Here is a 143,054-nt window from a genome sequence, read left to right as displayed (position 1 = left end):
TATTTTTCTCACTGGGTTCCAAGAAGACGTCACAGTTTGTGGGAGGAAAAATCTCTAATTTGTAAAGTGATGACATCATGATATGATGATGATAATGATTTAGGATCAACCAAAATATGACAACATGAACACTTTCCAATTCTCCCAAATGTTTCATGAAGCTGTGATGTTACTGAAAAAGAAACAATAGGGTGAGATTCTTAAAGTACCTTCTTGGAGAAAGAGTGATGAGAATCTTTTTTATATGGCACTAATACAGGGATCACCCAGCTGTGAGTTCGGTTTTTTTTCCCCTCACAACTATCTTTTTTTCAGAAAAGGATGACCTGCGTGGACAGAGCTCCAGATGTGTTGGAAACTTCTTCAGAACAACAGTTGGAATTGCGGAGTGAGGGACACGCAGAAGGATTTTTCACTGCAGCTCTCCTGCTGAGGGGACAGGACCTTCTTGTGGATACAACCGTGACTTTGGGTCAAAAGGACTATAAAGCCCACAGAATCCTTCTGGCTGCAGTCAGTTCTGTCTTTCTGCAGCGTTTAGAATGTGGGGTGCAAGAAGGGATGAATTTGGATGGTGTGACCACACCTTCTGGCTGGGAGGCCATTTTGAATTTTGCCTACACAGGAGAGTTAGGGCCCATCCCAATCGTGGCTGGAGACATCCTAGATGCAGCTGAGGCCCTGGGTGTCCCTCGTGTGGCTGAAATATGCAAGGTAGTGCTGATAGGAATAGAGAATGAGGATAGGCTAAGTCCAGTGGAAGAGAAGTGGAAGACACTACAGAGGCTTGAAGAGCTGTACAATGAAGGCATCGGATGGGACATGGAACTTAAAGCTGAAGGAGATACATTTCGAGGTATTGGGTATGTCTAGTTTAATGAAAGGGATGCGGTGGCTCAGTGGGTTAGGACGCTGAGCTTGTCGGTCAGAAGATCGGCAGTTTGGTGAGTCGAATCCCAAGTGCCGCGTAGCAGAGTGAGCGCCTGTTACTCGTCCCAGCTTCTGCCAACCTAGCAGTTCGAAAGCACGTAAAAATGCAAGTAGAAAAATAGGGACCACTACGGTGGGAAGGTAACAGCGTTCCGTGCGCCTTCGGTGTCTAATCATGCCAGCCACATGACCACGGAGACGTCCTTGGACAAGCGCTGGCTCTTTGGCTTTGGAACGGAAATGTTCACCAGCCCCTAGAGTTGGAAACGACTAGCACGCATGTGCGGGGGAACCTTTACCTTTACCTAGTTTAATGAAAAGAAGGAGTAGTGGTGACATGATAGCAATATTCTAATTTCTAAGGGGCTGCCCCCAAAAAAGGGGTGTGTGTCAACCTATTTTCCAAAGTGGAAATGGATGGGAACTAATCAAGGAGATAACCAACCTAGAATTAAGGAGAAATTTCCTGACAGAACAATTAACCAGTTGAACAACTTGCCTCCAGAAGTTGTGGGTGCTCCAACACTGGAGGTTTTTAAAGAAGAGATTAGACAACAATTTGTCTGAAATGGTACAGGGTTTCCTGCTTAAGCAGGGGATTGGACTAAAAGGCTTTCAATGTCTCTTCCAACTCTGTTATTCTGAGGTGAATAAGATAGAGTTGATAGAAAAGCAAAAAAAAAATTAGATTGCAAAGCCTCAATAAGTTGGGAAGAACTGGAAAAAGCCAGATTTGGGGTAGGAATTGTCTTGAAGTTAGGGTCATTATGACTTGTGTTAAAGGTACAGTCCCTCCATTTCCTGACTTCATCTTCTCTCCTTGCAGTTCACCGCTTAGCCTTGGCTTGTGGCTGTGAATTCTTCCATGGTATGTTTACCAGTGGCATGAAGGAAACTCAACAGACCAAGGTTCCTCTTTGCACCCAATTCACTGCAGCTGATCTGGGGTTGATCATCTCCTTTGCTTACACAGGAGTGCTGAGAGGTGGATGGGATTATATATTTGAAGCTGCACAAGCCGCTCTTCAGTATCAAGTCTCTGGCATCTTGGATCTCTGTCTGGATCTGTTCCACTACAAGCTCACTCCAGAAACCTGCTTGGATGTTCTGTCTTTTGCCCATGCTTATAGTCTACATGATCTTGAAAGCACGGCAGAGAAGTTTATATTAAACAACTTTGTTCGTGTCATGAAAACGCCAAAGTTCCTAGATCTTCCTGTGAATCAGCTTGTGGACTTTCTTGGTTCTGATTCACTCTACATCCTCCATGAACTAGAAGCTTTCCAAGGAGCTGTCCATTGGTTGACTGCTGACTGGGCTGGGCGGATGAACTGTGCTGAGAAAGTGTTGCAGTGCATCAGATTCCCACTGATGTCCAATCGAGAGCTCAAGCAGGTGCGGAAAGAAGAGATGATGGCTGATCCTGGTCGCCTCTACACCCTCATGGTTCAATCCTTAGCTAGCATTCCACCAGGTCCTTCCAAGATGGAGCAACTTCCTTGCCGGGTGAGATATCCAGAGAAGGTCATTGTGATTAGCGGAGGAGATACTTTGACAAAAAATATGGCTACTCGCAGCCCATGTCAGGATTTCTGGTTCACCCACCGCTTCCTCAATGGCATCGGCTTGGTCAAACAAGTGGAGTGGCGTCGTCTTGGGTACCTCCCAGAGCAACCACGATTCCGGCATGCTGTAGTGGTCAAGGACAATAAGATGTACCTCTTTGGGGGGAAGCATTATTATGGCGTCAGGGATACTATGTGTTCAGTGTTCAGGTGAGTTGGAAGACCTGCTGCTTGAAGACAAGAATTGGGAAGGAAGGAGAGGACAGATGTGGTCCCATTCAGTGAAGATACTTTTGAGTAAGAGTGGGAAGATGTCAGGTTTAATGGTTTAATGAAGCATCCAATGGTCATGATTATGAGGGAAGGAAATAGCAATAGCACTTAGACTTATATACTTATATACCAGTTCACAGTGCTTTACTGCCCTCTCTAGGTGGTTTAAGGGACGCGGTGGCTCAGTGGGTTTGGACGCTGAGCTTGTCGATCAGATGGTCGGCAGTTTGGCGGGTTGAATCCCAAGTGCCGCGTAACAGAGTGAGCACCTGTTACTTGTCCCAGCTTCTGCCAACCTAGCAGTTCGAAAGCACATAAAAATGCAAGTAGAAAAATAGAGACCATTACGGTGGGAAGGTAACAGCATTCCATGCGCCTTTGGTGTCTAGTCATGCCAGCCACATGACCATGGAGTCATCCTCGGACAAGCGCTGCCTCTTCAGCTTTGAAATGGAGTTGAGCACTGACCCCTAGAGTTGGAAACGACTAGCACGCACGTGCAGGGGAACCTTTACCTTTTACTAGGTGGTTTACAGAGTCAGCATATTGCCCCCCAATAATCTGGGTCCTCATTTTACCGACCTCGAAGGGATGGAAGGCTGAGTCAACCTTGAACCAATGAGAATCGAACTATTGAATTGCTGGCAGCCGGCAGTCAGCAGAAGTAGCCTGTAGTACTACATTCTAACCACCATGGCTCATTCTGTGATTGATCCAGCATTCAAATGAATGAATGCTGGAAACAACCAGCATTCCAGGTTAAGGCATCTGAAACCACAGCTGAGGGGCAGCTGAAACATTTTTATATGGTTCTCCAGTGATTGGGAATACTGGTTGGGTGCTCATCATAGGCCACCATGTCCCCAAGATTCATGATGAAGCCACTGAACTAGCAATATGTCTATGGAGATTCCCAGTCATCCAGATCATGGTTGTCCCAAAGGTGTTTTTTCAAAAGGCAACTGGACTTTGTATTTCCTTGAAATTTCATTTCTCATCCAAGAAGTTTCTTTTAGAACTGAAGAAGCTTCTTGGATGAGAAGCAAAATGTGTTCAAGGAAAAATGAAGTCCAGTTGTGTTTTGAAAAAGCACCTTTGGGTGAACTAGCAACAATTGATATCCATCCATCCATCCATCCATCCATCCATCCATCCATCCATCCATCCATGCATGTTATGTGAGAAGTTGGGAACCTTATCATCAGGAGCTTGGCCATCTGCCAACTTCTGATTCCCCCCCCCACACACACATACAGTTCAGAAAAAAATAGAGCTCAGAAAACCTAGAATGGGTTGGACAGGGAAGAGACTTATTCCTGACACCCTGGAGTACTTCAGAATTGTTCTCTGGCCTTCTGCCTGTGTATCCAGAGGCCAGAAAAAAGAATTAATCCACTGATCTAATTTTATTCTACCTGGTCTGATTTGGTTAAATAATTATACCATCATGTATCTATCCAATGCTACTTTTGTGTGTGTATGAGACCCCATATTTGAAATAACTGGCTTTCTGTGTTTCCATAACATGTCTATCCTTTATATTATCCAGCTAAATATGTTGTGGAAATCAAAACATAGCCTGATAAATCCCAGAAGATTTTAAGAAAGTCCAGGAGGGATTATGGCTTCTCGGTCCTCTTGCAAATACTAATTAACCCAACGTTCTACAGATGGACTCTGTAACTGAGAAATAGGAACCAGGATATCCCTAGTTAGACTTCCTTAACCAGGAGGAACATATCTGGCACATGGACTGTCCAGGAATAAGGACGAGTGGCCCATTCATAACCAACTCGGAGACAGAGTTAACAGAATAACAGAGTTGGAAGGGACCTTGGAGGTCTTCTAATTCAACCCCCTGCTCAAGTAGGAAACCCTATACCAGGGGTAGGCAACCTTGGCTCTTTTATGACTCATGGACTTCAACTACCAGAATTCCTGAGTCAGCTGACTCAGGAATTCTGGGAGTTGAAGTCCATGAGTCATAAAAGAGCTAAGGTTGCCTACCCCTGCCCTATACCATTCCAGACAAATGGTTGTCCAATCTTAGAAACCTCCAGTGTTGGAGCACCCACAACTTTTGGAATCAAGTTGTTCTGCTGATTAATTGTTCTAATTGTTCTAACTTCCTCCTTAGTTCTAGGTTGGTTCTCTCCTTGTTTGGTTTTCATCCATCCGTTGCTTCTTGTCCTGCCTTCAGGTGCTTTGGAGAATACTTTGACCCCCTCTTCTTTGTGGCAACCCCTTAGATATTGGAACATTGCCATCATGTCACCCCTACTCCTTCTTTTCATTAGACTAGGCATACCCAATTCCAGTAACATTTCTTCATATGTTTTAGCCTCCACTCCCTTAATCATCTTTGTTGCTCTTCTCTGCACTCTTTCTAAAGTCTCAACATCTTTTTTTTTACATTGTGGCATTATTTCCATTGAGAATTTTTATTCCTTCTTTTACAGGTTTGATCCTCTTTGTGGGAGTTGGGAGCGACTAGCTGACATGACCAATTGCCGGAGCTATTTTCCTGCAGTGTTCCTGCATGGTTTCTTCTACGCTCTGGGGGGGAGTTCCAATGAGGTCTATTGCCTGGATTCTGTGGAGTGCTATGAACCTCAGAGCAACACATGGAGGTAGGAGCGCATGGAGACTTAAGCAGATGTGCTAGGCCCAGATCTGGAGACCATGCAGTGCAAAAGATATAGGTAGTCCTCAACTTAAAATCTTTTGTTTAGTAACCATTCTGTCAAATGCCAGGGAAAACAGGAGATCCAGGCAGTTCCAATAGGCATACTGTAAAGATTTGTTGTAAGCTTAAGCTCTCTACAAGAATCTGAACTACTGACAGTTAAAGCAATTTGGCAGTAAATAAGGAATTCATGGTCAGCTGGACTTAAATCACTTGTGGGGACAAAGAATTCGTGACTGATGACACATTTGATCCCTCCCTCAGGTTCAGCCTGGTCATCTCCTACACATTTGAAGGTACAAGCAGCACTGGGAAAAAAGTGACTTATCACTCTTTTTCACACTTAGGACTGTTGCATCATCTCTGTGGACATGTCACCAAAATTTGGACATTGCTTGGCAACCGGCATGTATTTATGATGGTTGCAGTGTCCTGGGGTCACGTGACCCCCTTCTGCAACTTTCTGACAAGCAAAGTCAATGGGGAAATCCAGGTTCACTTTACACCCGTGTTACTAACTGCAGAGATTCACTTAACAACTGTGGCAAGAAAGGTCATAAATGGCCATGGAAATCTGGGGCTCAATTGTGGTCGTAAGTCGAGGACTCCCTATAAATCTGAAGGAGCATGATTTCAGAAGACAACCTAAATATCTGCTTTTCACAAATAACTCGTTGGGTTTCGACGAGCTAGCTAAACATCACACTCTATGCTCCAGCAAAGCAGTTATTTTCACATCCCTAATTTTCCTTTAGAGGGGTGCAATGGCTCAATAGTTAAAGACCCTGAGCTTGTCAGCTGGAAAGCTGACAACCCGCGTTCAAGACCCGAGCAATGCACAATGGGATGAGCTCCCATTTCGGCTCCAGCTCCTCCCCCTCTAACAATTTGAAAGCATGCAAATGGGAGTAGATTAATAGGAGCAGCTTTGGTGAGAAGGTAACAGTTGTCTATGCATCTTTGGCATATAGTCATGCTGGCCACAGAAAATGTCTCTGGACAACACTGGCTTCCTCAGCTAAGAAGCGGAGATGAGCAGTACAGCCTTGAGTCTGACACGACTTCACTTTACCTTTAATTCCCTTTTATTTATTCCCAACTTTATTTTATTTCAGGCCTTGTGCACCCTTGCCAACCCCAGTCTGTGGCCATGCAGCTTGTGTCCTGGATGGATGGATCTACATCACAGGGGGCAGCGACGGCTCGTGCCGCTGTCAATCCTCTCTGATTCGCTATCGCCCAGATGGTCCACCTCTCCTTCTGGCCCCCATGCAGGAAGAGCGTGCCGGACACATCATGGAGGTGCTGAATGGGCGGATCTATGTGGCTGGCGGTCTACGATGGCGGGACGGGCACGGGGGCTACGCTGACCAACTGGCTTGTGAGATGTACTGTCCAGAGCAAGACCTGTGGGTCACCTTGCGTCCACTTCCCCAAGCTCACGTCATCGCTGCCTCTGCCATCCTGAACGGAGAGCTCTACATTCTGGGAGGGTACAGCCATAACACCTATCGAGATACGCATCTCATTCATTGCTACAACCCTTCTCACGACCGTTGGGTCAACCTGGGGACGTTGCCCCAGGCTTATGCTGATCTAAAGGCCTGCATTTTAGAAGTGCCCTCCTCTTACAGACAAAGTGAGCCGTCAATCACGGAGGCTGCCGACTTGGACATCCCTCCTGATGCTTCACTGAGTGTGCCCTACCAAAGCTCTGGATCAAGCTGCTGAAAGGGTTGAGGGTAGCATACTGGCGCAGGTCCTGGATCTTCATGGACAGACCCGGGTTCAAGTGACTTCCTTGGGTGATTTTGGGTTTGTTGTGGTGGGGATAAAAGAAGGGGAGAGGAGAGAAGGACTGTTCCGTGTATGCTTTGAGTTTTCAGCAAAAAGGCAATGTAAATGCTAATGTTAACAAAAATGTAGTTCTCAACTTGCAACCATTCAGTGACCATTCAAAATGGCAACAACGTACTGAACAATGTGACTTACGACTGGTGCTTGCACTTAAAACCAATGCAGCATCCTCGTGGTCACATGACCAAAATTTTTAGCAAGTAGCATTTATTTATGATTGTTGCAGCATCCCAGGGTCATGTGAACAATCATTTGTGACCTTCCCAACCGGTTTCTGACATGCAAAATCAATAGGGGAAGCCAGATTTGCTTAAGGAGTACATGATTCATTTAATAACTGCAGTGATTCACTTAACCGTGCCCCCCCCCCCCAAAAAAAGTTGTAAAATTAACTATGACTCACTTCGCTTGTTTAGCAATGGAAATTCTGGTTCCAGTTGTGGTTGTAAGGCAAGGGTTACCTGCAATAATATTATATTTATTTCCCAGTAATAACAATAATAACTGTATTTCCCAGTTGGATTGCCACTTAATTCAAATTAACACTGAAAAATATTTTTATCCGTCTGAAAAAGCAGAGACTGGAGAAAGAGCTCTCATTCCCACATGCAGATATGATTTCTTTGCAGCTGGATTTTTGTGCAGGTGAACTCAGCTGGACTGTGCGGACACAACTCAAGTGAAAACCATTGAAAAGGCAGAGATACTAATATGTTGGTTGAGGTTCTAGATCACATGAGGAGGGCTCCACTTCCAGGACAGGGAGCCCACAAATCCTTTGAGTGGTAGTGGTTCAGGCCAGGATGGTTTCATGTATGTTGTGATTAAAATTAAATTGAATTAATATTATTCTCCTGTCCTGCTTCTCACCCCCAACTTTTACCAAAGCTATACCCATTTAATATCTACCTGCTCTGCACTTGATAAAGGCATCTAATCTCTACACATAAGAATCCAGACAGACAACGCTGCAGTGCATCTCTCCTCACTAACTTCTTAAGAAACGGGCCTCTATCTGCCCCACTGTAGGGTATTTCCTGGATGACTTTCTCTACATTTGGAAAAGCTAACCAGGGTCATGCTTACTGTTAAATGGCACTTTTATTGCCATAAAAAGAACTGATCTAAGTAACTCCAGAAACTTAAGCTATGTTCTAGGCTCTGCTACGACAATAAGGGTTAAGAATTGTCTGCAAATATAAAATGTATAATCCAGTGTTTCTTAACCTAGGCAGCTTTAAGATCTGTGGACTTCAACTCCCAGAATTCTCCAGCCAGCATACTGGCTAGGGAATCCTGGGAGTAGAAGCCCACACTTCTTAAAAGTTGCCAAAGTTGAGAAACACAGGTATGACTACTAAACGGTTGATTCATGATTCTCAGTTGTTGATTAAAAGTGTAAGAATAGACTAGACTAGACTAGACTAGACTAGACTAGAATAGACTAGACTAGACTAGACTAGACTAGACTAGACTAGACTAGAATAGAATAGAATAGAATAGAATAGAATAGAATAGAATAGAATAGAATAGAATAGAATAACAGAGATGGAAGGGACCTTGGAGGCCTTCTAGTCCAACCCCCTGCTTAGGCAGAAAACCCTATACCATTTCAGATAAATGGTTGTCCAATCTCTTCTTAAAAACTTCCAATATTAGAGCATTCACAACTTCTGGAGACAAGTTGTTCCACTGATTAATTGTTCTAACTGTCAGGAAATTTATCCTTAGTTCTAGGTTGCTTCTCTCCTTGATTAGTCTCCATCCATTACTTCTTGTTCTGCCCTCAGGTGCTTTGGAGACTAGCTTGACTCCCTCTTCTTTGTGGCCACCCCTGAGATATTGGAACACTGCTATCATGTCACCCTTAGTCCTTCTTTTCATTAAACTAGACATACTCAATTCCAGCAACAGTTCTTAATGTTTTTCAGCTTCCAGTCCCCTGATCATCTTTGTTGCTCTTCTCTCTACTCTTTTTAGTCTCAACATCTTTTTTACATGGTGGTGACCAAAATGAATCAGGTTGGAGAATTTTAAACAAAGGATAATAGGCATATGGCATCCACAGTTCAACTAATATGGCTGAACGTATAAAGTTATAAGTAAGTTTAGTAGCCTCAATCTGTATCGCTCAAGTTCACTGGGCAGATACTATGTTAGTTTCCATGACATTCTCCAAAATAATAATAAAAAAATTAAAATCCATAAAGACATGCCAAGCTACTTCTTTAGGATGCCAGGAAAATTACATAACTCTAAGCTACCAGGGGCCGAACTTGACTCAAACTTCTAATGAGGTATTATTTAGCAACATTTCATAAGCAGGAAGAGTCTGCCGACTTGTGCTTTAACATAACCAGCAAGTCACCTAAAAGTCTTCCAAAGATCCCTCCATTTGGACAGTCTAGGAGACAAAAAGTATTTCTGATTTTCTGATTCATCCACTGCTTCAAATTATTCTCACTGGTAACCCCGTGGGTAAGAAAAGTGATTTTTTTTAATATAAAAAAAATCTGCCTATGAAAATGAGACTATCCCATGTGTCTAAATATAAAAAAAACAGGGAGAAAAATAGGAACATGAATGGGAAACAGCAGAACTTTTAAAATACAACCAGAAAAGTCCATCTAATTTATTACCTGATTGAAGAGAATCTGATGCTTCTGAATGGATGCAAAAGCCCTTACGGAGAGTGTTGTGTTCAGAAACAGGAAGCATCACGGATTCTTGATTAAAATGTTTGCAGGCTGGCTGTCTTTGTTATTTCTGAGCGCAATTACTGTCACAATGGATTTTTGGATTCAGCTAAAAAAGCCAGCTAATCTTTTAGCAGTGATTGATAGTTGCTGTGCCCAATCCGCTAGTATCCTTGCTAGTCATCCACTTCTACACATCTAACCAGAAAAAGATTCCAGGGGTGGTTCTCTTCTTAAACACCAGTTTTAACTGGTCAAGCTCTTATGCCCACAGGATTAAGACATGTGTATTTAAGAAGAATAGGATATTTCTAGCATATTTAGACTCCCAGCATGGGGCCAATTGATCAGACACTGAAGGGGGCACTATACAGCCATATTCAAATGTGGCAGAGAGGGTTGCAGAAGAAGCTTTGTTTTAGATAGGTAGAAATTCCATAGGGAAAGCTCGTCTCTCTGGAAAGGCTCTCCAGAAAAGGGAAAGCTTCAATTGTTGAGTGACTTATGAAGCACATAATGCAAATCTTGCTTAGTATAAAAGAAAAAAAAAGTTCATAATCACAAATTGCTCCAGTGCCTAGGATGTTAGGTGTTATGATGGTTAATTTCATTTTTTAAATGAAGCTGCTTTGGTGTATTGCGGTATTGGTCAAGGAGTAGGAAAAAGGAAAGCGGGTACATTGGATTCCAAAGAAGGATCACAAAAGTTTAAAACAGGGCTCTTCCAACTTGGCCCTTTGATGACTTGTGGACTTCAACTCCCAGAATTCCTCAGCCAGGCACACTGGCTGAGGAAATAATAATAATAATAATAATAATAATAATAATAATAATAATAATAATAATAATAATAATAATAATAATAATAATAATGATATAAAGTTGGAAGGGACCTTGGAGGTCATCTAGTCCAACCCCCTGCTCAGGCAGGAAACCCTATACCATTTCAGGCAAATGGCTGTCCAGTCTCTTCTTAAAAACTTACAGTGTTGGAGCATTCACCACTTCTGGAGGCAGGTTGTTCCACTGGTTAATTGTTCTAACTGTCAGGAAGTTTCTCCTTAGTTCTAGGTTGCTTCTCTCCTTGACTAGTTTCCATCCGTTGCTTCTTGTCCTGCTTTCAGGTGCTTTGGAGAATAGCTTGACTCTCTCTTCTTTGTGGCAGCCCCTGCGATATTGGAACACTTCTATCATGTCACCCCTCACCCTTCTCTTCATTAAACTACACATACCCAATTCCAGCAACCGTTCCCTATATGTTTTAGCCTCCAGCCCCCTAATCATCTTGGTTGCTGGGAGTTGAAGTCCACAAGTCATCAAAGGGCCAAGTTTGAAGACCCCTGGTTTAAGAGATAAAGGAGATACAAAAAACAATCTATGGAAGATAGGAGGCTTACTGTATACAGCTATCTGCTGTAATCTAAAATCAATGCTGTGAACACATTACAGTATTGGCTACTGTATTTCCAGAACTAGAACTAGATGGAAAGGCAAGATCCAAATCTAACTGAAAAAAATATATATAAATAAATAAATGTTGGACTTTATTACGGAATTTTCCCCAATGCTAGGTCAAAATGCTTTCCACCCATTTTGAGTGGGAAAAATAAATGGCCTTGGAATGTGGTCCTTACTGCCAATATCTCTGCCTTTGCCCAAGTCCCTGTCCTCCCTAGCAATCAGAGTCTCACAGATAAGATCCATGATCAATTATAAAGAAACAGTCAGTCCCGAAATATGCTGGACACTAACAGCCATGAAGCCTTTGGAAAAAAAATATTGAGATGCCGTGATATGGTTGTCTTGGGTGGTGTTGAAAAAAAGGAGAAAAATGCTATAAACTAGTACAGCTAAGGATTATCAGACGGAAGATACAAAGGAAGAAAGAAAAGAAAAAAAAAGCCAGGATATATGATGAGCTGCAGGTGACGCAGAGATAACTGCACGTTTTGTGGATTCATAGAAAACATTAAACTTGGATAAAAAGGGTTGACAGACTGCAACTGGGCATCGTGAGTGAATCAGGCCATTAACTTTAAGCCACCATATTACTTCATGTCTTTATTTCTATCCCGCCTTTATTATTTTTATAAAATGCTCTAGGTGGCAAACATATCTAATGACTCAAAAGCGGTGAACCTATCTAATGCCGTCTTCAGCTTACTCCCACAACTGAGGCCAAAACTTCCGTTGCTAAGCAAGACGGTTAAGTGAGTTTTGCCCCATTTTATGACCTTGTTTGCCACTGTTGTCAGGTGAGTCATTGCAGTTGTTAAGACAATATCATGCTTGTTAAGGCTTCATCTCAATCCCGCCAAGACTGAGTGGCTGTGCATACCGGCATCTCGGGTCAACCAGACTATTCCATCTCTAACGATGGGGGGGTGAGGTGTTACCCCCCCGTTGATAGGGCTCACAACTTGGGCGTCCTCCTGGATTCATGGCTCAATTTTGAAGATCATATAGGAGCCGTGACCAGGGGGGCTTTTGCCCAGGTTCGCCTGGTGCGCCAGTTGCGACCCTACCTGGACCGAGATGCCCTACGCACAGTCACTCATGCGCTCGTGACCTCCCGTTTAGACTACTGCAACGCTCTCTACATGGGGCTGCCCTTGAGGACCACCCGGAGGCTTCAGCTGGTGCAGAATGCAGCCGCGCGAGTCGTGATGGGGGTCTCCCAATACTCCCATGTAACACCTCTACTCCGCGAGCTGCATTGGCTTCCGGTTGCCCTTCGGGTGAGATTCAAGGTGCTGGTGATGACCTATAAAGCCCTAAATGGCGAGGGTCCAGGATATTTGAGGGAACACCTGCTGCCAGCATCAAGTTCCCTTCGTCCAGTGCGCTCCCACAGGGAGGGTCTCCTCAGGGTGCCGCCGGTTAAAGATTGCCGGTGGGTAACACCCAGGGGTAGGGCCTTCTCAGTGGGTGCGCCTGCCCTGTGGATCCAGCTGCCTGCGGAGCTTAGGACTGCCCCCAACCTCCGTTCATTCCGCCGGGACCTGAAGACCTGGCTCTTCGAGCTCTCTGGCCCAGGCTGAGAATTTTTTAATCTTAATTTTAACTGGGTTTTAATTTTCTCAGGGTTCTATTTAATCTTTTTTAATTTGTTTTAACGTTTGTATTGACTTTCTTTTAAATGCCCTGTAAATCGCCCTGAGTCCTTCGGGAAAGGGCGGTATATAAATCTAAATAAATAAATAAATAAATAAAAGGCGATCACATGAGCCTGGGACACTGCAACCATCATAAATACATACCAGTTGCCAAGTAAGTGAATTTGGATCATATGACCATAGGGAATGCTGCAAGGGTCGTTAAGTGTGAAAAACTGGTCATAAGCCCCTTTTTTTCTCCCCAATGCTATTTTAACTTTGGACAGTCATTAAAGAAATGGTTCTACCACCAGAGAACAGAGAATCACGAGACCGACGTGTAGACCTAAATATAAATAACTGAAATGGAGACAGAAAATGGGATTTTTTTCAGTGAATATAAATGGACTAAACTCCCCATCAAAAAGAAATAAAACTTTTAGAAAACTAAAGCAATGAAATTTGTTTGCAACAGACACATATAAAAGAACAATATTAGAAGAGACACATATAAAAGAACAATATTAGAATTTGGAAACTTTATCATGCATCAGCACAACACAAAAAAAGAGGTGTTGCTGTATATATTAAAGAGACAATAGATTCTAAAATGATTTATTCAGATGAAGAAGGTAGAACTCTGACGGTAGAAATATACTTACATCAAAACCAAGCATTGTTAGTAGTAATCTACACACCAAATCATAACCAGGAAGAATTCTATCAAAATCTCCATAGAAAAATAATAGAAGTGGAGTACCAAAATATTTGTTTAGTAGGAGACTTTAATGCGATAGTAGTGGATGGGACATTAGACTATAAAAATAGTAAAACAGGAAAAACTGGAAGAAGATTACCTAAGACCTTTCTTAATATGATAGAAGAAGTTGGAGTACAAGATGTTTGGAGGAAAATTAATCAAGAAAAAACTACAATATACATTTTATTCAAACAGTCAAAAATCCTGGTCTAGAATCGATATGATCTTGTTGTTGTTAGTTGCGAAGTCGTGTCCGACCCATCGCGACCCTATGGACAATGTTCCTCCAGGCCTTCCTGTCCTCTACCATCTTCTGGAGTCCATCTAAGCTCACGCCTACTGCTTCAGTGACTCCATCCAGCCATCTCATTCTCTGTCGTCCCCTTCTTCTCTTGCCCTCCACCTTTCCCAGCATTAGGATCTTCTCCAGTGGGTCCTTCCTTCTCATTAGGTGGCCAAAATATTTGAGTTTTAGCTTCAGGATCTGGCCTTCTAAAGAGCAGTCAGGGTTGATCTCCTCTAGGACTGACTGGTTTGATCGCCTTGCAGTCCAAGGGACTCGCAGGAGTCTTCTCCAGCACCATAGTTCAAAGGCCTCAATTCTTTGGCGCTCGGCCTTTCTTATGGTCCAACTTTCACTGCCATACATTGCAACTGGGAAGACCATAGCCTTGACTATACGCACTTTTGTTGACAGGGTGATGTCTCTGGTTTTTAGTGTGCTGTCTAGATTTGCCATGGCTTTCCTTCCCAGGAGCAAGCGTCTTTTAATTTCTTGGCTACAGTCCCCATCTGCAGTGATCTTGGAGCCCAGGAAAATAAAATAGATGAGGATAAATATGCAGGAAATCAAGATAGAATCAGGTACATGGGCAGACCATAATCCTTTAAAAGTGATGTGAAGAGGAATACAAAAAAAAAAAAATCAAGATGGACTTTGAACCAATTTATATTAAAAGAAAGAGAATTTATAGAACTAGCAAAAAAAGAAATGGAGTTTTTCTTCAAAGAAAACAAAAAAGAAGATACAGCATTAGAAAATGTATAGGATACAGCCAAAGCATACTTTAGAGGTATAGCTATAACATACATGGCAAAAACAAAACAAAACAGAAAAGGCAGCCATGGGTACTATTAAAAGAAAAAAAAATGAAAAACTAGAATCAGAACTGCAAATGAATCCGCAAAAGAAGATTCTGAAAAGATAAATGGAAACAATAAAACAGAGGTCTTCAAACTCGGCCCTTTTATGACTCGTGGACTTCAACTCCCAGAATTCCTCAGCCAGCATGCCTGGCTGAGGAATCCTGGGAGTTGAAGTCCACGAGTCATAAAAAGGCTGAGTTTGAAGACCCCTGCAATAAAACATAAACTAAATCTGTTGGATTCAGAAAAATTGGCACAGCAAATAAAAAGACCAAAACAAAAGGTTTTTTGAAAATGCAAATAAACCAGGAAGGTGGTTAGCTTATAAACTTAAAAAACAGAAGAAGAAAATGACAAACAATTTTGTAGATGAAAACGGTTGCCTACAATTTAAAAATAAAGAAATAAAAAGGTATTTATTTATTTATTTATTTATTTATTTATTTATTTATTTATTTATTTATTTTTCTATACCGCCCTATTCCTGAAGGACTCAGGGCGGTTTACAGGGCAGCATATAAAAGACAATATAAAAAGACAATATAAAATTAAAATGAATTAAATTAATTAAGCCCAACAATTAAAACAATATTAAAAAGCTAAAACCCCTTCAGTCCAGGCCTGATAGATCGAAAAGCCAGGTTTTCAGGTCCTGGTGAAATGAACGCAGATCGGGGGCGGTCCGGAATTCCACAGGTAAATCATTCCAAAGGGCAGGCGTGCCCACAGAAAATGCCCTCCCTCTGGGGATCACCCGCTGGTACTCCCTAACCGGCGGCACCCTAAGGAGGCCCTGTCTATGGGAGCGCACAGGACGATGGGAAGTTGATGCTGGCAGCAGGTGCTCCCTAAGATAATCCGGACCCATGCCATGTAGGGCTTTATAGGTCATCACCAGCACCTTGAATCTCACCCGGAGGGCAACTGGAAGCCAATGCAGTTATATTAAAGTAATATTACAAGAAACTGTATGAAAGAAGAAATTCCAAGAGAGAGAATGATCCAATATCTGGAAGAAAATAACCTTCCAAAAATTTCAGAAACCTGTAAGAGTGTGTTAGAGGAAAAAATAACAATGATGGAAATAACAGAGGCCATTAGAAGACAAAAAAATGAGAAAACAACTGGGCCAGGTGGACTACTGACAGAGTTATACAAAGCTTTACAAGATACTAAGTGAACCGCTGAAAGACGTTTGCAATGAACTTTTGTTGGAGGCTAAACTCCCAAATACATGGATAGAAGCAAATATTACCTTAATACCAAAAGAAGACTCAGATTTGACACAGATAGACTGATATTGTTACTGAACGTGGATTAAAAATTTTTTACTTCAATAATGACAGAGAGACTGAAAAGATTCTTAACTGAATTTATACATTCAGACCAAAATGATTTTTTGCCAAAGAGACAAATTAAAAATAATTTAAGAGTGATAATAGATGTATTGGAATATTATGAATTACATCCAGGGAAACAACTGGCACTAATATTTCTAGATGCCCAAAAGGCGTTTGATAATGTTTCCTGGCAATTCATGATTCAGCAATTACAAATAATGGACTTTGGACAGAACTTTATAAACATGATAAAAACAATATACAATAAACAAACAGCGAAAGTGATTGTGAATGGAGACTATACTGAGAACTTTGAGATAAGAAAAGGCACAAGGCAAGGCTGTCCATTATCTCCATTGTTATTTATTTCCACCCTGGAAGTTTTAAATAGAAATATTAGACAAGATATAGAAATTAAAGGACTAGAAATAAAAGGCGAAACACATAAATTACAAGCTTTTGCTGATGATTTGGTATTTATTTTAGAAGAACCTTTGGAGATGATTCCTAAACTATTGGGAAAGATAGAACAATGGCAGGACTGAAAATAAACAGAGAAAAAACCCCAAAGTAATGGTTAAAAACCTTACAGATAAACAAAAAACCCCCACAAATGTCGGAAAAAACAGAATTGTAGATAGTTAAAAAGGTCAAATATCTGGGAATACATTTAACAGCAAGATGTTCAATGACAAAAGAAGATAATTATACAAAACTATTGAATCAAGTAAGACTGGATATGGAAAAATGGAAAAACTTGCAATTGTTGATATTAGGAAGAATTGCTACAGTGAAAATGAACATACTACCGAAAATCTTATTCTTATTCCAAACAATACCTATAAAACTTGAGGAAAAATTATTTGAAGACTTAAATTTACTAATCTTGAAATTTATATGACAAGGAAAGAAAGCTAGAATTAAGATGAAAATGATACAAAATGCCAAGGAAAATGGAGGTCTTGGTCTACCAGAGTGGATTTTATATTATCAAGCATCTGTATTAACATGGGTAAAAGAATGGATAACTCTTAGAAATAAAAGGCTGTTATATCTGGAGGGGCATGATTTACAATTGGGGTGGCACGCTTTTTTATGGTATAGGAAAAATAAAGTCCATAAATATTTCCAAAATCATTATATAGGAAATGCATTATTAACAACATGGGAAAAATAAAATATAAAATATATTTGAAAATTCCAGGGTGGTTGTCAACAATGGAAGCATCTGTAGGCCCAAATTTAGTGAACTTTCAAAAAATCTGGACATGTGGAGATATTCTAAACTCTAAAGGGAATTTAAAATCTAAACAAGAAATGGAAAATCAGAGTATCAATTTATCATGGTGGGCGCATTTACAAATGTAAGCTAGGTATGATAAAGATATTAAACTGTATGGATTTTATAAGGAACAAACTGTTTGATAAGACATTGTTAACGTGTGATGAGAAACTAATTAAGAAAATATATAATTTCCTATTAACTTTGAAAATGGAAAGCGAATAAGTTAAAAAAACAATGATAAGATGGGTGAAAAATTTTGGATATAATATAGAATTAGAAAAATGGCAAAATTGATGGGAAAGAAATTACAAACTGACAAAGTCAACTTCCTACAAAGAAAATTTATATAAAATGTTCTATAGATGGCACTTGCCACCAGCAAGACTAGGAAAAATATTTAAAAATATGTCAGATGGATGTTGGAAATGTAAACATAAGTCAGGCACTTATTACCATGTTTGGTGGACATGTGACAAAGTAAAGAGTTATTGGGAAAAGATACATGCTTGGCTAGAAAAGATGTTGAGAGAATACATAGATTTTAAACCTGAACTTTTTTAATTAGGTATAATGCCAGAAAAGACTAACAAACAAAGCTTATATTTGATTTTGCATGTCACAACAGCGGCAAGAATTATATTTGCGCAACACTGGAAACATGAAGGAATACCATCAGATGAAGAAATAATTAAAAAAAATACTAGGATGCGCAGAGATGGATAGACTGACTACGAGACTGAAAGAAAAAAAAGAAGAAACGGAATATTATCAAACTTGGGACTTATTTTATCGATGGCTAGAGGAAAGAATAAAAGAGTAGGAATTAAATGGGTATTAGTGAATATAAACTCAGATAGCATGTCTGTTGAAAAATTATTACTGAATGTATGGGGAAAAAACCCCCAATAAAAACTCTTAAATATGGAAATATTATTGTGAATGAAAGGATTTAGGTGTTTAGGTAGCTGCAGTTTGGAGGCCTTTACTCTAGTGCAGGGGTAGGCAACCTTGGCTCTTTGATGACTCGTGGACTTCAACTCCCAGAATTCCTGAGCCAGCCATGCTGAGGGGAAAGGGAAAGGTTTCCAAGCTGAGCCATGCTGGCTCAGGAATTCTGGGAGCTGAAGTCCACGAGTCATCAAAGAGCCGAGGTTGCTCTAGTGCAGGGGTCTTCAAACTTGGCCCTTTTATGACTTGTGGACTTCAACTCCCAGACTTCCTCAGTCAGACATGTTGGCTGAAGAATTCTGGGAGTTGAAGTCCACAAGTCATAAAAGGGCCAAGTTTGAAGAGCCCTGCTCTAGTGTGACTGATGTGATTATGTGACGACCCCTGACCTTCGGTCCTTCCGCCGTGACCTGAAGACGTGGTTGTTCCAACAAGCGGGCCTGGACTGACTACGGTTTTAATTAGCTTTTTACTGGTTTTTAAATTGTCATATAATTATTGTATTTATTGTTTAATTCTTTTTCAAATTTTCTATTTTATGTTTTTAATTTTTATTGTTGTGCGCTGCCCTGAGTCCTTAGGGAGAAGGGCGGCATATAAATTTAATAAAATAAATAAATAAATCTGAGGCTGTAAATTCTGGCAGGTTGTATATAAGACTGTTGGGCTGAGAGGGAATGAAGAGATAGATAAAGGAAATAGAGGAGAAATCCTCTAAATTATTAATTTCTATGATCAAGTATTCTGACTAACCTCTTTTTATTTTTGCTCTGCAGAAACAAACGGTCTGCTTTCCTTACTTAACACACGCTTTAACTTGTTGCTACGGAATTAAATTTGGCCTTCGATATGTTTATGGAGTAAATTGGTCAGCAATAAAAAAAACAACAACAAATGGTTCTAAGTTGGGGATTACCTGTACTCGTTCTTCCTCCTATTTTCCCCACAACAACCACCCTGTGAGGTGGGCTGGGCTTAGAGAGAAAGAGAGATTGGTCCAAGGTCAGCTAACCAGTTTTGGGATCTACAGCAAGATTAGAATTAAGACCCATGGGTGCTTTTTTTTCCAAAAGGCAACCGGATTTTCTTGTTTTTTTTTCTTGAAGACATTTTGCTTCTCATCCAAGAAACTCCTTCAGTTCAGAACTGAAGAAGCTTCTTGAATGAGAAGCGAAACTTCTTCAAGGGAAAAAAAAGCCTTGACTTACAACGGTTCATTTAGCGACCGTTCGAAGTTACAACCACACCGAAAATGGTGACTTGGGACTGTTTTTCACACTTAAAAGCTACTGCAGCATCCCCACGATCACGTGATCCCAATTAAGATGCAGCATCCCCACGGTCACGTGATCCCCTTTCTGTGATCTTCTGACAAACAAACTCAACGGGGAAGCCAGATTCACTTAACAACTGTCTTACTAATTTAACAACCACAGGGGTTCACTTAACCGCTGGGGCAAGAAAGGTGGTAAAATGGGGCAAAACACACTCAATAAATGTCTCGCTTAACAACAGAAATTTTGCCCTCAATTATGGTGATAAGTTGAGGACTACCCTTCTTTGTAGCTCAGGATTGAAATGAGGGGTCTTTGGTGCTCTCTGACCCTAACCCTAACCCTAACCAGGGATAGGCAACCTTGGCTATTTTATGACCCGTGGACTTCAACTCCCAGAATTCCTGAGCCAGCATGGCTCACCTTGGAAACCTCTCCCTTTCCCCTCAGCATGGCTGGCTCAGGAATTCTGGGAGTTGAAGTCCATGAGTCATAAAAGAGCCAAGGTTGCCTACCCCTGCATCCTAACCCTAACTGATGATGTTACCTAGTTTGGGTAATGAAACATCTGCAAGAACGCAAGCAAGCAAGCTCAGAGAGCACCAAGGACTCCTCACTTTTGATATCAGAATTCAGATACATCACAGTTGAAGTGGGCAGGTTACATTCACAACAGAAGCCTCTTACAGATAGTCCCAGGGCTTTTTTTTCTCATAGAACGCTCAGAACGGAGTTCCGGCACCTTTTTTGGATGGAACCTTGTAGGGTAGGCAAGGCGGGTTGTATGACATGTGTGAGTTCCGGCACCTTTTTCTTTTACAAAAAAAGCACTGGATAGTCCTACCGGCCCAATTGAGCCCAAAATTGCTGTGGCTAAGTGAGACATTTCTAAAGTAAGTTTTGACCCATTTTATGACCTGGCTACAGTTGTTAACTGAGTCACACGGCTTTTAAGTGAATCTGGCTTCCCCCTTGGCTTTGCTTGTCGGAAGGTCGCAAAAGGGGATCACATGGCCCGGAGAGACACTGCAACCATAATAATAATAATAATAATAATAATAATAATAATAATAATAATAATAATAATAATAATAATAATAATAATAATAATAATTTTATTTATATACCGCCCTTCTCCCGAAGGACTCAGGGCGGTGAACAGGGCAGATATATAAAAATACAAAAATACAAAAGTTAAAAAAGAATTAAACATGTGCCCAGCTAAAAACAATAAATACATATAATAAAATGAGAATAAAAAACCCAAACCATCCCCCATCAGGCCAGGCCAGCTTGTTCAAATAAGAATGTCTTCAGATCGCGACGGAAGGAGCGAAGATTGGGCGCCATCCGGAGCTCATGAGTGTTGCCAACCATCTGAATTTTGACCATGGGGATCCCGCAATGGTTGTATGTGTGAAAAACGGTGATAAGTCACTTTTTCCACTGCCATTGTAACTTCAAATGTCACTAAACAATCTGATAATAAGGGGGGGGGACTCAGCTAAGAAGCTAAAGATCCTGATTCATATTAATACTTTGCTTAGTTGTTTTCCAATAATTTTTAGAGAATGTATATTTGCTTGTATACTTTTATTGTATTGATTTTGTTGGAGTGTTGTTGTGGTGGGGTGTTTTCCTTCTTGATCCGGGTTGTATTTCCTGTTTTTAATGCTCGTTTTGTTTGATTGATGTTGCTGGTCATTGATCAAATAAACAAACACAATTTCAAATTTCAAATCGGTCATAAGTCACTTTTTTTCAGTGCCTTTTAACTTTGAAAGGTCACTAAGTGAACTTGTAAGTTGAGAACTACCTATGCAGCGTATATTGGAGGTGGTGACCCTTTGAGAGCTGTATGCAATGAAACCCCATTTTAATGTATGCTGGTTAATGTACATTTAAAATGACAATAGTTATTATTCTATTCTATTCTTAATTCTATTCTACTCTACTCTGTTCTACTCTCCTCTATATTCAATTCTACATTCTGTTCTACTCTACTCTACTGTTCTATTCTGCATTCTATTCTACTCTACTTTAATCTATATTCTATTCTACTCTATATTCTATTCTACTCTATATTCTATTCTACATTCTGTTCTACTCTACTGTTCTACTCTACTTTACTCTATATATTCTATTCTACTTATATTCTATTCTACTCTACTCTATATTCTATTCTACATGCTGTTCTACTCTATTCTACTCTGTTCTACTCTATATTCTATTCTACTCTACTTTACTCTACTCTATATATTCTATCCTACTCTATATTCTATTCTACTCTATTCTGTATTCTGTTCTACTCCGTTCTACTCTATATTCTATTCTATTCTATTCTATTCTACTCTACTCTATATTCTATCCTACTCTATATTCTATTCTACATTCTGTTCTACTCTGTTCTACTCTATATTCTATCCTACTCTATATTCTATTCTACATTCTGTTCTACTCTGTTCTACTCTATATTCTATCCTACTCTATATTCTATTCTACATTCTGTTCTACTCTACTGTATATTCTATTCTACATTCTGTTCTACTCTACTCTATATTCTATTCTATCCTACTCTATATTCTATTCTACACTCTGTTCTACTCTATATTCTATTCTACTCTATATTCTATTCTATCCTACTCTATATTCTATTCTATATTCTGTTCTACACTATTATACTCTATATTCTATTCTATTCTATTCTATTCTATTCTATTCTATTCTATTCTATTCTATTCTATTATTCTATTCTATTCTATTCTATTCTATTCTATTCTATTCTATTCTATTCTATTCTATTCTATTCTATTCTATTCTATTCTATATTCTACTCTACATTCTAGACTACTCTACTTGTATTAAGTTCCCGCGCTGGATCCCGGGTCAAAGCGTCGGATCCTTTCCCTGCGCCTTAACGCAACGGGTTAATCCGGAGGCTTCGGGCGAGGCTCCCTCGGCTGTCTCTAAGAGGAGGAGGAGGAGGAGGAGGGCCCAATTCCGTTTGTCGGCAAGGCAATAAGCGCCCTATGACCGGGCGGGGGGGGGGGGTGGCGCCTCGGCCGCCGCTCGCTTCCTTCTCCGCTTTTCTCTCCTTGCCAGTTCGGAGCCCGGAGCTCGCTCGCTCGCTCGCCCGGGAGGAAGAAGAGGGGGCGCGGGTCTCTCTCCGGCGTCCGAGTCCGGAGCTTCTCCGGGGGCTGAGGAAGGGTGAGAGGGCGCAAAGGGCGAGCCCGCGAGGCTCGGCTGGCACTTTGGCTTAGAGACGCCGCCGCCGCCGCCGCCGCCGCTTCCTGGTTAGAGATAAAGGCGTGGGAACATCATCAGCTGTCCGGGGCGGTGGGAGGGAGGGAGAGAGGAGGAGGAGGAGGAAGAGGAAAAACAACAACAACAACAACAACAACAACAACCACCCTCCATCGTTTCGCGGGTTGGCGGGCATCGCTAAGCACCCGTGTCACGCCTCGAGCTAGGGCCCAGGGGTCTTCAAACTTGGCCCTTTAATGACTTGTGGACTTCAACTCCCCGAATTCCTCAGCAAGCGTACCTGGCTGAGGAATTCTGGGAGTTGAAGTCCACAAGTCGTAAAAGGGACAAGTTTGAAGACTCCTGAGTTTAGGCCGTGGGGATGTGAAACACGTTTCCCCCCCCCCCCCCCGCGCAGCGGGCTGAGTCATTCCCGAAGCTCTCGTTTGGGTTGGGTCAATTATTTCCACTTTTTCCCCCAAGATTTCTTGCAAATGAGAGAAGAGTTTTGAAACAACAAACCCCCCCCCGCTTTTTTTAAATTATTTTCTTCTTCAAAGGGATCAAAGGCGTTTTTATTGTACGGGTCATCCTCGACTTACAACAGTTTGCTCGAGCTAGGCCGTGGGGATGTGAATCACGTTTCCCCCCCCCCCCCCAGCGTGTAATCTCCCTCCTACATCTTGGTGGGGCTGAGGAGAAATGGGTGAACTTTGCCTTTGCACTGGTTGAAAAAAAGCGCAGCATTGAGGGAGAAAGTTGCCCAAGACGATTATTTCCACTTTTTCCCAAGATTTCCTGCAGATGAGAGAAGAGTTTTGAGCCTCTTTTTTTTTTACCCCTCCAAAGGAATCAAAGGTGTTTTATTGTACAGGTAGTCCTCGGGTTACAACAGTTTGTTTAGTGACCGTTTGAACTTAAAACGGCACTGGAAAAAGTGACTATATGGCCATTTTTCACACTTAGGACTGTTGCAGAATCCCGGCAGTCGCTTGATCAAAATTTAGACACTTGGCAACTGGCTCGTATTTACAACGGTTGCAGTGTCCCGGGATCATGTGATCACCTCTTGCGACCTTTTTTGACAAGCAAAGTCAATGGGGAAAGCCTGGTTCACTTAACAACCCTGTTACTAACTGAACGATTTCAGTGATTCATTTAACACTGTGGCAAAAAAGTTGTAAAATGGGACAAAACTCACTTAAATGTTTTACTTAACAACAGAAATGTTGGGGTCAATTGTGGTCGTAAGTCGAGGACCACCTGTAGTTTTCAATTTAGAAACTGCTTCGGGGTTTCTTAAACTCCGCAACTTTTAGATGTGTGAACTTCAACTCCCAGCTTGGAAAGGCAGGGGTTTATTCACACAAACCCCGACATAATTTTTACATCCTGGTTTATTGAACAAACCACTGTTATGTAGATTCACTGGGATTAATGCCCCACAACTACCCCCCACCCAATAGCCCAGTCCCAAAAACTACTCTAGCACAAACAAAAAGTGGTTAGTTTGCTTGCAGTTTTGTGTGGGGCATTAATCCACTCCCTCTGTGAATCTACATAATGATGGTTTGTTCAATAAACTGGTAGGTAAACATTATGAGTCTGGGTTTGTGTGAATAAACTACTGCCTTTCCAAGCTGAGGTAACTGCACCAGCCTTTCCCAACCCGGCTGCCTTTTAGGAACCATTTCAGTAGAGGTTTATGGGTTATGGAACCCCTGCATGCTCAATGATTTGAGGCCCTAGGGCAGGGGTAGGCAACCTTGGCTCTTTTATGACTCATGGACTTCAACTCCCAGAATTCCTGAGTCAGCAAATGTATTGGCATAGCTGACTCAGGAATTCTGGGAGTTGAAGTCCATGAGTCATAAAAGAGCTGAGGTTGCCTACCCCTGCCCTAGGGTGTCTTTCCTGCTGTGTCTTTCCTTAGAAATGGAGGCTACTACAGGTAGTCCTCGACCACAATCGAGCCCAAAATTTTTATTACCAAGTGAAATATTTATTAAGTGAATTTTGCCCCATTTTGCGACCTTTATCGCCACAGTGGTTAAGTGAATCACTGCAGTTGTTAAATTAGTGACACGGTTGTTAAATGAATCTGGTTGTCCCACTGTCTTTATCAGAAGGCCGCAAAAGGTGGTCACTTGACCCTAGGACACTGCAACGGTCATAACTGTGAATAACTTCCCAAATATCTGAATTTTGATCATGTGGCCATGGGGATGCTACCACGGTCATAACTGTGAAAAACAGTCATAAGTCACATTTTTTAGTGCCGTTGTAACTTTGAACGGTCACAGGTAAGTCGAGGACTGCCTGTAAAGAAATTATAGGCACCTTTGTAAATATTGACCCATTAACTTTAATGTTTTCTTACACTCCTTTTTAAATCATCCTCCTTCTCTTGTAACGTGCTTCCCAAGTTCAAATTTGCCCCGGAGGTAAATGTATTGGCAAGCCAATAGTGAGTTGGCATCAGCCTGTTGCATGTAGGGAAGAACAAGAAGCCATGTTAGGTTTGGACAGACACGTCACCCCATTGACATGTGTGAAATGAAGGAAGTTCTTTTTTTCTCACACCCCGGATTAGTGGCAGTGACAATGAATTAACCAGGGATCCAGGGTGAGGGAAAATTGAGGCTTAAGGATTGAGCAAGGTTGTGTCATCTGAAAGATGTTTGGGGCCTTGAGTTCAGGCTAGGGAGCTCTCTAAGCCAGCGGATGGGATATGTTCCAGGATGTGATCCAAACAAGGTCATACAGGTTTTTAATTTTTGTTTTCTTTTTATCAAGTGTCAGAGCCAGGAGAAAAGAAATTTGAGCTGTAACCACTTCCGATATTTCTCAACCACAATGACTTTAAGAGCAGTGGACTTCACGTCCCAGAATTCCCCAGCCAGCATGGCTAACTGGAGAATTCTGGGAATTGAAGTCCACTGCTCTTAAAGTTGCTGAGGTTGAAAAACACTGGCCAAGCCTTCTTCAAACAGCCAAGCTCCATCTTCAGTGCTGCTCAAAGAATTTGAATTATTTGTGTGGGTAATTTGGCCCCTTTTCTAACCAGGCAAAGCAATAATAACAAAGTAGTTTGTGCTTTGGGATTCTTAGTGCTGTCTCAGCTTGGTGGTTTTCTTGCAGACGTTTCATTACCAATCTACGTAACATCATCAATGCTAGAATGAAGTTTGGGATTTGGCCATCATAAACTGAACCTAATGTCTGTGTGTATGAGCATAGGTGGGTGTGTGGCTAGCATATAACAAAATGTGCCACTGATTAGAAATTATATTCCTATTTTTTCATCTAGGTGTAAAGAAAAGGCTTCTGAAATGAATTGGTAGGTTACAATCTATCACAGTCTGCAGAAGTGACAGGTGAGCTGGGCCTGTCTGGTGATCCTTGGAGTAGTAAATCTTTAATCTTCTTTTCTTTATCTTCTAACCCATGGCCTTCTCAAAGACGCTATTCCATTTCAGCATTCCTTCTTCTCGATTGTGCCTTTGAGCATACTGATGTTCCAATATCTCAGGGGCTGCCACAAAGAAGAGGGAGTCAAGCTATTCTCCAAAGCACCTGAAGGCAGAACAAGAAGCAATGGATGGAAAGTAATCAAAGAGAGAAGCAACCTAGAACTAAGGAGAAATTTCCTGACAGTTAGAACAATTAACCAGTGGAACAACCTGCCTCTAGAAGTTGTGGAAATTTTTAAGAAGAGACTGGACAACCATTTGTCTGAAATGGTATAGGGTTTCCTGCCTGAGGGTTAAACTAGATGACCTCCACGGTCCCTTCCAACTCTGTTATTCTGTCTTTTCTTGGTCTTCCATACTGCCTCATAACCCCAACCGAAGGGCTAAAAATGCAAAACAAAGGCCGAAATATTTGATTTCACCCGTGCTGAAGCCAGCCTTTTTGCAGCCAGTGCTGTAAAGTGTCATTCTTCCTCCTTGCCTATGGCTAAGAGCAGGGAATCCTGTGTCCTGTAATTGCTAGGGCAGAGTTTCCCAACTTGGACAACTTTAAGATGTGGGTTGGGAAATCTGGGAATTGAAGTTCCAGAAGACATTGTAAAGTGGCTCAGGTGTCATAAGGGATCGTTTAAGCTCAGCAATGTTGGCTTAAAAATAAACTAAAATTAAGTTCTGCTTCCTTTTTGCAGCAGAATCACATTTGGTTTTGCACATCCTTGCAAGAGTTTTAAATTTAAAGGTGAATTTTGAAATATTGTATGTACTGTCAAAATGATCTTTAAAAGTTTGGTGTTTTGTCAGTAAAACAGCAAGAGCACGTGGGTTAGGTTGGTTAAGAAAAGGCAAGTCTTGGACCTTTGAAAAGACAGTTTTATGATTAAAGAAAAAAAAACCCACACAGTTACTTTTATTTCTACTTGGGAACCGTTTCTGGATTTTGTGCTCGAGGTGGAAAAAATGAAAAATTGATTTTGAGTTTTATCGATTAGATAGGTTTGTTGTTATAGAAATGGCTAGTTTATACTATTACGCAAAAGTAAAAAGTTGAGGCTTGGTGCTATTATCTTATTCTACTGCACCAAAGAGAGTCAGAAATCAATATCTTTTATTTCTTTTTTTAAAAATTCCATTTATATCCCTTGTTCCTACAGTTTTCCCTTTTCTTTTCCCTTCCCTATCTTTCCTACTGTTTTCTTTTGCATTTTTGCATTTTATATTATAAAATAATAATAATAATAATAATAATAATAATAATAATAATAATAATAATAATAAAACAGTTTTAAAAGCAAGCTTGCCAGTAGAATTTGCATGCCCATTTTGAGAACAAGCAGTTCACAACTGGACTTTTACTCAGGCACACAATCACTGCCTTTATTTTATTTTTCTTCTGCAGAGATTGAAGCCCTGTTGACTTTTTCCTCAAAGACTATGGATCCCGTTACCCTGCATTGCATGGAGAAGTCTTCTCTCCATGCTAATACTTCTGTTCCCCATATTCTCCAAAAACTGGAGGAATCTCGACTTCGACTTTTGAATCCTGTCTGTCCTTCAGGATTGTGGGTAAGTCCCCTGAAATCTGTCACCCAGAGCCAGTCAGTGGCTGGATCCCAGAACAGTTTGATAACCTCAGCTTCCTTGATCTCAAATGCTCCAGGTTGGCCACTCAGCATGGTAAGGTACAGTTAAGACACTGTGCCTATGAAAATATTCCTAATAAGTGTTGGCTTCAGCTGGATTCCTGGGTAGTTGATTTAAATGTTGTGCCTTTTTTTAAAAAAAATCCCATTTATATCCCGCCCTTCTCCGAAGACTCAGGGCGGCTTACAATCTAAAGCACAAATCAATGTGCTTAGCAATAGCCTTCATTCTATGTTCCCCAACTGCATGCAAATAGGAGAAACAGAAATGGTGAGGGTCTGAAAGTGGTGTCCTGGCAAGTGGTAGCCCCTGGCTGGCCTCTGTTTTTGAAAAGAAGGGTTAAGTCTAAGTAGGATAGGAGACCACAAGGAGCTCTCAGAGACATACACTAGACCAGGAAGATGAAAATGCCAGCAGCAGACTTGCTTCTATCATATAGCCAAGAAAACTGCAGGAAGACATCTTGGGTTGTCTCTAGAAATCAGGGTCAACATGGAGGAGACCTTTTTCAGACCGAAACCGTTCTGCCAAATTATCAAGGGAAATTTTCAGGGTATTGGAAAGAAGAAAGGAACCATACCGACACTTGAATTCAATTGTTGCTGCTCCGCTTATTTAGACGTGTCTGATTGTGTCCCAGCAGAAAGATGTGGGTGGGGCAGAGAAACTTGGTTTGGCACACGTGGAGAGCTTGTGGAAAGGCCCGGAGGGATCTACAAAGAGTGACAAAGTCACAGAGGCCAGAGAGACATCGGAAAGAAGCCAGAACCAGGAACAAAACAAGTTAACGGTAAGGAAGCCGCCGCTGAGTGAAGTCAATTCAAGTGGTGCCTATCGTGGATTGAAGAATACAGCTAGTCCTCACCTTACGACCACAACCGAGTCCAAAATTTCTGTTGCTAAGTGAGACCGTCGTTAAGTGAATTTTACCCCATTGGACAACCTTAAGTGGATCATTGCAGTTGTTAAGGGTTGTTAAGTGAATCTGGCCTCCCCATCGACTTTGCTCGTTAGAAAGTTGCAAAAAGTGATCACATGACCCTGGGACACGACATCCGTCATAAATACGAGTCAGTTGCCAAAGCCTCTGAATTTTTATCACTCGACCATGGGGACGCTGCAACAGTTGCAAGTGTGAAAAAGTGGTCATAAGTCACACCTTTTCACTGCTTTTGTAACTTCGGTCGTTAAATGAACTGTTATAAGCCAAGGACTACCTATACTTGGGGGTTGGAGTGGGTTCGTGTGTGTGTTTGTTTGATACGATGGGCTTTAAGTGGTGCTTTTATTTTGTTTCTTTTCCAGCTGTCTGAATTTCTGCAACCCAGGCCTAAGAAATTGCTTTCCTATTGCACCTTCTCGCAGCCAAATTTGCTGCGATTCGAAAACCCCTTCGGGACGCAGCCCGCATCTTCCAGCCTTACATTGCCAGGGCTGGAAGAATCCAGATCTCGGTTGTTGCACCCTGTTGTTGCAGCAAACCTCTCTCTGGACTCTGCAAAGCTTTTGAAAGGGTCCTCATTGCCTCCTTGGCCAAAACTCTGTGCCACTGACTTGCCAACTGAAGAGGAGACCTTTCAATCTTGTTATGAACTGGAGGACCAACAGGTAAGAGTCAAACTTAAATTAAGACGGAAATATGGGTTGTCTTTGACACGAGACCCCCCCAGCTGAGCTAAGCAAGACAGTTGAGTTGTGCCCCATTTTACAACTTGGCTTGCCATATTCGTTAAGCGAATCGCTGCAGTTGTGACGATAGTCACACGGTGGTTAAGTCCATCTGGCTTCCCCAGTGACTTTGTGTGTCAGAAGGTTGCCAAAAACGATCACATGGCCCTGGGATGGTGCAACCGTCATAAATACATGCCAGGGCCAAGTGTCTGATTCGATCATGTGACCAGTGGTTGTAAGTGTGAAAAACAGGTGTAAGTCAGTTTTTTCAGTGGCCATTGTAACTTCGAACGGTCACTAAAAAGAATGGCTGTAAGTCAAAGATTACCTGTCATAGCTTCCACCTTATCTGTAGAAATTAAGTACCCGATCAAGTCGCCTTCATGTTGAGTTTGGTTCCTGATGATACATTCAAATATTTATTTCTAAATATTTCTGCAAAAAAGATTTTTGCACCATGGATGGGGTTTAGATGTATGGATTCCATGAAGAAGAAGGATTTGTTGTCGTCATTGAAGTTGTGCGCCATTACCTTCTTCCAGATTTTTTTTTAAACTTCCCCCAACTATTTCACAGTAGGACAATGTTTCTCAACCTTGGCCACTTTAACATATGTGGGGTTCAGCTCCCAGAATTCCCCAGCCAGCAATGCTGGCTGGGGAACACTGGAAGTTGAAGTCCACATATCTTAAAGTGGTCAAGGTTGAGAAAACACTGCAGTACTCTAGAGTATTTTTCAATGTACTCTAATATGACTTCTTTGTAGTCTCCCCTCCCAGTAATCTTGACTGTCTTCACTTAGTTTCTGCACCTAGAAAAATCATCAGCTCTGAAGGGTAAGAATTTTCCTGCTTCAGATCACTGTCAGTGATCTGATTAATGGGAGACCAAATGGGGTTGAAATGGGCAACACCTACTGCTGTTGTAATATCCACACATTCATTTGGAGGGCACAGGTTTAGGAAGGCTGCTGTGTGGAGATGAGTTAAGAGGGGATGGCTAGACAGTGATCTAAACCGGAAATGCAAAGCGTGATTGCATGCATAGCACCTGTCGGGAACAGCTTTAAATCAAAGCTGTTGTTTCCTTGGAATTGCATTATGTCACCTTGGAAATGAACACCTTTGATTTAGGGTGTACCTGACGGGTGCTTTTCGCAGGCAAGCCTGTTGCCCTTTAATTTCAGATCTCTGCACAGATCTTTACTTGGGAGCTTAGATTAGCTTTGAGCCCATAAGGCTGTGCAGAGAGTGGTGAGGACGGCAGAAAAGATTATTGGCAGTTCACTTCCTTCTATCCAGAACATGGCTTATAAGCTACGTGTCAAGGTTCCGACTGACGAACTCAAGGAAGTAAGCTTAGCTGAGATGATCCAATCTCTAATGCAAAACTTTATTGAGCAAATCATATCGGCATAGATGAAAGGAAAAGCAGCTCTGGCTATTGGGTGCCAAAGCAGTATATTAAAAGTAAAGAAACTCCCTCCCCCCCCCCCCCGGCAGTGCAGGTCACATTACCCAATTATGCTTCAGACCATTATTACGAGAAAAAAGTCTTTGACTCTCAGTAATCAATATCTTGCATGACCTGGGTTCTCAAACCCCGCAGCTCACCACCTGCAAGGCACATTCCATTCTTCCCCACTCTCCCCTGGGTCTGTAAGGCAAGCCAAGGGACAGAAATGGCTGAAACAGCTTCTTCGAGCTTGACACGATGACCAGGGTCTGCAGCATTGTCCGTGAAGCCACTAAGTCAAATCAGCCTACAAGCAACGGCCACCCAGTAAATGTGATAGAAGGTGATGCTGCTATCCTGACGTTTAGGATGCCATTCCCTCCATTTGACTTTCCAGATCTGCTCCAACAGCATCTCCATGACCAGGTTCCTTAGTTACCTTCTGGAAGGAGGCTTCATGTATCCAAAGCAGAATAACTAGATTCTGTAACAGCTTTTTGAGAGTTAACAAGTTTGATTGTGTGTGTGTGTGTGTGTGTGTGTGTGTGTGTGTGTGTGTGTAGCCTTGGCCAATGGATCTCAAAGGAAGGTGATGCAATAAAGTAAATTGAACGGCGTGTTAAATGTGGTTGTCAGGCATTCGGCAAGCTAAGCATCATTTTCAAGAACAACCTCCCCCCCTATGCCTGAAGGGAAAAGTTTTTGATCAGTGTGGGCTACTTGCTCTAACGTATGCCGATAAACATGGCCACTAACCACACAATCGATAACAAAAGCTACGAGTGGCACAAAAAACCCATGGAAAGATACATGCTCAGCATTACAAGACAAGATAGGAAAACCTGCACATGGATTAGACAACATAAGTACCCGGTATCCTCGAAGGAGTAAAAGAATTGCAATGGAAATGGGCTGGTCCCATAGCAAGAAGAACCGAGGGCAGGTGGACCAAGGCAGTCACAGAATGGATCCCGATCGGTTAAAAAAAGCATCCACAAAAGAGACCTAAAACAAGATGGGTCAATGAGATCAGCAAGTATTGTGGGCCCAATTTTGCAAAAGAAAGCTCAGGACCGTGTTGGTTGGAAATTGTTGTGATTCAGGGTCAGCCTGTGGGTTCGGCAGTTGGGTCGAACGACTCAGAGGAGGAGGAGGGGGGTGTTGAAGAGCTTGCTAATGATGGCCTTGAGGCTCCGCAGAGCCCTCAGCCGGGCCCCTCCCACCTGGTCACGACGGAGACCCAGCTGTGTGAGCCTGACAGCGTGGATGAAGATGACCCACAGCTGGCCCTGTTCAAGGACGCCCGACGCAGGAGGCAGTCAATCAGGAGTAAACAGAGGAAGGCAATGGGGCACCTCGGAAGGAGGCAGAGAGAGGCCACGCCCTGAACTGTATTTAAGGGGAATGTGTGGGAGGGCTGGTTTGCTGAAGGCAACCGCTTGGATAGTTCCTGTTTCATAGTTCCTGTTTCATGGTTGGTGTCTTGTCTTGCTCTGTTTTATGTTAATAAATTTGGCAGGCTTTATTCCAGCCTCTTGCCGTTTGTAAAGGGGTTGTACCTGCTTTTGCTGCAGGGCCGGTAGCAGGCTGGTACAGAACAGTAATATGCGGAAAAGGCATTCATCCTGCCATGGATAGACAAAGGCTAGAATGATGATGATTTTCTTTTGAGAGTGGGCATCCAAATTTCATTTTTTAAAATGTGCACCAGTGTGTTCACAGAAAAAAGGGACAATAAAGGTTATCTTATAATTACTTTTTTCTCTGATGTGTCCCCATGATGGCTTCTGCTGGGCTTCAACATCCCTTCCATGCATTTTATGGGGACTTGGGGCTGAGAGAGCTGCCTCTTTCTCAGCACACTTAACATTTCTCAGACATTTAACAAACAATTCCTTATTAGATAGCTTGAATGGGCATCACCGACACACAGTAGATGCTGTTGGAGCAGATCTGGAAAGTCAAATGGAGGGAATGGCATCCTAAACGTCAGGATAGCAGCATCACCTTCTATCACATTTACTGGGTGGCCGTTGCTTGTAGGCTGATTTGACTTAGTGGCTTCACGGTGACTTGTTTTTTTCTTCTGTCCAATGGTAGACACAAGAGGATGAGATGGACTCATTTGGTGGCATCCCAGAATATGTCCTTGTGGTGCCCGAAGATGAGTCGGAGCAGTTACAGGAGGAGGATGACACCCTGCTGTCTGAGATACAAGAGGAGGATGAAGGGGTAGCTGTAAAAGAGCAGAAGGTAAGAGGGCCAACTCTTTGAGGGCGCCATGATTTTTTCCCATTTTTGTGGACATTTGCAAACAAAAACAGCTTTGCAAGCAAGAATAATGCAGGTAGCCCTTGACTTACGATCACGATGGAGCCCTACATTTTTGTTGCTAAATGAGGTAGTTGTTAAGTGAGTTTTGCCCCACTTTACAACCATTCTTGCCATGGTGGTGAAGTGAATCACTGCAGTTGTTAAGTCAGTATTATGGTTGTTAAGCGAATCTGGCTTCCCCATTGACTTTGCTTGTCAGAAGGTCGCCAAAGGTGATCACATGACCTTGGGACATTACAATCATCATAAATACATGCCAGTTGTCAAGGCTCTGAATTATGACCGCGTGACCATAGGGATGCTGCAAGGTTCGTAAGTATGAAAAACTGGTCATAAGTCACTTTTGTCAGTGCTATTTTCACTTAGAACAGTCACTAAATAGAGAATAGAATAGAATAGAATAGAATAGAATAGAATAGAATAGAGCAGAATAGAGTACAATAGAATAGGAATAGAGTAGAGGAGTGGAGTGGAGTGGAGTGGAGTGGAGTGGAATGGAATAGAATAGAATAGAATAGAATAGAATAGAATAGAATAGAATAGAATAGAATAGAATAGAGCAGAATAGAGTACAATAGAATAGGAATAGAGTAGAGGAGTGGAGTGGAGTGGAGTGGAGTGGAGTGGAATGGAATAGAATAGAATAGAATAGAATAGAATAGAATAGAATAGAATAGAATAGAATAGAATAGAATAGAATAGGAATAGAGTAGAGTAGAGTAGAGTAGAGTAGAGTAGAGTAGAGTAGAGTAGAGCAGAATAGAGTACAATAGAATAAGAATAGAGTAGAATAGAGTAGAGTAGAGTAGTGGAATGGAATAGAATAGAATAGAATAGAATAGAATAGAATAGAATAGAATAGAATAGAATAGAATAGAATAGAATAGAATAGAATAACAGAGTTGGAAGCGACCTTGTAGGTCTTCTAGTCCACCCCCCCCCCCCGCTCAGTCAGGAAACCCTACATCGTTTCAGATATATGGTTGTAAGTTGAGGACAACAGCAAGTATCCTGTGAGGTGGGCTAGACTGAGACAGAGCGACTGGCCCAAGGTCAGCGAGCAAGCTTTGGTGCCTAACGCAGGATTAGAATTCAGAGTTGTAAGTGTGAAAACTGTCATAATTCACTTTTTTCAGTGCTGTTATAACTTTGAACGGTCATTAAACAGATGGTTGTAAGTCAAGAACTACCTGTGTTTCTGCATTCTTTTGTTCTAGTTTCCTATTTAGTCTGGAATGTTTTTTTTAAAGTTCTCATGGTTTCTTTTTCTCTGTATTTATAGTAGTTAAACAGTCTCTTATGGACTAGGAATTTAGAATTGGTAAGGAAATTCCCATGAGCACTACCTAAGTCTCCCCTCCCTCCCCCCCCCTTTTTTTTTAGCTAATGCTCCTGAGCTTGGTCTGCTGCTCATTGGTGGAAGGGGCAACTTTTGGGAATCCTCCGGGGTTGTTGCAGCAGAAATTGATGAAAGTATGTAAGAATCTAGCAGAATATGAACCTGAATTCATCCTCAAGGTATGAAAGGTGGCTGTGGAGCCTGGGCTTGAGGGTTGGGGTGGGTGGGATGTGTAAGGCATTCGGAGCAGCTGTGTACCATGGATGTCCCTGAGCTTAAGAGGTTATCTGATTGTAATTGTTGCATAGGTTTAGCTCTGATTGCATCATTTTTCTGAACATGATTGACTTCCCCAGTTTATTGGGTGGTCAACTTTGTTGTGGGTATCATATTAATATTCGCCTATAATTATAAGACTCGAAATGTTAGTCAGATGAACTGAAACACATCTTCAAATCAACCATGAGCAAAAAGTTTCAAGAAAAGATTGGCCAACCATTTATTCTGATTGATATGAGGATTCTTGCAATGGGCAGGCAGTTGGACTAGAACAGGGGTCCCCAACCCCCGGTCTGTGGACCAGTACCGGGCCACAGCATGCCAGCAACCAGGCCACACAAACAAGCAAAGCCCCATCCGCAAGATGCAGGCAGCACACAAAACCACGCATCCTCCGGTTCGCGGAAAAACATCTCTCCACGGAACCAGTCCTTGGTATCCAAAACTTTGGGGACCTTTGGACTAGAAGACCCCCCCCCAGGTCTTTCAACATTATACATGTCACGTCAGGAGTACTGAAGTGCTTCTGGGTTGAAGGGATTCAACGGTGGCATCACCGTTGCCCGTAGGGATGCCTAGTTAGGGGGCTTCTTTTACATACTTGTTAAGTTGCCCATGGAAGTGGTCCACAGTTATCTACTCATTGCGACCCGCTTTTGAACTGCTGGGTCGGCAGGAGGCGGTGCATGTGACGGGAGCTCATCCTATCCCACGGCAGCAACCAGGTCTCAAACGCAAGCCTGCTGATCCTCATCCTAGCATCCTAAGCTCGTGAGCCAACCCTACGATTCTAATGTAAAAGCTTGAGAATGGCTTTCCCAGTCCCTGGTGCTGAGCATTGTGGATAATTTTAAAACATGCGCTACGTGCAAGGAGACCTAAGGGTATTTTTGAATTCTTCCAAGAAAGAGAAGTATTCCAAAAGCCGGAATAGAAAAACTCTTAGCTGATTGCAAAGATAATGCGGGAACTGTTATTTCCACAAAAACAGAATTATTATAACTATTCTGACCGGAAGGACATCCAACTTTTTGCACCTATCGTTATACTCTTTTCTTCTTTTCAATTTGTAAACGTCTGCACATGAGTAGCAAGTATTCATTCCAACTTGCAGAACTATGTTGGGGTAACCTGGTGCCACATTGAGGGATTGCCTGCCGCTGTATATATATATATGTCAAATGCTTGTTAGCTATTTTTTAGATTACCTTGGTAGGCCCCAAACATGGGGCAAATCTTTATTTCCTGTTTCAGCCTATCTTGAAGGCCATCGAACAGGCAGTAGTCACACCGGTGACAGCTCATATATTTATGTAAATTACTAACAAAGAATTAGTCAGTCTCCCTTAATTCTTTGTTAGTAATTTACATATATATTACATATATATTCTTTATTAGCAATTTGAATAATTTGCACAAATAATGAGCTGTCATAGTTGACTATATCCTGTGGATAAGCCTTGAGACAGGCCAAAGCAGGAATGAAAGAGTTAATTAGCAAGGTGCTTTCAAAAAGCCTTGACAAATACTTAACATATATTTGCCTTGCTTTCTAGCTAATAAAAAGAGAGAAAGAACCTGTGGCTCAGCAAGTTAAAACAACTGCCTAATATACAATCAGCCCAGGTTCAAATCTCAGATAAAGGGTATGACTGACTGATGAGAACATAAAGAGTTTGAAATGGCCATCTCAGCCTCCCAAAATTCTTAATTAGCAATTTGAATAATTTGCATATATATATATATATATATATATATATATATATATATATGTATATATATATATATATATATATATATATATATATTCTAAATTGTCTGTGAATTTATATCACTCAGCAAAAAAAAAAACCCACAGAATTTTTGCAATGTTCGATCCACGGCAAGAAGGGAATAATTACTAGCGATTGTATAATATTGCAGCCTGATTTACTAGCGATTGTATAATATTGCAGCCCGACTTAAGTTGGAGGAACAAGCTGAGGAGAGACACAATACACACACACACACAGATACAAACAAACAAAAACTCTTTTAAGGAATGCAGATGAGAAATTAAAAACGAGGAAAAATGCGAAGTACAAGGGTAGTAACCCTCCCCATAAAATTACGTGCTAGTCCAAATTGTTTTCTTCGCGGTGAATGCACCATTTCCCCCCCCCCGCTTCTTCTGACTATATTCTTAAATTGAAAGTTCACCATGCGACAGGCGTAAGACTCAAGTGTTGTAAAGTGGCTTTCCCCCCATTTCTGATCATCATCATCATCATCATCATCATCATCATCATCATCATCATCATCATAATGATCTCTTTCTCTTTGCTCAGGTTGCCTTGTATGCCCGCCAAGAACTGAACATCCGCAGTACGGCTAATTTCCTCCTTGCATTGGCTTCCTCCCTTCAGCCCTGCCGCCCACATGTGCGGCGCTATTTCTGCCATGCGGTACAGCTTCCATCAGACTGGATGCAGGTGGCTAGGCTCTATCAAGTAAGAACAACTCCTTTATTCTCCAATTTCCTCTTCATCAGGGAGTTCTGGATTTAATCCAGGATGGAACTCTTGGATTGATAGATTGATTGAAGAGTGCAGAGAAGAGCAACAAAGATGATCAGGGGACTGGAGGATAAAACATATAAGGAACGTTTGCTAGAATTGGGTATATCTAGTTTAATGAAGAGAAGGACGAGGGGTGACACGACAGCAGTGTTCCAATATCTCAGGGGCTGCCACAAAGAAGAGGGAGCCAAGCTATTCTCCAAAGCGCCTGAAGGCAGGACAAGAAGCAACGGATGGAAACTAATCAAGGACAGAAGCAACCTAGAACTAAGGAGATAATTTCCTGACAGTTAGAACAATTAATCAGTGGAACAACTTGCCTCCAGAAGTTGTGGATTCACCCAACACTGAAACTTTTTAAGAAGAGACTAGACAACCATTTATCTGAAATGGTATAGGATTTCCTGCCTGAGCAGGGGGCTGGACTAGAAGACCTCCAAGGCCCCTTCCAATTCTCTTATTGTGTTGTTCTGATTTTCCACTTGGTGCCCTTTTCCTTCTCTCTGTACAGAGCCTAGCAGGGGAAGAAGGAACACTGGCTCCCATGCCTTCCTGTCTCCGCGCTGGAATGGCCGATAAGTTCCGGCAGTTTGATGCCTATCAGTTGGCCAAATACAACACACGCCAGAGCCGGGGCAAGCAACGTCACAAGCCAAAGGTTACAAAGGTAAGAGGACTGGGATTTAAAATTAAGACTGTAAGCTGGCAGAGTCCTTCCTCCTTTCATCTGAGTTGCTGTGATGTCATGGAAGGTTCCCAAACATTCTAACCAATTGAAGGTCAGAAAATTCCTTAAGGGATGCTTGCAACCATTTGGATGCTGAACAAAGTCCTGAATTAACTTTGATAATGTGTGCGGCAGCTGGTTTGGGGGCTCCCAGACTGGCCCATGTTCCATCATTGTTCCATCACCCGGTTTGCTTCTGGGTGCAATTACTTATAAAGCCCTGTGTGGCCTTGGTCTAGGTCAGGGGTAGGCAACCTTGGCTCTTTTTATGACTCGTGGACTTCAACTCCCAGAATTCCTGAGCTAGCATGGCTCAGCTTGGAAACCTTTCCCTTTCCCCTCAGCATGACTGGCTGTTCAACATCTACATGAAACTGCTGGGTGAGATCATTCGTGGTTTTGGAGTTGGGTATCATCAGTATGCTGATGATACCCAGCTTTTCATTTCGACCCCAAACCACCCCAGTGATGCCCTCGACGTGATGTCCCGCTGCCTGGAGGCGGTTCGGGTCTGGATGGGGAGGAACAGGCTTCGACTCAACCCTGACAAGACCGAGTGGCTGTGCGTACCGGCATCTCGGGATATTCAGGATATTCCATCTCTATGGGGGGTGAGTTATTACCCCCTGTAGATAGGGCTCACAACTTGGGAGTCCTCCTAGATTCACAGCTTTCTCTAGAAGACCATATAGTAGCTGTGACTAGGGGGGCCTTCGCCCAGGTTCGCCTGGTGCGCCAGTTGCGGCCCTATCTAGACCGGGATGCCTTACGTACGGTCACGCCCTCGTGACCTCTCGTCTGGACTACCGCAACGCTCTCTACATGGGGCTACCCTTGAAGACCACTCGGAGGCTCCAGCTGGTACAGAATGCAGCCGCGAGAGTTGTGTTGGGAGTTTCCCAACACTCCCATGTTACACCTCTGCTCCGCGAGCTGCATTGGCTTCCAGTTGTCCTCCGGGTGAGATTCAAGGTGTTGGTAATGACCTACAAAGCCCTACATGGCATGGGTCCGGAATACCTTGGGGAGCACCTGCGGCCGGCGTCAACTTCCCTCCGCCCAGTACGCTCCCACAGAGAGGGCCTCCTCAGGGTGCCACCGGTCAAAGAATGTCGACTGGTGACCCCCAGGGGGAGGGCGTTCTCTGTGGGCGCGCTGGATTTATGGAACCATCTTCCGGTCGAGCTCCGGATGGCGCCTGACCTCCCCTCCTTCCGGCGCGATCTCAAAACCTACCTTTTCGAACAAGCTGGCCTGGCCTGATGGGATGGGGTTGGGTTTTATTAATTTGTTTTAACCTATTTTTTAATGTGTTTTAACTTATTCATGGGCATTTTGTTTAATCGTTTTTAATTTTTGTATCTTGTTTTTTAATATGTATTGCCCTGTTCACTGCCCTGAGTCCTTCGGGAGAAGGGCGGTATACAAATAAAATAAATAAATAAATAAAAAAATAAAGTCCACGAGTCATAAAAAGAGCCAAGGTTGCCTACCCCTGGTCTAGGTTACTTAAGGAACCTTTTCACCCCTGTGAGACAGCCCCATCCCACCTGTGCTGGTAGAGGAAGCATGCTGCAGATCCTGTCAGTCAATGAATTTTGGCTGGTGGGGGTCCAACATAAGAACCTTCTCTGCTACGTCTCCAGCCCTTTGGAACATCTCGCCTCCTGAGGTGAAATTGGTTCCTACCCTCCTGTAGGTAATATTTAGTTTACCTTCCTGACTTTCCTTAAGAACTTGAAGGCTCTGCCAGTTGGCCTGGGGGTCCAGATGGGAGAATTTTAGCTTGGGGCCTAGATGGTGGTTGATTGACTAACAGCAGCTATCACCTCCCCCACCCCCACCCCCCCGTATATTCTTCTCCCTTCCGTCCCATCTTTAGTTATAACTTGTATTTATTGCAGTTTTAATATTTTATCTATGTTTTTATATCTGTGCATGCACTGAGGGTTTCATTTTAACACTGTAAGCCTCCCAAAGTTGCCTTGTGGCCATATGGGTGGCAAACAAATTTAATAACTAAATCAGAGGTCCTCAACCTTTTGGCTACCGAGGACTGGTTCCGTAGAGAAAGGTTTTTCCACAGACGGGAGAGTGTGTGGTTTTGTGTGCTGCCTGCATCCCACGGATGGGGCTTTGCTTGTTTGTGCGGCTCGGTTGCTGGCATGCCGCGGCCCGGTACCGGTCCACGGAACGGGGGTTAGGGACCCATGAACTAAATAACAACCTAGAACCAAGAAGAAATTTCATGACACACTGGAAGTTTTTAAGAAGAGATGGGACAGCCATTTATCTGAAATGGTATAGGGGAGGGGTAGGCAACCTCGGCTCTTTTATGACTCGTGGACTTCAACTCCCAGAATTCCTGAGCCAGCTGGCTCAGGAATCCTGGGAGTTGAAGTCCACGAGTCATAAAAGAGCCAAGGTTGCCTACCCCTGGTATAGGGTTTCCTGCCTGAGCTGGGGTTGGACTAGAAGACCTCCAAGGTCCCCTCCAACTCTGTTATTCTGTTAATTGTGAATTAATTTGCGTGAATGAAGACATAATTATGTCTCCGTATCAAATACATCTCTAATACGGACTCTTCTAGCATGTGAGAAACAAGGTTATTTACTTTGGAAGTTTGTTTCTTCCACAGTCTGCAAGAACTACCTCTTGGGACAACTGGAAAAATCACAGACTAGGCCGGAACAAACTCTTTGCGGCAAAATGTGAGGCCTTGCAGAAAACAGTAAGTGTCTCTGGATATGTATGTGTGAGAATGGAGGAATCCCTCTGTGTTTTCTTCTTAAATTTTGAACACTGCAAGATTTTTAATCCCATTTATATCCCGCCCTTCTCCGAAGATTCAGGGCGGCTTACAATCTAAGCACAAATCAAATGTGCTTAGCAATATGAGGTACTGTTAAAGCATGGTAAAAAGGTAAAGGTAAAGGTTCCCCCGCACATGCGTGCTAGTCGTTTCCGACTCTAGGGGCCGGTGCTCATCTCCGTTTCAAAGCCGAAGAGCCAGCGCTTGTCCGAGGACGTCTCCGTGGTCATGTGGCCGGCATGACTAGACGCCAAAGGCGCACGAAACGCTGTTACCTTCCCACCGTAGTGGTCCCTATTTTTCTACTTGCATTTTTACGTGCTTTCGAACTGCTAGGTTGGCAGAAGCTGGGACAGGTAACAGGCGCTCACTCTGTTACGCGGCACTCGGGATTCGACCCGCCAAACTGCCGACCTTCTGATCGACAAGCTCAGCGTCCTAACCCACTGAGCCACCGCGTCCCTTGTTAAAGCATGCATTGAGATTAACTCCCTTCCCCAGCCATTCATAAATGTAAAGGGTTTTTAAGGTGGTTGGGGGGGTGTTCCTGTAAAATGCAAATCGCTTGATTCTCTGTCCTTCTACTTTCGTAGCGTCGAGAGACGATGGATTCGATAAAAAAGAAAGCAGTTGCCAGAGATTTGTTCTCCCTGAAGAATTTGATCCACCGCCTTCATATTTCTGAGCCAGCTCAGCATGTTATGAGTCTCTTGGGACGGAGGTGAGACGGCCTAGCTCAGCTGGGACAACATTTGCAGGCCTGGTGTGGCATCTGACTTTCGAGTTTTCTGCAGGGGTGAAGAGGTATCCTCGACTTAAACAGCAGTTCATTTAGTGACTGTTCAAAGTTACAACGGCATTGAAAAAAGTGACTTATGACCATTTTTCTCATCCCTGACGTCATGTGATCAAAATTTGGGCACTTGGCAGCTGGATCATATTTATGATGCTTGCAGTTGTCATGTGATCAACTTTTGTGACCCCCCTGACAAGCAAAGCCAATGGGGAAGCCAGAGTCACTTAACAGCAACTTTGTCACAAATTTAACAACTGCAGTGATTCACTTAACAACTGGGGCAAGAAAGATTAAAAAATGGGGCAAAATTCACAACAAATGTCTCACTTAACAACAGAAATTTGGGGCCCAGTTGTGGTTGCAAGTCGAGGACTACCTCTAAGTGGAGGGTGATGCTAAAACTTGGAATGGCAATTTTGCCCTGGAGCCAGCTGATGGGACAAATACCAACAGGATTACAGAGGTGTAGTCCTCAATTTACGACCACAGTTGAGCCCAAAATTTCCATTGCTAGGTAAGACAGTTCTTAAAGTGAGTTTTGCCCCATTTTATGGCTTTTTTTGCCACAGTTGTTAAACAAGTCACTGCAGTTAAGTGAATCATGTGATCATTAAAAGAATCGGGCTTCACCCATTTGACTTTGCTTGTCGGAAGGCCATAAAAGCTGGTCACATGACCCCAGGACACTGCGACCATCATAAATACATGCCAGTCACCAAGCATCCAGATTTTGATCAGGTGACCACAGGGATGCTGCAATGGCCATAAGTATGAAAAATGGTCATACGTTACTTTTTCGGTGCCGTTGTAGCTTTGAGCGGTCACTAAGCAAGGGGTTGTAAGTTGAGGGCTAACTTGTCTATGAGACAGTTGACCGTCGTTCTCCTCGTATGCTTCTTTTTGCAGACCTTGAGTTCACAGTCTTTCTCTTCTCTAGGTATCCCCCAGATCTGCCCTCCTTTTCCCGAAGTCGATTGCCAGGGCCCTGGGACCCGACCCTTGCGGGCACTCGCATGCGGCTGCCATTGCCCCAGACTTGGGATCGAGAACTGAGCCACCGTGGGAACAAGGCTGCTGTCTGGGAAGAGCTGATTGGTAGGTGGAAGAGTTGATTGCTTTCCTTCCTTTTTCATGAGCTCATCGTACTGTTGGGCCCTAAAATCACAGAAAGGCATGCTTGTTAGACAGAATTACAGTGGAAACATGGGAAATAAGCACATGGAGACGCAGTCCTTGAGTTATGACCACTTGTTCCGTATCCATTCAAAGTTATAACGGCTCTGAAGGAATGGCTTCACAATCTTCACAAGAGTCCTGGTGGCGCAGTGGTTTGAATGGAGCATTGCAGGCTAACTCTGCCCACAGCCTGGAGTTTGATCCTGGTGGGGTTCGAGGTGGGCTCAGCCTTCCATCCTTCTGAGGTTGGTAAAGTGAGGACCCAGATTGTTGGGGGGCAATAAGCTGACATTGTAAACTGCCGTAAAGCGCTGTTTGTACCACAGTGTTGTAAAGCTCTAGGAAGCGATGTAGATGTCGTTGCTATCTTCAAAGTTCTGGCTTTCACAGCGTTCTCCACAATCATGTGATTGCGATCCAGGTGCTTGGCAACTGGCTGGCATTTACGACGGTTGCAGTGTTTTGTGGCCGCTTGATTGCCATTTGTGACCTTCTATGATGCCTTTCCACAAGCAAAGTCAGTAAAGAAGCCAGCAGGGAAGGACATGATCACCTTTTGCAAGCAAAGTCAAAGGGGAAAACAGATTCACTTAGCAACCAACTGGGTTATTGATTTAATAACTGCAGTGGCTCACTTAACAAACGTGGCAAGAAAAAGTAATAAAATGGGGCAAAACTCACTTAGCAGCAGAAGTTTTGGGCTGAGTTGTGGTCGTAAGTCGAGAACTACCTGTAATTCCTGTGATTACTAAGAGTTGAAACTGACTGAATGAGAAATGATGAAAAGAAATTGGGGAGATGTTATTAGGCAGAACGAGTTTGGAAACTTTTACAAACAAATATTGCAGGAGTGTGATAATTGTATTTATATTACATGATGCTATTGCGTAATGTGACTTACAATACATTATGCTACACTACAAATTGTATTAATGCTTACATAGTCACATTTCATCTTATACAACCCTGTGTTATGCCTTTTACATACACTTAATATATATGTATGTGTATTAAAGTGTTAATACGCTTCTGTATTAAGGAACAAGGTTCAACAAAGAATGTAATAATATACCTTGGTAACAACAACGTAATGATGAGCAACGTAATGAAAATTCTTTCCTTTAAATGGCGATCATCTAAACTGCTAGTGGAAAGTAGGATTAAATCATAGCCGGAGGAGATTTAATACAGCAGATGATACTAAAAATTTTACAAAATTTTACAAAATACAAAGGGCAAAACACCAACTATTGAGGGACACAGAGGGACGCCTCTATCCCTTTTTACTCCATTCTCCCACCTTCTAAGCCTGAATATATGTCTGGAAAGGAAAGATATAAAATCGGGGTACAATTCTTGTCTTTTTTTACTCATTTTTTAAAAATCCCAGTCTAAAATATTACTTCTGCTTGCTGAGTTTCAGCTTTGTCACCTTGTAAAATTACCATCTGCTTGCTTCCTCCTAGATTCAGGGAAATTGCCCTTCATGGCGATGTTACGAAACCTGCGCAACATTTTGAGGTCTGGGGTGAGCGAGAGGCACCATCAACGTCTCTTAAAACGCCTTGAGGATAAGGTAATGTCGTCCGTACAGGTGGTCCTCAACTTACAAGCACTTGTTTAGTGACCGTTCACAGTTACAAAGTTACCCTGAGAAAAGTGACTTCCGGGCATTTTTCACACTTAACTACCATTGCAGCATTCCCATAGTCACGTGATCAAAATTTGGATGCTTGGCAACTGGCATGTATTTATGACGGTTGGAGTATCCCAGGCTCCCCTTTCTGGACCTTTTGATAACCAAAGTCAATGGGGAAGCCAGATTCACTTAACAACCGTGCTACTAATTTAACAACTGCAGCGATTGACTTAACTGTGGCACTAGATTATTCGATACTTTAATGTTAATAACTTTCATTCTGTTTCTGCCTTTGGCATTACTCTCCTTCCAGGACTCTGTCATCCACAGCAGGCAGCTTCCTTTCCGATTCCTTTCAGCGTATAAAGTGATTTTGGACCTGGAAAGAGAACTTAAGAAAAAGGGTGAGGAATACTTAACCTGGGTGAATGGCTGGGAATTCTTTATTAACATTGGAAAGTGCCTCCTAAGTCAGTGAAGGCGAACCTTTGAGAGACCAAGCGCCCAAACTGCAACCCAAAACCCACTTATATATCGTTGGGTGCCAGGTGGATGTGGCCCATTGGGTGGGCATGGTTGCGGTGGTAACGGCAGACTGGGTGAGGCTAAAAAGTTCAATCAATCAATTCCAACTTTGCGAGAACTTTTCTTTCCCCGCGAGAAGTTGAAATTGATTGATTGATTGAACCTGTTTTTAAATTTGGTTTTATTGGGTTAATTGTTATGTATTTATTACATTTAATTCTTTTTTAAATTTTGTATTTTATGTTTTTTTAACTTTTTTTTATTGTTGTGAGCCGCCCTGAGTCCTTAGGGAGAAGGGCGGCATATAAATTTAATAAATTCAAATTCAAACCCAGCTGAAGGCCTAGGACTGAGGCGTCAGTGCGCATGCCCACAGAGTGGGCTCTGTGTGCCATAGGTTCGCCACCACGGTCCTAAGTCATTTTATCCTGTTCTGAATTTTTCTTTAATGCATCCTTTTGGACTCGTGCTGGAACCCATCTTCTGGGAAACTCTATTTACCAGAATATGTAGAGAGAGATTCTCTGAGGATCGGCTTCAGCATGAGTCCAAAAGATCAGAAGACTAGTCTTCTGGTCTCAGAGACCGAACCAGATTGGATCCTGAAACATTATCCTGGGACACGTATATTTGCCTTCATTAGCGATGAGTGATGAACGTCAAAGAACACAAAAATGCCGATGAGGTTTACTAAGTTACCTATGGTTAGAAATACCTATTTTCAAATGAGGAAACAGAGATCTTGCTTTCTTGTTTCTTTGAGTATCATTTTTTTTTCAGACGAGCCACTCCCAAGTAACCTACAGCTCATCGAAAAGGTCATAAAGCAAATGAAACTGCCAATGAATTTTGGAAAACCCCGATATCTACGGGGTTGCATGGAGATCCCGCTAATTTTCCAGATGGTGAAGAAGGAGAAGAAGAAACTGCTTAAATCCAAGTAGGAGGCTGTAGCCAGGACTATCCTTGTCTTCTTGCTTAGCAGAGGTTGTGGGGAGGGAGAATGAAGTATTAGGTGTAGACTATAGTAATGGGGCGATGCTATGGCTCAGAGCATCACCCCATACTGGGCTTGTCTGCTGGAATGCTAGCACCCCAGGTTTGAGACCCGAGCGCCACATGACAGAGTGAGGTCCTGGTCTTGCCTCAGCTCCTGCCAACCTAGCAGTTTGAAAGCATGCACATGCAACTAGATAAATAGGTACCACTTCGGTGGGAAGGTAACAGTACTCTGTGATGTCACGCGGGCCACATAATCACGGAAACACCTTTGGACAGCGGTCAATGACACAGAGATGAGCACTGCCCCCTAAAGTCAGCAGGGACTCCTTAGACCAGGCATGTCAAACTCATGATGTCGCATGACGTCACATGACATTTCATGACCTTTTTCCCCATTGCCAGCATTGGGGTGGGCACGGTTTTGGAATGAGGCTTCCGGCCCACGGGCCAGCAGTTTGTCATGCCTGCCTTAGACAACAGTCCCCTAAATTTTGAAGCGTAACACCTGCCAATGAAGTACGTCTTGGCTTGCTCAGTCTTCATCTTCCAGCATCTCCCAGTCAAATGTGACTTGTAGGTGAAGGATACTGCATTTATCTGCCGCATCCTTGATTCAGAATTTTCACACTTAACGATCATTGCAGCATTCCCATGATTTTCATGTGTTCAAAATTTGGATGGTTGCAACTGGCATGTAGTTATGACTGTTGCATGTCCTGGAGTCATGCGATCCCCTTTTGCGACCTTCTGACAGGCAAAGGCAGTGGGGAAGCCAGATTCACTTAACAACCATGTTATTAACTTAATAACTGCAGTGATTCATTTAACAACTGTTTGCAGTCGTATGTTGGGGACTGCTTGTATTGTTAGTGGATGTTGACTGAGCTACCTTTGCTAATATTCACTGATAACGCTTTGTGTTCTTATTTCCTGCCACTCCGACTCTTGTTTTCTCTGGCAGCACTGAAGGTCTTGGGTGGATTTGTGTCCTTCCCCAACACCCACAAAATATAACTTCTTTCTGCAGATCAGCAATCATGACTTTGATCTAATTGAAACAAGCAAATATCCCAAAGGTGCTTTTTGAAAAGGCGACTGGACTTTGTTTTATTTTTTATTTTATTTATTTTAATTCCATTTATATCCCGCCCTTCTCCGAAGACTCAGGGCGGCTTACAAGCTTAGCAGTAGCCTTCATTCTATGTATATGCCTGCTTATTAGGGCTTTCATACACCCCCCAAGCGGCATTATTACAAAGTCAGCTTAATTGCCCCCAACAATCTGGGTCCTCATTTTACCTACCTCGGAAGGATGGAAGGCTGAGTCAACCTTGAGCCTGGTGGGATGCGAACCTGCACTAATTGCAGGCAGCTGGTGTTACTTAAGGAGGCATTAGCCCACTGCTCCACCAAGGCTCTTTTTCCTTGAAGACGTTTCCTTCTCATGTAAGAAGCTTCCTCAGTTCTTCTTCTGAGGAACTGAAGAAGCTTCTTGGGTGAGAAGCGAAATTTCTTCAAGGAAAAACAAAGTCCAGTCGCCTTTTGAAAAAAAGCACCTTCGGGACAACCATGACCTGGATGATTGAGAATCTCCATAGACATTCAACAAGAAAATAATAATAATAATAATAATAATAATAATAATAATAATAATAATAATAATAATAATAATAATAATAATAATGAAGAAGAAGAAGAAGAAGAAGAAGAAGAAGAAGAAGAAGAAGAAGAAGAAGAAGAAGAAGAAGAAGAAGAAGAAGAAGAAGAAGAAGAAGTTGGAAGGGACCTTGGAGATCATCTAGTCCAACCCCCTGCTCAGGCAGGAAACCCTATACCATTTCAGACAAATGGCTGTCCAGTCTCTTCTTAAAAACCTCCAGTGTTGGAGCATTTACCACCTCTGGAGGCAGGTTGTTCCACTGGTTAATTGTTCTAACTGTCAGGAAGTTTCTTCTTAGTTCTAGGTTGATTCTCTCCTTGACTAGTAGTATTTTTAGACTTTCTTCTGAGGGGGTCTTTGAGGTTCTCTGAGCTTGGTAGCTCTGAGAATACCAGGCACCCCTCATTTCACCCCTGAGCTACAAATATTTATTCAGACTTTCTTCTTTCTCCATTTTGTATCTCACAGAGACATCCGCTATGCCCCTGAGCTCCTGCAACGTTACTGTGAGGCTCTCGAGAATGCCATTGGATTATCAGTTAAGCATAATATGCACCCCATTCCTGGACGGACTCTCATCTTGATTGCTAGCTCCTATCAATTGGGGAAACCTTGCGCCACAGGCCAAAATATGTATTGTCCAACTTACGACAACAATAAACGCAACGATCAGAGGAAAGATCCCATGACGGTTGGTAAACAGTTAATCAGTTGTCATTTAGTTCTCCCTCTTTTTCTGCCCTTAATTTTGTTCAACCATATTACGTAAGGGCCTCCTTGTAAGCCTGAATGCTATACAGTAGGTAGTCCTTCACTTATGGCCATTCATTTAATGACCCTTCAAAATTAGGATGGTGCTGGGAAAAAAATGACTTAACGACTGCTCCTTATATTTACAACCGTTGCAGCATCCATCCACACATCAAAATTTGGGTGGTTGGCAACGGGCCTGTATTTATGATGTTTCAAGCATCTTGGGGGTCAGGCGGTCGCCATTTTACTCGTGGGGACGTTGTTAAGCAAATCACTGCAGTTGTTAAGTTAGTAACGTGGTTGTTAAGTGAATCTGGCTTTCCCGCTGACTTTGCTTGTCAGAAGATTGCAGAAGGTGACCCTGGGACGCTGCAACCGTCATAAATATGAGTCGGTTAACAAGCTTCTGAATTTTTGATCACGTGACCCTGGGGAATGCTGAAACGGTCGTAAGTGCGAAAAACAAGTCATACGTCCCTTTTTCCAGTGCCATTGTAACTTTGAACAGCCACTAAACGAGCTGTCGAGGACTACTTGTATCGGTATTTATAACAAATATGTTCAGTTAAATGGTTGTTAAATGAATCATGAAGCAACTTGGGGTCACATGATCGCCATTTTACCTTTGGGGACATTGTTAAGGAAATCACTGCAGTTGTTAATTTAGTAGCATGGTTGCTAAGTGAATCTGGCTCTCCCCCCGCCCCCCTCATTGACTTTGCTTGTTGGAAGCTGGCTGGGAACATTGCAAATAGCGATCACATGACCCCGGGACAGTGCCACAAATACATGCCAATTGCCAAGTGCCGAGATTAGGGGGCTGGAGGCTAAAACATATAGGGAACAGTTGCTGGAATTGGGTATGTGTAGTTTAATGAAGAGAAGGGTGAGGGGTGACATGATAGCAGTGTTCCAATATCTCAGGGGCTGTCACAAAGAAGAGGGAGCCAAGCTATTCTCCAAAGCGCCTGAAAGCAGGACAAGAAGCAACGGATGGAAACTAGTCAAGGAGAGAAGCCACCTAGAACTAAGGAGAAACTTCCTGACAGTTAGAACAATTAACCAGTGGAACAACCTGCCTCCAGAGGTGGTGAATGCTCCAACACTGGAGGTTTTTAAGAAGAGACTGGACAGCCATTTGCCTGAAATGATATAAGGTTTCCTGCCTGAGCAGGGGGTTGGACTAGATGACCTCCAAGGTCCCTTCCAACTTTATTATTATTATTATTTTGATCAGGTGACCAGGGGGATGCTGCAGTGGTCGTAAGTGTGAAAACCAATCATTTTCCAATGCTGCTGTAACTTTGGAACAGCCACCTTTGTGTGCCTCATTTAATGTCACACTTCCCCTCTCTCTAGATCCGAGACTTGGCCATGCTGCTGGGATCCATGTTATATTCGGTCTGTGAACAGGCTAAGGTCTTCCTCTGCAACTTTTCAGACATTGTGGGGGCTATTCCCATGACCGGTTCTGTGCTGAAGGATGTGCAAACCTTACAGAAGATGGTACGATGTGGAACTGAAAGAGACATTGGGCTCAGGGCAAGGATTTGATTTCAGGCTTCACCGTCTTTTGCTTTTATCCAGATAAATAGGAATAATCACACATTGCGTGAATCAGCAAGAGGGTTTAAGGGGAGCAAAGAAGCAGAGATGTTTAGTGACTAGTTAGGTTCCCTGACTTCAGTTTCTTCAACTTTCTCCTTCAGTTTTGTTCTGTGGTAAGCAAGCATAGGTTTGCTTATCTCCCCAAGGGAATTTTGGGATGGGTGTATAACTTTGCACAATGAAGATTGCAAAAACAATAGGAGAAAAAGAGGTAAATTTCTCCCCATCCCTAGTATAACAAAGTAGAAAGAGTAACTGACATGGAGACAGAAGAAGCTGTCAGTCATGGGATTGCCAGGTGCTGATTAGCCAGATAGTGAATCTACAGAAGACCTCCATTTTGTAGGAGAAGAGAAGGCAGAGCTGGGGGGGGGGGTAGTAAAATGTGTCATCAGTTTAGAATCCTTACGTTGTCACAAGGGATCCAAGTCCTTGATTTCCACTCACTCCATCTAGCGTCAGTTTAGTGCTGACAGTTTTAGTTGTCCAGATTCCTTGTGTACAGGCCTCAATAAACCATTTATGCTGCAATCTATTTGCATTTATGCTGCAAAAAAATAAAATAAATGGGAGCCCTAGTGGTGCAGTGGTTAGAATGCAGTACTGCAGGCTAACTCTACCCACTGCCAGGAGTTCAATCCTGGCTGGCGCAAGGTTGACTCAGACGTCCATCCTTCCGAGGTCGGTAAAATGAGGACCCAGATTGTTGGGGGGCAATAGGCTGACTCTGTAAAACCGCTCAGAGAGGGCTGTAAAGCCCTATGGGATGGTATATAAGTCTAAGTGCCATCTACACAAATGGTCCTGATTCTTTGTGCCTGACACATTTACAATCATGGGATCTAGGAGTGGCTGATGTGTCCCATGCTTCTTCTTCCAGTACAATACTGTTTACTACAGTGACGATTGGTCCTCATCGGACGTCATCAAGGATTTCTTGACTCGGCGGGAACATGTGAGTCCATGATAAAAATGGAGGAAGCCTTCAGTTAGAAGGACAGGCTGGACAAAAGGATCAGTTAAAAATCCATCAGGTTAATGAATGAAGAGGTCTTTAGAACAGGTGTCCTTAGTGAAACAATCACGGCCTCCCTGCCTTGATGTTTCTAGAGGTCCTTAGTCCTCCTTCTCCAGATAAATATGAACAATCACGAATTGTGTGAATAGGCAAATGGGTTTGAGGATAGCAAACAAATAGTGATGCTTAGTGCATGGGATTGGTGTAAACTAGATCCAGTTAGATTCTAGATGACCATTCTTTTGGATCTCATCCAAGGACTTATTTATTTTTTTACGATGGTCGCCTTGGTTTTGCACAGCAGAAGAAAGCAAAAGTCTTTGCGCTTTCTTGGGCCAGCTGGAAAAAAAAAGAGGCTTAGGATGGGAGGGTCTCAAAGCTTTGGTAGCTTCTGAAACAACACTGGTTACCACTTCCTACGATCCCATCCACAGGGTGCTGATGAGAGTTGTAGTTCAGCAACTGTACACAGGTTTGGGTTGGGGAAAACTTGATGAATGCAGCTGCTGGCTGCATGGAGTTGGAGGCTGTCAAGGTCTTCACTTAAACAGAGAGAATAAAATTGCAAACAGGGCTTTTGCAAACACAAGCCATTGTCTTGCAGTTTTAACACGCGCAGGTCAGTGTGATGAGTCCCTGCGTGTTACAGAGCTCTGTTGTTTTTCTTTTCCCAACTCCAGGTTGATACAATTCTTTTGCTCAGTGGTGATGTTGAGGAACTCAGCGGTTCTTGTCTCCAGCTGTATCGCCACCATGTTGCCCCAGACTGCCTCTTCATCAACATCTGTTCTGAGCCGTGGTAAGGAGAGAGAGTGTGTCCTGCCTTAGACCCAAAGATACTTTTTCAGGAGGCAACTGGCCTTTCTTGTTTTTCTTTGAAGACGTTTCACTTCACATCCAAGAAGATGGATGGTGGGGAATAGAAGGATTTATTCTCCTTGCAGACAGCTGGTCATCTGCATTTGTTTAGAGAGTAGTTGAGGCCACCTGGAGGTTGTATCTGTGTCCTGAAGGTCACCTGAGTAGTGCAAATGGGCGTTGTAGACTGGAGATGGATGATGCCATATTCCTCCTCTGTTGAGAGAGAGGAGTTCAATTTTGGCTTTGGTTTGAAAGAGGGGTCAAAGATGCCATCTACGTCAAATCTGAACAGCCCTCTCTTGACAGGGGAGGCGGGATATGGCATCATCTATCTCCAGTCTACAACGCAGTCCTTTCAGCAGCTCCAAGAAGGCTCCACGCCCATTTGCACTACTCAGGTGGCCCTGAGGACACAGATAAACTGCCAAGTGGGAGCTTGAGACAAGTATGACCTGGATGACTTGGGGCATCTTTGGGACAAGTATGACCTGGATGACTAAGAATATCCATAAACATCCTGCCTCAGACTGTTCATTTGTTTTTATTCCTCTTGAAGCGCTTCACCCCGAGTGACTGAAATCTATACACAACTAAAACTCTTGTGTCTGTTTGGTTGTTTGTAAACCTTCAACTGGCATAAACAGTGCATCATAGGGCTACAGTGTTTGAGTCCGTGCACCTCAAATGGACTAACAAAATGCATCCAAAAATCCGGAATTCACAGTTCCCATGGGATTAAAATTTGGCCAAGTTGTGCCTGCTTCATGCTGCCATGTTACCACAGTCAGCTGTGCTCATGTGATCATCATTTTCCAGACTCCCTCCCAGCTTCCTGCAGGGAAAGTCAATGGGGAAGCTGTCAGGAAGTCAAAAAATTGCTCTCACTACTTTTTTTTTTGCCTCCCTCTGGTCCTTCTGTTTTTCTGTTTAAGTAAGGAATATCTCTGAAGTAACCCAACTGGGGCAGAGGTTATCTAGTTAAAAAGAATTCTGAAATAGCATTGCACTGTGCAACTAAAGGAACACTTTTTTTTGCCTTCCGTCTTTAGGGAGAAGAGAACTTTTAAATCCAGAAAGGATGTGGTAATCCATGGTTTCAGCGAGCAAATGTTCCGGTGAGCCTCGGAGCTAAACAAGTGGATAGAAATAAATGTGGATGGTTTGTGTGATGTGTGAATGATTACATTTTGTTATGGGGTTGCTTTAAAGTGGATCACGGAAGGCCGATTCCACACTGAGAAAGACTGAAAAGAGTTTACATAATACTGTGTTTCCCTGAAAATAAGATCCAACTGGAAAACAAGCTCTAGCGTGATTTTTCAGGACGCTCGTAATATAAGCCCCAGCCTCCAAATAATCCCCAGTTAAGATTATCAGCCAGACGGATGCATTTAGTACCGTATTTCCCCAAATAAAAGCCCTAACCAGAAAATAAGCCCTCATGCATCTTTTGGAGCAAAAATGAATATAAGACCCGGTGTTATTTTCAGGGAAACGTGGTAGCAATAGCTCTTAAACTTATATACCGCCACACAGTGCTTTAGACTTAGAGCACTCTAAGTCTGGGCAGTTTATAGAATCAGCATATTGCCCCCAACAATCTGGCTCTTCATTTTACCAAACTCAGAAGGATGGAAGGCTGAATCAACCTCGAGCCCCATCAGGATCGAACACCAGGCTGTGGGCAGAGTTAACCTGCACTACCGCGTTCTAAATTCTGCTGAAGATGTTACCTAGCCTGGAAACGAAACATTCAGAAACCAACCCACAAGCTCAGAGAACGAATCTCCATCCTCATACTGCATTCTAACCACTGTGCCGCCAGGGCTCACCACGAGCTTGGATAGCTTAGTGGTTGTTTAAAGAAGCAGCTGGAACGAAAGCAGAAATCTCGGTAGCTGATGGGTATCTGTATGCTTTACTGTCTACTGGGAAATTCTAGATTTTAAAAGATGTTTCTTCCTTCGGCCAGGTTTATGTCTGAATGTGGCAACTCCCGGTTCTTAGAACATGTTGACAAAGTTGACGAGATTCACGGCTTGCCCAAGCAACGGCGAACAGCGACAGCTCAGCCAGAACCTGGAGTCGTGTCCTTGATACCTGTCCCCCAGAGCAGGTGATTTTTAAGGGGAAATAACGAGAAAGATCATGAATTACTCTGGATGGAGAATTGGGTATTGACTCCTCTTTTCCAACAGGTGGCGCTCTGTGAGGATTTTCGTCTCCTCTACTTTCCGGGACATGCACGGTGAACGTGACCTGCTTATTCGTTCTGTTTTTCCCGAGCTTCGTGCACGAGCCGCCAAGTTCTGCTTAGCAATCCAGGAGATTGATTTGCGCTGGGGAATCACAGAACATGAGAGCCAGAGAAACAAGTATGTGGGGTGTTTATGGGTAAGGAGGTGGGCCGAGTAAATCAGTATCCATTTTGAAGAAAAAAGGCTAACAGTATTTCCTAATAGTTAGAACAATTAATCAGTAGAACGAGTTGCCTCCAGAGACTGTGAGTGCTCCAATCCTGCAGACTTTAAAGAGGAGATTGGACAACCATTTGTCTCAAATGGTATAGCATCTCCTGCTTTGGCAGGAAGTTGGACTAGAGCAGGACTTTTCAACCTTTTCACCCATTGTACCATTTTTAGGATATGGCAACATCTGAGTACCACCAGTCGCCTAGCAAGGTGTCAAAAACTTGATGACCAAAAAAAAGGAAAAAAGTGTTGAAGTACAGGTAGTCCTCGACTTACAACAGTTTGCTTAGTGACTGTTTGAAGTTACAATGGCACCGAAAAAAGTGCCCCCCAAGCCACAGCCGAGCAAGACACCTGCCTGCCCGCCCGGCGGTGCTCTTCTGTTTCTGTTGAGGATTGGCAACGGGGGTGGGGTGGGGGGGTGCTTGGTTTTTATTTTTCCCCCTCTACTGGGTGGTTGCATCAGGTTTTGGTCACTTCATAAGACCCTGGGACACTGTGACCGTCATAAATATGAATCCGTTGCCAAGCATCTGAATGTAAATCACAAGACCCTGGAGATGCTGCAACATTCCAGCTGATCGGCGCTTCTGGGCTCAGCAGAAGCGCCAGGATCAGCGCTGATCTCCAGCTGGAGTTTGGCACTGATCCTGGCGCTTCCACTGAGCCCTGACAGCCCTGAAGAAGCACCGATCAGCTGGAAAGCGGCACTGATCTTGGCGCTTCCTGCAGCTCCATTCATCTCTCACTGAGGCTTGTGCGGTGCTGCCACCGGTTCAGCTCATTCCCCTCCCCCGCTACCACTTTTCTATGATGGTTGCGTACCACCTGCTAGGTGCCAATGTAGCACAGGTGGTACCCGTACCACTGGTTGAAAAGCCCTGGACTAGAAGACCTGCAAGGTCCCTTCCAACTCTCTTATTCTGTTAAATGAATAGAATTGACTAAGAGATATAAGCGTTTTTTGAAGCAGAGCCTCTTATCTTATTAGAACGATTTCCATAGATTAGGCCTCAAACTGCCAATGGGTGATGTTTTCTTTTTGGCATCTACCATTTCTTAACTGCCCCCTTTCCTTGGTTTATGGGAGATGCTTCCCCTCTTGTTTTATTCTTCATTTCTCCTTTTCCTTGTCTAATAATATAATAATAATAATAATAATAATAATAATAATAATAATAATAATAATAATAATCTGAAATCCATGATCTATAGAAACCTGACATCGATTACCTATGAATGTGTATGCTTATATCATCTGTGTCTCATGCTGTTGCTTTCTGAAATGTGTAAATATGAATGCATCCCTTTTGTACGCTGGGGTCTTTCTCAGTATCCTTTGGAAGGAGAGGACCAACCTTGAATTAAGGAGAAATTTCCTGGCAATGAGAACAATTAGCCAATGGAACTAGTTTGCCTCCAAAAGTTGTGGGTGCTCCAACACCGGAGATTTTTAAGAAGAGATTGGACAGCTATTTGTCTGAAATACTATAGGGTTTCCTGCTTGAGCAGGGGGTTGGACTAGAAGACCTCCAAGGTCCCTTCCAACTCTTGTTATCCTGTTATTCTATTATGTGCCAATGAGTGTGTTACTCCCTTCATCTTTTCTGGGTTGGGCCAACGGTTTTCAAACTTTTTGGCTCCAGGACCTCTTTACAGTCCTAATATTGATGGTGCACCACGAAGAGGATATTTGTTTATGTGGCTTATACCTATCAATATTTTCTGCACTAGAAATTATTAAGCAACAATCAGGAATATGGGGGCATAACTTCAAACTGACAGGAGAGAGGTTCAAAAACAATGTTAGAAAGTATGATTTCACAGAAGGAGTAGCGGAAGCTTGGAACCAACTTCCAGTGGAGGTAATTGGCCTTGGTGGAGCAGTGGGCTGATGCCTCCTTAAGTAACACCAGCTGCCTGCAATTAGTGCAGGTTCGAGTCCCACCAGGCTCAAGGTTGACTCAGCCTTCCATCCTTCCGAGGTAGGTAAAATGAGGACCCAGATTGTTGGGGGCAATAAGCTGACTTTGTAATAATGCCGCTTGGGGTGTGTGTGTGTGAAAGCCCTAATAAGCAGGCATATACATAGAATGAAGGCTACTGCTAAGCTTGTAAGCCGCCCTGAGTCTTCGGAGAAGGGCGGGATATAAATGGAATTAAAATAAAATAAAATAAAATAATTGGTTGATCATCAGTAACTGAGTTTAAATATGCTTGGGATAAACACACCTCCGTTTGCATCAAAAAATTTAAATAAAAAAATAAAATAAAACATAAAGTTAATATTGCGAAAATAATTAATTAAAAAGAAAACCAAAAAAATGAATTCAAAGGGCAGACTGAGTTCACCGCTAGGTCTCTTTCTGCTGTCAGTTTTCTATGTTTCTGTTTTTTTCTACTTAAACTGGGGAAATTTTATAATATTTGTTTGGCTTCATGGAGCCCTGAAAGGGTCTCGGGGATCTCTGAAGGTCCCCAGACCGAACTTTGAGAACCGCTGGGTTAGACTACTGTAATACGCTCTGCCTGGGGTTGCCTTTGAAGACGGAAAAAGTGCCACCACTTCTAACAGCCTGAACAGTTGATCCGTTGGGGGGAGGGGCTCCTGATTATTTCCTCGGTGGTATCTTTTCCCCTCATCCCCCGAGGTCATCTACACGTTCCATTAGACTCCCAAAGCTTGTAACATTTTACAGGTATTCCTCGATTTACAATCACAATGTAGCCAAAACGTCTGCTTGCTAAACAAGACAACTGTTAACTTAGTTTTGCCCCCTTTTGCGATCTTTCTCGCCACAGTTGATAAGCGAGTCATTGCAGTTGTTAAGTTAGCGACACTTCACTTGCCGGAAAGTCACAGTAGGTGATCACACATGACCCCGGGACACTGCAACCTGTTGTGACTCAGGGCCAGCTCTATGAACTTGGTTGGGTTTTTTTGTAGATGTTTCATTACCCAAACTAGGTAACATCATCAATGCTTGGAAGGAAGGAAGCACTAGAATTTATGATGTCATCTAGTTTGGGTAATGAAACATCTGCAAGAAAACAAGCTGCGAGAGCCCCAGGGACCTAAACTATTTGTGCCACTTTAGAATACTTCAAATTATTTCTTTAGGCAAAATTTGGCCAAATTTGGGGAAATTGAGGTTAACATAGCGAGAGCTTTTTTTGGTCCTTTTTTGAGAATCACCCAGTTATTTCAACATACGCTGAGCAGACTAGTGGAGGACAATGAAGTCATCCTTTTACAGGGACTTGTAATGGGCTTTTCCCCCAGGGTTTAACAGTTTCAAGGGAGTGAATGACTTCATTTTCTTTTAGGTTACATGAGCCTGATACACAGAACAGAAGCAGGAAATGATTCTGCCAACCAATAATTAGACATACAATGCAAATTAATTTTGAAGTCAAATTCCCTATCGTACTAAGGAACAAAAACCTATTAAGGCCATTAAAACAGACAGCAGAATTTACTGCAGCTAAAAATTAAGTTTACTTAGTGGTACCTCGGTACTGTTGTGACTCAGGGCCAGCCTGTGGGTCCGACAGCCGGCTCCGATGTATCGGATAACTCAGATGAGGGGGAGGAGGGAGACGAACCGGCTGATGATGGTTTGGAGGCTTTGCAGAGCCCTCAGCCGGGGACCTCTTCTCAGCTGCGTGAGCCCGATAGTGCGGAGGATGATGACCCACAGCTGGCCCTGTTCAAGGACGCCCGACGCAGGAGGCAGTCGAGCAGGAACAAACAAAGAAAGGCTGTGGGACTCCTCGGGAGGAGGCACAGGGAGACCATGCCCTGAACTCTCAATAAAAGGAGTGTTTGGGGAGGGGCTGGTTGCTGAAAGCAACTCTTCCGCTTGAGGAGTCAAGCTCTAGTGTTTTTGTTAATTGAGTAATAAATCTTGGCAGATGCCTTTTAGCCTTGGACGCTCTCCAGTCTCTTCTTTCTGAATAGGGGTTTGCCTTACTACAAGGCCAGAAGAGGGCTGGTTCAGAACACAACCGTCATAAATAGGAGGCAGTTGCCAAGCATCCAAATTTTGATCACGTGACCATGGGGATGCTGCAGCCGTCGTTAAGTGTAAAAAAAACAGTCATAAGTCACTTTTTTGAGTGCCATCGTAACTTTGAACGGTTGCTAAATTGATTGTTGCTCTCTGCAAATGAAGAAGCAGAGCATATAGGGAACATATAGGGAACGGTTGCTGGAATTGGGTATGTGTAGTTTAACGAAGAGAAGGGTGAGGGGTGACATGATAGCAGTGTTCCAATATCTCAGGGGCTACCACAAAGAAGAGGGAGTCAAGCTATTCTCCAAAGCACCTGAAAGCAGGACAAGAAGCAACGGATGGAAACTAGTCAAGGAGAGAAGCAACCTAGAACTCAGGAGAAACTTCCTGACAGTTGGAACAACTAACCAGTGGAACAACCTGCCTCCAGAGGTGGTGAATGCTCCAACACTGGAAGTTTTTAAGAAGAGACTGGACAGCCATTTGCTTGAAATGGTATAGGGTTTCCTGCCTGAGCAGGGGGTTGGACTAGATGACCTCCAAGGTCCCTTCCAACAACAACAACTTCTTCTTCTTCTTCTTCTTCTTCTTCTTCTTCTTCTTCTTCTTCTTCTTCTTCTTCTTCTTCTTCTTATTATTATTATTATTATTATTATTATTATTATTATTATTATTATTATTATTATTATTATTATTATTATTATTATTATTATTATTATTATTATCCATGACTCTCCAGTGTGTTGAGACACCAAAATCTGTTTAAATAAGCATGGTCACCTTGCATAGCTTTACCTTCCCCGTGTACATCTAGGAAGGGGATGGGATTGAGGCAGAAATGAGGAGTGGGAGAAGAGAGTCACGAAGGCCTCTGTCTCTTTAGGCAGGTGGAATTGTGTCTGTCCGAAGTCTCCCGGAGTGATCTCTTCATTGGAATCCTTGGGGAGCGCTACGGCCTTGTCCCGAAAGAGACTTCTTTGCCGGAAGAACCGCAGTACGAATGGGTGAGAGATGACGCTGATGTGAACCTTGGGATGTCATGATCCTGAACAACGTTTCTCAACCTCAGCAAGATGTGTGGACTTCTAACTCCCAGAATTTCCCAGCCAGCATCTGGGCTGTTGATGATCCAGAACAGTGTTTCTCAATCTCAGCAACTTGAAGAGGTGCAGGAATTCTGGGAGCTGAAGTCCACACATATCTGAAATTTGCTGAGGCTGAGAAACACTGATCAGAGAAAGCGCTAAGTGAAAACTTCCTTTCCCAAACGAAGAAAAAAATAAGCGTCAATTGGATGTGCAGGAGGCAGTGATTTAGGTGTTGTCGGGGCATTCACATTGGCCGAAATTTGCATAGTGTGTGTTTTATCAGCAGACAGGGCTGGTGGGATTTAGTGGCTCCAGCAATTGTTAGGACAAGGTCCATAGAAATAACATAGAAGCAGCCTTAGTTTAGAATGAACAGAACAGAACACAATAGAATAGAATACTTTATTTGGCCAAGTGTGATTAGACATGCAAGGAATTTATCTCTGGTGCAGAAGCTGTCAGTGTACATGCAAAGCAACAGAGTAATAATAGTGATAATGATACTAATAGGAGCAGGTAGTAGAGAAGAGCAGAAGGATAATAATGCTATAGCTGTACAATGTGGGTAAATATAGTTAGACATAAGACAGAACTGTGGGCCTAATTAGTGGGCTTAATTAGTCAGTGTTGACAGGAAAGGCAGAAAATGAAGGGAACCAAGTCTTAACCAGGGCTAAATGTGATCAAAGACAAAACAGCTGTTGAGACGATTCTCAGAATAAGAGCTACTGTTTAAATATTCTCTCTGCAGGTGAAAACGTATCCACCGGGCCGCTCCATCACCGAATTGGAAGCTATTCAATTTCTGAATGGTAGCAATGATCCCTCAGCAGGATCTAGGGCATTCTTCTATCTACGAGAACCTGATTTTCTTGGGTAAATTGTTTTTGTCAATTAACTTGCAGTTCCTATACACCAGTTTCAATTTACTCGGAGTCCTGATGGTGCAGTGATTAGAGTGCAGTAATCAAGCTACTTATTTTTAAAGTCAATCAAGGCTGCCTATTCCTTTCTGCAAGATCAGTCTATCCTTTTTATTAAGTATGCAGTTTAGATTTAAGTAGCAATAGTAAAGGTAAAGGTTCCCCCGCACATGCGTGCTAGTCGTTTCAGTCTCTAGGGGCCGGTGCTCATCTCCGTTACAAAGCCGAAGAGCCAGCGCTTGTCCGAGGACATCTCTGTGGTCATGTGGCCGGCATGACTAGACACTAAAGACACACGGAATGGTGTTACCTTCCCACCGGAGTGGTCCCTATTTTTCTACTTGCATTTTTACGTGCTTTCGAACTGCTAGGTTGGCAGAAGCTGGGACGAGTAACAGGCGCTCACTCTATTACGCGGCACTCGGGATTCGACCCGCCAAACTGCCGACCTTCTGATCAACAAGCTCAGCGTCCTAACCCACTGTGCCACCACATCCCGAAGTAGCAATAGTACTAAGATTTATATAGTGGCTCATAGCGGTTACAGTATTCTCTAGGTGGTTGACAAGGTCAGCATGTTGCCCCACAACAGTCTGGGTCCTCATTTTACCAACCTCAGAAGGATGGAAGGCTGAATCAACTCTGAGCCCATCAAGATTGAGAGTTTTGCCTGCAATGCTGCATTCTAACCACTGCACCGCCAGATTGATAACCTTGCCCTTTGTCTCCCGTTCTTCCCACACCTTCAAAAGGTGCTTTTTAGTCCCAACAGCAAATTCTCACAGTGGGATGGATTGTCTTCATCATGCATTTTGAGCTGTCTCTCTCTCTTGGTCTCCCCAGCTCTGTGCCAGAAGCATGGAAGAAAGATTTTGGAGTTGAGTCAGAAGAAGCTGCCCAACACATGGCAGATTTGAAGGAACATCTCAGGAAACATGGAAGCTTGGCCGCCTTTAGCAGGTAAAGGAAGTGGCATTTGTGTATGTTCTGCGATAGCTGCTGAGTAAGTGGGAGAATGAGGTGGCTGGATGGAGTCACTGAAGCAGTAGGCGTGAGCTTAAATGGACTCCAGAAGATGGTGGTGTTATGTATCCAGGTGAAGAGAACACATACACACTTACATAGCAGTCACCACCAGGGGGCGTTGAACTGTAACTGTTTTGGCGGGAACCCAGTTTCGGCGAGAAACAGAGGTTCAAACCGATTGGCCGGCTGCTCACCTGGCCAGGTATAAAAGGGGGGCAGGTAACCCCTATTCCCCAGTACAGTCACTTCCACCTAATAAATATCTGCCATGCTGTACTCATCATCTCGGCGTCCTTCCTGCTCTCCAAAACCCACTACACAATAGTGGCGATGAAGGTGGGATTCTGCTTCACCTTAAGAACTGAAAGTCACTATAGGTAGAGGACAGGAAGGCCTGGAGAAACGTTGTCCATGGGGTCGTGATGGGTCGGACACGACTTCGCAGCTCACAACAAAAACAAAGTGGGAGAACATACAGGTAGTCTTTGATGTACTCGCCACAGTTAAGTCAATCACTGCAGTTGTTAAATTACTAACCTAGTTGTTAATCTGGCTCCCCCACTGACGTTGCTTGTCAGAAGGTCACAAAAGGGGATCACATGACCCTAGAACACTGCAGCCATCATAAATACATGCCAGTTGTCCAAATTTTGATCACATGACTGCAGCGATGCTGCAGGGGTCATAAGTGTGAAAAAAAATGATCATCTGCCATTTTTTTGTCAGTGTTGTCGTAACTTTGAATGGTCCCTAAATGAATGGTTATAAAATAAGGACTATCCATAATGTGTCCTAAACTGACCTCTTTTTTTGTAGCTATTCCTGTCAGTGGGGTGGACTAGCCCAAGGTCAGCCTTTCGTGAAAGGTCTTGAAGATTTTGGCCACAGAATCTTGCAGGATGTGTGGAAATGCCTCCAGCATCACTTCATTGAGGTATCTGGAAACTACCAATAAAGCAGAATATTTGTAGCTCAGGGTTGAAATGAGGGTTCCCCGATGCTCTCTGAGGCTTCGTTGTTTTCATGCAAGCGTTTCATTACCAAACCTCATATAGTAGTACCTTGGTACTCATTGTCCCAAAGGTGCTTTTTCAGGAGGCAGCTGGACTTTCTTGTTTTTTTTTGAAGACGTTTCGCTTCTCGTCCAAGAAGCTTCTTCAGCTCTGACTGGATGGTGGGGAATGGAAAGATTTATACTCCTTGCAGACAGCTGGTCCTTTGCATTCTTTTAGAGAGTTGTTGAGGACCCTGATGACACAGATAAACCTCCAAATGGCCTCAACGACTGTCTGCAAGGAGTATCAATCCTTCCATTCCCCACCATCCAGTCAGAGCTGAAGAAGCTCATTGGATGCGAAGCGAAATATCTTCAAAGAAAAACAAGAAAGTCCAGTTGCCTCCTGGAAAAGCAAGTTTGGGACAACTATGACCTGGATGACTGAAACTCTCCATAGACACTCGTCATTAATTGGTTCTGGGAGACACAATGAGTACCAAAAACGATGAATACCAAACCGTTTTTTCCCATAAGGACTAATGTAAATAAATTTAATTTGAATTTTAATGTGGTCTCAAACCAAAGGTAACGCACATTTTAAGACAATACGTAAAAAGATAGGGTTGTGTATAGTCAGAGCATGCACAGTCTTATTGCGTTGAGATAACCCCGGAGTAAACACAGTAAACAGTGGTGTCATGGTTCAATAGTTGAAACCCATCAAAAGAACTTCAAGGCAAAAATTCTTCCTTAAAGAAAGGACAGAGTGGTCTATATTAAATGGTGGTTTATCTTACACTATCTACAATATCATACACCGGGAACCATATACATACATGTGCTAATAGAGCAGTCTCCAACACACAGCAGTTACAGCAGGAAACAAAAGAGAAAGAACACAGCAGTGGAGCCTTCCTTTTTATACAAAGGCTCTTAAAGAGACACAGACCCAGCTGGCTCTTAAAGGAACATAGACCCTGCTGAGTCATTCCCAACATTACATCATACATCTCACATTACATAAACTGGTTAGCTGTTAAATTATTACCTTGACATATATCATTACCTGAGAAATAAACCTAAAAATTAATACGTACTTAGATTAAATAAAATAAAACTTCACTTTACCTATGTTGATGAGGGGGGAAAAGGCAAAAATACTCAAAATGACCACAGAAGCTAACATAATACTTCAATGGGATGTACACAGGGCAAGATCTACTGTGTGACTAACACGTCACCCTTTGTTTTGGCTGGAAAGGGTAGCGGGTCATGAGGTAAACAACACCAACAATTTCTAGCTTGCACCTGGAGTATCAACCAAACGGCAAGTACCGGGACAAAATTTTCTCGTCAAAATTCATTGAGTACAAAATTTGATAAATTTCTAGACAGTTAAAGTGAACTGTGCTGACCTCCACTGTAGCATCAGTGCTGCAAGAAAGCAACTAATCTCAGAAAGTAGCAAGACCTCTCGTATCTGCAAAACTTTTTCCAAGCTCTGCTATAGTCTAGCTTCAGGGATATTTTTTGAACTTTGTCAAGAAAATTTGTTTAGGAATAAACTGAGCTTTATGTCTCTCACCTCTCAATTTAGGGAGGTGAATCTGAACTCACGACAGACTCAAAGGAAGAAGAAGGAAACGCTCTGCAAGAATCTTTCCAAGAATTGCAGCAAAGGAGATTTTGTGCCCGGATGAAGCTTCTGAATACCACAGCGGCTCAGATGCGTGGTGGCAAGCTTTACGTTGTGAGTGGTGAACCTGGCCAGGGAAAGACAGTTTTCTTGGTGAGTAAAGGGAAGGTTGAACCAATGGGGAGATCTGGAGAACTTGGGACAAGATATGGAAGCTCAGTATATAGCAATAACAATAGCAATAGCATTTCGGCTTATATACTGCTTCATAGTGCTTTACAGCCCTCTCTTAAGTGGTTTACAGAGTCAGCATATGGTCCCCCAACAATCTGTAGCAAGGCCCAAGGCAGTGCTGGGCTACTAGGAAGTAAAAATAAAATAAAACGAATGAATGAATAGCTGTAGCACTTAAATCTTACTGTATATACCCCTTCATAGTATATAAGCCCTCTCTAAATGGTTTACAGAGTCAGTATTGCCCCCAACAATCTGGATCCTCATTTTACCGACCTCGGAAGGATGGAAGGTTGAGTTAACCTTGAGCCAGTGAGAATCGAACTCCTGGCGGTGGGCAGTTAGCTTGCAGTACTGCATTTCAACCACTGCACCAGTGTATGTTCTAGTGTGATCAAAATAGCATCACCTGTATGCGACAGGAAATATTAGTAGTTTGGAGAAGGGAAAGGGAAAAGCTCAAATACATATAGTACTCGACTTACAACAGTTTGTTTAGTGACAGTTGGAAGTTCCAACAGCGCTGAAAAAAGTGACATGACTCTTTTTCACACTTGGTGAAGCATCTCCATGGTCAGGTGATCAAAATTCAGACGTGTGACTAACTTAACCACTGCCACAATTCACTTAACAGCTGTGGCAAGAAAGATGGTAAAATGGGGACAAAACTCACTTAACAACTGTCTCACTCGGGAACAGGAATTTGGGCCTCATTGTGGTCATTCCTTTGAGGACTACCCGTATTAAGACATTTATTCCTGCTAGCTCTGGAGACGCAGAACAGAGAGAGACCTCTTTCTAAGACCAGTTGTAGTGTGTACATAAGGGATGCGGTGGCTCAGTGAGTTAGGATGCTGAGCTTGTCGATCAGAAGGTCGGCAGTTTGGCGGGTCGAAACCCGAGTGCTGCGTAACAGAGTGAGTGCCTGTTACTCGTCCCAACTTCTGCCAACCTAGCAGTTCGAAAGCACGTAAAAATGCAAGTAGAAAAATAGGGACCACTCCGGTGGGAAGGTAACAGCGTTCCGTGCGCCTTTGGCGTATAGTCATGCCGGCCACATGACCACGGAGATGTCCTCGGACAAGCGCTGTCTCTTCGGCTTTGAAACGGAGATGAGCACCGGTCCCTAGAGTTGGAAACGACTAGCACGCATGTGCGGGGGAACCTTTACCTTTACCTTTACACTTCACTTCCAGGTTTGATGGAATTATTGAAGGAATTGTTATCTTGGCCGGGACCCACAGCTGAAGCTTTCCCTCCATTTCTTTCCATCTCCACAGGCAGCACTTGCAGAGAAGCTGAGGAAGATGGTCCCGCTGGAAGGAGAAGGCCCTCCTCCCAAGTATCACGTCATAGCCCATTTCACCAAGGCGGGACCCAATCAGACCAAAGCCCAAGTTGTGTTAGATCATCTCTGTGCCTTGCTGAGGAAATTGCTAGAGAACCCACCAACCCCACCTAGAAGTTACAGGTTGGTAGAGTCCTAATTCTGCAGATCTGGGCTTGATTAGGTAGACGCTGGACATCATGAGAAGATTGTCTCAAGACTGCCCTCTGCCCTCCAAGCGTGACACAACAACAAAACCCAGAATTCCCAGTCAATTGGTTAATGAAGGGTGCTTGGTGCTCTCTGAACTCGGTTAGTTTTTTGTTTTGTTTTTTTGCAGACGTTTCATTACCCAAGCTAGGTAACATTATCTGTGCCAGTAAGGGGTGGGGTTTGCTTTCAGTTTATATTCTAGTGGCTTGCCCTATCAGTGTCAAATCACATGGCTGGGGCATTCTGGGAATTGAAGTCCACACATCTTCAAGTAGCCAAGGTTGAGAAATACTGAATTATCCTGATCTTGCAAGAAGGAAAGATAAGAGATTTGTTTTTGCTTACAGAGGGCTGATAACCCAGTTTGAATGCCTTCTCCATGCGGTGGCCAAGTTGCTGAAACGGCGCCAGTCTTTGGTGCTTTTGATCGACGGTGCTGACTTGATCCATGCTGCTGGAGGAGAGCTGGTATCTGACTGGCTGCCTGAGAAGATGCCACAGGTAAGGTGTAGCTTTCTTGCATATTTTTCCCAGTCCCTGGCTCCATTAGCCTGGTCCACATACATAAAATCCTAGAAGAGAATAACAGAGTTGGAAGGGACCTTGGAGGTCATCTAGTCCAACCCCCTGCTCAGGCAGGAAACCCTATACCATTTCAGACAAATGGCTGTCCAATCTCTCCTTAAAAACTTCCAGTGTTAAAGCATTCACAACTTCTGGAGGCCAATTGTTCCACTGGCTAATTGTTCTAACTGTCAGGAAATTTCTTCTTAGTTCTAGGTTGCTTCTCTCCTTGATTAGTTTCCATCTCATCCTTCATTGGCTCTGTGTCTCCCTGCAGCGAGTCAGCCTGGTTCTCAGCGTCTCGGCAGAGTCCATGCTGCTTGAATCACTTAAGCAACGGAAGGATGCCATCTTCATTCCCCTTGAGCCTTTGGCCCCTCCAGACCGAGCTGCCATCGTTCGCAAAGATTTGGCCCTGCATGGGAAGAAATTGGAGGAGTCGGCTTTTAATAACCAGGTAAATGGCAAATCTGCAGATCTAATCATGGTCAGCCTCAAACATTCTGTACAAATGCAACCCCCGAATAACCATCCGTCACGCCTCCAGCATATACCGTTAGTCCTTGACTTAAAACAGTTCACTTACTGACCATTTAAAGTCACAACGGCACTGAAAACAGTGACATGACCATTTTTCGCACTTATGACCGTTGCAGCATCCCCGTGGTCACATGATTTACATTGAGATGCTTGACATCTGACTCACTTTTATGATGGTTGCTGTGTCCTGGGGTCACGCGATTCCCTTTTGTGACTTCTGACTAAGCAAAGTCAATGGGGAAGCCAGGTTCACTTAGTAATGGTGTTACTAATTTAACAACTGCAGTGATTCGTTTAACAAATGTGGCAAGAAAAGTCGTAAAATGGGGCAGGGCTCACTTAACAACATAAATTTGGGGCTCAGATGTGCTCGTACGTTGAGGATGACCTGTAGTTTTATACATACATGCATATATACATACATACATACATACATGCATGCATACTTACATACATACATATACTCGTTGTTCTCTGGCATGTGTTGAGCCCCGTCTAGTGACCAGACGAACTAGCTCTGCACCAGAAAGACGAATGGTGTCCTGCGGCCTCATCCGGGCCTTTTCTCACCACCAATGTTGCCTCGCAGTCGGATGGCACATCTGGGTAGGTCCAGCACCAGCAGGGATCTGACCATTCTAGACAAAATGCCACCACATTTCCCACCGAAGTGGTACCTATTTATCTACTCGCATGCAGCCTGCTTTTGAACTGCTGGGGTGGCAGAAGCTGAGGTGAGTAATGGGAGCTCACTCTGCCACACGGTGCTAGGACTCGAACTGCCGGAGCAAAGACCATTTCCACAGTCTTTAAGCCCAAACAAATAGTCCTCGACTTACACCCACAATTAAGCCCCAAACCTCCATTGCTAAGGAAGAGAGTTAAATGAGCTTTGCTCCATTTTATGACCTTGCTTGCCACAGTTGTCAAGTGCATCACTGCAGTTGTAAAGTTAGTAACACGGTTGTTAAGTGAATCTGGTTTCGTCATTGACTTTGCTTGTCAGAAGGTCGCAAAAGGTGACCACGTGACCACGGGACCCTGTAACTTTCATAAATATGAGACAGTTGCCATTTGTCCAAATTTTGATCGTGTAGTATGTGGATGCTGCAAGGGTCATAGGTGTGAAAAAGTGGTCACAAGTCACTTTTTTTCCAGTGCCATTGTAACTTTGAACGGTCACTAGGCAAACAGGTTGCAGGTTGTGGATTACCTGTATTTATTTCTCACATTTATAGAGCTGCCCATCTCATAGAAAGCTACTTTGTGCATCGTACAACAGTCAATAAAAACAATGTCTTTGTTCTCATTAAGTATTGTTCCTACAGTGGAAATGAAATGGGATGGGATGAGGCCCTTGAGGCTGAGCCTTCAGGGGCTTAGAGCATCAGGGAGACCCGGGTTCAAATTTACATTCCCTGGGAGATTGTAGGCTAGTGAAGTCACGTGTCATGGTTCTGACAGATGAAACTCTTCAAAAGAATTTCGAGGCATTGTTTACCTTAAAGAATCTTTTATTCGAGAAACAAAGTATTGGCACTATATAGTCGAAACCAAAACCTAAATTCCCCTCCCCTGAATACAAAGTATCAAAGCACAATTCCCTCCTCCAATAAACAGTCATAAATCATTCCCCAATTAGCTTGAAGCATGGGCTTTCTCCCCAGCTCTCCAGCCCGCCAAAACTCTGTCAACTCTGGGCCCAATGACCTTGGATTCCCACGGCTGAGTTATTATTATGACTAGCTGGACTCTCATCCACATTCCCCCTCCCAGCATCAACTCACTCTAAAAGCAATAGAGAAAAATGGCTGCATTTCCATCTGTTGTCAAAGCAAGCACATCCAATGTTAGCAGCGTTGACATCATAACTCACTTCATTTGGAAGAAATGGGATAAAGAGTGGGGTGAAACTCAACAAAACAAGGTGTGTCTGCTTCTACAGGTGCCTTCCAGGTACTACATATGGGCTTCCTTATCTTTCCTGGTTTTATTAGCTGGGAATTATGGGAGTCCTTGACACAGGTTTAGTGAGAGGCAGAAGACCGAGAACAGCAGTGGAAAGACATAATGGGTCCTGAGACTCCAATCTCTTCTCTCCGTAGATGCGGCTCGTGCTCCTCAAACGTGGCTCTCGGGAACCTTTATACCTGAGCTTGCTAATTCAGGACCTGCGGCTGTTTGCCCTATACGAGAAGGTGAATGGTCCCTATCTTAGGGGAAGGGTGGCTTGGAAAACCAAGACTTCAGCATATATCTGAGCCTCGAGAGGTTTCATCTGTCATTCTTTTCTTTTTTCTTTTCTAATATATCTTAATATATATATCTTAAAATATATAGGGACACGGTGGCTCAGTGGGTTAGGACACTGAGCTTGTCGATCAGAAGGTCGGCAGTTTGGCGGGTCGAATCCCGAGTGCCGCGTAACAGAGTGAGCGCCTGTTCCTCGTCCCAGCTTCTGCCAACCTAGCAGTTCGAAAGCACGTAAAAATGCAAGTAGAAAAATAGGGACCACTACGGTGGTAAGGTAACAGTGTTCCGTGCGCCTTTGGCATCTAGTCATGCCGGCCACATGACCACGGAGACGTCCTCGGACAAGTGCTGGCTCTTTGGCTTTGAAACGGAGATGAGCACCGGCCCCTAGAGTCGGAAATGACTAGCATGCATGTGCGGGGGAACCTTTACCTTTTTTTAACATATCTTATCTTTCTGGTTTCAGCTCTCAGAACGGATCCAGAAGCTTCCCATCTCTCTCCCGCTGATGATGCAACACTTGTTGGGTTGCTTGGAACAAGACCATGGGCTGGAGCTGGTTGCTATCACTGTGGTCACTCTCTGGGCCAGCAGAGATGGTACATTGGAAGGGACTGTTGCCTATGAACATTCAGCAGCATCATTGGCTCTGGGCTGTGGGTGGCAATGGCCATAAATAAGACCTTGGCGGGGCCCTTAGTGCTCTCTGAGCTTGGTTGGTTTCATGCAGACGTTTCATTACCCAGACTAGGTAACGTCACCAGTGCTAGTCAATGTTGATGATGTTGAACGCTGATGGGGGTTACCAAGTTTGGATAATGAAATGTCTGCAAGAAAACAAGCAAGCTCAGAGAGCACCAAGGAACCCACATTTTAACCCTCGGCTATGAATATTCCACCTTTGATGGATGGGAAAGAGGGAAGCCACTGGAGGTGATACATTCTTCCAGGCATATTGTGGAAGAACATTTATTTTGAACTTGACACCTGAAGATCTAGTTTCAAGGCCTCTTAACAGAGGAAGTGACTTTGATCTAGAGATGGGAAAGCCTGGGAAAATTGGGAAAAACTGTTCGCCCCTCCCTTTTCCCCTTTGTTTCCCAAGGCCATTTTCCAGGCCTTCCCATCTCTATTTTGGTCCAGCCATTCTCTTTCGGTCCAAGACTGTGATGAATTTAAAATTAGGGGAGAGCTTCAGCTCATCTTCCTTAAATGACAGAAGAAAGATGTTTAGATATAGTTAAGGTCATGCTTTGATGCAGAAAGGGACGTGTGGTTCAGTGGGTTAGGATGCTGAGCTTGTCGATCGGAAGGTCGGCAGTTTGGCGGGTCGAATCCTGAGTGCCACGTAACAGAGTGAGTGCCTGTTACTCATCCCAGCTTCTGCCAACCTAGCAGTTCGAAAGCACGTAAAAAATGCAAGTAGAAAAATAGGGACCACTACGGTGGGAAGGTAACAGCGCTCTGTGCGCTTTTGGTGTCTAGTCATGCCGGCCACATGACCACGGAGACGTCCTCGGACAAACGCTGGCTCTTCGGCTTTGAAACGGAGATGAGCACCGGCCCCTAGAGTTGGAAACGACTAGCACGTATGTGCGGGGGAACCTTTACCTTTAGCTTGATGCAGAATATCTAGCAGGCTCTAAGCTGCTCCATTGAAAGGCCGTTCTGCCTTTGATCCCTGCAGGACTAATGGAAGGAGATCTCTATTCTGTCCTCAGTATGTGGAAGGAATTAAGTGAGACCACCGTAACCTTGGAAAAAGCCATTAATGCTGGAAGACACGTTGGCAGCTTCCCCACTGCTCTCTTCTTTGACCTGCTGCGGAGCCTGAGGGGGTAAGGGACTCACTTTTGGGTTTCTGGCTGAACAAAGACAATTCTCCCCTGTAGGGTGTGAGTTTCTGTATGCCGTAGATGGAAAAATGGGGTCAAGTGCTCCTAAAAGATAGAAGTGGGAATTAGGTTAGGGGTGCTGTCAGGGGCCTGCAAAAATGTGAACAGCCACCAGGTGGCAGAAGAGAAACATGGAGAATCCTAACTACTGCCCCTGTTTTGCAATTCAACTTTGGGAGCCCTAGATAAAAGTTTTCCATTGATTTTGCTGGCTGACTTTGGGCCCAATTCTTCTCTCTCAATCTAGTGTATGTCAAATGGAGAGCACACTCTCCGGGGTCTGTAGAGCCATGTTTCTCAATCTTAGCAACTGCCTGGGGAATTCTGGGAGATGATGTCCACACATCTTTAAAGTTGCCATGGTTGAAAAATACTGATCAAGATATGCAGATGATACCACTGTAATGGCAGAAAGTGAAGAGGAACTAAAGAACCTCTTGTTGAGAGTGAAGGAGGAGTGTGCAAAAGTTGGGCTGAAACTAAACATTAAGAAAACCAAGATCATGGCATCCGGCCCTCTCAATTCCTGGCAGATAGATGGGGAAGAAATGGAGGTAGTGACAGATTTTATTTTCCTGGGCTCCAAGATCACTGCAGATGGGGACTGCAGCCAAGAAATTAAAAGACGCTCCTGGGGAGGAAAGCCATGGCAAACCTAGACAGCACACTAAAAAGCAGAGACATCACCCTGCCAACAAAAGTGCATATAGTCAAGGCTATGGTCTTCCCAGTTGCAATGTATGGCTGTGAAAGCTGGACCATAAGAAAGTCTGAGCACCAAAGAATTGAAGCCTTTGAACTATGGAGCTGGGGAAGACTCCTGTGAGTCCCTTGGACTGCAAGGTGATCAAACCAGTCAGTCCTAGAAGAGATCAACCCTGACTGCTCTTTAGAAGGTCAGATCCTGAAGTTGAAACTCAAAATACTTTGGTCACCTAATGAGAAGGAAGGACTCACTGGAGAAGAGCCTAATTCTGGGAAAGGTTAAGGGCAATAGAAGAAGGGGACGACAGAGAATGAGGTGGCTGGATGGAGTCACTGAAGCAGTAGGTGTGAGCTGAAAGGGACTCCAGAAGATGATAGAGGACAGGAAGGCCTGGAGGAACATTGTCCATGGGGTTGCGATGGGTCAGATATGACTTTGCAACTAACAACAACAACAACAACGTGCAGCAGAGTACAGATATATATGTAACTAGGAAATTGGATCCATCTCTCTGCTATTTCTCCATAGTCTTCTTGGGGCATGCGGTTCCCCGTCAGAGCTTCCGGGTTCTCGGCTGCAACTCTGTGGCACCCCCTTGAGAATGGCAGTAGAACGGCGCTACTTGAAAAAACCAGGACTGGAGCATACAGCTCATGTGTTCTTGGCAGGTAAATTCCTTCAACTTTTTTTTCCTTAATATTTGGTGGTGTTTAAATAAAAGGTGGGTCACCAAGTGAGATATCCGTTTTTCATGGGAATTCAAACAATGTGATATATTATTTTAGTGCAAATTGTAAATTGATACCTGGTTGTGTTTAACGCGGCCCAACATTTGAGGCGGGGGCATGTGCCAATAGAGCTAACACGTGCATAGTTGCAGTTAGGGTCTTTGACACTGCAAATCAACTGTGCCAAAAGGAGTAACAGAATAACAGAGTTGGAAGGGACCTTGGTGGTCTTCTAGTCCAACCCCCTGCTCAAGCAGGAAACCCTATACCATATTGGACAAATGGTTGCCCAATCTTAGAAACCTCCATTATTGGAATACCCACAACTTCTGGAGGCAATTTGTTCCATTGGTTAATTGTTCTAACTGTCAGGAAATTTCTTTTTAGTTCTTAGGTTGCTTCTCTCCTTGATTAGTTTCCATCCATTTTTCTTGTCCTGCCTTCAGGTGCTTTGGAGAGAAGGAAGAGACTGTCAGAAGAGAACAGTATTTTATTTATTTATTTATTTTTATTACATTTATATCCCGCCCTTCTCCGAAGACTCAGGGCGGCTTACAAGCTTAGCAGTAGCCTTCATTCTATGTATATGCCTGCTTATTAGGGCTTTCACACACACACCCCAAGCGGCATTATTACAAAGTCAGCTTAATTGCCCCCAACAATCTGGGTCCTCATTTTACCTACCTCGGAAGGATGGAAGGCTGAGTCAACCTTGAGCCTGGTGGGATGCGAACCTGCACTAATTGCAGGCAGCTGGTGTTACTTAAGGAGGCATTAGCCCTCTGCTCCACCAAGGCTCAATTAGTAGAAGTTTAAAAAAGAATAGCCTTGTTATTATATTAAGACAAAAGTTTAATGTAATTGAAACACATAAACATGGTCATAGCAGTGCCAAAGCAATGCTAAAGATATTAAAATGCCTGAATATATGATAGAATTTTTATTGCTTATGACTCCCTGGCAATTAGGGTCATAAGTTATGACAGTTGTAAAATGGGTCATCTTTGATCTGATTTTACGACCTTTTCTGCGATAGTCATTAAATGAACTCTGTGGTCATTAAGCTAACCTATTGTAAGTCTAGGATTACCTGTATTTTGCTTTTTCTAATAACTCTCCGACCCAAATAACAATCAGTGTAAATTAAAAGTATATTCTTTTTATCCTTTTCTGGGGTACTTCATTAAATATACACATAAAATTTATGTTTATCATTTTTTATTGTCCATTTCCATTGAGCTGCAACCAGTTTCCACATTTTCCATAGAAATATCACTTTGGATAATGCAAGTTAGAATAATGAGATCATTTGGTGAGACTCATTAACTGTACTTTTCGAGACCTATCTGTACTTGCGTTCAATTGTGCCATGATTGAACAGATCATTGTAGCACCCTAGCCAACCTCTAGACCAGGGCTTTTCAACCAGTGGTACGGGTACCACCTGTGGTTCATTGGTACCAGGCAGGTGGTACGTGACCATCCTAGAAAAGTGGTAGCGGGGGAGGGGAATGAGCTGAATTGATGGCAGCACCGCACAAGCCTGAGCGAGAGATGGCTGGAGCTGCAGGGCTGTCAGGGCTCAGCGGAAGCACCAGGATCAGTGCCAGGCTCCAGCCGAAGCTTGTCGCCGATCCTGGCGCTTCTGCTGAGCCCAGAAGAAGCGCCAATCAGCTGAAATGTTGCAGGATCTCCAGGGTCTCGTGGGCTAATGCCTCCTTAAGTAACACCAGCTGCCTGCAATTAGTGCAGGTTCAAGTCCCACCAGGCTCAAGGTTGACTCAGCCTTCCATCCTTCCGAGGTAGGTAAAATGGGGACCCAGATTGTTGGGGGCAATTAAGCTGACTTTGTAATAATGCCGCTTGGGGTGTGTGTGAAAGCCCTAATAAGCAGGCATATACATAGAATGAAGGCTATTGCTAAGCTTGTAAGCCGCCCTGAGTCTTCGGAGTAGGGCGGGATATAAATGGAATTAAAATAAATAAATAAAAATTACATTCAGATGCTTGGCAACTGATTCAAACAACCCCTACCCCACCCCCACTGTCAATCCTCCACAGAAATGCTCACAACAGTGAAAACCTCAGACAGGAGGAAGAGCGCCACCGGGCAGGCAGGCAGGTGTCTTGCTCGGCTGTGGCTCGGGGGGCACTTTTTTCAGTGCCATCGTAACTTCCAACAGTCACTAAGCAAACTGTTGTAAGTCGAGGACTACCTGTACTTCATCACTCCCCCCCCTTTTTTTTTTTTGGTCATCAAGTTTTTGACACCTTGCTAGGCGACTGGTGGTACTCGGATGTTGCCATATGCTAAAAGTGGTACTATGGGTGAAAAAGCTGAAAAGACAGTATTTTTCATAGTAGGAGACGGTGTTTAAATTCAACCTGTTGGGGGCAGTAATGTGCAGTTACCTAATATTTTCTCCTCTGTAGCTCATTGGTGGAAACTTTCAGATCCAGATGGCTCCCGGACTTTCCAGAAATCTGAGGCAGAGGCATTAACTGCCCTGCCATACCACTTGGTAAGTGACTCAAATGCTTCTAAGCAACAGCTGAGAGAAGATGAACTCTTAAGCCTGAATAAAAACAGCTCCTTGCAGACTTAACTTCCTAGACCTCATGGTTATAGAGAAAAATGAGCAAAAAAAGAGAGAGAGAGAAATTCTGTATATATAAGGAATTGGAAGTGCATCTTTCAGGGAAAATTTTCCATTTTAAAATGGTTTCTTTTTACGTACAGAGTTCTTTACCTTTTTCTTCTGTTCAGTCATGTCTGATTCTTAAAGAGACTCCCTTGCAAGTCCCTGCAGTTTTCTTGGCAAGGATTTTTGGAAGCGTTTTGCCATTGCTTCTTTCCTAGGGTTGAGAGAAAATGACTGCCTCAAGATCATTCCTTTGGCTTTGTGCCCAAAGCAGGACTAGAACTCACAATCTCCCGGTTCCTTTCCTGACCGGGGAATTCTGGGAGTTGAAGTCTACAAATTTCAAAGTTGAGGAAAACGGAGTGGCCTTCTTGAATTATATTTCTTCTTCCGCAGGTCCAAAGTGGGGATTTGGACATTCTGGCTTCTTTCCTGACTGATTTAAAGGTTATCAGCACTCATCTTCATCTCGGCCTCCTCCGTAGCCTCTCTGAAGCCTATGCACTCTATGGTGAGCCATTGTGGGATTGAAAGTAGGGGGTCTCTCTCTCTCCCCCCACCCCACCCCCCAACTAATTGGGGAATCACAGACCTGGAAAAGGGCTGCAACTTTTTAGCTGGGATGGAAAAATTGCAGGCTACATTTAGGGCAGGGATGTCCAATCTTGGCCACTTTAAGACCTGGGGACTTCAACTCCCAGAATTCCCCATGTCGGCTGTGGAATTCTGGGAGTTGAAGTCCACAGGTCTTAAAGTTGTCACGGTTGGACATCTCTGGTTTGGGGGTTGGGGGCCCGTTCTGTAGAAATACAAGTATCCTAAAAGCGACTGAAAATATGAATCTGTCCATTGTCTTCTGTAGCAACAGCTGCTGGCTCAGAGCCCAGCGAGGTGGTCAACTTGTTCGCTGATTTTTTGCAAAGAAACTTTGGGCTGCTTTCCCAGAATCCTCTACTGCTCCTGCAACAGGCAGCAAATGAGCCCAGTTCCTCAGGCCTCTGCTCACAAGCCCAGGTGGCGCTCGAGAAATGTGGGAGGCCTTTCCTGAAATGGATTAACAAGCCAGAGAGGGCCCAGCAAACCAAGAGGTAATTCTACAATGGAGGCATGAGGGCTTTTCCTTCTCTTGCATCTCACAATGTTATTGTTACACCCCCCCTCCTTTTTTTAATCTGCACAATGAGTCATGGCGAATGGACGTCTTCTCTTGTTGGTTCGAAACAGAATAACTGCGTAACTGCAGTTCTAATTGCATAATTGCTGCAGGCACAATTCAATCAGAATAGAATTGGAAGGGATTTTGGAGGTCTTCTAATTTGATCAAGCAGGAGACACTGCATCATTTCAAGCAAATGGCTGTCCAGTCTCTTTTGGAGAGCTAACATGTTTTGCTGTTTATCCAAGTAGCTTCTTCATCTTATCAGATTGGTTATTTACATCCCAATGACTCTCTGAGGCCTTTGAACTGTGGTGCTGGAGAAGACTCCTGCGAGTCCCTTGGACTGCCAGGCGATCAAACCGGTCAGTCCTAGAGGAGATCAACCCTGACTGCTCTTTAGAAGGCCAGATCCTGAAGCTAAAACTCAGATACTTTGGCCACCTAATGAGAAGGAAGGACTCACTGGAGAAGAGCCTCATGCTGGAAAAGATTGAGGGCAATAGAAGAAGAGGACGACAGAGAATGAGGTGGCTGGATGGAGTCACTGAAGCAGTAGGCTTGAGCTTAAATGGACTCCAGAAGATGGTAGAGGACAGGAAGGCCCGGAGGAACGTTGTCCATAGGGTCGCAATGTGTCGGACACGACTTTGCAGCTAACAACAACGACTCTGCCTGCTCACCTAGCAAGCTTATCCACATTAGGTGGGAAATTAAACCACCCCAGAGGACATATACGGGGTCCCATTAACCAACTTGCTCAGACTGACTCCAAGGCGCTTTTTCCAAAGGCAACTGGACTGTTTTTTCCCCCCCGAGGAAGAGGAAAACCTTTTGCTTCTCATCCGAGAAGCTTCATCCGGTTCTCATCCGAGAAGCTTCAGAATCAGTGAAGCTTCTCGGATGAGAAGTGAAATGTCTTCTTCCTCCTCAGGGGGAAACAAAACAAAACAACAATTCGGCTGCCTTTTGAAAAAGCACCTTGGAGACAGCTGTGGCCTGGATGACTGAGAATCTCCACAGACATTTGCTCAGACTGAAGAAGCAGCTGTTTGGATAAACGGCAAACGTTTTCATACCCCAAAAGACAAAGTAAGTCCCGTTGCCATGACTCACCTGGGTGACTTGAGAATCGTCATCGACCTTTTTTCTTTTCTTTTACAGTCTTGTTTTGAACCTTCCTTCCACTCCTTCTTCTGTTTCTCTTGCTCCTTCGGGAAAACTGGCCATCGTGGGTACTGTGGAAGGGACGTTGCACCTGGTGGACATGAAGACCGGACAGGTAAAAGCGATCTGATTTCTCAGCTTGGGAAGCATTCACGTTCTGTGGTAGTGTTCCGTTAGGACAGCGCTTCCCAACCCTTTTCCTTCGTTATCCCAAACTGCTTATCAGAAAGTCTTATCAAATATCGAAGACCGCTTGTAAAAAAAATTTTTTTTTCCTTCGGCGTACGTTTATAACTTTGAGCAGTCGTGGAACAAATGGTTGTAACTTGAGGACTATCGGTATTATGAAAACAATATCATGAAGTGACCTTTATGTCGTTTCAAGAAATTACCATTGGTAACCCAGAGATGCTTTTTTCACGAGGCAACTGGCCTTTCTTGTTTTTCTTTGAAGACGTTTCGCTTCTCATCTCATCCAAGAAGCTTCTTCGACTCTGACCGGATGGTGGGGAACGGGAAGGTTTATATTCCTCACAGACAGCTGGTCATTTGCATTCTTTTAGAGAGTCCTTGAGGCCACTTGGAGGTTTATCTGTGTCCTCAGGGTCACCCAAGTGGTGCAAATGAGTGCGGAGCAGAAAACATCCTGCAGCCAAGAAGGCTCCACACACATTTGCACTACTCAGGTGAACCTGAAGATTTAATGACCTGTGCATTCAATTAGTGAATGCATTGGGTAAAGCGGGGAAGGATTACGTTCACTTAACGCAGACATGTCAAACACAAGGCCCGGGGGCCAGATCCGGCCCGCGAAGTGGTTTCATGTGGCCCGCGAAGCCATCCTGGAAACAGTGAGGGAACGGCCCCCACTGCCTTGGCCCTGGCCCAGAGACCCTCCTTCTGCCAGAGACCCTCAGATCTGTCCCACTCCTGCCCAGGCCCCCAAAGGCACCCTTGATGCGAACAATGTAGAGCTGGCCACGCCCACCCAGTAGGCCATACGCACTCTAGCCATGCCCACCCAGTAGGCCACACCCACCCTGGCCACACCCACCCAGCCCCCTGAGGGCAACCGCAATGCTGATGCGGCCCTCAATGAAATTGAGTTTGACACCCCTGACTTAACGTGATTCAGTTAACAAATCCGTGGGTTAAGAATGTAATTGGCTGGCTCGATTACATCCGTAACTCGAGGATTACCTGCATATTACTTTCAGCGATAAGAAAAAGGATCTCAGAGTGAGTGCCACCCCAGAACAAAGAAGAAAAACTGCGAAAAGCCTCCTTTTGACCTTTTGTCGGCTTGCTGCTTCATAGCCCTGTGCCCAAATCCACACAAGCACGAAATGCTTGCATCAGACGAGGATGGTTGGCGAAGGAAATGGTTGGATCTGATTTCCGTCTGCCAATTCTCTTTCTCATGATTTAGGAGCAGAAATCCTTGTTGACCTCCTGTGACGGAATCTCGGCCTGCGTATTCTTGTCTGAAACAACCGTTTGTCTCGGGGCCTTCAATGGACGCTTTGAAATTTGGAGCCTGAGAGAAGGATGCAGGTAAATCCGAAATGGGGGAAAACAAAATTATCTTGAATATAGATAGTCCTGGAATTAGGACTGCAACTGGGATTAGAATGTTGATGTGGCAACATTTTGATCACGTGATCATGGGAACAATGCTATAGTCTGAAGTGTAAGGGCCAGTCCTAAGTCGGGTTTTTCAGGGCCGTTGTAACTTTGAATGGTCGCTAAATGTTAATGTTAATGTTAATGTTAATTTTATTTGTATACCGCCCTTCTCCCGAATGGTTGTAAGTGGAGACTATCTGAAATAGAGGTTAACCACAGCTGGAGATGATATGATAGCAGGGTTCCAATATCTGAGGAGCTGCCACTAAGAAGAGGGGGTCATCCTATTATCCAAAGCACCTGAAGGCAGGATAAGAAGCATCGGATGGAAACTAAAGAAGGAGAGAAGAATTAAGAAGATATTTCCTGACAGTTAGAACAATTAATCAGTGGAATGACTTGCCTCCAGAAGTTGTGAATGCTCCAACACTGGAAGTTTTTAAGAAGAGATTGGACAACCATTTCTCTGAAATGGTATAGGGCTTCCTGCATGAGCAAGGGGTTGGACTAGAAGACCTCCAAGATCCCTTCCAACTCTTGTCATTTTGAAGGGGAAAAAAAGGAAAAGTGGCTGCCACCCCTGGAATTATGAGGCTGGAGGGTGTTGACCGTCTGTATTTGTAAAATTTAAAGTAGGGCTACAGTTTAAATCCTTGGGGTGGGCAATGTGATGGTCTGTAGATCCTGGTTCCTCTTTATCAGCACCTTTGGATTTCCCTCCAACCACAAATGCAAAGATCAGGACATAACTTCTGTCTAGTTTGAGAGAGGAAATGTAAAAAAATAAAAGTCCAATTGACAGAGCCAAACGATTTAAAAAGGGGGGGGGCAGACTTGGCTGTTCAGTCTTTACTTTTCTTGCACTAACGGCTCATTTTTTTTCTTCTAGTACCTACCCTTCTTTGAAGCTTAATACTCCTACCACTGTGGAGGAGTATATTGTAAAAATGTCAGAGCTTACTGACATGACAAATTTAACTTGTTTGATTAGAAGAAGAAAAAATGAGAAAAACTTATTTGAAAGACTGGAAAGCTGATAGGGAGCTGTTGCTGAAAGAATGTAAAAAACAAATATGATACGATGATTTATGATTTGGGTGACCTGCAAAAGATGCAGATTAAGTGAGGCATGGAAGTGATTTATCAAATATCTAGGAAAAGATTCCAGATTATTTCAAGATAAAATATTTCAAGAAAAGATTGGACAGCCATTTGTTGTTCTGCTAAGAGGGATGGTAGATAATGAACTGTTTACTCAGTGGGTTGGAACTCACTGTATTTCATATCTTTTTTTTTCTTTCCATTGTTTCTTTGCTTTCCTTCGCCTTGTTTAAATTTGTCGATTGCCTGACGTAAAACCCATAATGAATGTATAGAATCAAGATTACGTGAAGTACTAATACCACTTTACAATGCCTTGGTAAGGCCACACCTGGAATACTGCGTCCAGTTTTGGTCACCACGATGTAAAAAAGATGTCGAGACTCTAGAAAGGGTACAGAGAAGAGCAGCAAAGATGATTGTGGGACTGGAGGCTAAAACATATAGGGAACGGTTGCTGGAATTGGGTATGTGTAGTTTAACGAAGAGAAGAGTGAGGGGTGACATGATAGCAGTGTTCCAATATCTCAGGGGCTGCCACAAAGAGGAGGGACTCAAGCTATTCTCCAAAGCACCTGAAAGCAGGACAAGAAGCAACGGATTCTGCATTAATTCAGATCACATCTAAGTGCTACTTCAGGCTTCCTGTTTCTTTATTGTTTTAGGAATCTGAGCAAGGATGGTCACAAGGCCCAAATTACAGACTGCTGCATCAGTTCAGATTGTAAGCTATTCGCTTCAGTATCACTGGATGGCACTCTTAAGGTATTCTTGACTGGGTTTAGGGGAGGGGGATACAGACCTGGATTTAAGCATGGCTGGCTGAGGAATTCTGGGAGTTGAAGCCTACACACCTTCAGGTTGTTGAGAAACACTGGTTTAAGAGCCTCATTGTCTGGGAGGGGCCCTCAACATTTCAGATTTTTAAGTTTATTTGTTACCATTTTTTTATAGATGATGATGATAACTTTATTGTCACTTTGAATGTACACCAATCGGCATACATCAAAATGAAATTTCGTTGCATACAGCTCTCAAAGGGTCACCACCTCCGATATATACTCCTTGTTCAGGGCCCGCTCAAATTTCACATTGTCCATTTTAGTCTCTAGGGAGTGAACGATGGCAAACAGGACAGATGGAAATGGGGCTCCATGTGGATTAGCCCTCAAGTTAGCTTGTATTCTGACAACCTCGCCTTCTTTCCTTTTTCTGATCCTGACTCTTCCACCCTTTCCTTAAAGAGGCCTTGCTTCTTTTCACCCCTGGAGCACGCTGCCGCTGCCACCAACTCCTCCAAAAGCCTCTCTCTCTTCCTCTGGGCCTGCCAACAGCCTCATCCAGTTCCTTCGCTCCATAAGCTCCAGGTCCTCTCCTCCTCTGCCTCCTCTGGAAACAGCCCTGATTTGCAATAGAATCCATCACTGGGCCAGCAGGCAGATCTTGCTGCTGGTAGAACAAATTCAAACAGCGCCAACGACTTTTAACAGTCTCACCAACAAATAATGTTGTATATGGAACTGTGTATAAATTAAGCAAGGGGACACAGTGGCTCAGTGGGTTAGGACGCTGAGTTTGTCGATCAGAAGGTCGGCAGTTTGGCGGGTCGAATCCCGAGTGCCGTGTAGCAGAGTGAGCGCTTGTTACTCATCCCAGCTTCTGCCAACCTAGCAGTTCGAAAGCACATAAAAATGCAAGTAGAAAAATAGGGACCACTACGGTGGGAAGGTAACAGCATTCCGTGCACCTTTGGCATCTGGTCATGCCGGCCACATGACCACGGAGAGGTCCTCGGACAAGCGCTGGCTCTTGGGCTTTGAAACGGAGATGAGCACCGGCCCCTAGAGTTGGAAACGACTAGCACGCATGTGCGGGGGAACCTTTACCTTTACCTATAAATTAAGCTTTCCTCTTTGGCTCAGACAAACTCATTAGTATGCTTTGTTTCTGCATGTATTTGCCCCTTTTGTTCAAAGCACCCCTTATAATGCATCTCAGTGGCGTCAACCACCCTGTTCCACCCCATATAATGCATCTTGGTGGCATTTTAACCAGGTTAAAGTTCAGTTATTGCCCTGTTTACTCTGTCAGCAGTTGCCAAATAGAACCATTATAGTTTCTCATACTGCAGGGACTAAGTCTAAATTCAGCATTAGGGGAATAATTGCAGCAATTGTAAAGCATTTACAAACCCTCCCCCCAATTTCTCACTGTTTTTTTTTTTAAAATCTCAGCTCTGGGAAGCTGCCCAAGGACATGTGCTCCACCAGTGGGACTCCCCGTGCCCTTTGAACTGCGTGACCTTTCACCCAATGGGTCATTTGGTGGCTACCGGTGGATGGGACAGATCAGTCACCGTCTTGGATGCTAATGGAATAAGTAAGATCTCGGTAAGGTTGAGAGGGACCCGGCGTATAACTGGGAGATGCATGATTGATGAAGACCTACCAATCCCTGGAACTTGCTCTGGGGGTTTTGAGGAAGCAGACAGTTGTTTTTGACACCCGTTGTCTCTTATAGGTCATGAAGGACCATGATGCCTCCATCCATTCCATTTCCTTCTCTTCCACTGGGAAAGTTTTGGCAGCGGGTACTTTGGCTGGATCCATCACCCTCTGGTCGTGGCAGGAGGCCATCATTCTGGGTTCATTCAAGGCTCACTCTGGATGTATCTCTGCGACTCAGTTCCTTTCCGATGAAAAACTTCTTACAGCAGGAGAAGACTGCAAGGTGCAGCTTGGACCAGGCTGAATGATGTTAAAGGCTGATGGGAGGGATACAAGGACCCCATATGGGCTGATGAGTTGGTTTGAGTCCTCAACTTACATCAGTTCGCTTAGTGGCCTTTCAAAGTTACAACAGCATTGAAAATGGTGACTTATGATCGTTTTTCACAGTTAACGACCTTTGCAGCATCCCCATGATGATGTGATCAAAAGTCAGATGCTTGGCAACTGACTCACTGGCTGTGTCCCAAGGTCACGTGATCACCTTTTGCGACCTGATAAACAAAAGTCAAATGGGAAAACCGGATTCACTTAACCAGCCTGGTTGCTAACTTACCAGCTGCAGTGATTCACTTAACAACTGTGGCAAGAAAGGTCGCAAAATGGGACAAAACTCAATTAGCAAATGTTTCACTTAACCAGAGAAATTTTGGCCTCAATTGTAGCTGTACACTGAGGACTAACCTTATTAGAAAATTCTATTGCACTTATAATGTATCTGTCATAATTTCAATTTCTGCCAGTACATTGATGAATTTACAGGAGTCTACACTAGATTATTGCTGATTAGGAACCACACAGAATTCAACACATATATTAATTAATTAATTAATAATAAATTAATTACATTTTATATATATATATATATATATATATATATATATATATATATATATATATATATATATATATATATATAATAATTAAAAATAGTTTGTCATGAGAAAACCTCAATAAAAGTAAGACATACAAACAGAGGCCCAAACACCTCACCCCACATTGTCTATGGGAAGGAGTGAGAAGATTTAGACTGGGTGGGGATTCTGAGTGAACCCCCCCCCCCAAGAGCCTGGCTTTGGGAAGAATTGGTTTCTAATTCACATTTTTCCAACTCAAGAAACAGTCTACAACATGCAGCATAGCTCACTAGGATGAAAAACTCTTGCTTTTGTTGTCGTTTTCTAATCCATTTATCTAGCTGAAGATCCACTTTGATTATTGAAGAAAGACATGGCCATTAATATGAAATCCTGCACAGTCTGCATTGGTGTTTAGCCACAAATAGGACAAACCATTGAAGTAGGATTGTGTATGCGGTCTTTTGTTTTAATGAAATTATATTGAGATTTTTGGCACCTTATTTTTTTTATTTGCAGGTTGATTCTCTTCCCTCCCCCTCCCCCCAATGAATTATATAAATATTGGTAAATCCCCATGTGTATGCCTATGTGTGTTGCCTAATTGATCGTTGTATCCTGATGCACAGGTCCAGATTTGCAAAGGCCACTTGGGGCAACTTTGGACCAGTTTAGGATCGAGAGCCCTTTCCCCGGCCCTGTGCATGGCCTCAAACCTTGATGGAAGCCGATTGGCTGTGGGACACCATTCAGATGGCATCTGGATCTACAGCCAACCTTGGCGTAAGACAGTTATGGTTGGAAGTTTGGTGATGCAGTTTGGTTCCTTTATTTATTATGAGGAACTATGGCAGAACTTTCCTCCCTCCCTCCCCCTCTCTTCTTTCTTTCTTTCTTTCTTTCTTTCTTTCTTTCTTTCTTTCTTTCTTTCTTTCTTTCTTTCTTTCTTTCTTTCTTTCTTTCTTTCTTTCTTTCTTTCTTTCTTTCTTTCTTTCGCCTGCCTGCTAGCTGTTGTGAGCTGTGTGTTATCTCTCCATGCTGTGATGGTGTTTACTGAGTGTCCTTATGATCCGCTCGCCTGTTAAAAGTACCAGATCTCTAATCAGTCGTGTAAGTACTTTTATAAAGGGGGAAAAAAATAAATAAATCAGGAAAGACTGCATAGTCTGCAATCTCCATGTGGCAGATTGAGTCTAAATTGGCCTCGAGTCTGAAAAGCATTATTAGAGTGTGAAACCTTAGGTATCTTTTTCATCCATGCGTATTCCCTTCTTCTTGTAGGCTTTCAGACGAGCCGGATTCATTTACAAGGAAGCGAGGTGGCTGTTTGTAGCCTGGCCTGGTTACACCATGTATTTTTGGTGGTGGGCCTCGGCAATGGGTCCCTTGGTGTCTGGAAGACTTTTGAGAGTAGCTCTAACTGCTGCCGCCAGTTCAAGGCTCATGAGAAAGCTGTGATGGGCCTGGCGGTGTCTGAAAAACTGGTGGCTTCTGCCTCAGGTGAGTCCCGCGGGGGGGGGAGGGGGGATTGCTTTGACCAGTCAGGCTTCTTTGAAGATCTCAAGAACCAGAAACAATTGAGCAAAGAAAACGAGGCTCTCCTGGGAGGATTCAGTGAGATTGAATCATGGTGGCCCCATGGTTAGAATGCTGCATTGCAAGCTACCTCTGCTGACTGCTGGCTGCCAGCAGTTCGGCAGTTCGATTCTGACCTGGCTCAAGGCTGACTCAGCCTTCCATCCTTCCGAGGTTGATAAAATGAGGACCCAGGTTGTTGGAGGCGGCAACATGCCGACTCTATAAACCACTTAGAGAGGGTTGTAAAGCACCGTGAAGCGGTATATAAGCCTAAATGCCATTGCTATTGCAGGTAGCAATACCTGCCTAATATTGTCCAGGCTTGATAACTTAAGTATGGTCCGGCTTGGTTAGAACCTGGATGTTAGGCCACAAGTAGTTCTCAACTGATAACCGTTCCTTTAATGAATATTCAAAATTAACAACGGAAGTGAAAAAAAAAGTGATTTATGGCCATTTTGCACATTTACAGCCATTGCAGCATCCCCGTGGTTACGGGATCAAAATTCAGATGTTTGGCACAACTGACTCACATTTATGACAGTGTCCTGGGATCACGTAGTCACCTTTTGCAACCTTCTGACAAACAGATCCAATGGGGAAGCCAGATTCCCTTAAACCACCCTGTTACCAGCTTAACAACTGCAGCGGTTCACTTAACAACTGTGGCAAGAATGGTCGTAAAATGGGGCAAAACGCAGTTAGCAACGCTCTTGCTTAAGCGACAGAAATTTGGGGTCGAATCCCAGGTTTTCAGCCCAGTCTGAGAAGCCAAAATCTATGCCACGGATGGCAAATCACTTCCCTCAGTCTAGCATTGATGATGCTAACCTACTTTGGGTAATGAAGCAAGAAATGCAAGAAAACAGCCAAACTTCGAGAGCATAGCGGATCTCTCCGCCTCCACTTGGCTCCCAGGGAAACTCTAGGACAGGGGTAGGCAACCTCGGCTCTTTTATGACTCATGGACTTTAACTCCCAGAATTCCTGAGTCAGCTGACTCAGGAACTCTGGGAGTGTTTTTTTTTTAATCCCATTTATATCCCGCCCTTCTCCGAAGACTCAGGGCGGCTTGCAATCTAAGCACCATCAATGTGCTTAGCAATAACCTTCATTCTATGTATATGCCTGCTTATTAGGGCTTTCGCCCCCCCCCCCAAGTGGCATTATTACAAAGTCAGCTTATTGCCCCCAACAATCTGGGTCCTCATTTTACCTACCTCGGAAGGATGGAAGGCTGAGTCAACCTTGAGCCTGGTGGGATGCGAACCTGCACTAATTGCAGGCAGCTGGTGTTACTTAAGGAGGCATTAGCCCACTGCTCCACCAAGTTGACGTCCGTGAGTCATAAAAGAGCCGAGGTTGCCTACCCCTGCTCTAGGAAGTCACTTCGGAGCCGAACTTGACTTGAAAGAGATTTTCCCTCGTCTTCTTTTGGTGAATACAGATATTTCCCCATTTACTTGTGTATTTGTGATAACAGGTGAAAGAACGAACCTGGCTCTATAGGTAACATAAACCCTGCTTTCTGGAGGTTTTACTGGAGAAGAGTATGGCTAAAATTATGTGGAGGGTGTGTTGTTTACAGGCGGGTTTATTTTTTGTCTTTGATGGCACCTGGATTACTCTTTTAAGATCCCAGCTTTGATGTTCCTGGCAGTCAGTTGGTTTGCTTGATCCTCTTAATTCTAGCGAGGCTCTTTTCAGGGAGCAGAAATGAATTACGGAATCTGGAATGAAATGTTTGCAAAAGACGTCCCTGGGTGTGTTCAGAATGCTTAATTACCTCCCCCTTTACTTGTTGAGTTTTTGCAACCCAGATTTGCAATAAAGAGGCAGTGCTTGCAAGGACAATACCACTTGGGGAGAAAGGAGGAGAAGTTATTTATTTTATTTATTTTATTAGACTTATATACCGCCCTTCTCCCATAGAACTCAGGGCGGTTCACAAGGTTTTTTAAAAACAATACAACAAGTTACCAAAATTAAAAACAATTAAAATGATTACACTAACCTTGAACTAAAACCCCCAATTACAATTAAAATACAATTAAAACCCCAGTCCAGGCCAGAAAGCTCAAAGAGCCAGGTCTTCAGGTCCCGGCGGAATGAGCGAAGGTCAGGGGCAGTCCTAAGCTCTACAGGCAGCTGGTTCCAAAGGGCAGGCGCACCCACAGAGAAGGCCCTCCCCCTGGGTATTGTCCGCCGACAATCTTTTACCAGAGGCACCCTGAGAAGACCCTCCCTGTGGGAGCGCACAGGATGAAGGGAGCAGGTGTTCCCTCAGATATCCCGGACCCAAGCCATTTAGGGCTTTGTAGGTCATCACCAGCACCTTGAATCTCACCCGGAGGGCAACCGGAAGCCAATGCAGCTCGCGGAGTAGAGGTGTTACATGGGAGTATTGGGAAACCCCCATCACAACCCGCGCAGCTGCATTCTGCACCAGCTGAAGCCTCCGAGTGGTCCTCAAGGGCAACCCCATGTAGAGAGTTTATATTTAACCCCATATTTATATTTAAGGCTTCGTGGTATCCAAAGCAGAACATCCAGATTTAGTCACAGTTTTGTTCCATGCAGGATTGACCTTGTGAACTCTATAAAGCTTCCTCCTTCCGTTACGTATTCAAGATGGACAGTGATTAATATTTATATGTTATGTATATGTAAGTGTGTAGGTCTGTACATATGTTGTATATAGTATGTTTAAATGTGTGTTATGTATGTGTACACTTTGAGAGCAAGCAACTAAATTTCATTTTTAATGTTTGCCATTGTGCCCATAGTAAAAAATGACAATAAAGGTTTATCTATCTATCTATCTGTCTGCCTGTCTGTCTGTCTGTTTGTCGGTCCGTCCATCCATCCATCCATCCATCCATCCATCCATCCATCCATCCATTCATCCATCCATCTATCCATCCATCCATCCATCCATCCCTCTATCTATCTATCTATCTATCTATCTATCTATCTATCTATCTATCTATCTATCTATCTATCTATCTATCATCTATCTATCTGGTTTAAAATCAATATCAATATCCAGATGGTTGTTGGGCTAGACTAGAGCAAGGCGATGTTGAAGGAATTCAGGTGGCCATGTTTTGTGAAACTACCAAAAGACATATATTGCTTTAACCTCGTTAAGTCTCAAACCTTTTGATTTCTCTTCACTTTTACTTTCATATATTCATATTCATATTCATAGATTTTCACGGGTATAGGTATGTAGGTCTTGGCGTATTCGGGTCTTTTCCCATATAGGATTGAGGGTGTCTTGGCGACGTTTTGACGAGGTCCCACTCATCATCTTCAGGCTGGTGTCTTTAGTTTCGCTGGCACAAGCACGAAACCGAAGACACCAGCCTGAAGATGATGAGTGGGACCTCACTGAAACGTCGCCAAGACACCCTCAATCCTACACGGGAAAAGAACCGAATATGCCAAGACCTACATACACACACACACACACACACACACACACACACACACACACACACACATATATACATACATATATACATATATACACACATACACATATATACATATATATATATATACATATCTACATATATACATACGTACATATATAGATATAGATATAGATAGATGGATAGATATAGATATAGATATATAGATACACACACACACACACACACACACACACACATATATCTTATGTCAATGCTGCAAACATTGACATGTTTTTGCACTGACAATGTAAGAGACAGCCTTTTGTTTAAACTGCTTCACTTTGAATCTTGGAGGGAGGGAATTTTCTAACAACTATTTTGAGACGATAAGAAGAGAAGATAAGAAGCCACATACAGAATGGGAGGAGAGACCTCATATGTGAAACTAATTGGATAATGTGATTTATGACGTGTAGATAAGGGCGGGGATTGTGTGTGTGTTACATGGGTTTGGGTGGAGGAGATTTCAGATTCTGGCATCCCTCCATGAGTGCCGATGTTTCGTTTCATTACTAAGACTTTTTAGATCAATAATATGCCTGCAATTTGTTTGATTTGTCTCATTCATCGGAACCATGACATCTTTTTCCAGAGGATTTCACCGTTGGGCTGTGGCTTTCAGAGACCCTGAGACCAGGCCCTGCTTTGGACACCGGCATCTCGCCACTCTCCATCCTCCGTGGTCACACTTCTGGGGTGACCTGTTGCGCCTTCAGCCTTGACGGCAACTATCTTGCTACTGGAAGCAAAGACCGGGTAAGGCTGTCGGATGACAGGCAGAAGAACTTTTATCATCTCCCAAAGGAAATGGGATGAGCTTCCGGGGTACAGCTTCCCTGTCACACCCAATCTCCCCCCCCCGATACTCCAGAACAAGAATATTGGCGCATTCATCAGTTGTGCATTGGGGTGGTGAGGCTCTGTCTCCTAACAAATGTCTGCTGGAGTGGTTTTGCTCACCTGGTCACCTGCCCGCAATCCTTGTTAGCGTACCTATGAATCTTTCTGAACCTATGAAAAACGGGCGCCTAAGAAAGTAGAAAGAAGGAAAGAATAGGGCAAAAACTGTTGCAGCTCTTTCCTTTGCACTGAATGCATCTCCTCCCAACCTCAGGCCTTGTTTCTATGGGATGTAAGGGACCCTCTTCAGAAGACTCCTTCTCTCTTGCGCTCCCTGCTTTTCTGTCACCAGGACTGGATTTCCAGCTGCGCTTGGATTGGCACCATGTTGGTGAGTTTGGAGAAATGCCCAGAGCATGCACTTCTGGGCTCCTGGTGGGGGGGGGGAAGGAGAATCCCCAAGGCAGAGATGGGGATGGGTTAGTTGCTGTCATTGTCAAAGGGATGCAATGGATGGAAACTAGTCAAGGAGAGAAGCAACCTAGAACTAAGGAGAAACTTCCTGACAGTTAGAACAATTAACCAGTGGAACAACCTGCCTCCAGAAGTGGTGAATGCTCCAACACTGGAAGTTTTTTAAATGAGACTGGACAGCCATTTGCCTGAAATGGTATAAGGTTTCCTGCTTGAGCAAGGGGTTGGGCTAGATGACCTCCAAGGTCCCTTCCAACTTCTTCTTCTTCTTCTTCTTCTTCTTCTTCTTCTTCTTCTTCTTCTTCTTCTTCTTCTTCTTCTTCTTCTTCTTCTTCTTCTTCTTCTTCTTCTTCTTCTTCTTCCTCCTCCTCTTCTTCTCCTTCTTCTTCTCCTTCTCCTTCTTCTTCTTCTTCTTCTTCTTCTTCTTCTTCTTATTATTATTATTATTATTGTTGTTGTTGTTGTTGTTGTTGTTGTTGTTGTTGTTGTTATTAAGCCGCTGAAGTAGCATTTGCAAGTCCAGATCAGTAGGGAAAGAGAGCCAGGCTAGAAACCAGGAGACTGTGAGTTCTAGTCCCGCTTTAGCCATAAAAGCTGACAGAGTGAATTTGGGCCCATCACTCTCTCTCTCTCTCCGTCCCGTTTACCTCACAGGGTTGTTGTTGTTGTTGTGGGGAAAACAAGAAGAGGAAGGAGTATTAGGTATGTTCCTAGCCTTGAGTTGTTTCTAAAAAAATAGAAATAAATCTAAAAATAAAAAAAATAAAATGTGTGACAGATGGGAACTTTCCTCTGAGTCAAATCAAAGAGGCAGCCCTTTCTTACCATCGGTGTCTGCTGGATGGCTGGTTTTGCCTAGGTGAGTTGTTGCATTAATTGTGGAGCATGTAAGTGTTAGATGTTATCATTATTCAGACCCATCAAATTTTTATTATGGCCATAAGGCCAACAGACAACTGAAAGTCAAACAGAGGAAAATGGAAACATGCAAGGCTAAAAAAAGGAGTAGTGGGCTAATGCCTCCTTAAGTAACACCAGCTGCCTGCAATTAGTGCAGGTTCGAGTCCCACCAGGCTCAAGGTTGACTCAGCCTTCCATCCTTCCGAGGTAGGTAAAATGAGGACCCAGATTGTTGGGGGCAATTAAGCTGACTTTGTAATAATGCCGCTTGGGGTGTGTGTGTGAAAGCCCTAATAAGCAGGCATATACATAGAATGAAGGCTATTGCTAAGCACATTGATTTGTGCTTCTTAGATTGTAAGCCGCCCTGAGTCTTCGGAGAAGGGCGGGATATAAATGGGATTAAATTTTTTTAAAAAGTTTAAAAAAAATTAGGACAGTTTTTCAGGCCCAAGAAGATGTGGGTAGTTGCTTATATAGCAGAACTGTATCTCCTTTTTCAGGAAAAAGGACCAAGGTGCAATCATCTAAGTAAAAATAAAAGTGACTCTCCTACAGGCTTAAAGAGAGAAAAGTAGAAAAGTTTTCCTTCCAGTCACTTACAGATAGTTCTTGACTTGTGACCGTTCATTCAGCAACTGTTTAAAACTAGGCCAGTGCTGAACAAAGGGACTTAATGTACCCGAAGTTATGGCCACTGCATCGCCCCCATGGTCATGTGAAAAATATTTGGGCACGTGGCGGTCTGCCTGTCCTTACAACCTATTATGGGTTCCTTGCAGTAGCCCCTATCCACCTATCAGTTCTGGGAGCCATTTTGTGATAAGGTAAAGCCTGTGGCTTTTATTTCCTTTGAGCCATCTACAGGCTTTCAAAAGATCACAAAGGCTGAATAATCCTCACGTGGGCAATAGCATCGCTTTTGATTGATTGATTGATTGATTGATTATGTGCCTTCAAGCTACTCTCAATGGCCACACAGCTGTCTCCAGAGAGCTGGCTCTCCTCATAATGTGTCAAAAGTAGGATCATTGAAGCCTGGTTCTTTGTGTCTTAAATGAGAAATCGTGATTGATTTGTTTCATGAACCATCAGTTTGTTCACTTTTCAGTCAGTTAAGACACTGTTGGCAGTTTGAGACTCAAGTACCGCACGATGGGGTGAGCTCCCGTTACTTGCCTCAGCTCCTGCCAGCCGAGTAGTTCAAAAGCATGCCAATGCGAGTAGATAAATAGGTACCACTTCAGTGGGAAGGTAACAGCATTCCTTGCCCCTCAGCATATAGTCATGCCGGCCACATGACCATAGAAATGTCTTTGGACGAGGCTGGCTCCCTTGGCTAGAAAACTGAGATAAGAACCGCCCCCTAGAGTCAGACACGACTGAACAGGAGCAACCTTTGCCTTTACCTTTATAGTGCTAAAGTTTTTCTTCTCTCTGCATTTATAACTTCTCCCTCTGACCCTCGTCCCTTTGGCAACAGCTATCCGGCTCCAATGATGGTACCGTTTGTCTCTGGGATTCTACAAATAGCGAGTGTGTCCAGAAATTCCTGGGGCACCAAAGCCCAGTCTGCGGTATTACAACTGAGGTAAGCCAAAGGTGGAATATTTCCAAAGGATGATTCTTTCCTAAATATGTCTTTCCTTTCTCCCGCCCCCGCTTCTCATGCAGGCCAATGTATTTGGGCAATTTGCAAAACAAAGTGAGGGAGCTTGAATTCAGAAAGGAATCCACTGGGAACTCTGTAAAGAAGCTCAAAGACTGTAGAATCGGAAATTCTTTTAGAGAGTTGTCGAGGCCATTTGGAGGTTTACCTGTGTCCTCAGGGTCACCTGAGTAGTGCAAATGGGTGCGGGGCCTTCTTGTATGCAGGATGTTTTCTGCCCTGTGTCTCTGTAGTGTTGAGGACAGGCACAGGCTGTTGGAGATGAGTCTGTGTTGACTGTTGTGATTCAGCGTCAGCCTGTGGATTTGGCAGCTGAGTCAGGACAATTCTGAAGAGGAGGAGGAGGAGGAGGGGTTTGGAGAGCCTTTGGTGTCAGAGGAAGGTTCTGATGCACTGCAGAACTCTCAGCTTGCCCCTCCCGTCTTGTTCCTCCTCAGACCCAGCTGTGTGAGCATGAAGGATTGGAAGAAGATGATCCACAGCTGGCTCTGTTCAGGGACGCTAGGAGCAGGAGGCAATTCAGCAGAACTGAGCAAAGGAAAGCAATGAGGCAACTCGGGAGAAGGCAATGAGAAGCCACGCCTTGAGACTGCTGTTTAAAAGGGGAATGTGTGGGAGATGCTGGTTGCTGAAGGCAACCGTTTGAAGAGCTTCTGATAAAGTCTTGGTCTGTATTTGTTTAACTTTTGTTTGAACTTTTTCGTTTAGCTTTTGCAAATAAATTTGGTTGGATTAGTTCCAGCCTATTGAATATAAAAAGGGGTTGTCCCTGGCATTCCAACAGGGCCGGTCGTAGGCTGGAACAGAACATTGACTGCCTCTCAAACCGAAGCCCAAATGGTTCCTGTAGTCTGCAATGTTTTCTGGAAATCCACTCATACTCCCACACCATTCAAAGGGTGTTCATCCCAAAGTGCATAGCTAAATGTCCATAGAGATTCTCAAATCATCCAAGTCACGACCCTGAGGATACAGGTAAATCTCCAAATGGCCTCCACGACTCTAAAAGAGTACAAATGACCAGCTGCCTGCAAGGAATATAAATCCTTCCATTCTCCACCATCCGGTCGGAGCTGAAGAAGCTTCTTGGATGAGAAGCGAAACGTCTTCAAAGAGAAACATGAAAATTCAGTGGCTTCCTGAAAAAAAACAGCATTAGGACAACCATGACTTGGATGGCTAGAAATCGCCATAGACACAGCTCTTTTGGAAAAATCTCTGTGTTACAGCCAGCTTCAAGACTTTTTGGATGTTCCCAGCCATTCCCATAGAGCAGTTGCTACACATATCGTGACTGTAACTATACCTGACCATGCTTCTTGTTTCATTCCTCTACTCTTCCCTTTCTTGATCCTTGTACAGAAAGACCATGTCATCTCCATGGGCAGGGATGGGCTGCTGATAACATGGAATCTCCAGGGAGTGGAAGAAACTCGGTTCCTGGCTCATCCGAGTCAGACCAACGGCTGCATTGGCTTCAGGGATCCATGTAAGAGATTTCTTGGCAAATTTTGTCTTGCAAAAATGTGACTCTGTTTTTGGAAATCTGCAAGTGGGGAATGTGAAATTCCTGTCTCCACTGTTTACCCTGTAATTCAAAGGAATCTTTGGTTGTGTATATCTTTATAAAGGTAAAGGTAAAGGTTCCCCCGCACATGCATGCTAGTCGTTTCCGACTCTAGGTGCCGGTGCTCATCTCCGTTTCAAAGCCGAAGAGCCAGCGCTTGTCCAAGGATGTCTCCGTGGTCATGTGGCTGGCATGACTAGACGCCAAAGGCGCACAGAATGCTGTTACCTTCCCACCGTAGTGGTGCCTATTTTTCTACTTGCATTTTTACGTGCTTTCGAACTGCTAGGTTGGCAGAAGCTGGGACGAGTAAAAGGCGTTCACTCTGTTACGCGGCACTTGGGATTCGACCCGCCAAACTGCCAACCTTCTGATCGACAAGCTCAGCGTCCTAACCCACTGAGCCACCGCGTCCCTTATGTATATCTTTATATCGGGGGTTTAATTTTGATGCAGATGATGCTTCCCCTTTGTGAAAATATACATTAAAATGTACTTTAATTTGGACAGGCCATCTTCTCTTAAGCCCAGAGACAGACACACAGAAACACTACATTTTGATCTAGTGGCTTGACCTAGTGGTTAATGCACCAGGCCAGAAACAGGAGACTTGTGAGTTCTAGTCCTGCCTTAGGATTAGGATACCCGGCTAAGTGAGAGTCTAGGCCAGTCACTCTCACTCAATCTCACCTCACAGCATTGTTATTGCAGGGAAAAGAGGAAGAGAAAAGTGTGTTGGGTATATTCGCCCCCTTGAGTTATTTGTAAAATTAATAAAGGCAGGATAGAAATAAATAAAAATAATCTTGCAGTGAAGTTGAGGCGTTAAAGGACACGTCATTGTATTTAGAGCAATTCATAATATTCGGATGGGCCTTTCCCACTGGTTACCCACTGTAGAGCTGGTATGAAAACCTTTCGTTTTTATCCTCCGCAGGGCAAAAAGACTTTATGTTGGCTGCAGCTGGTGCTGATGGCACTGTGAAAATTTGGAGACCCTTGACGGTAAGAAAGGAAGAGAAAATTTCTTTCTTTCTCTTTTAAGAATTCCCAATAAAACAAGCTTTTTATTACTTACTTATTGCACAGCTTTCTCCATTGCCCATTCCTGTGGCCTTTGAAGCATTTTACAAAAACAAGGGGATGTGTATACTAAAATCAGGAGCAAAGCATAAATAACTAAAAGCTACCATATTTTCTGGCGTATAAGACGACTTTTTAACCCATGAAAATCTTCTCAAATGTCAGGGGTTGTCTTATACGCTGGGTGCTGTAACTTTAGGGACAGGGCTGGCTGGAAAACCTGGAGCGGATCTCCTATTTGGTCTACGCAGGGAAAGCGGGACCAATTAGAGAAGAAGCTGCAGTCTGTGATTTTTTACAGGCTGGGGTCTGGGCGTCTTTCCTTCTAAAGTTGAAGAGCAGCTGCAGTCTATCTCAACTTGAAAGGCCGGTGGGGAATGCAGCAGTCAGAGCAGCTGCTTAGCTCTAAGGACACATTTGACTCAGGAACTGGGCGGGCTGGCTGGAAAACCTGGAGCGGATCTCCTATTTGGTCTGCGCAGGGAAAGCTTTAGAGTGAATTAGGAAAAGTTTAATCCACTTGCACTGTTTTATGTTTACATGTTTGATGACAAACAGCCTTATGTTTATAAGTGACAGTTTTCCTACTAAGTACCTGCATGTCGTAAGTATTTGAATTAAAATTACCATATTAAAATCAAATCTGATATTTTTTAATTTTTATTTGGTGTGCGTTGGAAGAGGGGTAGTCTTATACAGCGAGTATAGCCCAAGCCCTATAATTTAACAGGAAATGTAGGGGGTCATCTTATACGCCCAGTCGTCTTATACGCCGGAAAATACGGTACCCACACATCATAAAAACCCAAACACTCAGTGGAAAAAACTGGTTGTAATTTGCAAGAGGCCACGGAAGCATGGGCTTCCATTATATTTGGCAGCACCAGAAAAGTTAGTTAGGTCATCGGAGCTCTCAGCTCACCCTTCCTTGACTTCACATAGGGTGGGAGAACCTTTAGTAATTGCTTGCTGTAAGAATTTGTGGGGTGTGGAGCAAATCTGAGGAGAAGACGGATGTTCTTACAGGTATGAGGAACTCGAGCCATGTAGGACTTTATGGAGAAACAAACTGGTAGCAAATGTTGTAGTTGTAGTCTAGTACAAGATGGCTCAGCCTTCTATCTCTGCTAAATACTGCACTTTGGACTTCTTGAAGCTTCTGAGTACTGTAGTCTTCAAAGACAGCCCCATGCAGAGCATGCAGCAGTAATCTAGCTAGATGAGTCTCTGTAGTTAAGGTACCCTGTTACAGGTATGCTTCCATTAGGGAATGTCATCTTGTGGTGCTCAGGAATTGTGCCTTTTCTGTAGCAGCAACTGCTCTGTGAAACGACATCTCCCAGAGATCCAGATGACCCCAACCCACAAGACATTACATCAATCTTTCTCAACCTTGGCAGCTTGAAGATGTGTGGACTTCAACTCCCAGAATCCCCCAGTCAACATGCTGGCTGGTGAATTTAGGGAGCTGGAAGTCCACAAAGTTGCTATGGTTGAGAAACACCGGTCCAGAAGATGCTAAATGGAATTTTCCTTCCTCAAAGTAAAAATAATAAATAAGTATCAACGTGAGCTGGCCGAGGAATTTTGGGAGTTGAAGTCCACATTTCTTCCAAGTTGCCAAGGTTGAAAACATTGCACTTGAAAACATTGCATTTGGGCCAGGTTAAGCAAGTGCCATCTGTTTAATGTTTTCTTGTAAATTAGAATTGTGTTTTTGTGATGTTGGACGTTATGATTTGTATTATGTAAACTATTGTTTTTAACTTTGTATGTTGGCCAGGATTATTGTCACGAGATGGGCAGCCATACACATTTAATAAACAAATCGTATTTTCACTGCAACTAACTTTTTTGTCAATTTCGGTCCCTTTGAATTCTTGATCGCACAGTACAAATAATAGGGATCAATTCTTCCAGGCCTTGAAATAAAATTAGGTTACATCTTGAGAGCTGTAACATTGATGCATTAGAAAATATTGGTTGAAATGGTTTTACTGGTTTGGGATTTTTATTGTTGTTGTCAGCCACCCAAAGTTAAGTTACTTGTAACCATGTAAATATTTTAAATACAATACATACATAAACATTTATTCCTCCCCATTTTTTCCCCTCGCATGAGTGTGAATGTGCAAGAGGACAGATACAGTATGGAAATACAGACTCCACACATGCCTCTCATCCCGTGGTTTTCATTAACTCCTTTCTGGTTATTTGCAGATTGAACAACCTCAAGTCCTGTTTGGACACTCTGCATCTGTCTGTGCAGCTGCTGCTACCTCATCGTCTTTCCTGACCATCTCCAAAGACCAGACAGCCCGCATATGGGCAGTTCCTAAGAACGATGGTAAGTAGATGGGTCCCGTAAAAGCCTCGGACCCTTTCGAAATTTGTGAATTGAACAAGAACAAAAAAATAGAGGCAGAAATGTAGGATGAAGGTGTGAAGCATCACCCGATGATCAGTTCTCCTCAGCTTAACAACTGCAGCGATTCACTTAACAATGGTGGCAAAAAGGAGGTTGCAAAATAGGGCAAAACCGCTGCCACGCTTAGCAACACAATTTGTAGGCTCAGGAGGGCTTACTTGTATCTTTCTTTCCCTTCTCCACAACAGGTGATTCTGAACACCTGCCTCCTCACCAGGGTGTTGTCACAGCTGTGGCTTGGTCACCTGATGGGAACTTGGCTGCTTCTGGTGGGGAACACGGCGACCTGATTGTCTGGCACAGAGGGGAGCTTTTGGGGATGGCAAAGGTAGGGCACCTGTGTCCTCAAATGTATTTGGAGAATAGCACCTTTTATTTATTTTATTTATTTATTTTATTCTATACCGCCCTTCTCCCGAAGGACTCAGGGCGGTGTACAGGGCAATAAAAATACAATAAAAATACAATATACAAAAGTTAAAAATAAGATTAAATAGAACTAGCCCATTATAATAAATAATTAAAAATTACTAAATAAAATACCCCAAACCCATTAGACCAGGCTGGCTTTTTCAAATAGGTAAGTTTTCAGATCACGGCGGAAAGAGCGAAGGTCAGGAGCCATCCGGAGCTCAACCAGTAATTGATTCCAAAGGGCTGGCACGCCCACAGAGAATGCTGTCCCCCTGGGGGCCGCCAGCTGGCACTCTCTGACTGGCGGCACCCTGAGGAGGCCCTCTCTGTGGGAGTGCACAGGACGAAGGGAAGTGACGCCGGCAGCAGGTGCTCCCGTAAGTAATCCAGACCCATGCCATTTAGGGCTTTATAGGTCATCACCAGCACCTTGAATCTCACCCGGAGGGCAACTGGGAGCCAATGCAGCTTGCGGAGTAGAGGTGTTACATGGGAGTATCGGGAGACCCCCATCACAACTCGCGCGGCCGCATTCTGCACCAGTTGAAGCCTCCGAGTGGTCCTCAAGGGCAGCCCCATGTACAGAGCATTGCAGTAGTCTATACGAGAGGTCACGAGCGCATGAGTGACTGTACGCAGGGCATCCCGGTCCAGATAGGGTCGCAACTGGCGCACCAGGTGCACCTTTTGGAAACTTGGGCAAGGAGCTGCGAACGGATTAAGTTGATGTCTGTTTTTAAATCAACTTCCAGGTTGGGCCCCAGTGCATCAGTGCTCTCGCTTTCCATTCTTCTCATACAATCCTTGTGGCTTGCAACGGGATCAGCCTTTGGGATATAAGCAACAGCACACAGAACGTCAAGGCAGTTAGGTAAGATTGGGCAAAGCACCATGGGGGTGACTGTCCATCCCTATCTCTCCTGGATTTATATGCAGTTCACTTCTTGGGAGTCTGTTTAACCCCTCCCAAAATAAGACCTGGTGCCTCTTTTGGAGGCAGAAAAACCACCACCACCACCGCGTAGTCGATGGTTCTTGTCATTTGTTAAGTCTTTTGAGCCTAACCTTCACTCATCAGTTGAGTTTCCACAACACTCTTTAGCTAGTTGTCTTTTCCTTCTTGCTTAGCTTGACGTGTAGGAGAATACTGTGGCAAACCAAAGGAGTCTCTGTGCTGTGCATGGGGACACTCCCCTCTCTGGGCAATTCGGTTTGTGGGCTGAGTAATGGAGAGTTGTTGATCCTTCAACCTGGAGACGAGAGTTTCCAGAAGTTCACGTGAGTAAGACATCTGTGGATGGTGATGAGATGGAAGGAGGTGTTTTTCCACACACACACACACCCTGGCTCTATCTAATTGTGACTTTCTCCCCGCAGAGATATGTTTTCACGTTGTTACTATGATTATAGTGCTTTTGATATATCCCCATCTGATGAAGAGCAGGAGGTCTTACATGTGTGGCACACCATGGAGAATCCAGGCTTGATGAAGATGGTGAGCCAGATTTGATCAAATGAAAGTCCTTCCAAAGACCGAACCCTCACACATCACGTTAGCCAGAGGTGGAGAACTGTGGCTCATTTTATGACTTGTGGACTTCAACGCCCAGAATTCCTGAGCCAGCATGGCTGGCTCAGGAATTCTGGGAGTTGAAGTCCACAAGTCATAAAAGGCCCATCGTTCTTCACCCCTGTGCTATAAGCCAGTGTTTATTTGAATTTGGATCAAGTTGTTATAGAAACCCAGTGGTTGACCCTTGTGAGCTTAACACATTGTGTGAATTGATTATAGGTTGGGAGGTGCTTCAAGCCCACAGATTTGGGAAATAAAAGGTGCCCACAGAACCTTTTTCTCAAATCAGCAAGCTGACTTATCTCCTTTCTCCAATGAATGAAATTGATTTCTGGAAAAAATCTCTTTGGTATGTCCAGTAAAGAGACAAAAAAAAAAGAATCTTTTGTTGAATCAATGCCATTTTAATATCGCAGGATGTTCAACAGCCTTAATGTTTCTCAGCCTCCCTTTTTTCGGTGCTGTTGTAAATTTGGTCATTAAACAGTTTTAAGTTAAGGACTATCAGTAGTACTTTGTGGGGTTTAATTAAGAGGAGTTTCATCTGCCATTACCTGAGTGAATTTTCAGGGTCTGAAATGGCCTCTCTCACCTGTGTTTTGTTGTTTTTTTTGTGTGTGGTGCTTTTCCCCCCCTAGAAATTTAGTGAGAATAAAAAGGCCAGATTCATTAAACACGTCAAATGGACACCAAACAAGCCTTCAAGCTTTGTCACTGTTGCCAGACTGGTCAAAGGTGAGGCTATGCTGGTCTTTTTCTGCTCAAGATTCTTTGAAAGAAAATTCATGCCCAATTTCTGTGCTTATGGTAGAAGTATAATAGATATTTCTAGCCTCCAGGGCAGAGAGCGTGGAGCTATGTATTTGTTATTTCTTTTACGAAAAACTCACCGGGGTCAACGTTGAACTGAACAATTACAAATGTAAAACCTCTGGTAGGTGGGTTTTCTTTGGATTCAGTAGTGGGTTGGTTAATTTCATAAGATCCAATAATAAGTTTGGCAAAGAGAATCTGGCATGGACCTCAGAGAAAAGATTCCCTGATTTGTAAAGGGATGTGAGAAAGCTAGGTACACAAAGGGATGATAGACAGCTGGGAAGAAGGTCGTTTTAAATCCTGCTTTTCCCTTGTTTTTTGGAAGGCAAATTATTATTATATGGCGACTCGGAAGGATTTCTCTGGAGTCAGACTCCGCAAATAGAGGAGGAAGAGGAGGAGGAGGAACAGGAGACCGAGGATGAGGATGAGGATGAAGAAAAAGAAGAGGAGGAAAAGGAGGAGGAAGTAGAGAAGGAAGAGGAAGTGGAGGAGGAAGCGGAGAAAGAAGAGGAAGAGGAAGACGCATCAAAGGACTGGCAAAAGAGGAAGGTGAGACAGGTTCAGAAAAATGGGTTCCCATCTCTCCTTGGTTATGCCACGTGAGCAAGAATTGATGTCATGTCATTTCAGTCAGATGATTGGCAACACCACTGCTCCCATTTGCCGAGTCCCTTGCCATGACACTGGAGGGAATGACCACTTCCAGGGCAGATTCAAAGTCCATTCTCCTTCACATAGCGATACCAGTTACTGGATCCAATTTGCGTCAGTCACCAGGATTAGAGCTTTAGTCTTCTAAGCTTTTGGACTCGTGCAGGAACCCATCCTCAGGAAACTTCTCTCTCACCAGAATGTGTGCTGTTGAGCTGTTCAGTGTGTAGTATTTATGTGGTCCCTAGTTTGTGTGAATTTTTAATGGTTGATTGGAGTGTTGAGGACCAGTTATTAAAATGTTGGCTGTGGTTTCCTTGTGCTGTCAAGTCCTTTGCTCCTGAATACCTGATAAGCTGGTGGTAAATTAGCACCCTTGTTGACGGACAAGGGTTCTGTTTCCCAGGCTTCAATTATTTCCCTGGCTATTTTTGTACCTGCTTGGCCAACAATCTGAGTAGCTACAAAACTGAATATATGTCCTTGTTCTTTGCAATGTGAGGCTACCAATGAGTTTGGGTCTCTTCATCTGCTTGTGTTCTTGCAATCTGGTGGTTAGCTTCCTCCCTGTCTGTCCTACATAGTCACAGGGCAATCCACGCAAGGGATCCTGCCAATTATTGTTGTTCAACTAGGCCTGATGCAGCTGCTAAAATTTACTCCCGCTCATCTTCTTTCCTCCTTAGATCCATTGTGACAAAATTACAGCTTTGCATCTGGTGGGAGGCAGGATTGTAACGGCATCCTATGACCAGGATGTGAAGATTTGGGATGACAGTACAATGAAGCTGGTGAGTGACTCTGGAGATGCTGGGCTGAAATTGGGCAGATGTCATCACCGGTCTCACCTTGTTCTCCCTCAATGCAAGTTTCATTTCCCCAACTGTGTCTTTTCCCACATGCCAAATGCACTTGACACACATTTGATGGCCAGAATGCCTAGAGTTAATCTAGAGATCCCTGCTTCTTACATAATTCACTTATACAAAAATTCTATCTGCCAATAATACTGGTTTTAGGACCAAGACTTGGATCAACTATTTACTGTATATATTTCTAGTTAAGACACGAAAATCCTGCTACCCTCTTTAGCTAAACTCTATAGAGCAGTGGTTCTCAACCTCAACAACTTTACGATTTGTCGACTTCAAGTCCCAGAATTCCTCAGCCAGAGTGCTGGCTGGGGAATTCTGGGAGTTGAACTCCACACACCTTAAAAATTGCTGAGGTTAAGAAACACTGCTCTACAGTGTATAAAAACATTTTAAGACTTTTTCTCACCGTAAGTAGACAGTCTCTCTCCCAAAGTTGCAAGCCAACTCAATATTTTGCATACTTCTGCTGATGTCTCTTTTCTGCTATACCTCCCCACTCCTTGTCTTGGTTACAGATTGGCCAATTCCGATGCCGGGCTCCAGTTTCCTGTCTCCAGCCCTACCCTGGCAAAGACTCTTCTGTCTTCCTAATGGTGGGAGATACCCTGGGCAGTGTTTACTTTCTGGATTGGGACTGTCTTTGTGGGTGAGGAGCTTTCAAATGCCACTTCAGCCTCTTCTGACCTGTCCAAATCTCAGGCACTGAGATGACCCCTTTCGTTTGTTGTGACCTCAAAGTGGTTCCTAGGTTGCAATTGGTGGTGGCTTAACAACCACGAGACTTTAGATTGAGCCTTACAATCAGGAGAAATAAAAATTCCAAACTCCACTGGATCGTAGCGGAGCCTGGATTGAATACAATTACCACGGTGTACATGGGAATACCTTAAATTGAGATGGAATTTAAAGAGATTTTTCACGTAAGATTTAAAATGAATTAAAATTAATTTCCCTTCGCTGTATGTAGTGAGTCTTTAGTATTTTTTCTTTACATATGTTTTTTTTTTAGCCCTGTTTCTCAGCCCATGCCACCATTATACTTTTTCTCACCGAGTATTTGTGAGAGCATTAAGAACATCCTATTATTTGGTTATATATTACAGAAGATACTAGATAGTATATTAAAACAGACCTGGAATTTAAATTTGCTCGCTTGTCAACTTACATTAAGTCCTCAAATTATGGCCACAATTAGGACCAGAATTTCCATTGCTAACCAAGGTGGTGGTGAAGTGAGATTTGCCCGATTTTCATAAACCGTTTTTTAACCGTGGTTTTATGTAAACCAGTGCAGTTAAATTAATCACTTGGTGATTAATCTGGCTTCCCCCACTGATTTTGCTTGGGAAGACCGCAGATCATCACATGACCACATGACCCTGGGAGACCGCAACCATCATAACTACATACTGGTTGCCAAGCACCTGAGCTTTGATCATTTTGACTGTGGGGATGGTATGATGGTTGTGTGAGGGACGGCAATAAGTCATCTTCAGTGTTGTAACTTTGAACAGTCACAAAACGAATTGTAAGCTGTGGACGACCTGCTACATTCCATCTCCCTTAATAGCTGCCGAGGAGTTACTCAGCTGTTTACTGTTCGTATTCAGAAGCTCTAAATTAAAGAGTTTCGTCTGGACTTGCTTAAACCTGGCATTCTTGCCTGGTTTCTAACGCTACCTCTATGGATCTCTTTCGAGGAGTGATGGGGTTCAAATGCACTGCAAATAATACATCTAGTGTTTGGGGTTCCTGCTCCTGGATGAAAGACAAGTCATAGCTACGAGTAATTCTGAGGTACATTTCACCATTTTGCGCATGAACATATGATCTGGGCCCAGAATAAAATGGGTCTTGGTTGGTTTGGGCAGAAGTGCTTGGACATCAGCAGTGGGGAAGAAGGGAAGGAAACACTCCTGAGTTGATGGTCTGTGCTGCAGATTTTGTTGAATCCAGAACCCAGCAAGTCCAAAGCATTCTGAAATTACGTTCGGCAGAACTGTGGCTGATTGTCTGTGGAGATTCTCAGTCATCCGGGTCATGGTTGTTCCATGCCTGTTTTTCAAAAGGCAACTGGACTTTGTTTTTCCATGAAGACATTTCGCTTCTCATCCAAGAAGCTTCTTCACTTCTGACGGAATGGTGGGCGATGGAAGGATTTATATTCCTTGCAGTAAATCCTTCCATCCTCCACCATTCCGTCAGAACTGAAGAAGCTTCTTGGATGAGAAGAGAAATGTCTACAAGTTGTCTTTTGAAAAAAGCATCTCTGGGGACAACTGTGGCTGACCTAAAACAGTTTGACTCATCCTCCTGAAGATTCAAAACATCTTACGCACCTGCAGAGTGAATATTTGCTCTACTAGAGATGAAAGGACTATGCTATATAAAAATAGAAATTATACTAATTGAAAGATACAAAGAAACGTTCTTTTCCTCCATCCAAGTCTCAAAATCACTAAACACACACCAAAGAACACAGTGAATTTATTCCTTTATTTTAAACAATTTCAGGGCAATTGGTGTGTTTCTACTGGAACTAATTTTCAGATCATCCAAGGAAAAAATAATGACCACCTGGAAATCCTAAGGATTAGCTTTCCTTCACAGCATACGTTTTTGTCATTCAGAAGCAAACTTCACAGCAGAAAAGTAAATTAAAACGCGGCAAAAGTTTTCTAACCCGTGATAAGAGTCAGTTCCTGGAGCTGAGCTCTCAGCCTCTCAGCTAGAAAGCACTTGACATGTCCCATTGAAAGAGAACCATCCAGGTGCTTCATGATGTCACTCTTACGCCAGTTTTTCTCTTCATTTTCCCCCCCTCTGTTCACCAAAGCTGTACAAAATTGAAGCGCACCTTCAGAAGATATTTCATACGCACCTGGCAGGGGTCATAGACAATGAATTCGTTGTAATTCAGGGTATAGCCACGAGGGTTTGCTACGCCAGTTTCTGTAGCTGGGCCAAGGGGAACAGTTGCATCATGCCTGGGCAGGAAGGAAAGAGACAAGGCCACTGTGTTGAGTCCTGCAGATCCTGCCACAGTTCCATCTGTCAATTCCCAAGGTTTGTGTTTTTTTTTTAAAAAAAGAGAAAAACCCTAATTTTATATAATTAAGGTTAAGCTGCTCCATTCCAACGGCTAGGGTAGAGACGTCCAACCATAACCCAAACTAGAGTTGTGTTGTTTCTGTGTCATATTTGTGGGTATATGCATAATTCTGTATGTATGTATGTATGTATGTATGTATGTATGTATGTATTTATTTATTTATTTATTTAGGTCATGTGTAGTGTGTATTGGAGGAGGTGACCCTTTTGAGAGCTGTATGCAGTGCAATTTTTATTTTAATGTATGCCGATTAGTGTACATTCAAAGTGACAATAAGTTGCTATTCTATTCTATTCTATTCTATTCTATTCTATTCTATTCCATTCCATTCCATTCCATTCCATTCCATTCCATTCCATTCTATTCTATTCTATTCCATTCCATTCCATTCCATTCCATTCCATTCCATTCCTGGTCCCAGTCTCTATTTCTTTCTTTCCCCCCCCCTTTCCCCCCCTTTCCTTTCCTTTCCTATCCTATTTGAATATCAAGACTGAAAATTAAGTATTTTTGTATATCTTTGCACGCTGGCTTTCTTCTTCTTCTTCTTCAAAAAAAGGAGCATTTTGTTCAACCGCAAGGACTTTTAAAAATTGTAAGAGAGGTACAAGTCTCAGAAAGAATCAATATGAAATGTGATAAGTTTTATCTAGTGGTTAAAGCACCAGGTTAGATACTAGGGGAGGGTAGGTTCTAGCCCTGGCTCAGGCATCAATGCCGGCTGGGTGACTCTGGGCCAGTCACACACACTCAACCCAACTGACCTCACAGGGTTGTTGTGAGGAAAATCGCAGAAAAAAGGAGCACTGGGTACGTACGTCGCCTTGGGTTATTTATAATAACAAAAGCAGGAAACAATTAAATATTCTGCCTATGTTATCGTTTTGCTTCTTTGTATTACAAATCAGGGAGAGAGTGAGTGTGGAAGAAACTTGTGTCCCGGACAGGTAGCCCTCGACGTAACGACAATTGAGCTCAAAACTTCTGTTGCCAAGCGTGACATTTGTTAAGGGAGTTTTGCCCTGTTTCACAAACGTTCTTGCTACGGTTGCTAAGTGGATCGCTGCAGTTGTTAAGTTAGTTAACGCAGCTGGTTAAGTGAACCTGGCTTCCTCATTGACTTTGCTAGCCAGAAGGTCGCAAAAAGGGGATCGCGTGAGCCCCAGGACGCTGGAACCAGCGTAAATAGGAGCCAGCTGCCAAGCGTCTGAATTTTGTTCAGGTGACCCACAGGGATGCTGCAGTGGTCGTAAGTGTGAAAAACAATCACAAGTCACCTTTTTTTTAAGGTCTGTTGTAACTGTGAGCGGTCAGTAAATGAAATGTAAGTCGAGAACTACCCGTATTAAACTAGCGCCCTCTTTTAAAATCAGATTTCAGCATTTTACTCTCCTCCCCTCTCAAGTGTTTCTCTATCTTAGGAACTTGTAAGAAATGTGGACCTCACCTCTCAGAAGTCCACTATAGAGAGCGTCCTCTCGTATGGTATTGTGGTTTGGTATGCTGGTCTGACAGCCGCGGATAGGAAGGCATTACAGAGGGTGGTGAGCACAGCACAAGACATTGTGGGCTGTCCCGACACCACTGGATGACCTCGCCAGGGCTCGCTGCCTTGGAAGAGTGAGGAAGATTCTCAGGGATGACTTACACCCTGGATGGTATCTCTTTACTCTCCTACCATCGGGTAGGAGATATAGGAGTATAGCCAGCCGTACCAACAGGCTGAAAAACAGCTTTTATCCGTGGGCTGTTAGGCTTTTGAATGGGATATAATCTCTGTGAACTTATGCAGAATTGACTTGGGAGGCCGGTGTGTGGTGTAGTTGGTTCACATGGTGTGGTGGGATGGAGGGTTTGTTGTCACTGTGTGTTGGGGGGAGGGAGCACGGGGGCGGGGGGAGGCTCAGCTAATCTCAATGTACACATGTTGTACTTTGACAATAAAGGTTTATTATGAAAGTCCACTTTCTTAAAGTGCTCAAGGTGGAGAAACACGGCTTTAGCTCTCTCTTTGATTGCTTAAACCAGGGGTCCTCCTACGTGGCCACTTTTAAGACTTGTGGACTTCAACTCCCAGAATTCCTGGCTGGGGAATTCTGGGAGTTGAAGTCCACAAGTCTTAAAGCAGCCACGTTGGAGGACCCCTGGTTTAAATCATGCTCCCCCATAGTGGCACCAGTCAGATTGTGCTGGCTAAATGTTGTGGGTGTATCATACCCATCTTCCCAGGTTAAGGGAAACTGACTTAAGTAGTAATTTTTCATCCCAGCTGCTCCCTTCCCATCATCCCAAACTTACAGAGAAACACAATTGGCTGGAGCAAGCCTGCCTAAGCCTTTGGTACTGTGTTTGCTGACTGGCAGTTGTTCTGCTTCTGGATCGGCCTCCAACAGTTCATTGCACTCTCCTAGGGCAACCTGTAAGCAAGTACAGAACTTAAGTGCTGACTCATCTGTACTGCATAGATCGGGGGTGTCAAACTGCCGTCCCGCAGGCCAGATGGGTCACGCTGAAACCGCACCCACCCCATTGCCGGCAATGGGGAAAAAGTCGTGATACATCGCGACACATCCCGTGACGTTGCGAGTTTGACACCCCTGGCATAGATGCTGTTTAACAGACAAAGAAAGAAGGGGATTACAGTTGAGGTGCTAGCCAAAAAAAACCAAACAAAAAAGGAAACCAGAGTGTCAGGTTGCATCTAGGTGCAAACCCACAGAATAATAAAGAGTTGGAAGGGACCTTGGAGATCATCTAGTCCAACTTCCTGCATTAAAAATATACTGAAAAATACGACTCTTGTCTTTATAAATATACCGATTATGAACTTAACTCCCAGTACAAAGAACTAGGCAAGTAGAATGAGGCAACTAGATTAGAAATAACCGACTAACAGTCTTAAGGGACCTTGGAGGTATTCTAGTCCAACCCCTGCTTAAGCAGGAAACCTTGTACCATTTCAAACAAATGGTTGTCCAAACTCTTCTTGAACACCTCCAGTGATGGAGCACCGACAACCTCTGGAAGCATCTCATTTCACTGATTAATTGTGCTAAATGTCAGGAAATTTCTCATTATTGGGTTGGTTCTCTCCTTGATTACTTTTCATCCACTGCTTCTTCTCCTGCCTTTAGGCTCCTTGGAGAATACGTTTGACCTTTGGGGCAGCCCTTTAGATAGCAGAACGCTGCTATCATGTCCTCCTCTTCATTAAACTAAAGGTAAAGGTAAAGTTTCCCCCTCACATGCATGCTAGTCGTTTCCGACTCTAGGGGCCGGTGCTCATCTCCGTTTCAAAGCCGAAGAGCTAGCGCTTGTCCGAGGATGTCTCCATGGTCATGTGGCCGGCATGACTAGACGCCAAAGGCGCCCGGAACGCTGTTACCTTCCCACCGTAGTGGTCCCTATTTTTCTACTTGCATTTTTACGTGCTTTCGAGCTGCTAGGTTGGCAGAAGCTGGGACGAGTAACAGGCGCTCACTCTGCTACGCGGCACTCGGGATTTGACCCGCCAAACTGCCGACTTTCTGATCGACAAGCTCAGCGTCCTAACCCACTGAGCCACCGCGTCCCTTTCATTAAACTAGACATACTCAATTCCTGCCACCCTCCTTCCTATGTTTTAGCCTCCCAGCAAGATGTCATCTCACCTCTGACAGCAGCAGGAGGCCTACGTCTTTCTCGCGAGTGGCAAAACAGTAATTGGCACTCTTAGAGGACATGTCCGCAAAGTAGATGCCTTTTCCAAACTGGGGGAAGAGAAACAAGAGGAAAAGACCTCAGGCCTGATTGCTCCCCAAGTTGAATGAATCCGGGGTTCAGTGCAGCCTAAAGTACAGACTCACCATGTAGCCTGTGATGGGCGCTTCTGGTGGTGCCACACGCAACCCCTGGCTCAAAATCCCTGCCCAGTTCCCCAGGCGAGATCCGTGCCACAGCAGCATCCTGAGAAGGGAAAGGAGGATAAAAGACGCCATTTGGAATGTAGCCCAAGGGCAGGCTGAATTTCACACACACACACCCCGGGCTCCTTTCTTTACCTGTTGGACAGGTCAAAACGGAAGGTGGCTTCCGAGCTTTTCTTGTTCACTTCAAAGGCCTCCACCAGAGTCATTGTGTAATCCTTGTGGGTGGGAGCGTGGGTGGAGAGCAAGTAGCGCTCCAGCACCTGAAGAAAAGATACGAAAGCGAGCTGAGATATAACCATCAGAACGGTTCCATCAAGGTCAGTGGCCCCCAACCTTTTGGGAATTAGGTTCTGTGGAGGCTTTTCCATGGACTACAAGGGGGTGGTGGTTTTGTGTGCTGCCTGCATCCCATGGATGGGGCTTCACTTGTTTGTGTGACTGGGTTGCTGGCATGCCGCGGACCGGGGGTTGGGGATCCCTGATCTAGGTCCTTCTTAGACTCGTTTGAGCTGTGGTGCTGGAGCTTGTAAGCCGCCCTGAGTCTTCGGAGAAGGGCGGGATATAAATGGAATTAAAATAAATAAATAAAATAAAATAAAAGGCTCCTGCATATTCCTTGGATGGAAAAGGTGACCAACAAGGAAGTACCGGAGCCCATTACACCAGACGTGTCAATTGAAGGCCAAGTCACGAAACTCTGTCTCACTTACTTTGGCCAGGGGGAATTCAGGGTGACTGGAGAAAGCAATTGTGTTTGGAAGTGTTAACGGGACAAGGAAACCAGGCCGTCACAGAACACAGTGGCTGGACATCATAAAAGTTGACACCAGACAGAGCACAGAAAAACTCTTTTAAGTAGTGCAAGATCGGAAGTTGTGGAGAAACCTGGTCCACAGAATCGCCCAAAGTTGGACTCGACTGAATGGAAAACATCATAATCACTAGCATCACCATCATGTTCTTCCTTTCCTAGCTTATTCAGCTACACACCTGGAAAACATCGCTGGCCTTTTCCAAGGGCTGGAGTTCACAGTCGAGACTCCTGTAGCTCCGGTCCAAAGGATGCTCCAGATCCAACTGTTCTGACTGCACATGTTTGATGCCAATACGGATCTCACTGAGAGCCTAGAAAAAAAAAATCAGCAGAGAGCAGCCATCACCAAGTGCAACAACCATCTCAGAAGGAGCCCCTGGACACTGGAGTAGATATCTGGATGGCTGCCTTCCAGATGTGGTGAGAACTGGAGTCCAAAAGACATGGGAGTTTGTCAGGTTGGGAAAAGCGTGGTGGAAAGTTATGGCTGTAATTGCAAGGCTCAATTACTGTAATAGTTTGAGGACTATCTGTAGTCCCATCCGCCAAAGCCCCAAGCTTTGAAACTTTTTACCATGTAAAGCAGAGGTGGGGAACTATGGTCTTTTTATGACTTGTGGACTTCAACACCCAGAATTCCTGAGCCAGGAAGTCCACAGGTCATAAAAAGGCCAGTTCTCCACCCCTGATGTAAAGGGCTTTAGAGATGACCTTGGTATGGAAGAACCATTATGGAGGGACTTAGAGAAGCAATTGTAATTCAGAACTTGAAACAAGTATGATAAATAAATTCAAGCCCTCCTTGTTTTTATTACCACTGTTGTTAGTTGCGAAGTCGTGTCTGACCCATCGCGACCCCATGGACAACGTTCCCCCAGGACTTCCTGTCCTCTACCATCTTCTGGAGTCCATTTAGGCTCACACCTACTGCTTCAGTGACTCCATCCAGCCACCTCATTCTCTGTCGTCCCCTTCTTCTATTGCCCTCGATCTTTCCCAGCATTAGGCTCTTCTCCAGTGAGTCCTTCCTTCTCATTAGGTGGCCAAAGCATTTGAGTTTCAACTTCAGGATCTGGCCTTCTAAAGAGCAGTCAGGGTTGATCTCCTCTAGGACTGACCAGTGTGATCGCCTGGCAGTCCAAGGGACTCGCAGGAGTCTTCTCCACCACCATACTAAGGCTTTATAAAGCAGTACTAATACTTCATGTTCAGACTGGGTTTGGTTCAATTGTAGGTTCATAACCAGGTGCTGGTTATGACCTACAAAGCCCTACATGGCATGGGTCCAGATTACCTACGGCAGCACCTGCTGCCGGCATCAACTTCCCTCCGTCCAGTGCGCTCCCACAGAGTAGACCTCCTCAGGGTGCCTCCGATCAGAGAATGTCGATTGGTGGCCCCCAGGGGGAGGGCATTCTCTGTGGGTGCGCCAGACCTGTGGAACCGCTTGCCGGTTGAGCTCCGGATGGCTCCCGACCTTCGCTCCTTCCGGCGCGATTTAAAAACTTATTTATTTGAACAATCTGGCCTGGTCTGATGGGTTTGGGGTTGGATTTAGTTTTAATACACTTTTATTATTGTATTATATTGGGCATAATTATTTAATTCTTTTTAACTCTTTTTTAACTTTTGTATTTACATTTTGATATTTATTGCCCTGTACACCGCCCTCAGTCCTTCGGGAGAAGGGCGGTATAAAAAATTAATAAATAATAATAATAATAATAGTTCAAAGGCTTCAATTCTTTGGCGCTCAGCCTTTCTTATGGTCCATTTATTACCATAAGAAGGGACAAAAACTTGAAAAGATTTTAAGGCTTCTTATGATCCCGTACTGTTATAAAACAGCACTCTCTCTTGACTACAGTCTACCTTGAAAAGCTGACATACGCCCCTCAACCTCGTTTTCCAGTTCCGCACAGAAGCTGAAGCACTATTTATTCCCTTGATGTTAATAGTCAGAACGTCCACAACGCTAATCTTCTCCCCTTGAGCGATTGTGACGTTCCTTACCTCCAGTAGCTGTGCCTTTTCTTGGAGCTCCCTTAATGTCTTTATTAGTGGTGGTGTTTTCAGCCTGAAAAGGGGAGGGAGAATGAGAGCAAACACTTTTATTTTTTATTTTTAAAAAAATTGAATTAAAAAGATGAGTTGCTGATCGCTGAAAGTCGGAGGTGTCCGCCCGCCAAAAATTGGAGAGGTAGCAACCACGGAGAGGACCTCCTCATAAGCACTCTTTACAAAACACCCTTCTTGGATCAGGGATGGATGTGGCCTGTTTTCCAGCATTTGATTGGACCAGTGGTCCAGGCTATGGGAATAACCTTGGGAGACAGGAGAAGAGCCGTAACCAGGGCAACAGTCAGAGAAGAGATATCTCAGCCCACGGAAGGTATAGCTGAGCCTTGGTGGAGCAGTGGGCTAATGCCTCCTTAAGTAACACCAGCTGCCTGCAATTAGTGCAGGTTCGCATCCCACCAGGCTCAAGGTTGACTCAGCCTTGCATCCTTCCGAGGTAGGTAAAATGAGGACCCAGATTGTTGGGGGCAATTAAGCTGACTTTGTAATAATGCCGCTTGGGGGTTGTGTGAAAGCCCTAATAAGCAGGCATATACATAGAATGAAGGCTACTGCTAAGCTTGTAAGCCGCCCTGAGTCTTCGGAGAAGGGCGGGATATAAATGGAATTAAAATTAAAAAAAATAAAATAAATAAGGGCGGAAAAAGCCAGACAGAAGGGACCCTGCCTAGATTGTCTGTAACAGACAGGCAAGGGATGGGGAGAAATGCTTACGAGTTCTGTCGCTGTAACTTTAGAGTAAAGGCACTAATTACTACTTATGGCAGGGCTTTTCAACCTTTTCGCCCATTGTACCACTTTTAGGATATGGCAACATCCGAGTACCACCAGTCGCCTAGCAAGGGGTCAAAAACCTGACCAAAAGAAAAAGAGGAAAGTGATGAAGTGCAGGTAGTCCTCGACTTGCAACAGTTCACTTAGTGACTGAAGTTACAATGGCACTGAAAAAAGTGCCCCACAAGGCACAGCCGAGTTAGACACCTGCCTGCCCAACCGGCCGCGCTCTTTTCTCCTGTCCAAGGTTTTCATTGTTGTGAGCATTTCTGTTGAGGATTGGCAGTGGGGGTGGGGTGGAGGTGTTTGGTTTTTATTCCCCCCCCCTTCTGCTGGGTGGTTGCAACAGGTTTTGGTTACTTCACATGACCCTGGGACACTGTGACCATCATAAATATGAATCAGTTGCCAAACATCTGAATATAAATCACAAGACTCTGGAGATGCTGCAACATCCCAGCTGATTGGCGCTTCTTCTGGGCTCAGCAGAAGTGCCGAGCTCCAGCTGGAGCCTGGTGCTGATCCTGGGGCTTCCGCTGAGCCCTGACAGCCCTGCAGCTCCAGCCATCTCTCACTCAGGCTTGTGCGGTGCTGCCACCGGTTCAGCTCATTCCCCTCCACCGCTACCATTTTTCTAGGATGGTCGCGTACCACCTGCCAGGTGCCAATGTACCACAGGTGGTACCCGTACCACTGGTTGAAAAGCCCTGACTTCTGGCTTTGGTTTTATGTCTGGGCTACTTCCGAAACACTGCAAAAAAAAAAAAAAGATTGCAATATCAGGTCAGTCACTTGGGTGACCTGCTTTATGATCACGACTTACAACTCTAATGGGCAGATTCCATTACAGTCATAAGTTGAGGATGATCCATATAGAAAAGTATGAGAATACCATCTTTCCTACCAAAATAACACCCGGTGTTATATTAATGTTTGCTCCAAAAGACGCATTAGGGCTTATTTTCCAGGTAGGTCTTATTTTGGGGGAAATATGGTATTAAATGTGTCCCTCTGGCTGACGATATTAACTGGGGCTTATTTGGGGGGAAATCCTGAAAAATCATGCTAGGGTTTATTTTCTGGCTGGCTCTTATTTTCGGAGAAATACGGTACTGGCAAAGTAGACTGTTTTTTCTTCTTCTTCTTCTTTTCCTGGATAACTTACAACTCGAAGAAGGGGAATCAGCATTACTAACCCAAAATCGTGGGGGATCCGTGTGTAGAACTCATTGCAAGCTTCCAGCAGGGCAGGACCAGTCTGATTCCGCTTCAGACATGCTTCCACTTTCTGCAATGACCGGTACCCTGCCTGGATCTGCTCAGCTGTCAGCTTTCCTACAGCAGAAGATTAAAAAAAAATCAGTGTGTGTGTGTGTGTGTGTGCGTGTAAGGAAAGTCATTAAAGAGAGAAAGGACCTAGAACTAAGGAGAAATTTCCTGATACTTCGAACAATTAATTGGTGGAGCAACTTGCCTCCAGAAGTTTTGAATGGTCCAACAATGGATGTTTTTAAGAAGAGATTGGACAGCCATTTGTCTGAAATGGTATAGGGCAGGGGTAGGCAACCTCGGCTCTTTTATGACTCATGGACTTCAACTCTCAGAATTCCTGAGTCAGCTGAGTCCATGAGTCATAAAAGAGCCAAGGTTGCCTACCCCTGGTATAGGGTTAAGTGGTGAACCTATGGCATGCGTGCCACAGGTGGCATGTGGAGCTGTCTCTGCTGGCACGTGAGCCATTGCTGGGCTCTCTTCCTTTCCGCGCATGCGCAGCTTTCCGCAGGACAAGCAGTAGGTGGGGTGGGCACTCCCGATGTCCACGGGGGAAGAAGTCACGAGGAGGCTCTGCGCTCAGTCCAGCCCAGTCCTGGCACAGCATGGAAAGTGAGACAGCAGCCCTATGTGCATCCCCGTCTGAGAGCGTGTCCCTGCGCTGCCAGGCAAGCAGAGCCACGGCATCTTCAGCAGAAGAGAGCAGACGGGCAGCGGAAGGCACGAGCCCAAATCCCAGCACACCGCTCCTACCCCTCCCAGAAGAGCTGTGGGGCTCAGGAGCCTCCCCCCATGCCCCCCCACCAACTGAGCAAGATGCCCTCCTGCCCACTGCCCCACCCACCAGAGCAACATCAAGTTGGCCACACCCACCCAGTCTTGCCATTTCCACCATAGCCATGCCCACCCGGAGGGCCACGCCCACCTGGCACCCGGTGATACACAAGTGGGTTTGGGGTTGCAGTTTGGGTTACATCTGAATATAAATCACAAGACTCTGGAGATGCTGCAACATCCCAGCTGATTGGTGCTTCTTCTGGGCTCAGAAGCGCCAGGATCAGCACTGAGCTCCAGCTGGAGCTTGGCACTGATCCTGGCGCTTCCGCTGAGCCCTGACAGCCCTGCAGCTCCAGCCGTCTCTCGCTCAGGCTTGTGCGGTGCTGCCACCGGTTCAGCTCATTCCCCTCCCCCGCTACCACTTTTCTCAGATGGTTGCGTACCACCTACCAGGCGCCAATGTACCACAGCTGGTACCCGTACCACTGGTTGAAAAACCATGTTCTAAAAGATGATTCCACTCTACTGCCCTTTCTCTGCTGAAACGTTTCTTTTGGCCACATCGACCTCCTGAAGTAAGTTCCAATGAAGGTAAGCGGGACAAACCAGAATTCTGCGTACCTAGTGGAGCTTTTCGGGTGTCGTACTTCATCTCAATCACCATCTCCTCCATCGTCCGAATATTACATATCAGCTCTAGCAAAGCCTGCACCCGTGGGTCCAGCTGTGAAACTGGCTTGGCCTTGGAGACTGTCTCCTGAAGGGCAGCTTCTGTTGAATTGTTCTGGCCAGAATGCAAAAGGAAATCTTATGGGCAAAAATATCTTTCTGATTTCTAAGCTGCCTCCTTGATCTTTCCCGCCTAAAGTCTTACCGCATCTTTTGCCTCGTAGTCCAGATGAAGAAGATCATATTTGCCTGAGACTTTCTGGAAGCTGTTACGTTTGTCCCATTCATTTTTGGTTTTGTCTAGGAACCTCAGAGGCAAAAAAAAAAAAAGTCAGGTTCAGGAGAAGAAAAGTGTTGAGTGGGATAAGGACGTTGCCAAGAGTTTTAGAGGGACTCACTTTTTGGTGAAGATGTCTTTGGCTTTTGCTAGATCTCCAGAGCAAGGCACGAGGGAGTGCTGGCCAGGCTTACCCACTAGGAAGTAAAAAATAATAATAGTGAATGAATGAATGAATCAATATTAAAAAAATAATCAGAATGAATAAATAGCAATAGCACTTAAGACTTATATACCCCTTCACAGTATATAAGCCGTCTCTATATAATCCCTCTAGCATATAAGCCATCTCTAAATGGTTTACAGAGTCAGCATATTGGCCCCCAACAATCTGGGTCCTCATTTTACCAACCTTGAAAGGATGGAAGGCTGAGTCAACCTTGAGCCTGTCAGGATCAAACTCCTGGCAGTGGGCAGTTAGCCTGCAATACTGCAGTCTAAACACTGCGCCACCACAGAATGAATGAATGAACTAATAGCAATAGCACTTAAGACTTATATACCCCTTCATAGTATATAAGCCTTTTTTATATAATCCCTCTAGCACATAAGCCATCTCTAAATGGTTTACAGAGTCAGCATATTACCCCAACAATCTGGGTCCTCATTTTACCAACCTTGGAAGGATGGAAGGCTGAGTCAACCTTGAGCCTGTCAGGATCAAACTCCTGGCAGTGGTCAGAGTTAGCCTGCAATACTGCAGTCTAAACACTGCACCACTATAGCACGAATGAATGAATGAATGAATGATCAAAAGGACCATAACAGAGTACAGAAGAGGTGAAGCCATATTCTAGAACTCAGAAAAATCCAAGAATTCCAGAAGACTCCAAATATTTGATTGACTAACATTTCAATCATTTTTTTTAAAAAAATAACAGGTTTTTATGATAATTCTTATAGCTTTATAGGCATTGAGATTCTTGACTGTATTTCTCAGTTTAAGATGTGTGGACTTCCAACTCAATTCCCCAGCCGGACCGTCAAAGGAATCTAAGAGCCGTATTTCTCAACCTTAGCAACTTCAAGGTGTGTGGACTTCAACTCCCAGAATTCCCCAAGCAGCAGGCTGCCTGGGAATTCTGGAAATTGAAGTCTACACAACTTGGAAGCTGCCAAAGGTTGAGAAACACACAATCCTAGATCTATAACTGCTAGGTGAAATAGAGCAATGTTGGTTTTTTTTTAGTTTTTATTAAAAATCGAGGCCTACTCCTATTCCAGGCCTGTCAGCTTTGCTCTTTCTTCCTCCATGACTTAGTTCCTTTGCCCCAACTCACCGCGCCCCCAGCGCATCCAGACGCTGTAGCTCTGTGCATTGTCTTCTTCCAACAGTTGTATGAGGTAGTATTTATTGTTATTGAATTGAAGGTTTGTCTGGAGGAAGCCAAGATGGAAGAAAAGGAGCTGGTCAGAAATGAGACAATACCTTGTTCCTTTTCTATTCCACGTACTTCTCTCCTAGATGTCCTGAAGAAACATCTATGAAAGATCAGGCTTTCATACAATTATTTCTCCAATCTCCAATCTCTTCAGGGGAATTTTGCTCTGTAGAAGGTCGGCAGTTTGGCGGGTCGAATCCCGAGTGCCGCGCAACAGAGCGAGCGCCTGTTACTCATCCCAGCTTCTGCCAACCTAGCAGTTCGAAAGCACGTAAAAAATGCAAGTAGAAAAATAGGGACCACGACAGTGGGAAGGTAACAGCGTTCCGTGCGCCTTTGGCGTCTAGTCATGCCGGCCACGTGACCACGGAGACGTCCTTGGACAAGCGCTGGCTCTTCGGCTTTGAAACGGAGATGAGCACCGGCCCCTAGAGTTGGAAACGACTAGTACGCATGTGCAGGGGAACCTTTACCTTTAGGATAATATGAACCCAGCTGATGAAGTGGGGAGCCCAGATTTATCAATAAGCTTCACCTACATCAGTGGTTCTCAACCTGTGGTCTCTGGACCACTGGGGGGTGGGGTGGGCGAAATGTCATCACAGGCGGTCTGCAAAGGCTTGAAAAAATATTATGATTTAAATCTTGAATTAATTCTTGGGAGTCCGTGGCCATGGTCTGTGGCCACAAAAATATTTAAAGGAGGGGGGGGGGGTTCCGTGGTGAAGAAAAGGTTGAGAACCACTGATCTACATCATTGTAGCTTCTAGTTTTGTCTTCCCTGCCTCTTAGGAGAGCACAGAATGGTTCTTCCCACAGTTTTGTCCTCCAGATAATTCTTGCTAAGAACAAGAGACTCAGGGATAGGCCTTCTGACCTCATTTGGTGGGCTCTGTGACTGAAGAAATTAACTGAAGTCCAACCTTTTTTTTTTAACCAGGCAGAATCTCTCGATTGGGGAAAAAAAACCCAGGTATGGTCGGTCCACTCACCTGATTTAACATCACGTCGTAAACGTCGTCTCCTTCACAATAAACATGAGCCTTTAGCAAAGGCAGGAAAGAGGAAGGGAGGTTATTCAAAGCAAAGGAATGAAAAAAAAATTAAAGAGGAAGTCTCTTTCAAGCTAGGCTTGATTCCTGGCGACTTCACCAAGACAACCATGGAGTTTCCTTGGCTGAAAAATTGCAATTGTCTTCTTCCAACTTGTTAGTCTGACCTACAGCCTTTGGGCTTCCTGTAGGGCCCCATCCAAGTACTAACCAAACCAGACCCTGCTTAGCTTCCAAAGACCAGACAAGATGACCACTTGCTGCATCACTTGCTGTGCTAAAAATAGTCTTTACCAGACTACAACAATCTTCTACTTCCCCACCAAATGCTGTTCCAACGTGTTGGATTTCAACTCCAACATTCCCAGAAAGCATGGCTAAAAAAGGGCTGTTGTATGCTAACAACACTCAGCATGAGGACGAGGCTTAAAGCAGTGGTCCCCAACCTGTGGGCTGCGGTCCTCTACTGGTCCATGGCCTATTCGCAACTGGGACGTGTGAGTGACTTGCTGGTGTGCATGCATGCACAGCCCCAATCAAGTGAGCACCATGGGGGATCGGGGCCTCACTCATATGAGTATTACAGGTGCCAATGACTTACTTTTCCCGCTTTGGCTGTGCACTCTGGGTCCACTGGAGCTTTTCCCTTCACTGTCAATGTCTTCACTGCTTCTGTAGATAATAATAATAATAATAATGATGATGATGATGATGATGATGATGATGATGATGATGATGATGATGATGATGTGAAGATCTTGTGGGACTTCCGAATACAGACAGATCGCCATTTGGAACACAACATGCCAGATATCGCAGTCGTAGAGAACCGAAGCGTACAGTTGATTGATATCGCTGTACCAGGAGATGCCAGAGTCGAAGAAAAAGAACTGGAAAAAATTACGAAATACCGCAACCTGGCTATCGAAACTGTGCGATTATGGATGAAACGTGTAACAGTGATACTCATTGTCATTGGGGCACTGGGAACTATGTCCAAAAACTTTGCAAAACACATCAAGAAATTGCAGCTTCCTGCAATAACTCCAGCAAAGCTACAAAAAAACTGCGCTACTCGGAACATCTTACATTTTAAGGAGATACCTAGGATGCTGGCAGCAACCCGTGTCAACCATTACTGCCAGTCAATTTGAGTGTTCAGTTGACTGAGTTTCATGTTTTATGAATAAAAGTTTTATATAATAATTATAATCATCATCATCATCATCATCCCACTTTGCACTGAACAGAGTGTACACTGACACTCTACAATCTCAGCATTAAAAAAACCCCAGGATCTTACTCCTTATGATCCTAGCATCTCTGGGCTTACAACAAAATGGCACTTAATTAAAGAGGTATTTCAGCAACACTAACTTATCCTGATGGATCAGAGGTTAAAGACTCTGCGCTTGTCAGTTGGAAAGCTGATAGCCCAGGTTTGAGACCCAAGTGCTGTGTGACGGGGAGAGTTCCCATTATTGGTTATTGGTTCCAACTCTTGCCAACCTAGCAGTTTGAAAGCATGCAAGTGCAAGTAGATTAATAGGTACCACTTCAGTGGGGAAGATAACAGCGTTCTGTGCACCTGGGCGTATAGTCATGCTCACCACATGATCACAGAAGTGTCTTTGGATAATGCTGGCTCCCTCGGCTAAGAAACGGAGATGAGCACCACTCCCTAGAGTCGGACATGACTGGACAATGAAACCTTTAACTTCTTATGAGATTCCTAATTGCCGTTCCTATTACCAACCTCCCCACCATGGATCTATTTCTGAAGGATCAGGCTGTTCTTTCCATCACACTGTCATGCATTAACACACACACACCAAATCATTTTCTCGGTCCTTACCCAGCCCATCTCCTTTCCCACACGATGCTGGGGTGTCTAATTCAGTCTGGGACTTCTTAGCAGGAACCGCAGTACTGGCATCCAAGTCAGGGCTGCTCAGCTGGGATCCGCCCACAGCCTCTGTTGCATCTGAATCAGGAAAAGAAAGGCAGAATGGCACAGAGGTGTTAGTTGTGGTTTCAATTCCTATGTAAGGATAGAGGGGAAGGTCCCCAGGGCCAAATCTATGCTCACAGATTTCCACTTGCAAGGAGTGACAGAGCCCAGCCGAAGTTCCATAGTTCAATTCCCAGCATAAGAATAAATTTCGGTACTCCGATACCTGATTGCCTGCATTCCATCCGACGTTCAAATTTAGTCTGCTGGTTTGTCTGCACCATGCGGACCGTGTCCAGCTTGTACCGGGTCCGACCGACTGTCAAGTCAACTATGGGCTCCTGGTGACCATTCTTGGCTACCTGTAAATCCAAGCAGGTAGCAGCGGGGTATGGGATCCAGTCGTTTTCTTGGTCTCCTTCCCATTGCCAGACAAAATCTGCACCCATGTGGGTGAACAAGAGGAAAGGGAGAAGAAAATTGAATTAAAATTGAATTAATATAAGAAGTCAAGGCTAACCCTCTCTCAGGTGCAGGTGCGGAGGAGGAAGAGAAATGAGAAATCGCCTTGTCCTGCAGCTAGTCTCCTATCCAGATAAAAGTTCATTGGCCTTCAACAGGGTCAGAATTCATTTGTCTTGTGCCCGTGTAGGGATTCCAGATTAGTTCCTCATTTGACTCCTCCTCCTCCCTCCGTCAGCCTCTCTTACATGTGGCCATGTTTTATGATGATTTTGTCCAAATCCAGCGCTCACTTAAACCTCTCCGGATAACATATAGTCCTCAACTTATGATGACAACTGGGACCAGAATTTCCACTGTTAAGCAAGATGGTTCTTTAATGACCATTCATTTAAGATTTTTGCCATGGTTGCTAAACAAACCATGTGGTCATTAAGCAAATCTGTCTTTCCCCCATTGGCTTTGCTTGTCAGAAGCCAGGCGGGAAAGTCACAAATGGCGATCACATGACCCAGGAAGCTGCAACTGTGGTAAATAAGTGCCCGTTGCCAAGCATTTCAGTCAAGTCATGTGACTGTGAGAAGGCTATGATGGTTGCAAGTAAGAGGACTGGACATACTGTAGGTCACTTTTTTCCAAGGTGTTCAACTGTGAAAAGTCACTAAATGAGTTATAAGGACCACCTGTATGAGAATCAAAGGGCAGGACCAGATAAAAGTGAATCTGGCTTCCCCCTTGACCTTGCTTGTCAGAAGGTCGCAAAAGGGGATCACATGACCCTGGGACACTGTGACCGTCACAAACACGAATCAGTTGTACAAGCGTCTGGATTTTGATCACAGGACCATGGGGATGCTACAGCGGTCATAAGTGTGAAAAATGCTCATAAGTGACTTTTTTCATGGCCGTTGAAACGTCTATCCCAAAGATGCTTTTTCATGAAACAACTGGACTTGCTTGTTTTTCTTTGAAGACATTTCGCTTCTCATCCAAGAAGCTTCTTCAGCTCTGACTGGATGGTGGAGAGCGGAAAGGTTGATACTCCTGCAGACAGCTGGCCATTTGCATTCTTTTAGCAAGCCCAGGTAGCTTTAACGACTCACTAAAAGAATGCAAATGACCAGCTGTCTGCAAGGAATATAAATCCTTCCATTCCCCACCATCCAGTCAGAGCTGAAGAAGCTTCTTGGATGAGAAGCGAAACGTCTTCAAAGAAAAACAAGAAAGTCCAGTTGCCTTGTGAAAAAAGCACCTTTGGGATGGCCGTTGTAACTTCAAATGGTCACTAAATGAACTGTTGTAAGTCAAGGACTATCTGTGTCTTAGAAATAGTGACTTACAGGATTTCTGATCCCAGACAGCCAGACGGACACGGTTCTCCTCACCGCTCTGCTTGTTCCACTCCACCATCTTGCACAGGTCCACAATGTCTTCCCCTAAATCTTCTGTACCTTTCCGTGCCCTTCAGGGAACAGAAGAATTTGCATTACAACCTCTGCAATCAATCCCAGGCTTCTGCGTCCTTTTTCTCTTTCTCCTCCTCTTCCTCCTCCTCCTCCTCCAGGAAGCCAACTTACCGAGTGGCTTGGCTCAGGGCCTCATTCTGTCCAGGTGGGAAGATCTGCCATTTGTTGTCACTGACCTCGTACTCCCAGCGCAGTACAGGCTGGGTCCCTGCATCGGCAGGCTGGACTTCGGGAGCCTTTCGTTTCCTTTTCATCCCTGCGACAGCACAACACAACACACCTAAGGGGCCAGACTGCCAACTGGGAGCCCCCAACCTGGCACCGAAGATAAGCTGCAATAGCAATAGCGCTTAGACTTTACTGTACAGATAAGTCCTTGACTTATGACAACAACTGAGGGCGACATTTCTGTTGTTCAACGAGACATTTGTTAAGTGAGTTTTGCCTCATTTTGCGACCTTTCTTGCCGCAGTTGTTAACTGAACCACTTCAGTTGGGTAATTTAGTAACGTGGTTGTTAAGAGAACCTGGCTTTCCCCCTTGACTTTGCACATCAGAAGGTGGCACTTAGATCCTAAAAAATTAGCAAGTATGTATCTGAACTGCCAGCCTAAATGTTGGAGGTGTGGTGGTGAAGACGCAACGTATTTTCATATATGGTGGACCTGTAAGAAGGTTAAAGCATTTTGGATTAAAATTTGGTGGAATATGCAGAAGATATTTAAGAAAAGGATAAAGTTTTGTCCGCAATTGTTTTTACTGGGCATTATTACTGACACTACTGTTGTGGACACTAAGTTGATGTTGAATTTAATTACGGCAGCAAGACTTTTATTAGGGCAATATTGGAAGAAGGAAGAACTGCCGACTATAGAAGAATGGACTTTAAAAGTTTCCAACCTGGCGGAAATGGCAAAGATCTCAGCGTATTTGAAAGACCATTCGCAACACAGAGATATTGTGGAGTGGAAAAAATGGATTGATTACATCCAGAATAAATATGGGACTAAAAGGTTTCATTTAGCATTTGTATAAGTACTGATGTGATATTTATATTGCTTGTAGTCGTTTTATAAGAGTTAAAGTGCGATAGATTTAATAGTTTATTGTTGTTTGCATATGTTAGATTATGATTGTTTCTACTTTTATACCTTGTATTTAGCTCTGGGAAGTCGGGGAGGGGGAGGGAGGGAGGTGTCGGGGAGGGTTGGGAAGAGGGGAGGGGGTGGGGAGGGGTTTTGTTTTGTTATATATAAAATGTACTGTAAAACTTTTCAATTAAAAAAAAAAGGATCACAGGACTCTGGGATACTGCAACCATCACAAAAACATGCCCTCTCTCCGCCTTTTTTGCTTCTACCCCCTATTCCAGGGGTCTTCAAACTTGGCCCTTTTATGACTTGTGGACTTCAACTCCCAGAATTCCTCAGCCAGGCACGCTGGCTGAGGAATTCTGGGAGTTGAAGTCCACAAGTCATAAACGGGCCAAGTTTGAAGAGCCCTGCCCTATTCCCTCCCCCGTCCATTTCTTAACAAGGTCTATTTTACTGCAAAGAGGAGTTTTTGCAACTTTGCCCCGCTGATCTCCCACCCCCGCCCCGACTTCATGCTAATGCAAAACTAGCTTTCCCGCGTCGTGCGAACGGCCCTCCCCGGGTTTTTTTTTTTTTTTTGCAACCAACACACCACTCACCAGCAACTTCCGCTTTCACCACCCGGGATGCCGCTTCCGCTTTTCTCTCGCAGGCTCCTTCCCGGGAACGTTCTATGCCCCCGAGGCCGGGCAGACTCCACCCCTTTTTTATTTGCATTCGTCAAATTTGCATGCGGGGCGGCGCTCGAAAAGGAAAGCGGGGCGGTCCCGCGGGGAGGGGAGGAGCGGGGAGAGATCCTCGCCCATCCATTGGCTACACCGGCTCAAGGGGGTGGGGTGGGGAGGAAGCAGAGGGAGGAAAAGCGACGGGCGATTTGCAAATGAAAAGAGGTGTCTGATGGTCGCCGCTCGAAGTTGAATTCTCCATTCTCCCGCGCCTGTTTTATCCCAAGAGGCACGTTTTATAACCTGTAAGCATTGTGTCTTTTAGGTAAAGGTTTGATTTTTTTTTTCGTGCTTGGAACTGGCACGACGACCTCCGACACATATCAGCAGCCACCGTAACCGATGAGAAAGTCAAGAATTCGTGTTTATATAAGATTCGGTGTGGGAGGAAATGATAATTGCTGGGAGGAAGCTCTCCGTAGAGGCCACTAGCTGGGTGTCTATCACCCTTAATCCCGCCTCTGGGAAGGTCTGAGGGAAGGGCCAAGTTGCCACCCTAGCAGGGTGCCACCTTCTGAAGGTGGGTGAGTTCCCAGCAATGTGGGTCTCCGTTCAAGCTCTAGAATCGAGGCAGGAGAAGCGGCGAGGGGCCTTCGGGCTCCTCCCCGCGGATGCCTCCGTGGCTTCGTTCGGGATTTGGGAATGACTCACGGCCGGCGTCTTTGAGTACAATGGGAAGAGGTGAAGCACCGCCAGCTTCATAACCCAATTCAGACTAGTCTCCCCCCAGTATTTTCCCTGCTTTTTAAGAATCTTTTAAATTTTGTAAAAAATAATAATATTTTTTTGACTCACGGCCGGCATCTTTGAGTACAATGGGAAGAGGTGAAGCACCGCCAGCTTCACAACCCAATTCAGACTAGTCTCCCCCCAGTATTTTCCCTGCTTTTTAATAATAATAATAAGTTGGAAGGGACCTTGGAGGTCATCTAGTCCAACCCCCTGCTCAGGCAGGAAACCCTATACCATTTCAGGCAAATGGCTGTCCAGTCTCTTCTTAAAAACCTCCAGTGTTGGAGCATTCACCACCTCTGGAGGCAGGTTGTTCCACTGGTTAGTTGTTCTAACTGTCAGGAAGTTTCTCCTTAGTTCTAGGTTGCTTCTCTCCTTGACTAGTTTCCATCCGTTGCTTCTTGTCCTGCTTCCAGGTGCTTTGGAGAATAGCTTGACTCCCTCTTCTTTGGGACAGCCCCTGAGATATTGGAACACTGCTATCATGTCACCCCTCACCCTTCTTTTAAATTTGGTAAAAAAAAAATATTTTTTTTTTGCTCTAATGGGTCTATTTCCCCCATTTTTTTCTGCAGAGCGCCACGTTGGAGATGACAATTTTTCAGAAGGGAGTAGAATTGGAGTTTCAGCTCAACTACTAGAGTAGAATCAGAAGTTGGAAGGGACCTTGGAGGTCCCAACCTCCTGCACATTTCAGACAAGTGGCTGTCCAGTCTCCTCTTAAAAGCCTCCAATGATGGAGAATCAGAACAGAGCTGGACGGGATCTTGGAGGTCTTCTAGTCCAGCCCCCTGCTCAAGCAGGACATACCATTTCAGACAAGTGACTGTCCACCCACAGCTTCTCAAGGCAAGCCTTTCATTGTTTAGCTCTTCTCACTTTTAAGAATTTTTTTTCCTTAGTTCTAGGTTGCTTCTCTCCTTGATTAGTATCCATCCATTGCTTCTTGTTTTGCCTTCAGGCACTTTGGAAAATAAGGTTGACCCCCCTTTTCTTTGTGGCAACCCTTAAAATATTGGGCACTACCATTATGTCACCCTTGGTCCTTCTTTTCACTAGAAGAAGCCCAACTTCTCCTCTGCTAAAGAAGGCCACGTTATTCACCCGTGAAAACTAATCTTCAAGTTTAGCATTCTTGATCAGAAGGTCGGCAGTTTGGCGGGTCGAATCCCGAGTGCCGCGTAACAGAGTGAGCACCTGTTACTCGTCCCAGCTTCTGCCAACCTAGCAGTTCGAAAGCACGTAAAAATGCAAGTAGAAAAATAGGGACCACTCCGGTGGGAAGGTAACAGTGTTCCGTGCGCCTTTGGCGTCTAGTCATGCCGGCCACATGACCACGGAGACGTCCTCGGACAAGCGCTGGCTCTTCGACTTTGAAACGGAGATGAGCACCGGCCCCTAGAGTCAGAAATGACTAGCACGCATGTGTGGGGGAACCTTTACCTTTATCTGCGCAATGTTCATGTCAGAATCCATTTATATCATATTCATAAATGTATGTTTAAAACGTTCCTGGATTCTGCCATCTCCCGAGGAGGAGGGAACGAATGTGTATTGAGCCTGTATTAGGCATTTCAAAGGAAAAGAGAAGCCTTTTGAACTGGGGGAACAAAAGGGAGGATTAGGGTAGGTAGCGTCTGGCTTGTGTCAAGGAAGAGAGCAATAAACATAAAAGGTCCTAAGTTCCTTTTTCCCACGAGAGGGATGATACGAGGTAAATGATGGGGGGCTGACCAAATGGGGTTAAAGGGGGGGGTTGAACCGGGAACTCTTTATAAGGTTTTAGTTTGTAGAACAATATTAAGTCCTGTCTTGTATTCCTACAACCAAGCATGTCATAGTAAAGATTCCTTTTGGACTAGATTTGGCTCCAAGAGTTTTGTCTTCCTAAGACGTGGTTTGGGGTGGGTCCTGGCAGTTCATAATAAATAATAAACCTTTATTGTCAAACTACAACATGTGTACATTGAGATTAGCTGAGCCTCCCCCCCCCGTGCTCTCTCCCCCCAACACACAGTGACAACAAACCCTCCATCCCACCACACCATGTGAACCAACTACACCACACACCGGCCTCCCAAGTCAATTCTGCATAAGATTATGTCCCATTTAAAAGCCTAACAGCCCACGGATAAAAGTTATTTTTCAGCCTGTTGGTACGGCTGGCTATAGTCCTGTATCTCCTACCCGATGGTAGGAGAGTAAAGAGATACCGTCCAGGGTGTGAGTCATCCCTGAGAATCTTCCTCTTCCAAGGCAACGAGCCCTGGCGATGTCATCCAGTGGTGTCAGGGAACAGCCCACAATGTCTTGTGCTGTGCTCACTACCCTCTGTAAGACTTTCCTATCCGCGGCTGTAAGACCAGCATACCAAACCACAATACCATACGAGAGGACGCTCTCTATAGTAGACCGGTAAAAGAGGGTCATTAGCTGTTGTTCTACCCTGTTCTTCCACAAGACCCTAAGAAAGTGAAGCCTCTGTTGGGCCTTTCTAGCCACCTGAGTTGTGTTAACTTTCCAGGTCAGATCTTCACAGAGGTAGACTCCCAGAAATTTAAAGGAGGAAACTCTCTCTACACAGTTCTCTCCGATGTGAAGTGGGGCAGGTTCCTCCTTTTTTCTCCGGAAGTCTAACACCATCTCTTTCGTCTTGCCGATGTTTAGGTGCAAGTTGTTGTTACATAATCCTACAAAAAAGCCACGGATTGGTACAAATCAACTTTTATGATCAGAATGGCAAGGAATAGTTTTCTAAAACAACAATGTAATGAAGGAAAAAAGAACAAAGCGTACATCGTGAACACATTTAAAGATTTGTTCCTGTATATTTTATCTGTATTATGCAGATCATGCAAAAGTTGCTGAAATCGGTAAGAGGTGAAGCTCGAATAGGACAGGAAGGATCAGGCAGAAGAGAATTCTTCTATATGTGTGTGCAGTTAGACCAGGATGTATCATTGAAGGAGCTGAGAAACTCATCCTTCAAAATATGGCAGGTGTCCTTTTTCAAAAACCATCAGTTTCAGAGTTTTTTTACAGTATGTATGGTACATAGGCAGAAAAGGGATCTGTCACGATGCACGATAAATCAGGGATATTGACTTAGTCACAGTGAGACCCGATGTAATGTTAGATTACAGGCTCCAAATATCAATTAGAATTAGAATAATAGAGTTGGAAGGGACCTTGTAGGTCATCTAGTCCAACACCCCCACACACTCAAGCAGGAGACCCTACACCATTTCTGACACATGGCAGTCCAGTCTCTTCTTGAAAGCCTCCAGTAATGAAGCTCCCACAACATCTAAAGGCAAACTGTTTCACTGGTTGATTGTCAGAAAATTTCTCCTTGTCTCTAGGTTGAATGGCTCCTTGATCAGCTTCCATCCGTTATTCCTTGTCTGGCCTTCAGGTGCTGTGGAAAATAGGTTGACCCCCCCTGCTCTCTGTGACAGCCCCTCAAATATTGGAACACTGCTATCATGTCACTCCTGGTCCTTCTCTTCACTAGACTGTAAGGTAAAGGTAAAGGTTCCCCCGCACATGCATGCTAGTTGTTTCCAACTCTAGGGGCCGGTGCTCATCTCTGTTTCAAAGCCGAAGAGCCAGCGCTTGTCCGAGGACATCTCCGTGGTCATGTGGCCTACATGACTAGATGCCAAAGGTGCACGGAACAGTGTTACCTTCCCAAGGTAGTGGTCCCTATTTTTCTACTTGCATTTTTACGTGCTTTCGAATTGCTAGGTTGGCAGAAGCTGGGACGAGTAACAGGCGCTCACTCTGTTACGCGGCACTCGGGATTTGACCCGCCAAACTGCCAACCTTCTGATCGACAAGCTCAGTGTCTTAACCCACTGAGCCACCGCGTCACTAGACTAGCCATGCCCAGTTCCCAGTTCTTCATATGTTTTAGCCGCCAGCCCCCTAATCATCTTTGTTGCTTTTCTCTACATTTTTTCTAGAGTCTAGCATTGGGGAAAAATCTTGGAGGACACCTGGCCGGACATCCTGCTTAGTCCAAGATGTGAGAACAGATTCCTCTCCAGCCTCTATCTGAAGATTCCCATATCTTGGAAAAGATTGTTACAATGGTGGACAGTTCTTTCTCAAATCTGGTTCCTGCCCACTGAATTCTGGACCTTCCTGCCTTTCGGGATGCACATAACAAATCTACCTGCTCTTCTAGTCTGACAACCTAGAAGAAGAGTGCTTTTGTATCTCCCCTTAGCTGTCCCAAAGGCACTTTCTTTCAAGAGGCAGCTGGACTTTCTTTGTTCTTCCTTGAAGATGTTTTGTTTCTCAGCCAAGAAGCTTCTTCAGTTCTGAGTTAAAGACGCTTCTTGGATGAGAAGCAAAACATCTTTGAGGAAGGGCGGGATATAAATGGGATAAAAAAAAACAACAACAATGACAGTCCAGTTGCCTCTTGAAAAAAAACACCTTTGGGACAACCATGACCTGGATGACTGAGAATCTCCATAGACATCACCCTGACCATTTTCTTTTGCAAGCTAAATATATCCAGTTCCTTTTCAGGGGGGTCAAACTCAATTTCATTGAGGGCCGCATCAGCATTGCGGTTGCCCTCAGGGGGCCAAGTGGGTATGGCCAGGGTGGGCGTGGCCTACTGGGTGGGCGTGGCTAGAGTGCGTATGGCCTACTGGGTGGGCGTGGCCAGCTCTACATCATTCACATCAAGGGTGCCTATGGGGGCCTGGGCAGGAGTGGGACAGATCTGGGGGTCTCTGGCAGAAGGAGGGTCTCTGGGCCAGGGCCAAGGCAGTGGGGGCCGTTCCCTCATTGTTTCCAGGATGGCTTCACGCGCAGCATGAAACCACTTCGCGGGCCAGATCCAACCCCCGGGCCTTGTGTTTGACATGTCTGCTTTAAGTGTTGCTAGCAGGGGTGAGTTGCTAGAAGTCCTTCTCTGAACCATATGTGAAGATGTTGAATTAATTTTTCACAGCATGCTACTGCTTCTCTAATTATAAATACAAAAATATAAGAGCCATACAGGATGTGTTTATGAAGTATGCAAAAAGGGCCCCTGTCATGTTACAAGTTCACAATTGGGTGCCCTGATATATATACCTGGTCCATGGTATAAATTGGACCACTTGGAAAAGCGCTGGTGCATCATAATAACAAAGGCATTAAGAAAAAAATAAGTGACTGAGCCTACCTATGTTTATAAAGCTAGTTGTTGACTTACAACAGTTCATTTAGTGAATGTTCGAAGTTACAACGGCACTGAAAAAGTGACTCATGACCGTTTTCACAATTACAGCATCCCCATGATCACGTGATCAAATTGTGGATACTTGGCACGGTTTCATATTTATGACGGTTGCAGTGTCCTGTGGTCATGGGATCCCCTTTTGAGAGCTTCAACAAGCAAAGTCAATGGGGAAGCCAGATTCACTTAGCAACTGTGTTACTAACTTAACAACTGCAGTGATCCGCTTAACAACTGGGGTAAGCAAAGGTGGGGCAAAATTCACCTAACAGTGGTCTCACTTAACAACAGAATTTTTTTGGGCTCAATTGTGGTCAGATATTGAGGACTAAATTTTTTAAGAATGTACTTGAAGTGAGCTTTGCCCCATTTTGCAACCTTTCTTGCTACAGTTGTTAAGTGAACCACTTCAGCTGGTAAGTTAGTAACATGGTTGTTAAGAGAATCTGGCTTACCCCTTGATTTTGCATGTAAGAAGGTCACAAAAGGGGATCACATGACCTTGGGACACTGTGACCATCATAAAAACATGCCGGTTGTTAAGCATCCAAATTTTGATGACGTGAATGTGGGGATGCCGCAATGGTTATAGGTGTGAAAAAAGGTTGTAAGTCGCTTTTTTCAGTGTGTTGTAACTTTTAACAGTCACTGAATGAATGGTTATAAGTCGAGGGCTACCTTGTAAATAAGGAGAGCTCTATATTAGGATTCTCTGTTCCCACAACATCCTTAATCCCATCAGTCAGATCTCTTAAATAGTGATTTTGGCAACATGTTATTACATCAACAAGTTCAAAGGTTTCGGAATTACAGATAGTCCTCGTCTCACAACAGTTCGTTTAGTGACTGTTCAAAGTTACAACACCACTGAAAAAATTGACTTACAACCATTTTTCATACTTATGACCATTGCCGCATCCCCATGGTCATATGATCAAAATTCAGACACTTGGCAACTGACTAACAATTGTCTCCCTTAAAAATAGAAATTTTAGGCACAATTGTGGTCATAAATTGAGGACTCCAAGTACATTATGTAGGAATCATCTGTTCCACAACTTTTTCCCAGTTGTTGCATAGAAGAAAACTCTTAGGGACACCATAACAGATTCCTTCCAATTCTGAATAATGCCTCAATTTATCAGGATGAGTCCTACCCATGTAGTACCTAGGCATGAAATTTGTGCGACCGTGAAGTTTCCCAACTGATATTAGTGTCATTGAAATAGGAGGTTGGCAGATGCAAAGGGACGTAGTCATGGCAGCTGGCCCCGGTCAGAGTGGGGGCACACATCAACACGTAATAGAACTTAACGTGTCCGTAACGGAGGTAGCATTTTTGCCACTTGCTAAGACCTGACCTCAACCTCCCGTGACACCTATGCAAGAGGTCATCGTGCCAGACATCGCTGTCCCAAACCTCCATCACAAACTTGTCGTTGCCTTCCAACGTGATAGCCCCAAAGTCCAGATTTTCCGACCACTGAGGGTTGTTGTTCCCACCGATGACCCTAGTGCGCCTTTCCTGGTTTTGAAAAAAAAATTTGACGTAGGCATCGGTGGAAGAAAAATGGTCACCCCAAAGATCGGATCCACTGTACACATGGAACTTGAGGTATGCCCTGCCCCGCTCGGTGCCACAACATTTGTCGTTGATGACACCGTTCGGTATACACATGCAGGTGCACCTTCGGACCAAACTGCTGAAGTCGTTCTCCGGACAGCTTTGGTAACAATCTCTCCTTAGGGCTCTCCTTTTGATGTAGCTCACAGTGGCTTGCTTCAAAAAATTCCTCCTGGGATCCGTCTTGTTCAACAAGGTGTGTAGAGGCAAAAGGGAATACGACACCAGCCCAGGTGTACTTTTGGTGCTCTCCATCCACTCGTTGAGTTGGTGCAGGTCTCTGCTGTCTGAGAAGAGCATCTGTTTGTGACCTCCTATCACCTCGGTGTGCTGGGTCATATAAAGGTCGTAGAAACTGGGTTTAGATTTCCCAAACCAGAGCCTGTCACATTCGGAATGGAAGGAAGCAGCTCCCCAAAGGCCTTTACGTTTCAGGGATGTCTCCAAATCCAAACAGGCCTTGACTTTCTCCGCCGTGAACCCCATTAAGGTCATGGCACAAGTTTTCAAGGCCAGCAAATAGCGGGCTCGCCCACCCAGATACACCCGGTTGATATAATGGGTGCCGTAGATGTTGATGAAATGCTGGTATTCCTCGGGATCGTGATAGGGGGGCAACCTGCCGATGGCCCAAGCAAAATGGAAGGACAGCAGAGGATTCTGCTGAAGTCTCAGACTGCAAAGGAAAAGAAGGAAAAATGCAGAATATTGTCAGCAAGGTTCTGTGTCCAAGGCACATACCCAAAGCTTATTTTCTGCCGTGGTGTTCAGCACGAGAAAAGAAGGTGGTGCAATAATCATGCTGAAGGTCAGATGGTCTCTGATGGACATTTTACGGGTAGGAGTTCACTGCTCAGTTTGATGTGGTGTTGGGAAAACATACTTTCTGTTCCCCCTTTCCTTTCCTGGTTAATCTTGAAAAGATTCTCTGAAAAAGGCGGGGCCCTTTTTTATTTTATTTTTCATCATGACACCAAATAATACTTTACTGAGAGTGTAAAGTCAATACCCAGTACAAGCAAACCTCAATGTACATTTGTTTAGTGACCAACTTTACAACAGCACTAAAAAAAAGTGACTGTGGCCAGTTCTCACACTTACGACTGTTGAAGCATTCCTGCGGTCATGTGATCAAAATACATGCAACTGGCATTTATTTAATGACAGTTGCACTGTCCTGGAGGGGTCACGTGATCACCATTTGTAAACTTCCTAGTTTGTCTGATTAGCCAAGTCAATAGGAGAAGTCAGATTTGCTTAATGACTGCATGAGTCACTTACAATTAATAGAATAGAATAGAATAGAATAGAATAGAATAGAATAGAATAGGATAGGATAGGATAGGATAGGATAGGATAGGATAGGATAGGATAGGATAGGATAGGATAGGATAGGAGTAGAATAGGAATAGAATAGGAATAGAATAGAATAGAATAGAATAGAATAGAATAGAATAGAATAGAATAGAATAGAATAGAATAGAATAGAATAGGAGTAGAATAGAATAGAATAGAATAGAATAGAATAGAATAGAATAGAATAGAATAGAATAGAATAGAATAGGAATAGAATAGGAATAGAATAGAATAGAATAGAATAGGATAGGATAGGATAGGATAGGATAGGATAGGATAGGATAGGATAGGATAGGATAGGATAGGATAGGATAGGATAGGAGTAGAATAGGAATAGAATAGGAATAGAATAGAATAGAATAGAATAGAATAGAATAGAATAGAATAGAATAGAATAGAATAGAATAGGAGTAGAATAGAATAGAATAGAATAGAATAGAATAGAATAGAATAGAATAGAATAGAATAGAATAGAATAGAATAGAATAGGAGTAGAATAGAATAGAATAGAATAGAATAGAATAGAATAGAATAGAATAGAATAGAATAGAATAGGAATAGAATAGGAATAGAATAGAATAGAATAGAATAGAATAGAATAGAATAGAATAGAATAGAATAGAATAGGAGTAGAATAGAATAGAATAGAATAGAATAGAATAGAATAGAATAGAATAGGAATAGAATAGAATAGAATAGAATGGAATAGAATAGAATAGAATAGAATAGAATAGGAATAGGAATAGAATAGAATGGAATGGAATGGAATGGAATGGAATGGAATGGAATAGAATAGAATAGAATAGAATAGAATAGAATAGAATAGAATAGAATAGAATAGAATAGAATAGAATAGAATAGAATAGAATGAATAGAATAGAATAGCAGTGATTCACTTAACAACTGTGGCTAAAAAAGCCATAAAATGGGGCAAAACTCCCTTAACACCTGTCTTGCTTAATAATGAAAATTTTGGGATCCCTTGTCGTAAATCAAGCAATACCTGTAACCTGGTTGTCTCTGCCTTTCTGGAGTACCAGATCTGCAATTTATTTTAAAGGTAACCCACAATAAATCTCAGTTGTCCACCTACAATAAATATCCGGTTGTTAGATTGTCTGCAATTATGAAGCTTCTCTACCGAGGTAGAATCGTGTCTGTAAAATGTCTACTGTAAACCAGGTTCTTGGTTATGGCTTTGACCTTTGCCCTATCCTGGAATCACGTGATCCCCTTTTACGACCTCCTGACGAGCAAAGTCAAGGGGGGAAGCCAGATTCACTTAACAACCTCGCTAACTAACTTAAGAACTGCAGTCATCCAGGTAACAGCTGTGGCAAGCAAAGGCGTAAAATTGGGCAAACCTCCCTTAACAAATGTCTCACTTAGCAACATAACATTCGGGCTCAGTTATGGTCGTAAGTCAAGGACTACTACCCGTACTGAGCTCCTCCTTGTTCTCTCCAGGAGGTATCTGGACTGACTACGGTTTTGATGAGCTTTTTTTTAAATTGGTTTTTAAATTGCCACATAATTATTGTATTTATTGTTTAATTCTTTTTTAAATTTTCTATTTTATGTTTTTAATTTTTATTGTGGTGCGCCGCCCTGAGTCTTTAGGGAGAAGGGCGGCATATAAATTTAATAAAGTAAATAAATAAATAAATAAATAAATAAATAAATAAATAAATAAATAAATAAATAAATGGCAGCGCTCCAGGTCTTCACTAGCCAAGCAAGCAAGGCATAACGGCAGGGTTTGGCTGGCATTGTGGTACCCGCTCAGTGTGTGTTGCTATACCTTGGCAGTGAGCCCAGTATTAGAAATGCTTGTTTTCTTTTTAACTGTCTCCTTATCTCTATCTTTTTTTTTGAGAGAGAGAGAACTAAGGACAAACAATGTGTCCCAGTTGCCTTTGTGTGGGAGTTCTGCAACTCAGTTGACAAAATGGAATTTAACCCTGTCCATGACTGAGCCTGTCATGAGATAAGGTTTACCCTGCCGCCCCCGCCCCCCCCTTGAGATATAGTTGCCTGGATTAATTATCTATTCTTCCCCCACTCCAAATTGAGCAGTGAAATTGCGTTGGAGGAACCAGGACGAGGAACCTTATTCCCAAGTTAGGTTGTAGCTGCTCAGCAAACGGTAGTATTTTTGGTGAGGAGAGCCCTTGAAATTCTGAGGATTCCAGAAAGATCTTCAAAAAACCCTTCTGGAAAAGAGCAGTTATCCGACTCTTAGCCACAAACCCTCATTTCTGACTACATTCAGCTGCAGCCTACCATCCAGCCTGCTACAGGTAATCCTCGACTTACAATCATTCATTCAGCGACCTTCGAAGTTACAACGGCGCTGGAAAAAAAAAGTGATTTAAGACCATTTTTCATATGACTGTTACAGCATCCTCAGGGTCACGTGATCGAAATTCGGATGCTTGGCAAAAGACTTATTTTATGACAATTGCAGGGTCCCGGGGATACGTGATTACCTTTTGCGCCCTTCTGACAAGCAAAATCAGTGGGGCAGCCAGATTCACTTAACAAGCGTTTGACTAATTTAACTGCAGTGATTCGCATAACAACGGTGGCAACAAAGCTCGTAAAATGGGACAGAATTCACTTAGCAACAATTTTTTTTGGTTTGATTGTGGTCGTAAGTTGAGGACTATCTGTATTTGCATCCAAACAGCAATGTGGGTTGTGCACAGGCAGCCCTAACTCAGATGCGACTGAAAAATAAGAGTTGTGTGTCTCCAACATTTTGATTGTGTCAATTACACAGGCTCCCTTAATTAGCACCTATAATAGATTCATACTGAGGTCAAATAAAACGGGGGTGAAACTCACCTTGGGTTATCTCACATGTTAACTGGCATGAGCGCATACATAACACAGCCCTTCCACCCACTTCCCCAAAACTAGTTTTGTATGGAAATACTGCAACACAGTGCCTCCAACTTTGAGTTGTTCCTAGAGGACGCTATAGCTGGCAATACCAAAAGCGTCTGGGGGATTATGGAGAGACAACAGCTATCTGAATAAAGATTGCTTGTCAGGATGACAAAGACTCATTCATTCCCCCTAAAACAAGAATGAATGGATTTGGATGCCAGTGTTTTCTGAGATAATTGCAGTCATGCCATCAATACCCATCAAGCATCTTGTCCCCAGAGCTGATACTGGTACCTGGACAATAGTTACCACAAGCTTCTGAGACATATCATGAGCTAAGCAACCTTTTGTTATAGCCCATTGGATGTTCCACAATAAAGGAGATATTTGTAGCTCAAGGTTGAAATGGGGGGGGGGGTCCTTGGTAGTCTCTGAGCTTGGTTGTTTTCTCGCAGACGTTTCATTACCCAACTAGGAAACACGATCAGTTGTAGTGAGGAGTGGGGTTTGCTGTCAGTATAAACTAAGAGCAAGCCCTACTCCTTACTAGCACCGATGATCGTCCGAAATATGCTTTTTCAAGAGGCAACAGGACCTTCTGGTTTTCCTTGAAGATGTTTTGCTTCTCATTCTTGGATGAGAAGGGAAATGTCCTCAAGGAAGCCAAGAAAGTCAGTTGCCTCTTGAAAAAGCACCTTTGGGATAATCATGACCTGGATGACTGAGAATCTCCATAGACATTTAGCACTGATGACATTACCTAGTTTGGGTAATGAAACATCTGCAAGAAAACAACCAAGCTCAGAGAGCAGCAAGGACCCCTCACGTTCCACAAAAAATATGGTCAACTCCAGCTCTGGAGGATGGAGCTGAAATCCCTTCTTCATCATCCAAGAGAGGTTCAACATTTAATAGCTTTGGGATGGGATTTGGACAGATGGATTCAAATTAGAGTTTCCAAAGTGGTCATGATTAACCCCCAAGGATCAATGGGACTCTTCAACGACTCTATTGTTATTATTAATTATAGTAGTTCTATTAGTTAAAGTAGTATTTATTAAATTATTGACATACAATAAATGTTTGGAGGTCCATGAACAATCTGATATTTCATCACGAGGCTGATGAGCTGAAGAAATTGGGGACCCCCGATCTAAATCATCTTTCAGTGACAGTAGGACTAAGATTGTTCATTTCTGGACTTATGTCTTCTGTCTGTTGTATTATTTTCTCCAGCAAGTTGGCTACTGCAGCTCCCCCCCTCCCCACCCCCAGTTTATGCTTTCAAGTGCTTTGATGCTTACCTGTAATGTTCGCATTCGATCTCATTCCTCAGAAAGCTGTATCTGTCCTCGCGGGTTTTTTGGTGTGCAAAAATGGCCATGTTGGAGTGAGAGCCAGCAAAAGCCACCTGGGCTTTGGAGAACCCCAAGTCCTCCTTCATGAAATCCTCAGCCAACTCCATTTTCCAGTCATTTTTCACTTCTTTGGCTACTGCATTGGCCACATCTATGTCTAACTCATCCACAAAGGTGCTTGCTTGTCGTTGGCAGATTTCCTTCTCCCGCCAGTCCACTCCAACGAGGGGGAGTCTCTGCAGCTTCTCACCCATCTTATGATTCCGACACAGGGTACAGGTCCCGTTGGGCCCCCGCCACTTGCTGATATCCACCACATAAGCTCCTTTCTTCTCCAGAGTGGTGATATCAACTCCTTCCCCAATGAAGTTATAGCCTGGTACGAAGTTGGCCTGATTCTTGCAGACAGGACTGGGATATGTGTCGCATTCACTGTTGTGGAAGGGGAGAGAGGAATGGACAAAAGCAAGGAAGACCATGAAGAAGAGATGAAGCCGGGACATGGTTCCTCAGAGAGCGTTCCTTATTCTTAGACAGTTGGTTTCTGAATCATCCTGAGGAGAAAAAAGAGCAACAGATATTGTTTCAGGCGGGGCTTGGGAGGTGTGGCAAAAAAAAAAATTGAATCAGAACAACACCTTTCCTACACTGAAACAGGGTGATCCAGCTTGCAGGCACAAGAAAAAGAAGGTTAGGCGGTGATATTTGATATTAAATTTGGGAGGTCTATTGGGGAGCCTCCGATTTTTAAGGGACCAGAAATGGTCCAGAAGCTTCAGATGGTGCACATTTTGGATAAAGCTGATCAGTAATTTATTTATTTTATTTATTTGGATTTATATACCGCCCCTCTCCCAAGGGACTCGGGGGGGGGGGGGTAATGACCCACCAAGTAAATTCCATGGCTGAGGATGCGCATGAATGCAGTTGGATGTTATGCATGAAACAGCTATTTGAGTTAGAATAGAATAGAGGTGGAAGGCACCTTGGAGGTCTTTTAGTTCATCCCTCTGCTCAGGCAGGAAACTATATTTGAGACAAGTATGTTGCAGAATCAAGAGACTCAGACCCCGGAATCAAAAGAAGTTTGTTATTACCATATTTTAGTTTATGTTTGTATTATTATACCCTGTATTCAGCTCTGGGAAGTCGGGGAGAGGGGAGGGTGAGGAGGGAGTTTTTTGTATTTAAAAATGTATTGTCAAACTTTTCAATAAAAAAAGACGAAGTTTGTTTTATTTTGCGCAAAAAGGTTCAGAGCAAAAAGCAATATCAATGTCTGAACACGTTTTCAGGGAAAAGCAAGTACATATATAGTCTTCAAAAGTAGCAAAACACGGAAATGTAACTTATGAGCATTGATTGGTTACTTGAATTACTGCCCCCCCCAACTCCCCCTTGTTGCTATGCTGAATTTAGCTAAATATCTTGCAACCCTTTTACTGATCGAGGTCACAGGTTGCTAGCGCTTAAGTTTCCGGCACCATGTTTGTGGTTAGCTACAATCGAGACATATATGGTTAGATGTATGAAAGCTCTATGCTTGACTGAATAGGTGTGAGACAGATGAACTCGTGGTTTTCCATTTCCTTGTTCTTTTCTAACTAATACATGCGTTTTCTTTATGCCTCACTTTTACGTCCTGCCTTCACTTTATGTCCTGCCTCAAGTAGCTGTCCAGTTTCTTCTTAAAAACCTCCAGTGATAAAGCTCCCACAACTTCTGGAGGCAAGCTGTTCCAGTGGTTAATTAAGTGTTAGGAGATCTTTCCTTAATTCCAGGTTGCTTCTCTCCTTGATTAGTTTCCATCCATTGCTTCTTGTCTTGTCCTTTGTGCTTTGGAAAATAAATTGATCTCCTTTTCTTTGTCGCAGCCCCTCAAATACTGGAATATTGCTATCATGTCACCCCTAGTTCTTCTTTTCTCTAGAATAGCCAAACCCATATCCTGCAACCCTTCTTCATATGTTTTAGTCTCCAGGCCTTTATTAAGAAGAGGGAGTCAAGCTATTCTCCAAAGCACCTGAAAGCAGGACAAGAAGCAAGGGATGGAAACTAGTCAAGGAGAGAAGCAACCTAGAACTAAGGAGAAACTTCCTGACAGTTAGAACAATTAACCAGTGGAACAACCTGCCTCCAGAGGTGGTGAATGCTCCAACACTGGAAGTTTTTAAGAAGACACTGGACAGCCATTTGTCTGAAATGGTATAGGGTTTCCTGCCTGAGCAGGGGGTTGGACTAGATGACCTCCAAGGTCCCTTCCAACAACTTCTTCTTCTTCTTCTTCTTCTTCTTCTTCTTCTTCTTCTTCTTCTTCTTCTTCTTCTTCTTCTTCTTCTTCTTCTTATTATTATTATTATTATTATTATTATTATTATTATTATTATTATTATCTTAGTTGCTCTTCTCTGTGCTTTTTCCAAAGTCTCAACATCTTTTTTGTAACGTGGTGACCAAAACTGGATGCAGTATTACAGCTAAGGCAGTCACCACTAGATGCTTTGTTCCAGAAGCCCCATACAGGCGTTGGAATGGGAAGGTAAACATCACCACCCCCAACGCTACCATCATCATCAATCATCATCAATCAACCATTCCTCTCTGGAGATAGCCACTTGCCTTTTTCCGAACATGTTTTCTTTTTTCTAGCTTGGTAATAGCTAGAAATCCATCATTGCTGGTTTTGCTCTGTGGTGCAGCTGCAACGAAGGGAAAAGTTTCACTTCTCCTTGCATTCTGAAAAAGTCAGAAAGACAATCTTCCCTTCCCTTCTTTCTTGCACCTTTAAGCTGCAATTGTCTTTTGATGTCTCCTATCATCACAGCCACCCTCTTGCTGTCTGCTTGAACCTTACTGTGAAATCAAGCTTGGATATATTTAGAAACTTACCTCCTCCTTTAAACAGGCAGGTCTATTCCTGATGACGGTTTCTGAGAAAAGTCCCTCTTTTTCTTGCTCTGTTTGCTCTTTGCTTCTTCCCTGTTCTAGCAAGTGTGGCTAGAATTCTAGGGGAAATGTTAAGAGGAAGAGAGAGAGGGGGGGGAAATATAAGGAAAAAATAGCTTTTCATAGCAGCATATTCATCTTGCTTTTGCAAAGTCTGAGAGTGTTTGGTGTGTGCTTTAGTTTCGCCTCTCCTTTTTAGTTGACCGTACTGGATTTGAAAAATTCCTGTCCAGCATCCAGAGCTGGAAAGGAGCATTGACATTTTAATTTTTTCCAGATGGATGTTTATTTCATTTAGCAAAAAAAAAAAAGAATTCTTTGTGATGTTCCTTCAAGAATTGGGCATTCCACTTTGGGTAGGTTTTGGGACTAATGAGGATTCAAGGAAGAGCATGATTTTACCAAAAGAGAGAAAGAGGCCTCTAATGCTCACACCCCCTCAAAATAAAAAATAAAAAATGGGGGAGTATTTTTGCCAAAAGGTCCTTTGTGTTTAATCTTCATTTTTAAAAGAAAATAAAAATGGAGGTGGCCTCGTGCTGATTTGTGCCTTCCGAGCTAAACAGAGAAGTGGGCCGTGTCTTCTTATAAACAACTAACATGGTTAGTAGTTACGTCATTAGAAATCTCCCTTTGTGTTTGCTTTTGATGAGGAGAAAGCTTTATTCAGAGAGAGAAAGAGGCATTTTAAAAGGAGAACAAAGTAGAGGGAAAAATGGATTAAAAATAGGAAGGCAAAGTACACTAGAGATTTTCAGCTATGATTTTTTCCCCCGGCCTTTCATTTGTTTGTTATAAATGGCTGAGTGAATCATATTGCTTGTAAAAATGGCAGACAGATTTAAAATTAAAGAGAGCACAAATATCTGGAATAATATTCATTAGAATATATGGTGGATAAGAAAAAGATTATAGATTACAATCCTTTGTATGCATACTGCTAAAAGTTTATTCCGATTAAAGCGTTATACAATGCTGAAATAATAAGGCCATATTTGTACCATATTTTGCATGTTACAAATCTACATAGAAACAGCCAACTAGAAATGGTTTCCAAACTGAGTGATAATCTGTATCAGATTTACTTTTAGGATAGAAGTTTATTTTAAGCAACAAAGCAGACTCCAAGTAAGTCATTTATTTACAGAATGAGATCAATTTTCCAATGTAAAGCATTGCATATCTTCACAGCAGTTAAGATATCCAAAGGTAATTTAATATACAGTAGTTTACAGGAATACGTGGCTTAGTAAAAATTAAGTATATTGCAGAAAAATGCTCCTTGGAAAAAGAATTCAACTTTTAGAATTGATCCCATTCTCATACAAAACCATTTTCTAGAATTGTTGAGCCTTACCACATTCTCAACAAATAAGAAAACAATGTCCGACCAGATTATTACATTTATCATCGTTTTTAGAAAATTATCTGCCGTTTGAATAAGCAGAAGTGGAATAACATACCGGTGATACAGAAAGCTTGATTTCTTATGCATTTTTTTTAAAAAAACCCACTGGTTCTACAGTTAGTCCTCAACTTACAACTGATCATTTTGCGACCATTCAGAGTTATGATGGATCTCCCCATAGGGACTTACAACTCAGTTCCAGAGTTCTGACGGCCAGCTCCTCCCCCTTTTTAGTCATGTGACCATATTTCAAGCATTCAGCAATTGTCCCACACTTATGGCAGTTTATAGCATCCTATAGTCATGTGACTACAATTTACAACATTTCCGCCAGAATCCCCTGTGGTAAATAATGGGTTTGCTTAACGACTTTGGCGTTCTCTTAATGACCACCACAAAAAGTAGTGAAATTGGGGTCTGTCACGTGATAACCCACTTTACAACCATCATGACCTATGACCATAATGGCCAGGTTCTATTATAGTCATAAATCGAGGACTACCTGAATTTCTGCCAACCTCTAGTCCCTCTTGTGTCCTGAAACATCCTTTCCCATTTTAGCTCCATTTCTGATGGCATTCACTAAACAAGCTTGGGATAAGAAAGAATAGCACATTTCTCAGCTTCTGAACTTCTGAACATCTTCATCTGAGGCCGATTCAGTCAACAAAGGGCATAAAAGGTTGTTGTACAAGAGTATATTTATCAGTTAGGTATATTATCTAATACTTAATTGGAACTGCTCAGAGTTGCTCAGCTATATGTTTTAAATAAACAAACAGATCAATAAATTATTCTGCTCAGTGTTCCAATATTTGAGGGGCTGTCACAGAGAGGAGGGGGACGGGGTTCAACCTATTTCCCAAAGCACCTGAAGGCCAGACAAGGAATAACAGATGGAAACTGATCAAGGAGAGATTCAACCTGGAAATAAGGAGAAATTTCCTGACAGTGAGAGCAATCAACCAATGGAACAGACTGCCTTCAGATGTTGTGGGGGCTTCATCACTGGAGGCTTTCAAGAAGAGAGTGGACTGCCATCTGTCAGAAATGCTTGGGCAGGGGGTTGGACTAGAAAGATGACCTACAAGGTCCCTCCCAACTCTGTTATTCTATTCTAATCCTTGACTTACGGTCGCAAATGAGCCCAAGATTTTTTTCTGCTAAGCAAGGCGA

The 143,054-nt window shown here is 43.7% G+C and overlaps 4 protein-coding genes across 9 annotated transcripts in view; 2 read left to right on the top strand and 2 right to left on the bottom strand.

Moving 5' to 3' along the window:
- Positions 1 to 7,436, top strand: part of KLHL33 (kelch like family member 33) — a 9,294-nt gene extending 1,858 nt beyond the window's left edge. Inside the window, exons 2-5 of the mRNA XM_083376090.1 lie at positions 316 to 856; positions 1,757 to 2,705; positions 5,228 to 5,398; positions 6,570 to 7,436. Coding sequence (XP_083232216.1) covers positions 322 to 856; positions 1,757 to 2,705; positions 5,228 to 5,398; positions 6,570 to 7,185 — 2,271 coding nt within the window. The 5' untranslated portion in view covers positions 316 to 321 and the 3' untranslated portion in view covers positions 7,186 to 7,436. The remainder of the gene's footprint in view (positions 1 to 315; positions 857 to 1,756; positions 2,706 to 5,227; positions 5,399 to 6,569) is intronic.
- Positions 7,437 to 22,711: 15,275 nt separating this feature from the next.
- On the top strand, positions 22,712 to 103,405 carry TEP1 (telomerase associated protein 1). Of its 4 annotated transcripts, none has more exons than XM_083377609.1 (58): positions 22,712 to 23,062; positions 26,409 to 26,475; positions 27,968 to 28,134; positions 28,856 to 29,002; positions 29,518 to 29,820; positions 33,439 to 33,591; positions 35,056 to 35,190; positions 37,618 to 37,779; positions 38,360 to 38,515; positions 41,215 to 41,307; positions 41,982 to 42,109; positions 43,122 to 43,279; positions 44,827 to 44,936; positions 45,313 to 45,403; positions 46,305 to 46,464; positions 48,655 to 48,877; positions 50,299 to 50,445; positions 51,428 to 51,502; positions 52,246 to 52,364; positions 53,476 to 53,541; positions 54,399 to 54,542; positions 54,625 to 54,801; positions 59,797 to 59,917; positions 60,753 to 60,877; positions 61,768 to 61,884; positions 62,767 to 62,884; positions 64,545 to 64,736; positions 66,098 to 66,288; positions 66,705 to 66,858; positions 67,199 to 67,378; positions 69,567 to 69,659; positions 70,181 to 70,313; positions 71,402 to 71,552; positions 72,844 to 72,983; positions 75,477 to 75,565; positions 76,082 to 76,196; positions 76,548 to 76,773; positions 78,006 to 78,123; positions 79,438 to 79,562; positions 81,401 to 81,500; positions 82,970 to 83,125; positions 83,256 to 83,465; positions 84,729 to 84,882; positions 85,381 to 85,599; positions 89,749 to 89,912; positions 90,271 to 90,387; positions 92,854 to 92,961; positions 94,402 to 94,528; positions 95,544 to 95,611; positions 97,910 to 98,036; positions 98,306 to 98,445; positions 99,284 to 99,402; positions 99,660 to 99,809; positions 99,909 to 100,026; positions 100,743 to 100,839; positions 101,246 to 101,472; positions 102,261 to 102,365; positions 102,965 to 103,405. In XM_083377609.1, exons 3-58 carry the CDS (start codon positions 28,003 to 28,005, stop codon positions 103,097 to 103,099), a joined length of 7,908 nt encoding a protein of 2,635 aa, XP_083233735.1. In that variant the 5' UTR covers positions 22,712 to 23,062; positions 26,409 to 26,475; positions 27,968 to 28,002; the 3' UTR covers positions 103,100 to 103,405. The 4 variants fall into 4 exon arrangements, with proteins under 4 accessions (XP_083233735.1, XP_083233736.1, XP_083233733.1 ...); XM_083377610.1 differs by having other exon boundaries at positions 28,853 to 29,002; positions 76,554 to 76,773; XM_083377607.1 differs by having other exon boundaries at positions 28,853 to 29,002.
- A 1,521-nt stretch (positions 103,406 to 104,926) lies between these two features.
- PARP2 (poly(ADP-ribose) polymerase 2) lies at positions 104,927 to 124,264 on the bottom strand. 3 transcript variants are annotated; one of them, XM_083377216.1, is made up of 19 exons: positions 124,198 to 124,264; positions 122,616 to 122,760; positions 122,379 to 122,500; positions 120,803 to 121,015; positions 120,481 to 120,609; positions 119,227 to 119,297; positions 118,566 to 118,616; positions 117,472 to 117,568; positions 116,253 to 116,328; positions 116,060 to 116,162; positions 115,807 to 115,969; positions 114,333 to 114,471; positions 112,297 to 112,360; positions 110,460 to 110,594; positions 109,602 to 109,729; positions 109,407 to 109,506; positions 109,212 to 109,310; positions 107,860 to 107,978; positions 104,927 to 105,436 (listed from the first exon to the last, which is right to left on the bottom strand). In XM_083377216.1, exons 2-19 carry the CDS (start codon positions 122,756 to 122,758, stop codon positions 105,277 to 105,279), a joined length of 2,112 nt encoding a protein of 703 aa, XP_083233342.1. In that variant the 5' UTR covers positions 122,759 to 122,760; positions 124,198 to 124,264; the 3' UTR covers positions 104,927 to 105,276. The 3 variants fall into 3 exon arrangements, with proteins under 3 accessions (XP_083233342.1, XP_083233343.1, XP_083233344.1); XM_083377217.1 differs by having other exon boundaries at positions 122,616 to 122,836; positions 124,198 to 124,261; XM_083377218.1 differs by lacking the exon at positions 107,860 to 107,978 and having other exon boundaries at positions 105,313 to 105,436.
- Positions 124,265 to 129,925: 5,661 nt separating this feature from the next.
- LOC310649338 (perforin-1-like) lies at positions 129,926 to 140,593 on the bottom strand. Its single transcript, XM_083377701.1, has 3 exons — positions 140,414 to 140,593; positions 137,471 to 138,078; positions 129,926 to 132,594 (listed from the first exon to the last, which is right to left on the bottom strand). The coding sequence occupies exons 2-3, from the start codon at positions 138,025 to 138,027 to the stop codon at positions 131,463 to 131,465; spliced, it is 1,689 nt and encodes a 562-aa protein (XP_083233827.1). The 5' UTR covers positions 138,028 to 138,078; positions 140,414 to 140,593; the 3' UTR covers positions 129,926 to 131,462.
- Positions 140,594 to 143,054: the final 2,461 nt, after the last annotated feature.

The sequence above is a fragment of the Vipera ursinii genome (assembly GCF_947247035.1).
Source record: "Vipera ursinii genome assembly, chromosome: Z".
Taxonomy (NCBI): Eukaryota; Metazoa; Chordata; class Lepidosauria; order Squamata; family Viperidae; genus Vipera; species Vipera ursinii.
Note: the sequence above shows the minus strand (reverse complement) of the source record. Positions and strands in the feature narration are given on the sequence as shown.

Excerpts from the sequence above, each read along its gene's own strand:
- PARP2 (XM_083377216.1), bottom strand. The coding sequence starts at position 122,758 with ATGAAAAGGAAACGAAAGGCTCCCGAAGTCCAGCCTGCCGATGCAGGG. Across the intron at positions 121,016-122,378 it reads TGTCTGGGATCAGAAATCCT|ATTTTGTCTGGCAATGGGAA; the intron begins GTAAGTCACTAT and ends ACATGGGTGCAG. Across the intron at positions 119,298-120,480 it reads TGGGAAAGGAGATGGGCTGG|AAGCAGTGAAGACATTGACA; the intron begins GTAAGGACCGAG and ends TATTATCTACAG.
- TEP1 (XM_083377607.1), top strand. The coding sequence starts at position 28,003 with ATGGATCCCGTTACCCTGCATTGCATGGAGAAGTCTTCTCTCCATGCT. Across the intron at positions 64,737-66,097 it reads AGGGAAAGACAGTTTTCTTG|GCAGCACTTGCAGAGAAGCT; the intron begins GTGAGTAAAGGG and ends CCATCTCCACAG. Across the intron at positions 99,403-99,659 it reads CAGAACGTCAAGGCAGTTAG|CTTGACGTGTAGGAGAATAC; the intron begins GTAAGATTGGGC and ends CTTCTTGCTTAG.
- LOC310649338 (XM_083377701.1), bottom strand. The coding sequence starts at position 138,027 with ATGTCCCGGCTTCATCTCTTCTTCATGGTCTTCCTTGCTTTTGTCCAT. Across the intron at positions 132,595-137,470 it reads ATCGAATGCGAACATTACAG|TCTGAGACTTCAGCAGAATC; the intron begins GTAAGCATCAAA and ends TTTCCTTTGCAG.